Genomic DNA, 144,179 nt, shown 5'->3' on the forward strand with positions numbered 1-144,179 from the left:
AGATCCCGTGCCACTGTGGAGCTGTAAACTGCCGCAAATGGATGAACTAAGCGCATTCCTTGCAATATTTCTGGGGTTGCTTGTCCCTGGGAAAAGATGCTTAACAGATTTTTGTTATTTAAGAAAGAAAATATATAAGCCTGGAGCTCTCAAATAATTTTCCTCGACTCCAGCAGCAGCACAGAGTTCTGTAACAAGCATAAACTGAAAGACTCGGCGGAGTCGCCAGTCATCCCACCTGTTTGTTTATAATGCAGGTGGAAGCAGATTACTAAATGGTCTAGCACTGGAGTCACTGTCCTGTATCGACTAAACATTGAGAAATGATTTTTACTTGGAAAAGAACCAACAGCTGACCTGCTTTCAGGTAGGGATAGGCACTTATGAATGTAGGACTGAATTCACCAGCTAGGGGAAGGATCAACAGTGCTGGCCACAGCCTTATTTGTAAGGGGCAGGCCCTCTAGTATAAAAAGTAAATAAATAATTAAAAGTAGACACCACTGAACAAGGAATGTACTGAGATTACTTCCTTAGGGATACAGCTAAGGGAAATAACTTGCACTAAAAAAAACATTTAAAATACTTGATTCCATGAGTCAGTTTATTGTAGTTTTTTGATTTCTGTATGATAAAAGAGAAACATTTTTGTATTTATTGGATAAGTGAATGAAGCTATTTTTAAAAATAAACGTAGAAGAAAGCCAGGCTGCTGCTGTTACCTGCAGATATAAAAAAACCCTGTTACTTTGTACAAAATGTAAATAGAGTGAGGAATAAACAGTATAAAAAAAATGACCAAATGCTACCTGACACTGCAGCCGTTTGCTTTCAGTGGAGTCCTCTGAGTCAGGTTACATGGCATATTAACCAACTGTGAATTAGGTTCAACACCACACCCAGGTAGTGGCAAGGAGCCCCTTTAGCAAACTTAGATGTAAAGGTAGAGAGGATTGCTGACGCAATACATTCAGCAAAATCATGTAAGGGTTGTAGCCTCAAAAGATAGTTTTTATTTTTAAGCAAAATTATGAGATGTAATTATGCTAACACTGCAGGATTTTTGACAATAGGGTTTTGGAATAAATGATAAAAAAAATAGGCACAAAAATAATATTTGTATGGATTGTTTTTGTTTACATTTCTTTAAACAAACACTGTTTTGTGTTGGCTTGTAGAGGTTTAAAATATGCATTTTGAACCGGGTTAGCTTTATTTTGTACTTACAGAAAAGAAATAACTGGTACTGACACTTCACAACTATTAAGTTCAAAATGAAGTTTGTGTGCACATTATCAGTAAACTGTTATATTCAATGAAACGGTCATAAAATTGTAATGTATATGGCATGTTGTATTTTTTACCTGGCAAAAGAAATCAAATGTACATAGTTCTTGATAAATAGCTGTATGAATTCGTTTCTTGGATTTTTTTCTCTTGTACAATAATATTCCAACATCCTACCAGTATTTGTCCTACAGTTTTTCTTCTGTCCTGTATAATAGTATCTAATGTTGGGAAAAAAAGAAGCTTTTTTTTTTGAAGTATAAAAGAGTGTTATTGGGTTTTGGAGTTTGTGCAACCAGATTAGATCAGCATTTACAAATAAAATATTTTACATCTATGAATAGAATGGTTTTGTCGTCATGAATAGAACTGTCTTCTCAAGCTTGAGGATATTGAACTTGTTCAGTTTGGAAGGATTGACTACTTCACATGTTTATACAAGAATTCTTCCCCAAGCCTGCCTAATGCCAAAGGTTAGTCGGTAAGACATTGTGTTCATTCAGACTGGAATCCGGTGCATACAATGCAACCCAGTTCAGAACGATGGGAGACTTGCTGGACTGCTGGGTAAAAGATTTCATGTGGATTAGCATAAAGTAATTCCGATTGAGACAAGGAAATCGGAAGAAGGAAGCAACTATTGAGTGTAATATGCCAATTTGGAAATGAGTTTAAGTGAAGCATGCTAAACATGGAAGAGGTTATTGTGAATAAATTACAAATTTTTTGTGTTCATTTATGGAATTTGGCCAGCATTTGTTGCCCATTCTGAATTAGAAACATTGAAGCAGGAGTAGGCCGTTTGGCCCCTCGAACCTGCTCTGCCATTTATCATGGCAGATCTTCTAACCCAAAGCAATCTTCCTCCGCTACACGTATCTATTGATGTCATTGACAGTTGCCCTGAGAAGATAGTAATGAATCATTGCAGTCCACAGGGGTAGGTACAGGCACAGTGCTGTTAGGAAGGTGGTTCTGGGATTTTAACACAGCCATGGTGAAGGAATGGCAATATATTTCCAAGTTGGGATATGACTAGAAGGGGATGTTGCAGTTGGTGATGTTCCCCTGCATCTCTGCTGCCCTTTTTATTGATGATAGAAGTCCTTCAAAGGAAATAAATGAAGGAGCCTTGGCGAGTTGTTGCAATGTAGATGTTACAAACTGCTGCCATAAGGCTCCCTGGTCAAGGGGATGAATGTTTGCACCAATCAAGTAGGTTGCTTTGCCCCGGATGGTCTGGGGTACTTGAGTGTTTTTGGAGCTGCTGTCACTCAGGCAAGCGGAGAGTATTCCATCACGGTTCAAAACTGTGTCTTGTAAAAATAACCTAGTTCTGAGCTGCAGTAAGAAGAACAAGATATTGGGTTGCATTAGCAGTGTATTGGGACACAAATGAAAAAGACTCCACAATTTGGATACTATGCTCTTACAGGTGTAGAGGTGCAGTGTGGTTGACTGCTGCCTCACAGCGCCAGGGACCCGGGTTCAATTCCAGCTTTGGTTGGCTTTGTGGAGTTTGCACATTCTCCCTGTGCCTGCATGGGTTTCCTCCAGGTACTCCAGTTTCCTCCCACACTCCAAAGATGTGTGGGTTAGGTGGATTGGCCATCCTACATTGATCCTAGTGTCAGGGGGATTAGCAGAGTAAATATGTGCGATTATGGGGATAGGGACTGGGTGGGATTGTTGTGAGTGTAGACTCAATGGGCTGTACAGTAGGGATTCTATGACTCTTAAATGCCCTCTGAAATGGTCTGGCAAGTCCCTCAGTTGATGGGTAATTAGGGATCAGTGATAAATGCTGGCCCAGCCAGCATCACCCACGTACATCCCAGGAATAAATTTTTGAAAAGATGCAGGTAACCAAGTTCATTGTGTATTGGAAAGTTTACAAAAAGAATTAATAGTGGCACAGGTCTCCATCAAATCCATTGACAAGATTTCTGGCTAACGGCTCAAGCTGTCCCATCCTGCAGTGTCAAAAGGACCACGGGATCGAAGATTCCTGAAAACAGGACTAGAACTTTAAGCAAAATTTAAAAATACACATCGCAGCCATGTCTCACTCCAGTACTGACTTAAGTATTTTTTTGTTGCTGCATTGACTCACAATAAATGTTTCAACCTGGGAAAGTTGTACCTAGTTATTTATTTCATTTGAAGAAGGAATCCTTGAACTTGCAGGGGATTTTTCGATCCATCGTCCGAAGAAGTGCTGCATTGGAAGCCGTGAAAAGACTTGTTAATGATGGTGTGTGCCATTTGAAGAATCAGGCCAAGTATCCTTTATTCAAAACCCATTGCCTTTTTGGATTTCAAATATTTTTGGATACTGCATATAAAGTTATATTGCAGTAGCCTCAGTCTAGGCTAGCTATTGTGGAAAGTAAATAAAAAGGCAAGAAAAGCAAAATGTATTACAGAATAATAACTGCAGGGTGCCAGTAATATGTTTATTTTTGACATGTTTATCACAAAAATTGCAACGTAAACAGTTCAGACAAACAACTAGAGTTCCTGCACTGAAAGTTAACGAGGTTCAAAAAAGGTGTGGTACGGATGTGTTCAGATTATGGATAAAGAATACTCAATTGGTTGTATTATTCCCAAACATCCTGTATCTTGCCTTGAAGTTCACCAGGAAACTGCCTGGGATGGAACATTTACGTTATGAAGAGAGGCTGAAGTTATGAACAGAAGTTACGACATGTCACAGTGAAAAACCGTACCCACCTCCTCAGAAGACAAACACGTGACACAGCAGACAGAGTACCCTTCGTCATCCAGTACTTCCCTAGAATGGACAAGCTACAACATTTTCTTTGGAGCCTTCAATGTGTCATCGATGAAGATGAACATCTCGCCAAGGCCATCCCCACACCCCCACTTCTTCCCTTCAAACAACCACACAACCTCAAACAGCCCATTGTCTGCAGCAAACTATCTAGCCTATCTGAACAGTGACCATAACACCATACAACCCTGCCACAGCAACCTCTGCAAGATATGCCAGATCATGGACATGGATCCCATCAGCATGTGAGAACACCATCCACCAGGTACATGGTACATACTCTTTCGACTCGACCAATTTTGTCTACCTGCTACACTGCAGGAAAGAATGTCCCGAGGCATGGTATATTGGGGAGACCGTGCAGACGCTATGACAATGGATGAAGGAACACCGCTCAACAATCACCAGGCAAGAGTGTTCCCTTCCAGTCAGGGAACATGTCAGCAGGCACGTGCATTCAGTCTCTGATCTTCAGGTAAGCATTCGCCAAGGTGGCCTTCACAACACACAACATAGAATCACTGAACAGAAACTGATAGCCAAGTGCCGCACATATGAGGCCTCAACCTCACGTCACATTACTGTAACACCCCATGACTTGCCTGGGCTTGCAAAATCTCACTAACTGTCCTGGCTGGAGACAATACACATCTTTTTAACTTATGCTTGGCCCTTGCTCCACTCACATTGTCCATACCTGTAAAGATTTGATTACCTGTAAAGACTCACATTCCAATCATTATCTTGTAAATTGAGTTTGTGTCTGTATATGTCCTGTTTGTGAACATCAGTCCTCACTCATATAATGAAGGCGCCTGAGACTTTGAAGGCAAGTGCTGCCAAATAAACCTGTTGGACTTCAACCTGGTGTTGTGCAACTTCTTATTGTGCTTACCCCAGTCCAACACTGGCATCTCCACATCATGTCCTCCACCTTTGGCTCCCACCTAGTTTTCATTTACTTGTCCCTGGGTCATGATCCAAGGAACCAGTATTACTTTCATACATATGTTGATGACATCCAGCACAACCTCACTATCATCTCCAGACTCCCCCATCTGTAAATCAAACTACTTGGCTGACATCCAGTTAAAGATTGAGAAGACCATTTTCCTTGTCTGTGTTGTTCATTACAAACTCTATTCTCTAGCCATCAATGCCATCCTTCAGCCTGGCAACTGTTTTTGAAATTGAACAAGACTTTCACAATTTTGATGTATTTGAACCCCAAATGTGTTTCTGACAAGTTACACACACCATTACAAAGATTACCTGTTTTCACATCTGTAACTTCACCTTTGCTTCAGCTCATCTAATTTTATTACCTCTATACAAGCCTATCCACATCACACTTTGCATCCAACGTTTTGCACCAATGATGTTTCCCCATCATTCCTGCATTCCAGGTTAAGCAATACCGTGATGTTAAAATTCTCATCCTCATTTTTCAAATCCATCCCTTTTTCTTGAGTCTCCTCTAAGATATCTATCTTCCTCTGGCCTCTCAGCTATCCACAATTTTAATTGTGCTGTTTTGATGGCCATGCTTCAGCAGTTAAGGTGCTGAGCTCTGGAATTTCTTCCCCCAACATCCCAGCCGCGCTTCCTTTCTATGTCTTAGTCATAGTATGGGGTTTAGTGTCGAATATTTCTTTATAAGTCTCCTGTGGATGGCTTTGGGATGGTCTATTATGTTTGAGGTGCTGTACGGTATAAATGTAAGTTGGTGTCTGAAGATGATTGTCCTTTAGCTTGATGTCCGTGAGTGCACACAAGTTAGCTCGTGTGTTTGTCTATATTACAACAATAACAACATTTAAAAAGTGTTTCGTTGTCTGTAAAGTGCTTTAGGTCCAAGCTAAAGGTGCTGTGCAGCTGTGATGTCTTTTTTTAAATGGATCATTTAAAAAGCAAGCATCAAAACTGATATTTACTTACAAGAAAGGAAGCCAACAAAAAGCAACAGGACAAGCCAATGTGACACAACTGTACACTTATTAACAGTGAGGGTGCAACGCAGACCTGGCAACATCTTACCTCTCAGCAAGAGACTAATGAATCGAAGTTGTATTGTTTAAATTGAATGATGTCAACATGAGCGTGCCACTGAATGCGGGATCTAAAATAAGGGTGGATCAGTAATTTCTGTAAATTTGTATATTAATTTTAATCAGAGGAATGTGAAATTTAAAAAAAATGAAAAATTTATGATCTGTAAAAGCCACGATTCAGGAATGGATCTTCATGTTTGATCAATCACTGCGAAATAACGAGAGTCCTTGCAGCATTTTGGCAGGTGGGTGGGGAAGGGGCGGGGGGCAGTAAGAATTTTGATTCACAGCTTTCGTTGGGCGATTAATGGTCAGCAATATTAAAGTGCGGTCGTGAAAGCATTTTTCAGGAGAAAACTCGTGACATTTTCAAGGTTCGTGCCATAAAAGAAAAATGGAATCCGATTAAATTTCAGCCAGGAATAACCCACTGTCAATTTTTCTCATTTTCCTCATTCTACCACCTTGCTCCTGTTACCTTCGTGGAGCTCACAGTTAGTGATTTACAACAAAGTATAAGGTTATAACCTTGTAGGAAATAAAGGGGCTTTATATTTCTGCAGGGGAGGGGATGGTGGATGATTCCAATGCGCTGATCAATACTCCCTGCCCGCTCAGCCTGCTCTGCCATTCACTAAAGAGCTGATTATAACCTCAACTCTGCATTCCTGCCTACTCCCAATAACCTATCACCCCCTTGCTTATCAAGAATCTAGCTTCCTTACCCTTGCCTTAAAAATATTCAAAGATTCTACTACTGTGTTTTGAACAAGAGAATTTTAAATTCTCAGGACCCTAAAACCATCCAACATAGAAGAGGCCCTTCAGCCCATCGAGTCTGCACCAACACATTAGAAACACCTGAACTGCCACCTAATCCCAGCTGTCAGCATTTGGCCCATAGCCCTGAATGTTATGACATGCCAAGTGCTCATCCAGGTACTTTTTAAAGAATGTGAGGCAACCTACCCTCACCATTCTCCCAGGCAGTGCATTCCAGACCATCACCACCTTCTGGGTAAAAAGGTTTTCTCCCTCATATCTCCCCTAAACCTCCTCACCTTGAATCTATGTCCCCTCATGACTGACCCTTTAGTTAAGGGAACAACGGCTCCTTAACCTCATCTCAGTTTAAAATGAGCAACCCCTTACTTTCAGTGACCCCCCCCACCACCCCCCCCCCCAATTCTAGATTCTCCCCCCAGGGGAACCGTCCTCTCCACATCCATTCTGTCAAGACCCCTCAGGATCTTATATGTTTCAATCAAATTTTGCCTCAATCTTTAATCTACAATAGGTATAGCCCAGCCTGTCCAACCTTTCCTCAGAAGACACCCTCCTATTTCTGGTATTAATCTGCTAAACCTTCTCTGAACTGGCCAAGCAGATTAACATCAGTGGTGGGTAAGCTTCTAGAGACAATTATTTGGGATAGAATTAGTAATCACATGGAAAAATATAGGTTGATTAGGAAGAGCCAGCATGGATTTCTAAAGGGGAAATGGTGTTCAAATACCTTGTCGGAGCTTTTTGGGGAGGTTGATGAGGGTAATGTGGATGTGGTGTGGACTTTCAGAAAGCATTTAATACAGTGCCACAGAACAGATCTGTGAGAAATGTTGCAGCTCATGGAATAAATGGGATTATAGGAACATGGACACTAAATTGGCTGGGTAATAAGAAGCAGAGAGAAATGGTCAATGAATATTTTGCAAGCTGGAGGAAAGTGTTCCCCAGTGATTGGTATAAGGACCCTTGCTTTTCCTGATATATATTAATGATGTAGATCTTGCTGTACAGGGGACAATTCCAAAGTTTGTGGATGACAGTTAGGGCACTGGAGAGTTATAAATTAGCCAGGAAGGAGCTAAAGAGAGAGTTAAGAAGAGCTAGAAGAGGGCATGAGAAGACTTTGGCGGATAGGATCAAGGAGAACCCTAAAGCTTTCTACAGGTATATCAAGAATAAAAGATTGGTTAGGGCAAGATTACGGCCAGTCAGAGGCAGCAGTGGGAAGTTGTGCATGGAGTCTGAAGAGATAGGAGAGGCACTGAATGAGTATTTTTTCGTCAGTATTCACGCAGGAAAAAGTCAGTGTAGTCGAGGAGAATACTGCGATACAGAGTTGTGGACTAGACGGGATTGAGGTACAAAAGGAAGTGGTGTTAGCAATTCTTGAGAGTATGAAAATAGATAAGTCCCCTGGGCCGGATGGGATTTACCCTAGGATTCTCTGGGAGGCTAGAGAGGAGATTGCAGAGCCTTTGGCTTTGATCTTCATGTCATCATTGGCTACAGGTATAGTGCCAGAAGACTGGAGGATAGCAAATGTTGTCCCCTTGTTCAAGAAGGGGAGTAGAGACCATCCTGGGAATTATAGACTGGTGAGCCTTACTTCTGTTGTGGGCAAAGTTTTGGAAAGAATTATAAGGGATAGAATTTATAATCATCTAGAGAGAAATAAATTGATCAGGAATAGTCAACATGGTTTTGTGAAGGGTAGGACGTGCCTCACAAACTTTATCGAGTTTTTTGAAAAGGTGACAAAGAGGTGGATAAGAATGAGTTGATGTGGTGTATATGGATTTTAGTAAAGCGTTTGATAAGGTTCCCCATGGTAGGCTACTGTAGAAAATGCAGATGCGTGGGATTGAGGGTGATTTAGCAGTTTGGATCAGGAATTGGCCAACTGATAGAAGACAAAGGGTGGTGGTTGATAGGAAATATTCAACCTGGAGTTCAGTTACAAGTGGTGTACCTCAAGGATCTGTTTTGGGGCCACTGCTGTTTGTCATTTTTATAAATGACCTAGATGAGGGCGTAGAAGGATGGATTAGTAAATTTGCTGACGACACCAAAGTTGGAGGAGTTGTAGACAGTGAGGATGGATGTTACAGTTGCAGAGGAACATAGATAAGCTGCAGAGCTGGGCCGCGAGGTGGCAAATGGGAGTTTAATATGGAAAAGTGTGAGGTGATTCACTTTGCTAAGAGTAATAGGAATACAGAATATAGGGCTAATGGAAGGACTCTTAGTAGTGTTGGCAAGCAGAGAGATCTCGGTGTACATGTGCACAGCTCCCTGAAAGTTGGCACCAAGGTTGATAAGGTTGTTAAGAAGGTGTACGGTGTGCGAACTTTTATTGGTAAAGGGATTGAACTTCAGAGCCGTGAGGTCATGTTGCAACTGTACAAAACTCTGGTGCAGCCGCACTTGGGGTATTGCGTACAGTTCTGTCGCCGCATTATAAGAAAGATGTGGAGGCATTGGAAAGGGTGCAGAGGAGGTTTACCAGGATGTTGCCTGGTATGGTGGGAAGGTCTTATGAGGAAAGGCTGAGGGACTTGAGTTTGATTTCATTAGAGAGAAGGAGGTTACGAGGTGACCTGATTGAGGCATACAAGATGATCAGAGGGTTAGAGTGGACAGTGAGAGCCTTTTATCTCGGATGGTGATGGCTAACATGAGGGGACATAGCTTTAAATTAAGGGGTGGTAATTATAGGACGGAAGTCAGAGGTAGGTTCTTTACTAAGAGGGTAGTAAGGGTGTGGAATGCCCTGCCTGCAGCAGTTGTGGACTCGCCAACTTTAAGGGCGTTCAAATGGTCAGTAGATAGGCATATGGATAACATTGGAATAGTTTAGGTTAGAGGGTCATTACATTGGTTCCACTGGTCGGCGCAACATCGAGGGCCAAAGGGCCTGTACTGCGCTGTAATGTTCTATGTTCTATAAAATTTGGAAGTATTGTAAACTGTGAGGTGGCCAGTGTGGAACTTCAAAAGGACATAAACAAGTTGGTGGAGTGGGCAGATAGGTAGCAGATGAAGTTCAATGTGGAGAAGTGTAAAGTGATGCATTCTGATAGGAAGAACATGGAGACATGATAAGGAGTAAAATTCTAAAGGGGTGCAGGAGGGATCTGGATGTATATGTGCACTGAAGCTGGCAGGACAGGTGGAGAAAGCAATTAATAAAGCATATAGTATTCTGGGCTTTATTAATAGGGGCATAAAATAAAAGAGCTGAATTTACACAAGACACCAGTTAGACCTCAGCTGGAGTATTTTGTAAACGTTTGGGCACCAGACAATAGGAAGGACATGAACACATTGGAGAGAATGCAGAAGAAGTTTATAAGACTGGTTCCAGGGATCAGAAATTTCAGTTATGAGGATCAATTGGGGAGGTTGGGATTATTCTCCTTGGAGAGATGAAGACTGAGAAGAGATTTGATAGAGATGGTTAAAATCATGAGGGGACTGGACGCAGATAAGGAGAAACCTTTTCCACTCATAAAAGGATCACAAATCAGGGGGCACAGATTTAAAGTGATTTGCAAAGAAGCAGAAATGATGCTTGTTTGGAGAGCTGGTGCAGACCGACAGGCTGAATGGCCTCCTTCTGCACTGTAACAATTCTGTGAAAACATGAACAACTCAAAATATTAATATAAGTGACTTGGAAATATATCTTCATGCTTTCATTCTTCCTAACAGCACAGTGGGGGTACCCTACACCACATGAACTCCAGCAGTTCAACAACGTGGCTCCCCAGCACCTTCTCAAGGACAGTTAGGACAGACAATGAACCCAGCAATGCACATATCCCATTAACAAAAAAATAAGTTCAGGAGATGGTAATACTGAAATATCAAGAAGGAGGATTTTTTTTCCATTGCTGGACACTGCTCTTATTCTGTTCTTAAATTCTTTGAGGATTAATTTGTCTTTTGGTTGAATCTCTTTTTGATGGGAGTGAATCAATAGCCAAGGCCACTGTTTATTCCAAAATAAATTTTAACATTTAGTTTCTCATCAACATTATATCCATTTTAATTTTGTTTTGCTCCAGTCTTTGGTGTAATAGAATTTTACACCACAAAAGGAGGCCATTTGGCCCATCATGTGTGCAACAGCTTCTGAAAGCTCCCCAGCTAGTCCCATTCTCCATATAACCCACTAAATTCATCACTTTCAAGTATGTATCCTTGATACATGTATTGATGTATTCAGCTCTATTCTGAAACCTCTTATGAAATCCTCCTCCACCACTCTCCCAAGCAGTGCATCCCAAATCTCAACAATACTTTTCACTGCATTCTTTTCACATGTGACAATAATAAATCAAACTTCCAGTCTATGAAACAAAACAATATGAAAATATTGGCCTTGGCACAAAGACACTTCCCTTCTGCATTTTTAGCTGCCTTTCCCCATCCTACCCATTCCTCTACCATCACCAAGGTAATCACTTTCAAAACAGTGCTTGTAGACTCTTACCTGGCCACTTGAGTGGATTAATGTCTCATCTAAAAGGCAGTATCTCTGAGAGTGCATCATTCCCTCTTTATTGCAATGATGTTTGCCGAGATTACATGCTTAAGTGTCTTGTGTAGGAGTCGTACTGATTATCTTTTGTCTCAGGCAGCAATGCCATTGAAGCCACAAACGACATGACAGACAAATCTTGTTGCTTATCCTCAATGATTTGGACAAAATTAGGAAGTTAATACTTAGACAGTCGTGAAGCTATTACCCAGCCTGTCAAATACAGCATATTTATCTGCATATACAGTGTTCTACTTCTCAAATGCACCACATTTCACTTCTACGTAAGTTGCTCTTGAAGCTTCAATACCATTTAGCAATAACTTCTGTCAATCATAAAGAATACAGCCAATACCAATCCTCATACTGCTTTTAATTACACATTAAAAACACAGCACACTCTGGGAAATATACAGCAGTAACACATACAATTCCAGTATGAAAGCAGCCTGTTGTATATTCTAAAATATACCTCAGTTGGAGAGTGAATATCCAAAACCTCTGTGATGTAGAAAATTGAACAAGTGCAAAAAACCCTCAGGTTTCTTAATCACTGAAATAGGGGAGATGGTTTGTTTAAATTTATTTATTTATTAACGTCACAAGTAGGCTTACATTAACACTGCAATGAATTTACTGTGAAAACCCCTAGTCACCACACTCCAGCACCTGTTTGAGTACACTGAGGGAGAATTTAGCACCTAACCCATTATGTCTTTCAGACTGTGGGAAGACTGTGGAGCACCTGGAGGAAACCCACGCAGACACGAGAACATGCAGATTCCACACAGACAATGACCCAGGCTGGGAATCGAACCCGGGTCCCTGGCACTGTGAAGCAGTGGTGCTAACTACTGTCCCACCATGCCGTCACTATGTAGTAGTAACGTCACTGGATTAGCAGGGATATCCACCACCATTAACAGAGAGGGAGCAGAGGGATATCCGCCATCATTAACAGAGAGGGAGCAGAGGGATATCCGCCATCATTAACAGAGAGGGGACAGAGGGATATCCGCCATCATTAACAGAGAGGGGACAGAGGGATATCTATCACCATTAACGGAGAGGGGGCAGAGGGATATCCGCCATCATTAACAGAGAGGGAGCAGAGGGATATCCGCCATCATTAACAGAGAGGGGACAGAGGGATATCCGCCATCATTAACAGAGAGGGGACAGAGGGATATCCGCCATCATTAACAGAGAGGGGGCAGAGGGATATCCGCCACCATTAACAGAGAGGGGACAGAGGGATATCCGCCATCATTAACAGAGAGGGGACAGAGGGATATCTGCCATCATTAACAGAGAGGGACCAGAGAGAAATCCGCCATCATTAACAGAGAGGGAGCAGAGGGATATCTACCACCATTAACAGAGAGGGAGCAGAGGGATATCCGCCATCATTAACAGAGAGGGGACAGAGGGATATCCGCCATCATTAACAGAGAGGGGACAGAGGGATATCTATCACCATTAACGGAGAGGGGGCAGAGGGATATCCGCCATCATTAACAGAGAGGGAGCAGAGGGATATCCGCCATCATTAACAGAGAGGGGACAGAGGGATATCCGCCATCATTAACAGAGAGGGGACAGAGGGATATCTGCCATCATTAACAGAGAGGGACCAGAGAGAAATCCGCCATCATTAACAGAGAGGGAGCAGAGGGATATCTACCACCATTAACGGAGAGGGGGCAGAGGGATATTCACTATCATTAACAGAGAGGGAGCAGAGGGATATCCGCCCATTAACAGAGAGGGACCAGAGGGATATCCGCCCATTAACAGAGAGGGGACAGAGGGATATCCCTGTCATTAACAGAAAGGGGGCAGAAGGATATCCGCCATCATTAACAGAGAGGGGACAGAGGGATAACTACCAGCATTAACAGAGAGGGGGCAGAGGGATATCCGCCACCATCAACAGAGAGGAGGCAGAGGGAAATCCGCCATCATTAACAGAGAGGGAGCAGAGGGATATCCGCCCATTAACAGAGAGGGGACAGAGGGATATCCCTGTCATTAACAGAAAGGGGGCAGAGGGATATCCGCCATCATTAACAGAGGCGGACCAGAGGGATATCCACCATCATTAACAGAGAGGGGGCAGAGGGATATTCACTATCATTAACAGAGGGGGCAGAGGGATATCTGCCGTCATTAACAGAGAGGGGGCAGAGGGATAACTACCAGCATTAACCGATGACATAGTTAAAAGGAATTAATAGTCAAAATAGTAAGTTAATAGATGGAGTCAGAATACGGGAGAAAATAACAGTTTATATCAGGGTTATTGAGCATTTATGTGAACGTACGGAGAGTGGTAAATATGATTGGGGAGTTATAGGCGCAGATTGCCATGTGGAAATATGATGTGGCGATAACCTGATTGGAAGAATGAAAGCAGTGGGTGTTAAATATCTCAGGATACAAACTGCTCAGGAAAGAGAGGAAAAGGAGAAAAGGGGGATAGGTGGCAGGAAAACTGGCAACTGAACAACCTTTGGAGAAGAGCTGGTTCAAGCACAATCAAGGTAAATATATCTCCTTCAAGGGGCAAGGTTGGCCAAACAAAGCCAGAGCCCCATGGATAACGTAAGAAACAGAAATTAAGATAAAGAAAAAGTGAACTTAGGACAGATGTCAGGTAGAGAATACAATAGAGAACAATGCTGAATATAGAAGGTGGTGGTGGTGGAGGCGGGGCGGCGGGGGGGGCGGGGTTGCAGGGAAGCAAAGAGGGAGTATGTAAAGAGACTGGCAGCCAACAAAAAAGGGAATCTCAAAGTTTTCCGTAGGCACGTAAATAGTAAAAGGGCAGTTTAAGTTTTTGTAAGTTGATTTATTAGTGTCACAAGGCTTACATTAACACTGCAATTAAGTTACTGTGAAAATCCCCTAAAGAGGAGCGGGGATGGTTAGGGACCAAAACTGCATTAACACATGGAGGCAAAGGTCAAAGCTGACATACTAAATGAAGATGACGCTACCTGGGTTATGCTGGAGGTGGAAGTAATTCAGACAAGAAGTTATAAATAGATAGGTAATTAGATTTCTTTTTAAATTGATTTTATATAATTATATATACTCTTGAGGCTAATGGGATAAAGAATAGGGTGGGGGCTGGAGAAGCTGGGATTAGGGTTTTGAATTTAATGATCTGTCATGATCAAAATGAATGGCAGAGCAGGCTCAAAGGAACGACTAGCCTAATCCTGCTTCTATTTTCTATGTATTGCTCTATGTATGGAACATGATCATTGCTGGCTGGGCCAGCATTTGTTACCTATCCCTAATTACTTTCCATTTCAGAGGGCATTTGAGAGTCAATCACATTGCCGTGGCTCTGGAGTCACATGTGGGCCAAACCACGTAAGGAGGGCAGATTTCCTTCCCTGAAGGACATTAGTGAACCAGATGGGTTTTTACAACTATTGACAATGGTTTCATGGTCATCGTTAAGACTTTTAATTCTTTATTGAATTCAATTTTTATCATCTATCATGGCAACATTTGAACCCAGGCGCCCAGATCTTGTCCTGAGTCTCTGGGTTACTAGCCAAGTGACAATACCACTAGGCCATTGCCTGCGCAATAGGCTGTTTGTACTTCAAAGTTGATAAGGCACCAAGACCAGATGCGATGCATCCAAGGATATTGTGAGAAGTGAGAGTAGAAATTGTGGAGACATGGGCCATCATTTTTCAGTTTTCCTTGGGCCGAGGAGTGATGCCAGAGGACTGGAGAATTGCAAACATTACCACCTTGTTCAAAGCAGGGTGTAAATATAAGCCCAGCAACTAGAGGCCTTGCAGCTTAACTCTTATCAGGGGGAAATCTCTAGAAACAACAATCCGGGACAAAATTAGTAGTCACATAGACAAATGTGAGTTAATTAATGAGAGCCAGCATGGGTTTGTTAAGGGATACTCATGTTTAACTAAGCTGCCGGAGTTTTCTGAAGAGGTAACCTAGGGTTGAACATAGAACATAACGGCGCAGTACAGGCCCTTCGGCCCTTGATGTTGTGCCGACCAGTGGAAATAATCTAATGACCCTCTAACCTAAACTATTCCAATGTTATCCATATACCTATCCACTGACCATTTGAACGTCCTTGAAGTTGGCGAGTCCACAACTGCTGCAGGCAGGGCATTCCATGCCCTTATTACCCTCTGAGTAAATGAGGGTAATGCTGTTGATGTGATGCACATGGACTTCCACAGTGCCACACAACAGACTTGTGAACAAAGTTACAGCTCATGGAATAAAATGGACAGTAGCAACACACGTATAAAATTAGCTGAGAGACAGGAAACAGAAAATAGTGGTTGACAAATGTTTTCAGGCCCGAGGAGAGTTTGCAGTGGAGTTTCCCTGGGGTCAGTGCTGGGACACTATATTAATAATCTAGGTGTTAATGTATGAGGCACAGTTTCAGAGCTGGCCAATGATACAAAACATTGAAGCATTGGGAACTGTGAGGATAGTGCAGAACTTCAAAAGAAAATAGACAAGTTGATGGAACGGGCAGACAGATGGCAGATAAAGTTCAATATGGAGGAATGTGAAGTGATTCAGTTTGATACAAAGAACAAAGTGAGACAATATAACGGATACAATTCTACAGGGAGTTCAGGAGAAGAGGGACCTGGGTATGTTGGTGCTTCAGTCATTGAAGGCGGCTGGACAGGTTGAGAGCAGACTTACTCAACAAAGCATTCAGAAGGGAAATGATAATTAACTGAAAAGGAAGAATGTGCATGGCTATAGGGAGAAGGCGGGAAGATGGCACTATGTGAACTGCTCGTTCAGGAAGCTAGTATAGACACAATGGGCCAAAAGGCCTCCTTATGCACTGTAACAATTCTGTGATCTATGTGGTTCACCAACATTCCAGTGAGCTTTTGTGAAAATACATTATAGGAATAAGAATGTTATTTTGATAGAGACTCTATCAGAGACATACTCATTAATGAAGGTAGCATTGGCATGGTAACCATTCATATACTAAATGCATTGGAACAGGATATAATTAATTTACATTCCTTTCCTCACATGGCAAAACCACAAGGCCCAAAGAACACCCACAAGAAACAATGTGCTGCCTCAGAGGAAAAGCAATCAACACTTACAAAATCTTCTGTGCCCTCTTGAGGCAAGTCCACAATCATAATCCACAGAAGCTGGGGGTCAGGTTGCCTGTCCACTCATGTGGAATGAGGAGTGAAAACAATATAAAAGCCAGATATGGGGCAGGGGTAGTGAGTGGAAGGCCCCTTGGAAGGATCAGAAACCAAGAAGAAGCCATTTTTGGCTACAGAGTTGGTGCAAAATAAATTTCAATAAATAAATGCCACCATCTCTTTCATCTACCCAGTTTGCTCAGTGAGTGCTTACGTGAGCTGTGTTGGTTGAGACAGTGGCTAGGTCAATCCCTGCTCTCTATGGTCTAATCTCTTCCAGGTCAGTGGGTAAACTTACCCAAAGCAGATCTGGGGTGGGAGGACCGCCTTACAATGTGCGCATGTCCAGGGGAACAAGGACAACCTTGACTGTCAGACCTCACTCAGTTGAACATCTTCCAAAAGATCCCTCTCTTGGCTCATACAGAAAAATATGGAGAAGTAACACATCCCCACCCTGACCGCAATAAAGTAGCACAGAATAGTCAATAAATCCAGGTCCTGAGGGTTCCAATCCTATCATTGAAACAGATGGGCTAACAGCAGTAGGAATGGCTGGGAATCCTGCCCCAAGTGCTTCCTGAATGTTATTTTGAGAAGGCGAGCAGCCATCCAGAGAAAGGTTGGCCAACACTTGTTGCATGTGTAACTTAATGCCTTCTGCATTAGCCCAGCCACGTGTAAAGAAGGCCCATCACCACCTGCTCAGGGAATGAAGAATAGGTAATGATTTGTGCCTCTGTAGCATTAACCACAGAACCAATTAAAAGAACCTTAGGAGAGAAATCCGACAGAGGAAACAAAGAAAAACAATTGCCCACAACCAATTATCTTAGTAGAAGGTGCAGCCATGTACAAACATTACTGCTGATACCCTCTACTTTAAATTACTTACAAGCAGTGATTCAAAAACAGATTGAATTTATTTCGTGACTTTCAGAGAATATTCCAGAATGCTTTACAGACAGCAACTGTCGTCATGCTGATATTAGGACGGTGGCTAAAACCTGGGTCAAAGAGATGGATTTTTAAGGAATGCCTCAAGTGAGTTAAAGAGGCAAAGTGGCTTAGAGAGGCGATCCTAGAGTCTAGGTGACTCAAAGCACTGCCAATGGTGGGGTGAAAGGGGGCCAGAGTTGAAGGAAGGTTGACAGGACATTCAGGGATTTGACTATGAAGATGTGACTCGGTAGAGCAGGAGCTTATTGGAGGTGAAGGTGAAAGGGTTGGAGTGAGGGCTGGAAGGCAGGAGAAAAGAAGCTGTGGGTATTCCCGCAGTAGAGAGCGGCTTTGGAAACAGGAAGCAAGGCAAGATAGTGTTTGATGTGATTTAGCCTAATCTTAGGATGAATGGCTAAACCTGCTGGGAGCCACATGCATTCAGCATTGCACATCTTGAACTTAAGGAGGTAAGCACGGAGGAGGCATATTGGTTTGAGAGCGAGTAAGTGATTTACTGGGATCAAGGCCATCAAGAGCAGAGGAGAGGGCGCAATTGAGTTGATTAATCAATGCCAACTTATTTTGGAAAATGCAGGGCTCAAGTTAGATGTTTGGGTGTTTCAAAGTTTTATTGTAAGTGACTTAAGGATAAGCTGCTTCCTAAGGTGAATACAGAAGAAAGGTGGTTTAGGATAGGGTTGTCAGTAATAAGGGAAGTGCAGCACAGTGGTTAGCACTGCAGACTGAAAGCTCCAGGGTCCAGGGTTCAATCTAAGCCTTGGGTCACTGTTGTGTGGAGTTTGCACATTCTCCCCATGTCTGTGTAGGTTTCCTCTGGGCGCTCTGGTTTCCTCCCACACTCCAAAGGTGTGCATGTTAAGTTGATTGGCCATGTTAAATTGACCCTTAATGTCAGGGGGAGCAGGTAAATATGTGGGGTTATGGGGATAGGGCCTGGGTGGGATTGTTGCCAGTGAGGACTCAATGGGCCGAATGGCCCCCTGCACTGTAGGGATTCTACGATTCTATGAAGTGACAGAGATAGCTTTGCCCGTAATGGATAGAATGAGGATAAGAGAGACCATCTGAAATGACACAGGGTGATGGGAATATATTTGGGACAGTTTATATAAGGGGGACAGTAAAATCAAAGGAAAGAGGTCAAGAAGGGGGAGATGAAGGTTGAAAGGACGCAGAGAAGGAAAGGGGTGAAGAAATTTCAAGAAGTGACAAACTTGGCATGTGGCTTGAATAGGTAGCAGAGAACAAAGATTTTTACGGAAAGGTGGAATGGGTAGAACATGGTGAGATGTCGAGATAAGCTAAAGGTAACCAGAAGTGGAGGGAGCAGACTAAGGTGAGGACCAGGCCATGAATGCAGGGAGTCTTTGATAGGTTCTAGGAGTCTTCACCTGTGACTCAAGTTACTATCAAGGCCATGATACCAGTGCAATCATTCATACTAAAGTTAGGGATGTTGATGGTCTGAAGGAAAGTGCAGAGAGGTACAGTGATTGTTAATCTGCAGGAAGAATCCAATGTGTTAGCAGTGAGACTGTGAGCAAGGCGGAATAATTTTCTGATTCAAAAGAAACCTATTAAGTAGTTGTTCAAAAAATAGCTCTGTAGCTGCCTTTTGTTAAAATTATCCACCATGTTGTACACAAGTATCAGTATGTTCAATAACAATGAAACAAATAAGATCTCAAATACAACAAGGCTCTTCCTTTCTCTTTTAAGAATTACCATATTAAATAGATCTGAAGGACTTAAATAGCTACATTTGAAATTGGACAGCAATCGTTCATGATAACTTAATGATCTTAACTTAGGTGCAAGTTAACATACAGAAATAGTTTAAACTTTTCATTGGTACCAGCCTAGAAAGCTTTCAATCAAGCATTTGTAGATGAACAATTTCATGTAATCTTTTTAAAAATGTATTGCGTAATAGAATCAACAAAAGCATGTTTCACACACATGTAACGGTACATGATAAAACCTTCAACATTAAGTGGCTCTACTCAAACCTGACCTACATGATCTATTGTAAAATCTTGCATGATTTTTTTTAAACTGGTGACGCTCGACATGCACAGAAACTAATGCAACTCTGTCAGACAAACAATCATTGGATCATACATGGCAAATCATAAATAATAATTACTTTTTTTTCAAATTTCAAACCACTTACAATATCCATAGAACAAAATCAGAGGCTAAAATAGAAAAATATTTTGTGGTAAAATTACTATCTTAAGTCATTAGTTTCAGCAAGTTGAGATGGTTGAGGTAAGGACCTTGCCACCAGCTTCCTGTTTTTAATATTAAAAAGTGGAACTGTCAGCTTTTCCTGCTCCTGAGAAATGTCTTAAATGGAAGATTCAGTTCCAATCAATCTTCGGATAACATTTTGGTCGTCTCCCTCCCCAAGATCAACTCTCTATTTGCCACTGCTGTGCTACAGAGCCATCACAAATTGCCAAGGCAATATATCCTTTGATGTCAGCAGGATCTACCACTTGAAGGCACTGCCCAGCTGACACTTGATATATGCGGTTATTTTTCTGTGGGGAAAAAAAAAATTAACAATTATAAGTCACTTTCCCAAATCTATTTCACTACCATGCTGTGTCAGTTAACCAAGCATATAATAAAACTGTTTTATTGCTACACTGCATGGAAATATTGTCCTTGCTGTATTCTAGTGACACAGTGGTTAGCACTGCCGCCTCACAGCGCCATGGACCCAGGTTCAATTCCGGGCATGGGTCACTGTCTATGTGGGTTTCCTCCAGGTGCTCCGGTTTCCTCCCATAGTCCGAAAGATATGCTGGTTAAGGTGCATTTGCCATGCTAAATTCTCCCTCAGTGTACCCAAACAGGCACCAGAGTGCGGTGACTAGAGGATTTTCACAGTAACTTCACTACAGTGTTAACTTTTAAAGTTTAAAGTTTATTTATTAGTGTCACAAGTAGGCTTATAGTCACACTGCAATGAAGTTACTATGAAAATCCCCTAGTTGCCACATTTCAGGTGCATGGAGGAAGAATTTAGCATGGCCAATGCACCTAAGCAGCACATTTTTGGGCTATGGGAGGAAACCAGAGAACCCAGAGGAAACCCACACAAACATGGGGAGAACGTACAGACTCCACACAGACAGTGACCCGAGCCGGGAATCAACCCTGGGTCCTTGGCACTATGAGGCAGCAGTGCTAACAACTGTGCCACTATGCTGCCCCATGTAAGTCTACTTGTACCACTAAAAATAAGCTTTAAACTTTATGGATGGAAAATACAGCGCCCATCTTCAGCAGTCAGACAGTAACAGGGAACCATCTAAAGATCTAACTGAAATCCCACTGCTGCCAGAATTGGTTTAATTTTCCTAAGATGTATTCAAGAGGCAACTGGATATATATAGCACTTGGGGTGAAGGGGATCAAAGGTTATGGGGAGAAAGCAGAATTAGGCTATTGAGTTGGACAATTAGCCATGATCATAATGAATGGTGAAGCAGGCTTAAAGGGCCAAATGGCCTCCTCCTGCTCTTATGTTCTACATTTCTATGTAAACGCACAAAATTCTGAGACAGCTTGACAAGGTGGGTGCTGAGAGCATGTTTCACCTGGCTGCAGAGGCTAGAATCAGGGGTCACAGTCTCAGGTTAAGAGCTTGGCCATTTATCACTGAGATGAAATGTATTTGCTCAGAGAGTTGTGGATGTTTGGAACCTCCACCCTCGAGTGCTGTGCATGAGTATATTCAAGAGAGTGTGTGCATATGCCTGTGTGTGAGAGAGAATGATTTAATTAAGGTGGAGGAAGGTTATTAGAGACAATTTATCTGGAAGAGTTGAGGGACGTAATGAGTAATGGTGCTATGCATTTGTAATGAAGTTATGGGCCACATAGCACCAGGGACAGGGGTTCAATTCCGGCCTTGGGTCATTACGTGTGTGGAGTTTACACATTCTCCTTATGTTTGCATGGGTTTCCTCACAATCCAAAGATGTGCAAGTTACATTGATTGGCCATGCCAAATTGCCCTATAGGGGGATTAGCAGGGTAAATATGTGGGGTTATGGGGATAGGGACTGGGTGAGATTGTTGCCAGTGCAGACTCAATAAGCCAAATGGCCTTCTTCTGCACTGTAGAAACTCTATAGACTAAAAAAAGTGGTTTTAATCAGAAAATAGGCAATGTTTAGAAATTTGCATAAGGAGATGGAAAAGATCTTAATTTTTTGAGCTGTTAAATTTTAAAGGGAAGTAAAAAACTTTTGCACTGGCAAAGGTTTCATAAGTAAACAAAGGAAGATGAGTAAATTTTATTTGATCCCAAAAGTGCAGGCTATAGAAAAAATATTTTGGAAAAAAATTCAAACAAATTGTTGACAACAATGGAATTGAAGATGTAAGGAGAGATGTTGAGCTGTGTTGGCCATGTGGAGAAGACCTCTTGAAACAGCTCTAGGATGGGAGACGGTGAAGTTTGAATCAATCATCAAGTCAGGGAGAAAATGCCTTGTGTTGCAAAAGGTGGTCTTGTTCAAAGATTTCTTGGATCGTCACAGCAGAGTGGAAGTGAGTTTGAAAGGTTGTGATGGATGCCTTTATTAAAGCAACAGCAATTTTTATAGTTACTCATCTATGGGGAGCATTGTCTGGGAAATGTTTGCTTGTGGGTTTGACCAAGCAAGGAGTCTTTTAAGGGGAATGTTTTGTAAAATTATTTTTTACTATATAATTGTAATCTTGTGTACTTAAATTTTTTTTGTTTTCAAAATTCCTAAAGTGTCACCAGACATCTTGCTGTTGAGGTAATACAAGAGAAAGGTCCAAATTTCCCTCAGAAATTGACTTGCTCAGAAATTAACATCTGCTGTAGTCATAAGAAAACAGTCAATGGAGATGAGAAGAGGGTGGAAAAGTAGAGCTGAGATAGAAGGTTATCTCTCTATAATCTTATGGAATGGTGCAGCAAGCTCAAGGAGCTGTGTGATCTACTCCTGCATCTATTTCTTATGTTTTTAAACAAATCTCTGGAAGAGTCCGAGATAGTAGTTCCTTTGAGAGCTTTTGGTTGGTACAACCATGGTCTTCTCTTCTGCACTATGAGTTCTGGACAGTATCTCTAAACTCTTTTCCAATGTTGGAGGAATAAGCATGTGCTCACCAAATGATGCAAAGGAGCCATATGTTGGTTGGTTGACTGGGTTGGGTTTAGATATCTGACACTGTTGGGATCAAAAGGGCAGCTAGTTATGTCAAAGCAGGTAGTCTGCCTTTATATAGTAATTAGCCTGTTATTTCGGAATGTGGGAGAGTTTGGCATCTACCAGATCGCTCTGCTGTCTCTAAGTACCTATTAGTTGTGGGGTGGGATTAGGGGAGACTCGATATAAACCTAATAATGTAGCAGGATAGTGTTAGCAACAACAGAGTAAGGAATACATGAAAATTGGGTAGATTAATTTGAGGACAGCAAAGGGACAGTCATGTTAAATGTCCTCCTTCTTCCCTCACCTTGCACAAGTCCTACCTTTTCTCAAATGCTGCTGAAATCCTTAGCCACATCCATGTCAACTCTGGACCCAAATTCTCCAATCGCCTCTCTTTGTAAACTCCAATGAAGTTGGAAATCAGCCTGTACCACATTAATTCTCACTCGTTTACCTGACTACACAGGCTTCCTGTTCTGCAAAGAGCTGAACTGACACACCTTGCATGCAAGCCTGAGAATCAACTGGAATTTTCAAGAGCCTATCTTCCATTATGTCACATCATTTATGGTTCCAGCAATAAATTGATACAAAAGCATAGAGGCATAATCAAAGAGTAGAAACTGAAGCATAAAAGGAGATATTAAGCGAGATCATCAACTCCTTGGTCAAAAGAGATGGAAGGATGTTATTTCATGGGTGGTGAGGACCATGAAAACACAGGCAGCAACAGCGAAACAAAGGAAGGCAAGAATGAACAAGAGTTGGAGCACCAAAGAGTTCGGGGTGGAGCAACATACAGATTGAGAGAACAGAAAAGCTATGAACACATTCAAATACAAAACAGAGCATTTAAATTTGAGGTGTTTAATGGATCAGTGGAAAGAGGAATGAGGAGGCAAGCAGAATTTGGTGTGGGACAGGATAAGCCATCAGAATTTCAAGTTTACTGAGTGGCCAGACAACTGGAATAGCCATTTCAGAGACATGGATAGAGCAGGGTCAGGAATGGTTGTTGCAGGTTCCGGGGTTCAAATGCTTCAGACGGAGTAGAGGAGGAGGTAGAAGGGGGGGAGGGGTAGCATTATTAGTCAAGGATTGTATCACAGTGTCAGAGAGGAAGTTTGATGAGGACTTGTCTGTTGAGGTAGTATGGGCTGAGATTAGAAACAGGAGAGGAGAGGTCACCCTGTTGGGAGTCTTTTATAGACCTCCTAAAAGTTCTAGAGAGGTTGAGGAAAGGATTGCGGAGACGATCCTGGATAGGAGTGAAAGTAATAGAGTAATTGTTATGGGGGACTTTAACTTTACTAATATCGATTGGAATAGCTATAGCTCTAGCTCATTAGAGGGGTCAGTTTTTGTACAAAGCGTGCAGGAAGGTTTTTTGACTCAGTATGTTGATAGGCCAACTAGAGGTGAGGCTATATTAGATTTGGTGCTGGGAAATGAGCCAGACCAGGTGCTAGACTTGGAAGTTGGTGTGCATTTTGGTGATAGTGACCACAATTCGGTTACGTTCACCTTAGTGATGGAAAGGGATAGGCATGAACCTCGGGTCAGTAGTTTTAGCTGGGGGAAGGGTAATTATGAGGCTATTAGGAGAGAATTAGGAAGCATAGGTTGGACTAGGAGACTACAGTGTCTGGGAACGTCCGAAATGTGGAGTTTTTTCAAGGAGCAGCTACTGCAAGTCCTTGATATGTATGTCCCTGTCAGGCAAGGAGGAAATGGTCGAGCTAGGGAACCGTGGTGCACTAAAAATGTTGATTCGCTGGTTAAAAAGAAAAAGGAGGCTTATGTCCGGATGAGACTTGAGGGCTCAGGTAGTGCACTAGAAAGCTTTAGATTGGCTAGGAGGGAGTTAAAGAGTGAGTTAAGAAGGGCTAAAAGAGGACATGAGAAGACTTTGGCTGATAGGATTAAGGTGAATCCTAAGGCGTTCTATAGATATGTTAAGAACAGAAGGTTGGTTAGGGCAAGATTAGGGCCAGTTAGAGACAGCAGTGGGAAGTTATGTGTGGAACCGGAAGAGATTGGAGAGGCATTGAACCAATATTTCTCTTCGGTATTCACGCAGGGGGACATAAATGTAGCTGTGGAGAATACTGAGTTACAGGGTTGTAAACTGGACAGTATTGCAGTTGATAAGGAGGATGTGCTAGATATTCTTGAGGGTTTGAAAATAGATAAGTCCCCTGGGCCGGACGGGATTTACCCTAGGATTCTCTGGGAGGCAAGAGAGGCGATTGCAGAGCCTCTGGCTCTGATCTTCAGGTCGTCGTTGGTCACAGGTATAGTGCCAGAAGATTGAAGGATAGCGAATGTTGTCCCATTGTTTAAGAAGGGGAACAGAGACTTCCCCGGGAATTATAGACCGGTGAGCCTTACTTCTGTTGTGGGCAAGGTTTTAGAAAAAATTATTAGGGATAGGATTTATAGTTATTTAGAGAGTAATGAATTGATTGGAGATAGTCAGTATGGTTTTGTGGAGGGTAGGTTGTGCCTTACTAACCTTATTGAGTTTTTTGAGAAAGTGATCAAAGAGGTGGATGGGGGTAAGGCAGTTGACATGGTATATATGGACTTTAGTAAGGCGTTTGATAAGGTTCACCATGGAAGGCTTCTGCAGAAAATGCAGATGTATGGGATTGAGGGTGATTTAGGTAATTGGATTAGGAATTGGCTAGCAGATAGGAGACAGAGGGTGGTGGTTGATGGTAAGTATTCGTCATGGAGTTCAGTTACAAGTGGTGTGCCTCAGGGATCTGTTTTGGGGCCACTGCTGTTTGTAATTTTTATAAATGATCTGGATGAGGGTATAGTTGGGTGGATTTTGCTGAATTTGCTGATGACACCAAAGTCGGAGGTGTGGTAGATAGTGAGGAAGGGTATCATAGTTTACAGGGAGACTTGAACAAGTTGCAGAGCTGGGCCGAGAGGTGGCGAATGGAGTTTAATGTGGAAAAGTGTGAGGTAATTCACTTTGGCAGGAATAACAGATGTGTAGAATATTGGGCTAACGGTAGGACTCTGAATAGTGTGGATGAACAGAGGGATCTAGGTGTATGTGTACATAGATCCCTGAAAGTTGGGAATCAAGTAGATAGGGTTGTTAGGAAGGCATACGGTGTCTTGGCGTTTATTGATAGGGGGATTGAATTTAGGAGCCGCAGCGTCATGTTGCAACTGTACAAAACTCTGGTGCGGTCGCACTTGGAGTATTGTGTGCAGTTCTGGTCCCCACATTATAGGAAGGATGTGGAGGCTTTGGAGACGGTGCAGAGGAGGTTTACCAGGATGTTGCCTGGTATGGAGGGGAGGTCCTATGAGGAGAGACTGAGGGATTTGAGGTTGTTTTCGTTAGAAAGAAGGTGGCTAAGAGGGGATCTTATTGAAACATATAAGATGATTAGAGGTTTAGATAGGGTGGACAGTGATAGCCTTTTTCCTCGGATGGAGAAAGCTAACACAAGGGGGCATAGCTTTAAATTAAGGGGTGGTAGTTATAGGACGGATGTCAGGGGTAGGTTCTTTACCCAGAGGGTGGTGAGGGATTGGAATGCCCTGCCTGCTGCAGTTGTAACTGCGCCTAGTTTGGGGGCGTTTAAGAGATCCATGGATAGGTTTATGGATGGAACGGGATTGGTTTAGGTTAGAGGGTCATCGCTTTTTAACTGGTCGGCGCAACATCGTGGGCCGAAGGGCCTGTTCTGCGCTGTAATGTTCTATGTTCTATAAGTCTGGAGGTGATAAAGCAGGACTGAGAGTCCCAGAAGCAGGTATGCAGATGTTGGGCCAGAGATGCAATTAAACTGTTGGAGAGCTGCAAGTAGGCAGTCGTTTGGAATGGAAAGGATACAGAGTCAATCAGAACTTAGATCAGAGTTAGAACTGTCTGCTTCAAACCGAAATGGTGGCTGGTTCCGGAGTTTGTGTCAGTGGGTGGGGGGAGCCACAAAGGCACTGGCAAGTCGATAGCCTAGTGGTATTATCGCTAGACTATCAATCCAGAAATTCAGCTAACATTCTGGAGATCTGGGTTTGAATCCCACCACGGCAGATGGTGAAATCTGAATTCAATAAAAAATTGAAGTTTAGAGTTTACTGATGATTATGAAACCATTGTCAATTGTTGGAAAAACCCATCTCATTCACTAATGTCCTTTAGCAAAGGAAATCTGCCAGCCTACATGTGTCTCTAGAGCCACAGCAATGTAGTCGACTCTCAACTGCCCCCCATGGGGCAACTAGGGGTGGGCAATAAATGCTGGCCAGCCAGCAACACCCATGTCCCATGAATGAATAATAATTTTAAAAAATTAGCTCTGGCATTTCTGGTTTTTGCTGGAGCTTGTTACAAAAGATGGGGTTAAGAAGAGGTGGGGCACATCGATGGGATGAGCTCTGGCAGAGATGAAAAAGAAAGTCTAGGCAGACAAAGGGTCATGGCTAAAAGCGATGAATCTGAACTGCAAAACCTTGTGAGCCATATCTTCATACAATCATTGTACTGAAGTATCACGCAGAGTTTCCTGAAGATACGATTATGTAAGAAAATTAAAAGATGGTCAGGTTGCAGGTAGTTTGTTAATGCATTAGATCCTTCTCTGGAGTGGCATTCTGGCATGTGTCACAACGGGCATATTCTGAATAGCTTCAAAGTAAGAAGTCTGACAACACCAGGTTTAAGTCCAACCTGTTGTCAAGTCTGTTGTCAGACTTCTTACTGTGTTTACCCAGTCCAACACCGGCATCTCCACATCATAGCTTCAAAGTAACATAGTCTTACCCCCAAAGTCCACTGTTGCGATCCCCCTGAACCGTGACATTTCATGAGACGTGGAGAATCTGACAAGCGAGTCTCTGCCATGTCCAAGCAGAGCAGGTTGGCCAGAATTAATTCATGTTCTTCATCATAAACCCAAATCTGTAAATATCACCCAAAGTGACAGCAGAAAATGCAAAGTGAACACACAATATCTCTTTGAAATGTCAAGAGGAAAACACTAACTAAAATCTTTAAAAAAAGTACTTTTGTGTTCAGACACGTTATTGAAATATCCTTCATGTTGTACTGCAGAACAGCACAAAACTTAATACTGGGGCTTTTTATTTAGAATGTTGTGTTTTCCCTTTCTCTGTTCTCACTAAATCAGGTGTTACCTCATGATCTGTGAGGGCAGACAGAATGGAACAGTAACGACTCACCCAGCTACCATTAACACTCATATTCATGCACACAGGAGATTTCCTTGCCTCCGCAGTGAGCAGGTTGAACTGCAATGTTCATTGTACCTCCAGCTATGTCAGTCATTGAGTCTCACACCAGGCAACTGACCTCAGCACATCCTTTAAGAAAATAAGTAATAGGGGTAGGAGTGGGCCATACAGCTCCTGCTCTGTCATTCAAATGACCTTGGCTGATCTTCTGCTTCAATTCCACTTTCCTTGTATACTTACCATATCCCTCAATTCTCTGAGAGATCAAAGATCCATCAATTTTGACCTTAAACACATTAAGCGATCAAGGAACCACAACCTCCTGACAGTAGAGAATCCCAAAGATTCATGACCCTTTGAGTGAAGAAATGTCTCCTTATCTCAGTCCTCAATGATTGACCCCTTATCTTGAGACTGTGCTGCCATGTTCTGAACTCCCCAGCCAGCAAGATATTCAAGCAGATTTCATAACATCCCTACAATACAGAAGCCGGCCATTTGGCCCATCAAATCTGCACCAACTCTCCAAAGGAATATCTTACCCATGTCCAACTCCGGGCCTCCCCCATTTACCCAGCCAATCCCCCATTTACCCAGCCAATCCCCCTAACCTGCACGTCTTTGGAATATGAGACAAAAGTGGAGCAACCAGAGGAAACCCATGCAGACATGGGGAGAACATGCAAACTCCACAAAGACAGTCATCCAAAGCAGGAATCGATCCTGGGTCCCTGGCACTGTGAGAGAGCAGTGCTAACCACTGTGCCACTGAATTATAACAACATCTCGAGACACAAGCAGTAACATTATTTATTTATCATTTTAATATCAGCTGTGGCTCAGCTGGTAGCAGTCTTGCCTTTGAGTCACAATGTTCTGGGTTTTAATTTCACTCCAGGGCTTGAGGGCAAAAAAACAAGGCTGTCACTCCAGTGGAGTACTGAGGGAATGCTGCACTGTCACAGGTGCTGTCTTTTGGGCTAGCCATTCAACCAAGGTCCCACCTGCATGATCTAAAAGATCCCATGGCACGATTTTGAAGAAGAGCATAGGAATTCTCCCCGATGCCCAAGCTGATATTTATCCCTCAATCAACATCACAATAGATTGATTATCTGGTCATTATCACACTGCTGTTTGCGAGAGACAGCTGAGATGTTTAACGTGAGAGGGGAGAGATACAAAAGGGTCCAGGGGGGCAAGTTTTTCACACAGAGGGTAGTGAGTGCCTGGAATGAGCTGCCAGAGGTAGTAGGTGGGTGCAATTTTGTCTATTAAAAAGCATTTAGACAGTTACATGGGTAAAATGGGCATAGAGGGATATGGGCCAAACATGGGCAATTGGGACTAGCTTAGTAGTTATAAAAAAGGGGCAGCATGGACAAATTGGGCCAATGGGCCTGTTTCCATGCTGTAAACCTTTATGACTCTATGTGATTAGCTACCCTGTTTCCTGCACTACAACAGTGATTACACATCAAAAATTACTTCATTATCTATTGTGGAATCATAGAATGATATGTTCAGCCCACTGAACGTGTGTTGGAGGGTGTTCTTCAGAGGACATCCCTCGTTTATCTCATTTCCTCTATTTCACTTCCAGGATAGCGTATGTAAATCTGAGTGTGCTGCTTCTTTCATTTCCATTTGATGTTCAGATAGGAACGCAGCCCTTTAAAATGGCTGCAGCAATGTTTTGAAAGACTGGGCATCTGTGCTCATTACGTATTGACAGGCGTTCCCACCTCTGCTTCTGTCAGTCATCCACAGGTAAGAAACTCTACTGCTAGGAGGCTTTAGAGTCAGCCTCAGTTGCTGAAAGCCGGTCTGTTGAGTTTATTTGTTAGTTGGAAAAAGAGAGTTTCTCTCTCCCTGTCACTTTTGATCTTCCAAAACATCAAGATTTCATTTGCTGAAAGTCACTAATTATCTTTCTCTTCGCCTTATCTGTAACTGCAACGCTATACTCTGCATCCTATCCTCTTCCTTTTCCTCTGTGTACTTCAGTTTGTTTCTTCTGCATTGCGCACAAGAAACAATACTCTTCATTGTATCCCAATACATGCGACAATAATAAATCAAATCAAGTTGATCTACAAAGGATTTCAACAGCAGAAACTTACCCATGACTCAGGAAAGGAAATTCAGAAATTTGGGTACAATTCAAAAACTCCTCACCTGATTTGGATCTGATAAGTCACATTCCTTGACCACCACTAGTCCTGCTTTCTGGCTGGGATGGTTCTGGGCACTGATGCATTTGGCTGTCTGCAGATGCCGTATCTGCAGAGATAGAGGGTAAGGTTGGTTATATCATATAATGATTTTTCAACATGACTGTCCTATTATTCAGATTCTGCTCAGTGTCTCACTTATTCATAGTATTGTACCAAATTTACCACACTGAAAGAGACCATTAGGCTCAACTGGTCTACATTAGGGCTTTTGAGATAGCTGTTGCAGGTCATCCAATTCCTGAAGTATACAGCAGCATATACTGCTGGGTAACCCATGACCTTAGTTTGGAGTTTGAGATTCTGGTCCTCTTTTCCTCATTCACCTAAAGTGGAAGTTGGTACATTGAATTTCATTGTCATTGTTTGCCTTCCTTGAGAGTGCCACATGGGCCTCCTCCCACCATATTTCTTATAACCCAGTCAGCATATCCTTCTGTCACCCTCTCCCTCATGTATTTATCCAGATGCCTTTTACATGCAATAATGACTTCTTTCTTCAGCAGTCCCTTGGAGTCAAGGGTGACTTGCTTGCACTCTTGTTGAATAGGTTCTAAAATTGCCCTCATGTCCAATGCATGATCTGCAGACTCTGTCACATGCAGGTGATGTTTGAAGGATTGGACAGATGGGTACTTGGAGCTTTGCAGCTTCATCTCAGCACGTCCTCAACGAAGTTCCTCCTGGATATGTCTTCTCCATTTTGGTTGGTCAGAAAATAGGGTCTCCCATGAGTCGGAAGGAACTTTTGAACACTAGAGGGACACTGAAGAGGGTTAATGCATTTCGACTGTTCTCCTGTGAGTCTTCAGTTATGACCAAGTTTTGAGCAGAGCAGTTGCTTTGAGCATCTGGTGTCAGGCACACAAACAGTATGTCCCACCAGCAGAACTGGTTTAGTGCCTTGCTGCTAGGCAAGTTAGATTGGGAGAAGACGGTGCTGTCAAAGTGCCTTTCTTGCCACTAGATTTGGAAGTACTTGTTCCATGCTTTCAGGTACCTGCTGTAGATCATCCAAGTCCGCAAAGCATACATGAGCATGGGATCACTACTGGCTGGTAAACCAATAAAAATCCAGAACTAAGAGTCAAACGATGACCACAAAGAACAAAGAACAGTGCAACACAAGAACAGGCCCTTCGGCCCACCAAGTCTGTGCTGGCACAGATGCCTCTCTAAATTAATATTTTCTTGCCCTATATGGTCTATATCTCGCTATTCCCTACCTATTCATATATCTATCCAGATGCCTCTTGAATGTTGTCATAGAATCTGCTTCCACCACCTCCTCCGGCAGCGCGTTCCTGGCAATCACCACCCACTGTGTGAAAAAATGGCCCCTTACATCTGTTTTAAACTTTCCCCTCTCACTTTCAACCTATGTCCCCAAGTAATTGATCCTTCAATCCTAGGAAAAAGACTCTGACTATCCACTCTATCCAAGCCTGTCATAATCTTGTAAACCTCGATCAGGTCCCTCCTCATCCCCCAACGTTCCAATGGAAATAATCCAAGTTTGTTCAACCTTTCTTCATAGTCCATATCTTCCAAACCAGGCAATATTCTGGTATCTGCACCCTTTCCAGTGCATCAACATCCTTCCATTAGTGTGGCGACCAGAATTATACACAATACTCCAAACGTAGCCTAACCAAAGCCTTATACAGCTGCAATATGATTTTCCAATTCTTATACTCAACGCCCCGACCAACGAAGGCCAGTACGCCATACGCCTCCTTGACCACTTTGTCCACCCTGAGTTGCCACCTTCAGGGAACTGTGGATCTGTACGTCTAGATTCCTCTGTATGTTAATATTTCTAAGAGCTCTACCATTTACTATATACTTCCCTTCTGCAGTAGGCCTTCCAAACTGCATCATCTCATATTTATCCAGGTTAAATTCCATCTGCCATCTTTTGGCCCTTGTCTTCATCCAATTTATATCCTGTTGTATCCTCTGACAATCCTCAATATCCGCTAATCCCCCAATTTTTGTATCATTTGCAAAACCACTGACAATTATCGGAAAAACCCACCTGGTTCACAAATGTTCTTTAGGGCAGGAAATCTGCCCAAGACGTGAATCCAGACCCACAGAAATGTGGTTGAATCTCAACTGTCCTTGGCAACTATCAATGGGCAATAAATGCTGGCCTGGCCAGCAATATCCACATCCTGTGATCAAATAAAAAAACATCAACCTCCAGGCTCTTGCCCCTCTACATTCTTAAAAACTGTGAGATTTAGTCAAGTCTATATTGCCTTTCCCTTCTTCTTAAATGTATCATCTCATCTTTATTTGTATTACATTCCATTTACTATTTGTATGTCTATTCTGCTAGCCTATCTATGCTCTACTGCTGTCAATTAGTATCATTCTCACCGTTTGCCAGTCCTCCAAGATTCGTACCATTGGCAAATTTTAAGCACTTCTAACACATATCCACTCTCACTTCTCCAAACATGTTCCAACATTTCTTCCTCCTTCATTCAAATAACAACTTCTTATACTTTTCCTTTTATTCATCAAATCTCCCATCTTACCTCTGACTAATTCAGGATATATGCTCTTCTCCTTTGTAAGATATATGCCAATTGGGATAAAGCACAATTAATTTTGTAACCTCACAGAGGTCGTACTTTGTCCCTCATCTTCCTGTCTGGTTAAGCATGAAACAGAAAATGACCCAGAGCAAACATACCCTAATCAATGATTCAGACTGTCCTGGGAACTTATCCAGAATAACTTAACCTCAAAAAGTTCTTCTTACACCACTAGCTGCCAGCTCAGTTGGTTTCCAGATATCAACTTGGGTTAAATTCGGAACTCATCAGAAACCACTCTTTAAGGGAACTTTTACACTTTTGACCATTCGAGGTGCTTTGCCTCAACAGCCATGATGGTTTTACACTAGTTTACTTTGGCAGCGTATAGTGACGCCACCAGTCCCAGGCAGACTGGAAATAATTGTGCAATCCCCCTGTTGATCATGTCTAGACTCTAGGGAATGTTGGAAGATGACAACCAACACATCCACTATTTCCATGGTCACCTCCGTTTGTACCTGGACGCATGTCTCTAAGTGACTAGGATTGATTTTACGCATATAATTTCTATCATCATCTTCCATCACATCACTTTGCAGGAGAAATAATTAATTTGCGTTATCCAAACATCCGCTGCCACTCACTGGTTATGTTGGAGAAATAATCAATGTAACTGTTCTCCGTGCATGGTGTATTTCAGAGAAATAGTTAACTTTCTATTATGCAACTATCCTGTACTCATTGCATTTATCTGAAGAAGTTACTGTTTTCATTGGGCTAAGTTGCTGTTGTATCGATCATAAGTTCTACTTCAGATAGGTTCTTCAGTTATTTTCCTTTGTGTGATGGTTAAATGGGTTCTGTTTTCTAGATAGATTTTGCACTGCCGCAAAATGGGAGTATTTTCTGAGAGTGTTGCCAGAGGTTCCGCCCCCACCTCCATATCTATGATGAATACAATGCAACTCATTAGCTGACAGGACGCTATCAATCAATAGTCCAGGTCATTTACATATAACATTGGTCATAAATAGTAAGTAGATAGATTCTGGCTAGGGGAGATGATGACCTATTATTTCTAGACTATTGATCCAGAAACTCAGTTTATGTTCTGGGGACCCGGGTTCGAATCCCACCATGGCAGATGGTGGAATTTAAATTCAATGAAATAAATTTGGAATTAAGAATCTACTGATGACCATGAAACCATTGTCAATTATCAGAAATACCCATCTGGTTTACTAATGTCCTTTAGGGAAGGAAATCTACCATCATACCTGGTTTGGCCTACATGTGACTCCAGAGCTGCAGCTGTGGTTGGCTCTCAACTGCCCTCTGAAATGGTCTAGTAAGCCACTCAATTCAAGGGCAGCAACACCCATGTCCCACAAATGAACAAAAAAAAATTCCAGTTGAAAGAGGACTGTTGACATTAATTTTCTTGATGCATCTCACATCTAACACAAGACTGTCACAAATTGTTGCAAATTAAACAAATGTTGTAAAAGACAGAAAAAAGTCATGTTTCTGATTTGAGACAGAAATTGACAGGTATTTGATTGACCCCAGGAATTTTAAGCAGTTGTAATTAATTTGGTTGGAATATGTAGATTACCAGAGAGAGCAGTCAGTCTCAAAGGTTCTTGGTTAGCAGTTAAGCATCATAACCTTGGATCAATGAGCATTGCCACAGGAGATCTGGAAGCTCATTTAAAATACATCAGCTTTTTAAACAAAGGTTTTAATCCAAATGATTTAAATGCCTTCAGTCAAATAGCAGATAAAGCAATTTCATACAGATGTTCAACAGTAACACTGACAAAACTCTGACATAGGATCATCTAACTCAAAATGTTAGCTTTCTCCTCTCTCCACAGATGTTGTCAGATCTGCTGAGATTTTACCAGCATTTTTAGTTTTTGTTTCCAATTCCAGCAGTAATTTGCTTTTATTTCAATAGTAACATGTTAGGTGTCAAATCTATTGGAGTGCAGTATATGGGAATTTTAAAAAATCTCCTCTCTTTTCATCTTGTCTACCCTTCTTTTCACTTTGCACAACAGACAGCTTTTGATACAGGTACATGGTTATAAACATGGGATTTACATTATCTGAGCAACTGGCTTACACACACAGGAACCAGAACACACCGACAGAATGGTGCAGCCAAAACATTAAAAGATTTTCACTGTTTGAGTACTGCATAGGATTAATAAGAAGCAAAAGATTACTCAGGGAATATAACAGGAGCAAATATTTTAATTGAGCTAAAGGTTACTTACTTTTCAGCACTACAGTGTAACAATTTTATCTCTCAAGGGCTCTAAATTAATTGGAATCTCATTACAACAAATTAACTGTTCTTCAGTTATATTGATTCATGGAAAGGGAAGTTGGTGGGAAAAAAATGATTGCCACAGAGTAGTGAGTAGTATAGAAATAATTTTCATAGTTTTCATTTGTCACAAAGGAAACTGGAACTTCTTACACAACGCACAACACGTTTATCTCTGTGAAATTGTTGGATGTGATTTTGAATATTTCTACCAATTTAGTGGGTTTTAAGCCCAATTACATAGCGCACTGACATAATGCACTGCTGGGTGTCAAGACAAAGGGTTGTAATTGTGGCTCCAGGGAATTCTGGACATTAGGCTAATTCCTAGCCAGATGGGGATGGGAGGGTGAATAACAGGTTTGTACAGCTGGGGAGAGAGCCAATGAATAGCCCAGGATTGCACAGCTCCCAACATTATCAGGTCTCTGACCAGGTTGCTTTGGTTGTTCACTCTGAGGAGTTTTGGGAAACATCATTGCTTTTTTTTGGGTATCTTTTGCCATTTAGACAATGTCAAAATGCTTGTACTGGCTGTCCAACATTATAAAAGATTAAGAGGTTTCTGGCAATGCACTGTTTCTATCTTCATACAGTTCTTCTGGCAAGAAAGGAGGGGCAAACAGGAGGAGGAAGGATGAAGCACAAATACTGGAGAAAAATAGGAGATGTGTTTGTGGGAATCCTTAGCCTCCATTCAATAATTATAATAAGTTTCAATGTAGTAAAACATGCCAAGGAGCTACATAGGATTGTTATCAGACACAATTAAACTCCTAACTATATAAAGCCACTGAAAACCATTGAAAGCCAATCATCCCCAGGGCCTGATAATCTAATCCCAGGGAACTAAAGGAAGTGGCCATGGAAATAGTGGATGCACTGGTTGTCATCTTCTAAAATTCTGTAAATTCTAGAACAGTCCAGGCAAAGTAGAGTGTGGCAAATGTTTAAGAATGCTATTTAAAAAAGGAGGGGGTGAAAATGGAATTACAGACTGGTTAGCCTAACATCAGTAATAAGGAAAACGCTGGAGTATGTTATAGCGGATGCAATAATAGGACATTTAAAAATATCAATGGGATTAGACAAAGTCAACGTGAATTTCTGAAAGGGGAATCACGTCTAACAAACCTACTTGAGTTTTTGGGGAAGTAACTAGTAGAATAAGTAAGGGTGAACCAATGTATTTGGATTTTCAGAAAGCTTTTGATAAAGGCCCACTAAAGTGTGCAAAATTAAATGTCATGAGATTGGGGGTAATATATTGGCATGGATTGTGAGTTGTTTAGCAGACAAGAAACTGCGAGTAGGAATAAATGGATCTTTTTGGGCATGGCAGAAGATGACATCGCCCTGTCTGATGAAGGCAAGCATGCTGTATGCCTTCTTGACTACCTTCTCCATCTGCATTGCCACTTTCAGTGACCTGTGTACCTGCACACCCAGATCCCTGGAACTTGAAGGTATCCTCATCATGACTCCTCCCAGGAACCTATGTTCAGGAGTTGAATTGAGCATCAGTCAGGTCCACGATTGCATTTGAACCCTTTTGAAGCTGACTGTTGAGAGTCCTCAAACAATGCTGATATCTGCGATGGCGGGTGGCCTCAGGCTGCTGCGAACCAGCTGCTGCCTGTCTGCTACTCCAGGCCCCCATCCGGTTTTCTGGATTGGCCGTGCCCCCGTGAGGGCGCTGGCGTCTGGCGGTATTCCGACTGACGAAGAGCAAGCAACTGGAACTGAAAAGATTATCATACAGCTGAAAATGTGTATCCCCGGATTGTGATGCTTGCTGTATTCTACACGACTTTGCAACGGAGACCATACGTGGACGAGAGGAAGGATGCTGATAACTTAGACAACGATGAGGAAGCTGGAAGGGCATTAGAACATTAAAAACAGGAAGAGGAATAATCCAGACAAGCCCTCGGGCCTGTTCCACCACTCACAAACATGGCTGATCTTCTACTTTAACTTCACTTTTTCACCTGCACCAAAGTCTTTTGGAAATTCCAATATCTGCCTGCAGCCAGAGCATTTCAGCCATGGTTCACTGAAGAACTCATCATGTTAACAATCTCTGCACCGCTGCATTAACAGTCATGTCCAACATCTCTTCCAGTCCATTCACCCTCAAATAATTAACATCTAGCTCAAGACCATTATTGATATTCACATCACCTAACATTGCAAGGATACCAACTGCTGCCAGAACACTGTCTGCACACAGTTTTCAGAATAGATTATCATTTTACTGCTAAATACAAAGACCTAAAATTAATTACCATCTTGGTGAGGGTCCCAGATGCTTTCTTATCCCATGCTCCCACGAGGTGCGCTCCTAGTGTCTACAGCACAGGAAGTGGAAGACTCATTGAGCCTTGTCATATCTTGAAATTCTGATGGGCACATATATCTAGGAGTTTGATTCTGAGAGGTCCCAACTTCGTACTGCATCAACTCAGCATTTGGGAGGGCAATCTGACACAGCTGCCTTTCTGGCATCATGTGGTCAATGATTGAAAATGATTGAAGGGGTTGCCAGGATCCTTACATGCTGTTGTCCCGAGAGATTGCAACATACCCATTGCTTAACTTCTTCAATATGCAGCACTCCCACCAATCTGCAGGATAACAGACTGTAGGAAAATCTGATTTAGGATTGTTTGCTGAGCTGAAACTTGCATTCCCACACTTATTAAAAGGAAAGTGGCCGACCACTTACTACTTCCCTCAGGGCCCAATTATTTATGCTGATCTTTGCTTGGTTTTGCATCGCTTTGACAATATTGGTGTAAATATCAGGGTACACACTTTGAGGAAATTTCAGGTCATGAATTGATAATCCAGCCATTTACAGGAGTAAGTTAATATACAGTCTATTATTGCACAGTAAAAACTGCAAGAAATTATTGGGATACACGTTAAAAATATGGAAAACATTTACAAGAATGACTTAATAAAGCTTTAACTTTCCTAGAAAATCTGAGTTTATCACTGAATCTTACCCGTCCATGTTCAAGAATCTTTGGCCGTTTCAGCGCTTTGTTAACTAACAATGGCTGCTGCACTCTGCCTTTTTCGTTTGGTCCAATAACTTGCATCTCTGGGTACACATTCTCCAGATACCATTTGAATGATTTACAATTGAGTCTTTTCCTCAACTGAACTCGCTCGCTGATATCACCATAATTCTGGACTCTCAGTTCAGGCCTCAGGGCAAAGTATTGTTCCTGGAATTTAAAAAGCTTCGTACAGTTAACATTGAAGATAATTAGATTTTTTTGAGCCTCAGAAATTGAAAAACCCTGACATTGATGGATGAAGAATACTAAAGATCTCTGGAGAAGGTAATGACAATTTATTATGGGACCAATTTTAAACAGTAACCATTCTGTGAGAAAAGGCTGTAAGCTTTAGATTGCAGGGTAGGAATTAAGGCTGCAATGATTGTTTATAACTCAACATGGATGTACGACATTCTTACTGTCCTATCTGAATTATTACTTAATGACAAATATAGCAGCAACCCATTTTTTTTGCTTCCTACAATAATATAAAACTCACCAAAATAATCAGCCAACTCTATGATGCTACTGGGGTGTCAATTTAGGAGATTTTGGTTTCTCCACTCGTATATTGTGCCCACTCTCAACAATTAATTCCACTGAGTTGGTAATGGGATTGATGACAAAATATGATTTTGCACCTCTAGGACTTGGCATCAAACCGAGCCCAGAACATACTGCAATATATCAGATTTGCAGCTTTAGCCTGAGCTACATTGTCCATTGGGACGGTGCTTTTTAAGGAGCATATGATGAGAATCCCATAAATGTTTCCATTGTGTAACTTGTTAAAAATGATACTTATCGATTTGGTGGACAACCAACACATTGACCATTGGCAGGCAGCAGGATCTTCTGGTCCTGCTGTTGACAACAGGGCTTCCCATTGAATGCACACCTCACCACCGGGACGCCCTCCAGGTGGGTGCGCTGTCAGTGGGACCAGAAAATCCCACCAGCATGAACTGCTGGAAAGTTCCTGGCATTCACTCTGCATACAATCTTCATAAGTTTCAGTCACGGAGGAGATGGAGCTGGTACATGCTTCACTGCTTTGAATTTAAATAATGACATGAGAGCCTAACCAAATTTAGGATTGAGAGGATGTGACCACGTGGCAACTCCCTACTTCGCTTCTCGTGAAGTACGAGACTTCACCACAACTAGCTAAATAATGTGACTTTAATCGTATCGCAAACTCCTTTTGCTATTTCCAGATAAACCGAAGCATGACATCTTGTCAATTAAAAATATATCCCAGTGAATTCCTCTCATTTGTAGGATGGGCTGTAATTTTAGTAGGTGACAGATATACTTTGTACTCATCCATCCAGACGTGTGTCAGGCGAAGAGAATTGTGTGCCATGGTATCCTGTCCTCCAGGTGAACCATACGGTCGGCGTTTACGGAAAATGTGCCCAACTCGGGAACATGGAATTATTTCCAACCGGCCACCACACATCCAAATCTGAATCAAAAATGCACAATGTTACCTGAACTGTACTCACGGCAAAAAAAAGGTGACAGTCAAGATTCTTCAATTTAGAAACATTTATAATTTTACAATGCCAGCCAAGATAATATTCTCTTTTTAAAACAGTGCCTGTTCATTCACTCTATGAGATCCTATAGTGAAACTGTCTAAATTTATGTAACTCAGTTCTCTAATTGACTAATAAAGAGTAACAAGCTGCAGTGGCCCAATTCAGCTGGCTAATAACGAACTGCAATTTCTCACATCGTGAGTTCCTGATCTCAGGAAACCCATCGAGAACAGCTGCCAGGCGGAGGTCAAGTGCCTCCTTATAGAGACAAATAGAAGATTCTGACTGCAACAGTGTCAGACATTTTCAAAAAACACCTCAGCAACTAGTTAGAGAATGACAGAAAGAAGAGAGAAACCTGGGTGTTTTTATTCAAGTTACCCACTATGGATTTCACATGATGGCTGTCAGTCTTTCAGTGCATTTTCCAACCAGTTCTGTATCCTGCTTCCCCACCCCATTAAATCTTCCATCAAACTTGACATTAATATGCCTTTCCAGTTCGTCAGTTAATATATCATCACAATAAAAGATGGAAATGACAGGCTTTTGAAGAAAGAAAAAGATTTGCATTTCTATAATGCCCTTCATGGCCTCAGGACATTCCAAGTGCTTACAGCTAATGAAGTACTTTTGAAATGCAGTCACTAGTATGAAAACAGGAAACATGGCAGCCAATTTGCGCTTAGCAAGCGCCCACAAACAGCAAAACCACAAACAGCCAGATAATCTGGTTTAATTGCTGTTGATTGAGGGCACTGTGGTTAGCACTGCTGCCTCACAGCGCCAGGGGCCTGGGTTCGATTCCCAGCTTCGGTCACCGTCTGTGTGAGTTTCCTCCGGGTGCTCCGGTTTCCTCCGAACGGGCGTCGGAGTATGGTGACTAGGGGATTTTCAAAGTAATTTCATTGCAGTGTAAATGTAAGCCTACTTGTGACTAATAAACAATCTTTAATATATTTTGGCCAGGTGATGGGAGAATTCCCCTGCTTTTCTTTGAAATAGCACCATGGGATCTTTTATGTTCAACTGAGGGGGCAGACAGGGCCTCAATTTAAAGTCGCATCTGAATATATCAAGGGGGCGGCCAGCACCCGACAACAAAATCAGCAGGCAAGGGGTGGAAGTTGGAAAAAAAATGAAACTAACTGAAGTAAATCACTTAAGTGTTCAGACTGGCTACAGCCGCATTTAATTAAAATTTCACATATACCTTTCTAAAATAATTAGTTAAGCCTAAAAAAACTGGCTTTGTAAAAATGGTGCTTGAATATATTTTAAATTGCAATTGCTGCTGTTTAACAATACAACTATGTTCCTGAAAATCTCTTACGAGTAAAAATCTAGACCTAGTTTATCTTACTGTCAGCTGAGTAATAAAATGAAAGTGAAGTGCAATCTGAGAAGCACTTATGAATCCAGCAATGAGACACATAATATAATCAAAAACAGTACGAAGAAAGAATTGGATATTGCAGAATGCAACTCCTGCTTGACATTTTTAGTACCTCAATTACTTTGGTACTGCAATTTTTAATTAAAAAGAGGAAGAAAAATGAAATATTTTGCACTTATTATTGCAAATTTGATATGTGCAACTGAATTTTGCTGCAGTTACTTTGGTATGCAGAGGGACAGTCACCTTATCAAGCTTTGTAGATCTTAGTCCTTCCAGTTTCTTCCAGTGTTGTACTTTACTGACTGTGGACCCGGGTTCGATTCCCGGCTTGGGTCACTGTGTGTGTGCAGTCTACATGTTCTCCTTATGTCTGCGTGAGTTTCCTCCGGGTGCTCCGACTTCCTCCCACAGTCAGTGTAACCGAACGGGTGCCGGAGTGTGCTGACAAGGGGGTTTTCACAATAACTTCATTGCAGTGTTAATGTAAGTCTACTTGTGACACCAATAAATAAACTTTAAAAACTACTGTTTTTCACAGTTGACTGAATAATTCATTGGAAATTACTTTTTAGTGTTAGTCTTTTAGTGTTTAGTTTTTACTTTTAGGCTTTTTAGTGTTTAGTAAGAACTTACCTGTTAGATTCATTTAAAAGCATTTTCGCGGGCTTTTTATGTTTGCCGCTTTAAGAATTCAAAGGGAGTGGATAGCAGGGATTTGTGGGTAAGCAGGCTTTAAACAGCGCCAGGTTTAAAAGGAGGCCTGGTGTAGACAGTGGGCAGCAGAGTGAGAGGGAAGCTGAGGGAGCTACTGGGGCTTAGGAACAAAGGGCTTTGGAGAAAAGGGCCAGGTAAGTTTGCACTGAAATCGTTGCTCAATATTACTACAGGGAATAATGGAGGAGCATGTGATGTGCTGTTTCTGTATGATGTGGGAGCTGCTGGACCCCAGGGTCCTTCACAGTGACCATGTCTGCAGTAAGTGCAGGTTGCTAGAGGAGCTCCAGCTCAAGGTAGATGAGCTGGCCTCTGAGCTACAGACACTGAGGCTCATCAGGGGGGAGGGAGGGTGCCATTGATAATGGGGTGCAAGGGACATCCACCCCCCCTAGACTGGCTAACACTAAGGGTCAGGAACAGGAGGGGGCTGCTGAGAGGAGGAAGGAGGGTGGGGACCGGAGGGAGGGTGGAGACCAAATGCCTCAGCCTCTCAATCTGCATAACAGGTTTGAGGTTCTTGCTTCCAGTGTGGACGAGAACAAGGGCTGTGAGGTTGGTGAGCAAACTGCACACGGTACAGTAATGCAGACACAGGACATAGGCAAAGGAAAGGTGAAAAGGAACGTAGTCGTAATTGGGGATAGTGTGGTTAAGGGTATTGACACTGTCCTTTGTCACAATGACAAAGTGCACAGAAGGGTGTGTTGTCTGCCTGGTGCTCGGGTCCAGGATGTCACATCTGGGCTGCAGAGGAACCTGGAGTGGGAGGGTGAGAATCCAGTCATTGTAGTACATGTGGGTGCCAACGACATAGGCAAAATGCGAACTGAGGATCTGGGGAGGGAGTATGAAAAGCTGGGAATGGAATTAAGAAGTAGAACCGACAAGGTCGTTATCTCTGGACTACTGCCTGAACTGTGTGCAGACGGGCGTAGGGTTGATAAGATTAAGGAAGTGAATGGGTGGCTCAGGGATTGGTGTGGGAGGAATGGGTTTGAATTTATGGGGCATTGGCACCAGTATTGGGGTAGGTGGGACCTGTTCAGGTGGGATGGGGTTGGTCTGAACCGTGCTGGGACCAGAGTCCTGGCGAATCATGTAGATAGGACTGTAGATAGGGCTTTAAACTAATTGGGGGGTGGGGGGGAGGGTGCGAGGGTAGGTGAAATGACAGGGTCGAAAAGTAAAGGAGACGGTACAGGTAAGGGAAGAGGCCAAGGATGTCCCAATAATAAAGGGAGTAGGGGGCGTGAAAAAGCTTGGTGGCATTCCGGCAAATAGGGTACAGGTGAAGGCTGGGATCAAGGCACTTTATCTGAATGCACGAAGCATTCAGAATAAAGTGAATGAGCTGGTGGCGCAGATCAGCACAAATGGATATGATCTGGTGGCCATTATGGAGACGTGGCTGCAAGGTGACAGGGACTGGGAGCTGAATGTACAGGGGTATCAAGTGTTTAGGAAGGATAGGCAGGAGGAAATGTTGGCAAATGTGAGGTTGTCCACTTTGATAGGAATAATGGTAGGAAGGACTATTACTTACGTGGCGAAAAACTGCAGCATGCGATGGTGCAGAGGGACCTCGGGGTCCTTGTGCATGAGTCGCAAAAACCCAGCCTGCAGGTGCAGCAGGTGGTCAGGAAGGCTAATGGGATGCTGGTCTTCATAGCGAGGGGGATTGAATATAAAAGTAGGGAGGTCTTGCCGCAACTGTACAGGGCACTGGTGAGGCCGCAGCTGGAGTACTGTGTACAGTTTTGGTCGCCGCACTTACGCAAGGATATTTTGGCCTTGGTGGGAGTGCAGAGGAGGTTTACTAGGCTGATTCCAGAGTTGAGGGGGTTGAACTATGAGGAGAGGCTGAATAAACTAGGCTTGTACTCGTTAGAGTTTAGAAGAATGAGGGGAGATCTCATTGAGACATATAAGATGATGAATGGGATGGATAGGATAGAGGTGGAGAGGCTCTTCCCGCTCAGAAAGGGCAGTAGGACTAGAGGGCACAGCCTCAAGATAAAGGGGGGGGGGTGGTTTAGAACGGAGTTGAGGAGGAACTTCTTCACTCAAAGGGTGGTGAATCTCTGGAATTCTCTGCCCGTTGAAGTGGTGGAGGCTGCCTCGCTAAATATATTTAAGACGCGGGTTGATAGGTTTTTGATAGGCAAGGGGATTAAGGGTTATGGGGAGAGGGCAGGAATGTGGAACTGAGACACGACAGATCAGCCATGATCTTATTGAATGGCGGGGCAGGCTCGAAGGGCTAGATGGCCTACTCCTACTCCTATTTCTTACATTCTTACTTTGCACTTGCAAAGTTAAGTTGGTAGATTCTTGAGCTGCAAATAATCAACGTTCCTCAAATTTTTGCAAGACCTGCTTATTACACTGTGCCGTCCCTCTAAGGTTGCTGTGCAGCTGCAAAAATCCATGTCTTAGTGGAAACACTGGTTTTGTGCAGACTTTTTGTTGCACTGCACAGTACATCCTGGATTGCAGTTCAGATGTGCAACCACTACCAATTATACACTTACATTCTGAATTTAAAATATTTTCTTTGTTTTATTGAATTGAAATTAACTGTGTAACAATAATTGACTTCAGTTTTATTGCACCTTTACCATAGTAAAATGTCCCAAGCGCTTCAAAGAAGCATTACAGATAAAATCTGACACCGAGCTGTACAAAAAGCTACCAGGACAGGTGACCGAAAACGTAGTCAAAGAGGTAGATTTTAAGGAGTGTCTTAAAGAGGGATGTAGAGAGTGAGGAGTAAGAGATTAAATTCAGGAAGCCCAGCTACTGGTAGATCTGATCATTTCCTAGACAATTTGGATAATGTACAAAAAAACCTGAGAGAGTTTGACAGGGTAGGTGCTGAAAAGTGCTTCTCCTTGATGGAGGTCCTAGGACTTGGGATCATAGTCTCAGGGTGAGGGGTCTGACGAAGTAGACTCAACAGACCAAAGAAATATGCTGATTTCTTCACTGGTAGTGCTGGGTGCTGCTAAGCCTCTTTTTGTATTCTGGTGTGACTTTAAGCTGAGATTAGGATCAAGATAAAGAGCGGTTTCTTCACTTAGTGGGGTCTATTTCTTTGGAAATTTCTGCCCCAGAGAGTGGTGAATGCCCAGTCCTTGAGTAATTTCAAAGTTGAGATTGTTAGACTTTTTGATCAATGATCTTATTGAATGATGCAGTAGGCTCAAGGGGCTATTTGGCCTACTTGTGTTCCTATTTCTTACCTTCTTACAACTCACCTCTCTCTGTCTGGAAAAGGTAGAAATTACTGTAACTGAATGGGTTAAAAGCATAAACAAAAAGATAGACAAAAAGGAAGGAGGAATTTGTAATAATCATAATCGCTGGGGAAAAAGTACTGGGAAAACTTATGGGGCTAAAGGCTGACAGTTCCTGTGGACCTGATGGTCTGCACCCAAGGGTCTTAAAGGAAATGGCTGCAGAGATAGTGAATGCATTGGTCATGATCTTCCAACATTCCTAAGAATCTGGAAAGATCCCAACAGATTAGAAAACTGCAAATATAAACCTCTGTTCAAGAGAGGAGCAGACTGAAAGCAGGAAACTATAGACCAGTTAGCTGGTCACTGGGAAAACGCTAGAATTAATTATTAAGGAGGTAGCATCAAGCTATTTGCATGCAATCAGGCACTCAGCATGGTTTTGTGAAAGGGAAATCATGTTTGACAGATTTATCAGATTTCTTTGAGGATGTAACAAGTAGGGTTTCAATGGTGGGGGAGTCCAGAACTAGGGGTCATAGTTTGAGGATAAGGGATAAACTTTTTGAACTTAAGTGAGGAGAAATTTCTTCACCCAGAGAGTGATCAATGTGTGGAATTCATTACCACAGAAAGTAGTTCAGGCCAAAACATTGTCTGATTTCAAGAAGAACTTAGATGCAGCTCTGGGGGCTAAAGGGGCCAAAGGATGTGGGGAGGGAAAGGAGTACCTGACTAATGAATTTGATGATTAGCAATGATCAAAATTAATGACGAAGTAGACTCAACAGACCAAATGCCTACTATTGCTTCTAGTTTCTATGTCTCTATAGGGTGGATAAAAGGGAACCAGTAGATGTAGTGTATCTGTATTCCCAAAAGGCATTCAAGAAGGCGCTATATAAAAGATTACTGCATAACGTAAGGGCATTGGAAATGATATATTGGACAGGGGGAATTGACTAACTTACTGGAAACAGAGTTGGGATAAATGGGTCATTGTTATCTTGGCAAGCTACAACTAGTGGAGTGCTGCATCGATCTATTGTAATGAGCTGGACAAAGGGACAGGCTGTACTATAGCCACATTTTTGATGATGATACAAAGATAGGTAGGAAGACAAATTGTGAGGAGATTACAAAGAGTCTGCAAAGGGATAGAGATAGTGTAAACTACTTAACTAAAATTTGGCAGATGGTGTATAATGAAAAGATGTGAGCTTATTTACTTTAGCAGGAAGAGTAGAAAAGCAGAAAATTGTTTAAATGAAGAGAGATTGCAGAATGCTGTAGCAGGATTTGAGTCTCCTTGATATGAAAAACAAAAGATTAGCATGCAGGTACAGCAAGTATTTAAGAAGACAAATAGAATGTTGGCCTTTTTTGCAAGAAGGATGGAATAACAAAGTAGAGAAGTCTGACTACAACTATACAGGGAATTGATGAGACCGACCTGGAGTACTGGCTACAATTTTTTTTCTCCTTACTTAAGGAGGGATACCCTTGCTTTGGAAGCAGCTCAGAGAAGATTCACTAGGCTTAGTCCTGAGGTGAAAATGAGGAAAGATTGAGCAGGTTGGACCTATACTCCTTGGAGCCAAGAAGAATGAGGTGATCTTTTCAAAACATGAAAGCTTCTGAGGAGGCTTGGGAAGGTAGAGACTAGGAGGATGCTCCCCCTCGAGTTCGCATTTAGAACAAGGAGGGTTTCTTATTTAAGGCAGAGATGAGAAGGAATTTCCTCTCTCAGAAAATTGTCAGTCTTTGGACTTATCTTCCATAGGCAGCAGCGAAGACTGAGTTATTGAATATATTCACAGATTTTTGATTGACAAGTAAGGCAAGGATTACGGGAGGTATGCAGGAAAGTGGTGTTTAGTCCGCAATCACACCAGATATGATCTTATTAAATTTGGCTCGAAAGGCTGAATGTTTTACTACTCCTATTTCTTACCATCTTAGGATAAAGATTATTACATTATTCCAGCAAAGGTCATTGATAAATTTATATGCAGATTTTCTTTTTGTTCTCTGTATTCTAATCTATTCCAGCTAATCCAGAATGCTAGAGCATTCAAACACCCACATTCTGATCTTGCCAAGCCCCAGTGAATTAACAATAAGATCCTTGTTACTCACAATCAAATATCTTAACCCACATTAACAATCTCCTCCAGTCATACCCAACATGCAGCCTCCACTCCTCCACCAGCTTGTCCCATAGAAACATAGGCATAGAAGCATAGAAGATAGGAGCAGGTAGAAACCACTTGGCCCTTCGAGTTTGCGCAGCCATTCATTATGGTCATGGCTTACAGCCAACTCAATAGTCTAATCCTGTTTCTTCCCCATAATCTTTGATCCCGTTCGTCCCAAGTGCTATATCCAGCTGCCTCTTGAATACATTCAATGTTTTGGTATCAACTACTTCAAAATTTTAAAGTTTATTTATTTATTCGACACAAGTAAGGCTTCCAATAACACTGCAATGAAGTTACTGTGAAATTCCCCCAGTCGCCACACTCTGGCACCTGTTCAGGTCAATGCACCTAACCAGCATACCTTTTAGACTGTAGGAGGAAACAGGAGCACCCGGAGGAAACCCACGCAGACATGGGGAGAAAATGCAAACTCCGCTCGGACACTGACCCAAATCGGAATCGAACCCAGGTTCCTGCTGCTGTGAGGCAGCAGTGCTGACCACTGTGTTTCCATGCAGGATGTAGTGTAGTTATCACCACTTCCTGTGGTAATGAATTCCAGAGGCTCACCACTCTTTGGGTAAAGAAATGTCTCCTCACCTCCATCCTAAATGGTCTACCCCGAATCCTCAGACTGTGACCCCTGGTTCTGGGCTCCCCCACCATTGGGAATATCCTCCCTGCATCTACCTCATTCAAATGCTTCCCCATGGTCCTCTCAGCCACTGTAAGTCTAGAATTTTGCTCCTCTAGGCTTCTTACCTTAAACTGCTCCATCTTTCCACTTCATCATTTGCTTTTAAAAGTTCCCCCAAAAATCCTGACACTGACCCTTCTTGCGGTTAAGTAAAAACATAAGAACATAAGAAATAGGAGCAGGAGTAGGCCATCTAGCCCTTTGAGCCTGCCCTGCCATTCAATAAGATCATGGCTGATCTGAAGTGGATTAGTTCCACTTTCCCGCTTTCTACCCATAATCCTTAATTCCCTTGTCTATCAGAAACCTATCGACTCGTGACTTAAATATATTTAGCGAGGTAGCCTCCACCACTTCAACGGGCAGAGAATTCCAGAGATTCACCACCCTTTGAGTGAAGAAGTTCCTCCTCAACTCTGATCTAAACTGCCCCCCCCCCTTATCTTGAGGCTGTGTCCTCTAGTCCTGCTATCCTTTCTAAGCGGGAAGAATCTCTCTACCTCTACCCTATCCATCCCCTTCATTATCTTATAAGTCTCTATAAGATCCCCCCTCATCCTTCTAAACTCCAACGAATACAGACCCAGTCTATTCAGTCTCTCTTCAGAGGCCAACTCTCTCATCTCCGGTATCAGCCTAGTGAACCTCCTCTGCACTCCCTCCAAGGCCAATATATCCTTCCGCAAGTGCGACGACCAAAACTGCGCACAGTACTCCAGCTGCAGCCTCACCAATACCCTGTACAGTTGCAGCAAGACCTCCCTACTTTTATACTCTATCCCCCTCGCGATAAAGGCCAACATTCCATTCACCTTCTTGATCACCTGCTGCACCTGCAGACTGGGTTTTGCGACTCGTGCACAAGGACCCCCAGGTCCCTCTGCACCGTAGCATGTTGCAGCTTTTCGCCTTTTAAATAATAATCCCGCCTACTATTATTTCTGCCAAAGTGGATAACCTCACACTTGCTAACATTATACTCCATCTGCCAGGTCCTCGCCCACTCACTCAGCCTATCCAGATCTCTCTGCAGGCTTTCCACACCCTCCACGCAATTTGCTTTTCCACTCATCTTCTTGTCATCAGCAAATTTTGTCACACTACACTCAGCCCCCTCCTCCAGATCATCCATATAAATGGTAAATAGCTGAGGCCCCAGCACCGATCCCTGCGGCACTCCACTAGTCACCAACTGCCAACCAGAATAGCACCCACTGACACCAACTCTTTGCCTCCTCTTAGACAGCCAATCCTCTATCCACGCTAACACCTTACCCCCAACTCCGTGCACCCTAATCTTCTGTAGCAACCTTTTGTGAGGCACCTTATCAAACGCCTTTTGGAAATCTAAAAACACGAAGTCCATCAGTTCCCCTCTGTCTACCGCACTAGTCATCATAATCCTCAGAGAAATCCAATAAATTTGTCAAACACGACTTCCCCTTAACGAATCCGTGCTGCGTCTGCTCGATCAAACCATTCTTTTCTAGGTGCCTTGCTATTTCATCTTTGATGACAGATTCTAGCATTTTACCAACTACAGACGTTAAACTAACCGGCCTATAATTCCCTGCTTTTTGTCTGCTATCTTTTTTATACAGCGGCGTAACATTAGCCGTTTTCCAATCTTCCAGCACTTCCCCGGAGTCCAGAGAATTTTGATAAATAATTACTAAGGCATCTGCTATCACCTCTGCCATTTCTTTCAGAACCTTGGGATGCATTCCATCCGGTCCTGGGGACTTGTCCACCTTCAGTCCCATTAGTTTATCAAGCACTACCTCTCTAGTGATAGTAATCGCATTTAGGCCCTCATCTCCTACCATCCTTCTATCTTTAATATCCAGCAAACTATTTGTGTCCTCCTCTGTGAAGACCAAGGCAAAAAACTTATTTAAAGCCTCAGCCATTTCCTCATCGCCCACCGCTAAATCCCCTCTCTCATCCTCCAAGGGTCCAACATTCACTCTAGCCAGCCTCTTCTTCTTTATATATTTGTAAAAACTTTTACTGTCATTTTTTATATTTAGAGCTAGATTAGCTTCATACTCTATCTTTCCTTTCTTTACCACCTTCTTAGTCATTCTTTGTTGATTTTTAAATCTTTCTCAATCTTCTAATCGCCCACTACTTTTAGCGGTTCTACCTGTAAATCCTTTTCTTCTAGACATTTCTTTCATTATTTCTGCACTTTAAATGATTCAGATGTTTTGAAGTTGGAACTTTTTCCACAGGGATCTTGAAATACTTATTACATGGGTCAAATGGGATATTTCTGTGCTATATAAGCTAACCAGCGCACAATGGGGTTTATGCCCCACTACAGCCTCCTCCTATCTTTCCTTATCTAAATCTATCATCATAACCCTCTCTCTTCTCCCTCATACGAGCGTCTAGCTTCCCCTTAAATGCATCTATCTATACTTTTCACCTCAGCCACCCTGTGTGGTAGCAAGTTCCATATCCATAAACATAAAGTACTTGAAATTTGCAGTGAATCCCCGCACAATCATTTAAAACCTTTAGTAGCTGGCAACTGTCCTCCTCACTTCGACTGACTGCCAATCATCAAACAAGTGCACAAGTGACACTTAATTAAGCAGGCCTAACCTAAAAGAGGTGACGTAGGGCTATTTCTGACTTTCCAGCCGTTGGAGGGAGGGAATTGTGGTGGGGAGGGGGTTTCCAGGGTCGGACCCCAGTCACATACTTAAAACACCACACCAGGCTATCATTTAAGAACAGGTTAAATAAGTAGTTGAATGAAAGAGGAATCAAACAGTTATAGGTGGGAACGTTTCACACTTGTGGCTCATTCCCTCCATCCGGTGAACTGGCAGCTTGTTTCCATATTGTAATTTGTAGGTAATTCTGTGTGGGTTCATTTTTAATTAAGAAAAGGGTAAATTTACACAACTCAAACAACATTACCCTGAATGAAATTTCCAGATTTTCTCCTCCCCAAATATCCATACCACTGTCGTACTGCCCAAGCTCGTTGAAGTAATTTCTGTTCATTGCAAATAGTCCTCCTGCCATTGTAGGTGACCTGATGAGAAGACGGAAGAATAAAAGAAGAAACGCTTGGTTAATGGAACAATAAACCACTGCTGCAGATCTGACCAAAATCACTTAGGTGCTTTATATGTTGTGTCTTCCCATATGGCAAAATCGATGATGTGCTTTAAAACATGTTTCCCTCCCATTCTCAAGGTTATGAGGAGAAAGATGAATGTTGGAGATGGAATTCACAATGTTAAAATAATGAAGAGAACTATTACCATAAATGTGACAAAAATGCGGGGTCTTTACTAAGTGTTAGCTATCCAAAGGCAGCTAGAAGACAAATCCCTGCAGCAAAATTATTTTGGTCCAATGTATTTTCAGCTATATTCTGGAGATAGAAATCATTCAAACTTAAATTATGTGCATGATTGATTTAGTTTGCAGGTGCTTGATGGTTCAATCTGATTCAAAAACTAGTACGTCCCAATATCTCTTTAAACTTCTGTTCAAATCATGAGCAGGTTAGAAAGTCCCATGAGGGAGAACAGTCTTAAATCTAAGAGAAGCAAGCAGTCAATATCGGTCAATCTGATATTTCTTAGAGAGAGGAAACACTCTTCTGTGCATTTTAAAGTTGTTTACATAGGTTGACTTAGCTATTAAAATTCTTTTTATTATTTTGGCATGTTGTTCGCTGTAAATATATCGCTATATTCGGCAACTGATTTTTATGTTCTGAGTTATCTTTGATCCTCGATTGCTTCGAAAGAACAGAGCTACATCCCATGAAGACATAAATCCAATATCTAAAATAATCACTCGACTGTGTTTCCCAGGGCACATTATGGAAAGATACCCTTGATTCCCCAAACAAAGAGGAAGATCGTGCAAAGTATGGAGATTTAACCATGAGAGAAATCTCAAAGACAAGAATGAAATAATCAAGGGCAAAAAAGTTAGAAAAGCATAACAATCAATCATAGTCATAGCACCATAGGCTTCTGCCCATCATTCCTTTGCAAACTCCACACTGAGGAAATCTCTAATCCCATTTCCTGTTTTTCTCTTCCTACAAATTGCCAAACATCCATGATTCATGTGCACAGCAAGAATTTCCAAGATAGTGTCTACACAGTTGAGTTCAAAGATGAAAATCAGCATGGCTTCCAGCATCCCCCACCCCCCTCCACCCATCTTTAACTGTTGCTTCTAAGCAAATTTAAAAATCCCTGCACACAGTGTGTAGGAATTCTTGCTGAGATCAGCAATTTCCATCCACAGCTTGCAGAAGCATTCAACTGCTTAGAACAGCAGAAACACAAGAGTAGGAGCCAAGAGATTTTGAGAATGGATAGGAGAGAATGCAGAAGTGTGCACTTTGACAGAGAGAGCTGTAACAGAATGAACTGATGGGAAAAAGGGAGAAGGAAAGGACCAGCATATTCCAGGGAGTAGGAAAGACTACTAGGCATTCATTCATTCAATTTTGGAACAGACATAAAATGAATTATAACAATGGTTTATTGATGAAAGCAAATTATGGGGCATGGTGGACTGAGAGAAAGAGTTGTAAGAGATTACAAGTGGACAGATAAACTAAAGGGGTTGGCAGAGAAGTGGCAGTTGCAGTTCAACAAGGAGAAATTAAAGACGTACAAGTTGAGAACGAAACTATAGTCTAAATTGAAAATGTTTTAACATAGTAAAGGAACACTCATTTAGGGGTGTGAAGTGCATAGATTTTCGAGATGAGAGGACTAATTTCCTGGGGAAAGACCCAAGGGTTAGATGAGAATTTTTTTCTTTACACAGTGAGTTACTATGATCTGGAATTCCTTACAGGATGGTCGAAGCAGTTTCAATATTATTTTTCAAAATGGAATTGGATATACTTGAAAAAGAAAGCTTTGCAGGGCTTTGGGGGAACAAAGAACAAGAATGAGTGGGCTTAATTGGACAGATTTTTCAAACCGCTGGCACAGGCATGATTGGACAATTGTCCTCCTTATGTGGTGTAAGACACTATATCACGCTCACAAAGGTGGTCATCAGAATTCTTGATTTTACACTTCAAGACACTGAATGTAAAAGCATGAAAACAATGTTCTATTTGATGAGACAAAGACTTTTGGAAGTACTGTTGAATGATGTCTGGGTCCCTATTATAGGGAGGATAAAAGGGTGCAGCAAAGTTCACTGGAACAATATCAAGAAGAAATAACTATAGTTTTGAAGAAAGACTTCACAGAATAAATATGGTTAACTGGATGAGAGAGGTTAAAGGACGACTGAAATGGAAAATTGACATTTTTGAGATTTTAAGTAGTGAAAAAATTACTTAAATGTTGAGTGAAGTGTTAATTGGAACATACGGACTGAAAGTTAGCATTTAAAGAATGAATGGCACTTTAAAAGCTATAATTAGATTATCAAATGCTTTGTCATAAGTGACCCTGGACCAGATAAACATCATCAAATCCTTACAGTACAGGAGGAGGCCATTTGGCCCATTGAGCCTACACCGAAAACAATCTCACCCAGACCCTATCCCCGTAACCCCACATACTTACTCCGCTAATCCCCCAACACCAGAGTCAATGTAGGATGGCCAATCAACCTAATCAGCACATCAAAAGGGAACAGGGAAATATATTTGAACAGGAAGAGCAGGATCCTAAAATCACTGTCATATATCTCAACTGATGAAAGCAGACCAGCTGATTGCTGCTTGAGTGAAGGAAAATTATATAACTCGCATTATGAAGTTTTAAGAAAGTACTGGGTTATTACTTGATTGCTGCAGTCGGTCCCTCTGGTCCATTCAGCATTGAGGCAGGCACTGGATCCCACTTGAAATGCAGACCCCAGTTAAATCCACCCCTCACAATCGGGGAAGAACTGTAGATTAATGTGTCAGCATTGATGATGTCAATCACTGGGCAAACCACTACCTTGCGATTCTGCTTAATTGGAGCCAGAAGCGGTTGTAGCCACATCTCATTCACTTCACAGTGACTGTCAAGAAAAACTAGTACATCTCCTGTCGAAGAGAAATGTTAAAGATTAGATTGGAGAATTGTCCTCTGTTATTAAGATCTTAATACCAAAGGCACACCTCACTTGCTAATTTAGTAATAGAAACTTATAAAGTTATTTGGAACTTCATTAAAAAAGACATCAATTAGCTCACAAATTTTTAACCTTTGGAAGACTCGATTAAGTTAATTCACAGAGATAAAGAGAATCTTACATCACTTAGTCAGGCAGGACAGGAGAAAAGAACATTGACAGTAATTTTCAAACTTGCCACCTGAGCAATAATCTGTTGGAGAAGGTTGCAGAACTCAGCTAACATTTATCACAACAATGGGAAGCAAATTGGCTTGGTTGTGCAACACGCTGATCCACCTGCCCAGTTACCACTGAGGCAGTTCAAAAGGACCCTAGTATCCTGGTTAACGAAACAGTTGTGAAGCTGAGGTTTGCACACATTTGCACTCCGGGAATCTGGTTTATTAGAGCTGTGTATTTGCTAGAGGATCTCCCATTGTGCTCACAGTCCAAAGAAACAATCTCTCAACATCACCCTGGTGTTGTTGCTGACTCAGTGATTTCTCTACTCCCTTTTACATTGTTCAGAACTTTTTTTGTGTCGCTCTCAGACACTTGATTTTCTCTACATCATGGTAGGGATCACAAGACGATCTCTGCCTGTCATCTCATATTACATCATTACAACTTCCCTATTGTCTTTGGTTCATCTCTTGCTCACACTCTCCATCCCAACCCACCATTTCTCTAGCTGTTCCACTATACCATTTCTTTGGCTGACAATCCTTTCTCCTCCCTCTATGACTGATCTCCCTGTTCTGTTTGAAACACCAATGGTTCATTGTGACTAACCCAACATATCACCTTTCTTGGATGAGCACAAGCTCAACATGCCCCCAAACACATCCAGCCTGATAAGTTAGATTATCTCGTCATTAGGAAACTGTTGTTTGTGGAACCTTACTGTGTACAAACTGGCTGCCAAGCTGTTCAATGTTTCCTAGATTACAACAGTAGCTACACTTCAAAAGTATTTAATTAGCTGTAAAATACTCTGGCATATCCTGAGGTTGCAAAAGGTGAATTCTTTCTTAAGGGTGTTACTATAAAGTACTTAGAACACTAACTCATTTCGAGAATTTTAAAATGGTGAACGAGAGTTACCAGGCAAATTAAGCAAGGTGGTCAACTCACTGAAAGCAGGACAGTAGAGTCTGAGCCCAAAGACACTTGCCCACCGGGCATCAGACATGATGGGCAAACGTAGCAAATGGTGAGGGGAGTAAGTTATGAGACCAAGACCAACATCCAAGATCTGCCAAAACTGGAGCAGCAGCATGTGCACAAAAAGAGGACAAATTCGACCTGGCCAATTACTGCCCAGTCTAGTCTTCATCATCAGGGAAGGGATCATCAACAGTGCCATCAAGCAGCACCTGCTCAGGGATGCCCAGTTTGGGTTTCGTCAGGGTCACTCAGCTCCTGACCTCATTACAGCCTTGGTTCAAACATGGACAAAAGACCTGAATTCCAGAGTTGAGGTGAGAGTGACAGCCCTTGACATCAAAGCCACATTTGACCAAGTGTGGCATCTAACGAAACTGGAATCTATGGTTATCAGGGGCAAACTCTCTGCTGGTTGCAGGCATACTTGGCTCACAGGAAGATGGATGTGATTGTGGAGGGTCAGTCACCTCAACTCCAGGACATCTCTGCAGGAATCCTTCAGGATAGTGTCCTAGGTCCAACCATTTTCAGCAACTTCATCAATGGCCTTCCCTCTGTCATAAGGTCAGAAGTGAGGGTGTTCACTGATGATTGCACAATGTTCAGCACCATTCATGATGCCTCAGATACTGAAGCAGTCCACATTCAGATGCAAAAAGATCTGAACAATATCCAGGCTAGGACTGACAAGTGGCAAGTAATATTCATGCCACACAAATGCCAGGCAATGACCATCACCAATAAGACTCGCTTTAACCATCGCTCCTTGACCATCAATAATGTCACCATCACTGAATGCCCCCACTGTCAACATCCTTGGTGTTACCATGGACTGGAAACTCAATTGGACTCACCACAAACACAGCAGCTACAAGAGCGAGTCAGAGGCTAGGAATACAGTGGCGAGTAACTCACTTCCAGACTCCCCAAAGCCTACCCACTTGTCTGAATGGGTGCAGCTCCACAACACTCAAGAATCCTGACACCATCCAGGGCAAAGCATGATTAGCATTACAAACATCTACTCCCTCACCACCGATGCTCAGTAGCAGCAGTGTGTACTATCTACAAGATGCACTGCAGTAATTCACCAAAGATTCTTACACAGCACCTTTCAAACCCATGACCACTCCCATCTAGAAGGACAAGGGCAACAGGTACGTGGGAACACCACCATCTGCAAGTTCCCCTTCAAGTCAATCCCATCCTGACTTGGAAAATATCACCATTCCTTTGTAGTCGCTGGGTCAAAATCCTTAAATTCCCTCCCTAACGGCATTGTGGGTCAACCTACAGTATGTGAACTGTAGCAATTCAAGAAGTCAGCTCACCTTCTGAACAGCGACGAGGGATGGACATTAAATGCTGGCCAGACAGAGATGCCCATGTCCCACGAATGAATGAAATAAAAATATATCATGCCAAAACCACAAACTCGCCTCCTGTACAGCAACTTTTTAGGTGGCACCTTATCAAATGATTTTTGAAAATTCAAATACACCTACTTGTGTATCCATGGGTTCACCTTTAACCACCCTGCTTACTACATTCTCAAAGAACTTGAATAAATTTGTCAAACACAATTTTCCTTTCACAAAATTATGTTGACTCTGCCTTACTGTAGTATGATTTTCTAAATGTCCTGATACTACCTCCTTAATAACTTACATTGCTACAAAATATGTACAAGTCCACAATGAATATGCTGTGAAGAAATTAAGAGGTATATAGAACATAGAATACTACAGCACAAACAGGCCCTTCGGCCCACTAGTTGCGCCGATCACTTCTATACCTACTAAGCCATAGACCTATCTATAACCCCCAATCCCATTAGATCCCATATACTCATCCAGAAGTCTTTTAAAAGACCCCAGCGAGTTCGCCTCCACCACCACTGACGGCAGCCGATTCCACCCACTCACTCACCACCATCTGAGTGAAAAACTTACCTCTAACATCCCCTCTGTACTTGCTTCCCTGCACCTTAAATCTGTGTCCTCTCGTAGCGACCATTTCAGCCCTGGGAAATAGCCTCTGAGAATCCACCCTATCCATTCCTCTCAACATTTTATAAACCTCTATCAGGTCGCCTCTCAACCTTTGTCTCTCTAGCGAGAAGAGTCCCAGCTCCCTCAACCTATCTTCATAAGGCATGCCTCCCAATCCAGGCAACATCCTTGTAAATCTCCTCTGCACCCTTTCAATAGCTTCCACGTCCTTCCTGTAGTGAGGCAACCAGAACTGCGCACAGTACTCCAAGTGGGGTCTGACAAGGGTCTTATAAAGTTGCAGCATTACCTCCCGACTCCTAAACTCAATCCCTCAATTAATGAAGGCCAGTACAGCATACGCCTTCTTAACCACATCCTCCACCTGCGAGGCCGATTTAAGAGTCCTATGGCCCCGGACCCCAAGATCCTTCTGCTCTTCAACACAGCTAAGACTCCTACTCTTGATATTGTATTCCTTCATCCTACTGGTCCTGCCAAAATGGACCACTACACATTTATCTGCGTTGAATTCCATCTGCCACTTCTCCGCCCAGTCTTGCATCCTATCTATGTCCCGCTGCAACTTCTGACATCCCTCCAGACCATCCACAACACCACCAACCTTCGTATCGTCTGCGAACTTACTAACCCATCCCTCCACTTCCTCATCCAGGTCATTTATGAAAATGACAAACAGCAAGGGTCCTAGAACAGATCCCTGGGGCACTCCACTGGTGACTGACCTCCATGCAGAAAAAGACCCATCCACAACCATTCTCTGCCTTCTGCAGGCAGCCAGTTCTGGATCCACAAGGCCAAAGCCCACTGGATCCCACGCCCTCTCACCTTGGATATAATCCAAGGATAACTGCTTTTTTACAGTCGAGTCACTGATTGGGAAAAACTGATAAAGATTAACTTAATTCATACCAGTATAACAAAGCTTTCGCATAGTGCTCACACAATACTGTTTGGAAATTGAAAATCAGATTCATTAGAGTCAGGTCTAATTAACTTAAAACTCTCTTTTCCTTATCCCCACTAAACTGATGACCACCTCTGACATTAGTATACCTTAAAGAAATTTTTTTTTTAATCATGTTCTCTGCAGTTGCAAGCAAACCTTTTCAGTTTTTTTCTCATTGTTGCTGGGCCATCTACTAGAAGTCCTTTTATTGCTACTTCAATGGTTTAATGGCGTTTTGTTTATTTTTATTCTGGGTATTTTATGACCTTGCACTGTGAGAGGAAAGATTGATTGACAAGTCAAAGTCAGGTGATTCCCCCCCAGGGGGGGAAAACCTAAGGTTTCGTTTTCAAGTTTTAGTTGAAAAGAGGGTGGATATCAAGCTGAAAAACAATGTTTTTCTCTCTCTCTCTCTCTCCCTGGTTTTAGGCATTCTACTGTTAGCTGGAAGCAAGGTTCCTGGCCTTCCTGGAGTAGAAAATCAGCTGTTGGTGTTTTGGGAAGCTGCTCTAACTCCAAGCTTATCTGTGTGCCTCAAGAGAGCTGCAGTATTCAACCAACGAACTAAAATCCAGTATCACGTGAGCATTAGCTGTTGCTGTAATAAACTTGTGGCAAAGGTTTTGTTTCTGGGATTTGTTTCATTGGAACAGTATTTAGCTGCTAAGATTTAAACAATACCATGATTGTTTTCTTCTTGTTTGTAATTGATAAAAGTGATTGCTGATTTTCTTTCTATACATGTTAACTGTATACTTAACTAAATCTTATTTGATAAAATTTCCTTGATAGGTCAATTGAATCATAACTTAAGTGAAATATCTCATGCTCACCCTAGCCAAGTTAAAAGTGTAAAACTTATGCTCCAGGCAGAGTTCATAAAACACTTTGAAGTTTCTGACCTGAATTATAACACGCCCAACTTCCCTTTCTGATCCCCGTATTAGCTGACATTAACAGTTCATTCTTTGCTTAGGTTTCTTCCTCTCTTTCAATTCTGCCATCATAATCCTCTGCGTCAATAATTCATCCTTGACTTCTCTTGTGCTTGCAAAGTACTGCCACATCTCCAAACCCGTTTTCCTCTCCAAAGTCTCTGGCGTACTTTAGTCTCATACATCCATGCCTGTCTTTCCGCCATTTCATGTTTAACACTCTACAATCAACTTTCTGCTCTGTCACAATGTTGTACTGGCCCTTCTCAAAGTCACAAACATCATCCTACGTGACTATGGTCAATTATGTACCCTCATCCTTTTCAAGCTGTCTGCAGAATTTGGCACAGGTCACCACACCACTCCTCTCCAGCGCCTTTCCTCCATTTCTGACTGTAACTAACTCCTACCGCTCCTGCAGCATTTCTTTTGGAGTTTCCCAAGGACCTGTCCTTGAGGGGTCCCTCCTATTTCTCATCAACTTCCTAACCCTCAGCAGCATAATTCAAAAACACATCAAATATCATATATATTTATGACAAACAGTTCTACCTCACAAATACATTTTCCGATCCCTCAACTCTGATTAGTTCGGCAGCATGTCTGACATTCAGTTTTGGCAGAAATTTCCAAAAATTTGGGGGTGGCACAGTGTTTAGCAGTGCTGCCTCACAGCTTCAGAGATCTGGGTTTGATTCCCAGCTTGGGTCACTGCCTGTGTGGAGTTTGCACATACTCCCTGTGTCTGCGCAGGTGTCCTCTGGATGCTCTGGTTTCCTCCCACAGTCCAAAGATGTGCAGGTTAGGTGCACTGACCTGCTAAATTGCCCCTTAGTATCCCAGGATGCATAGGTTAGAAGGATTAATGGGATAAATGTGTGGGGTTACAGAGATAAGGCCCGGGTGGGATTGTTTTCAGTGCAGACTGGATGGGCCGAATGCTCTCCTTCTGTAGTGTAGGGTTTCTATGATTCTATGAAATACCAGAAACTCTGTTCCATCGCACTGACTTCAGTCCTCTGCCTGGCAACTGACTGATGCTAAAACAAAATGTTCATAACTCTGCTCTTTCTATATATTTGCATCCAAGGGTTCTGAAAGAAATGGCGGAGGTGATAGTGGATGCCTTGGTGGTTATTTTCCAAACGTCGCTGGATTCCGGGGAAGTGCCGGAAGATTGGAAAACGGCTAATGTTACGCCGTTGTTTAAGAAGGGTGGCAGGCAAAAGGCAGGGAATTATAGGCCGGTTAGTTTAACGTCTGCTGTAGGTAAAATGTTAGAATCCGTCATCAAGGAGGAAATAGCGAGGCAACTTGAGGGGAATTGCTTGATAGAGCAGACGCAGCATGGTTTCATTAAGGGGAAGTCGTGTCTGACAAATTTATTGGAGTTCTATGAGGATGTGTCTAGGGTGGTGGATAGAGGAGAGCTGGTGGATGTGGTCTTTCTGGATTTTCAGAAGGCGTTTGACAAGGTACCTCACAAGAGGTTATTGCAGAAGGTAAGGGGGCATGGAGTTGGGGGGTAGGGTGTTAGCGTGGATAGAGGATTGGCTATCTAATAGGAGGCAGAGAGTGGGGGTCAATGGGTGCTATTTGGATTGGCGGTTGGTAACTAGTGGAGTGCCCCAGGGGTCGGTGCTGGGGCCTCAGCTATTTACCATTTATATAGATGATCTGGAGGAGGGAACCGAGTGTATGGTGTCGAAATTTGCTGATGACACCAAGATTGGTGGAACGGCAAATTGCGCGGACGGTGTGGAGAGTCTGCAGAAGGATCTAGATAGGCTGGGCGAATGGGCCAGGAACTGGCAAATGGAATTTAATGTTGGCAAGTGCGAGGTGGTCCACTTTGGTAGGAATAATGGTAGGAAGGACTATTACTTACGTGGCGAAAAACTGCAGCAGGCAACGGTGCAGAGGGACCTCGGGGTCCTTGTGCATGAGTCACAAAAACCCAGCCTGCAGGTGCAGCAGGTGGTCAGGAAGGCTAATGGGATGCTGGCCTTCATAGCGAGGGGGATTGAATATAAAAGTAGGGAGGTCTTGCTGCAGCTGTATAGGGCACTGGTGAGGCCGCAGCTGGAGTAGTGTGTGCAGTTTTGGTTGCCGCACTTACGCAAGGATATTTTGGCCTTGGAGGGAGTGCAGAGGAGGTTTACTAGGCTGATGCCGGAGTTGAGGGGGTTGAGCTATGAGGAGAGGCTGAATAAACTAGGCTTGTACTCGTTAAAGTTTAGAAGAACGAAGGAGATCTCATTGAGACGTATAAGATGATGAATGGAATGGATAGGATAGAGGTGCAGAGACTCTTCCCGCTCAGAAAGGACAGTAGGACTAGGGGGCACAGCCTCAAGATAAAAGGGGGGTGGTTTAGAACGGAGTTGAGGAGGAACTTCTTCACTCAAAGGGTGGTGAATCTCCAGAATTCTCTGCCCGTTGAGGTGGTGGAGGCTGCCTCGCTAAATATTTTTAAGACGCGGGTTGATGGGTTTTTGATAAGCGAGGGGATTAAGGGTTATGGGGAGAGGGCGGGAAAGTGGAACTGAGCCACGACAGATCAGCCATGATCTTATTGAATGGTGGGGCAGGCTCGAAGGGCTAGGTGGCCTACTCCTGCTCCTATTTCTTATGTTCTTATGAAGCTAAAGTTCTGGCTCCAAATCCACTCCGTCACCAAGGCCCCATACACAAGATTATCCCAATTTTATTTGGATACGTCAATCTGAGATTTGTATTATGCTGAACTAAAGATTAACTATGAAAGTTATAGAGAATTTGAGTGATTTTAAGACACAACAGATTTGATTCTGTATAGCGCAAGAAACAATACTTTCCACTGTATATTAATACTTCTGACAATAATAAATCAAATAAATTCTCAAGTTGAATTTTCTCCCAGATCTTGATGAACATGTTTTAATCAATAAATTATATTCCCAATGACAAATGTTGGAAATCAATGAAACTTTACAATGAAATGTATAACATGTAAGAAGTTGAAATTGATACCTGTTGCATGGGACGCTCCAATCATCCTCCCTCGTATCAATCCCTCGCGCTCAGAATTTCTAACAAGTCTCACTTTTTTAGGGAGGCTGTTCTGAATATACTCCTCCAGTTCACCTTTCAGATTAGCTGACAAAATAAATGAGAAAGCAGAGGCTATTTACAAAGAAGCATGACGAAAGGTCGCAGCTGAAATGACAGATGCTGATCAATGTGCTATGCAAGCCCAGCATTTTGCACCATTGGAATAGATGCTAACCATCAGGCAGCTGGCCACTCATTTGTTTCGACCAGGTGGCCCACTCCATTTTGAGTGCTGACTTGATTTTGTGGAGCCTGATTACAATCTTAAAATGACAATCGGTGATCAACATGCAACTTATGAGTGGGATTTGCATTTTAAGGGAGCTCCATCACCGGACTCAAGGGTTGGCTTGAAGCGGAGTGTAGTGGGGGGAGATGATGTGTGTGGGCGCACGCATGCATGTGTGGCTGTAGTGGAATGATTGCAGAGGCTACAGGAACATGAATGTAAGTCATTTTTGGGGTGCTGGATTCAACTCTGCCAGCCAGAATGCCTCAAAATCCACCCGATTATATCTGTTCACTTATGATCCTGACTTAAGAAGAATTATCAGGTATTAAACTGCCACCAAGATGCAGGAAAGGATGTAAAGAGGTGAAAAACTTCAGGAAGTTTGAACAAGACTCACTGAAATCACTGTTGTCATCCACAAGAATAATTTCATGCAACATGTTTGCTGGAGAGCGATCCAGCACACTCCGAACTGTCCTCAGCAGGGCTGATAAAGCTTCATTATAAAAACAGATAATAATGCTGGCAGAAGGCAAATTGATTGGGTAGCTCTTTTCTTTACACCTGACAACAAAGAGAGAGTCAATTAGAATTGAACACAAATTAATGAATGAATACAGAAACTTTGAAAGCAAAATTGCCTTTGATGAATAATATTTTGCAATTGGTTTTTGTTTTTCTTTTGACAAATGCTGCATTAGGAGGCTGTAATTTGCATCCAAATAAGTTATTGTGCTGTAGTAATATCCTTTTTCATGTGACATTTAAAATAATATGCAGTTGCTATTCCTCCCAGTGACAGGGACAATGGTTTTCTTTATAAAAATTAATTAGATTAGTAGATTTCTTGTGATGTTCCTCATGCTTAGTTAGGGGCCTCTATCACTTCTGTCATCTCCACGTTTTATCTGTCTGTCTTCTTTTTATCTTTCTTCTGTTTATATATTTTTGTTTGAATGTGTAGTGTGGAATGGTATGATAGGTACAGACATTGTGACTGCTGCATCTCTCATCTCTTTCTGCATCAATCACCTCCCCTTTCTTATCCACCTCCCACTGCCATACATTCCCTTCCCACAGTTCCACTCTCGTCTGCTTTCCTAGTGCTTTTCTCTCCATTACAATCAACCTTTGTGAAGTAATTCTTCTAGTTTCATTGCCTATGTCTCCTTCCCATTAAAAATCTTAAAATTCATGTCCCCTATTTAATGGAACGTTTATTGTTTCCCCCAACATTATCATATTGGCCCATCCCAGCTAAATATGCCACCGTCTTTCAACTCCTTCTCTCACTTACTCTACAACCTCAGCCTCATTCTTACTCCCACCGCCCTACCCTATTTAAGGTCACACCCCTTTCCTGTCTTTTTCAACGGTGTGACCCACACTATTCTAGGAGGGATAATCGCCTATGTTCATTTTAATAGCTAATCTTTATGGGTTTGCAAAACAGGTCTGGGCCACTACTTTCTGCTACCACGGTAATTACTTTCAGAAATCCTCACTATATTTCCAAAGTACTATGAATGCTGACATAAGCAATTACAGTGTTTTGGAGGCCAGTGTGTTGTTGGACACCCTGGAGGATGAGGCAATCAGTGGAGAACGATAGTGGCCTGGGATGATTTCCTAAGTCAGTAAAAATTTGAAAACGAGTGCAGGAACGCAGCATGGAAATGGATGAACTAAGTACGCTGGTGGGAAACTTTGGACCTAGACAATGGATGAAATGGCAGGAAAGGGCAGTGGCCTGGAAGAATAGAATATTAGAGAAAGGGAAAGAGACAATCAGCAACAACAAGAAATGCTCATATCTATATAGCACCTTTAGCACAATAAAACTTCATATTCTGCGGCAACGTATGATACCAATTTACATAAGGTAATGTTAGGACAGAGGGCAGGTTTTAAAGGAGGAAAGTGAAGATGCAAAGAGGGATTCCAGAGTTTGGAACCCAGACAACTCTAGGCAGGGCCATCAATGGTGGAATGATTAAAATCAGGGATGCACAGAGGTCAGAAGAGCACAGATATTTTTGAGAAGGTCACAGAGATAGGGGCTGGATGCTCTGCTTCCCTACCAATAGGGTTTGAAGTGAGCAACTTAAATCCAGTGGATACCCAGCTCACCACATAACTGCCCAATTCTGCCACACTGCAATTATATCGGGGGGAGAGTGAATCAGCCTACCAGTGGCAAAACAAGTTAAATGGGCAATTAATTCCTACTCAATATTTTCATCCCACTGTCTGAGATTTAACTGTTGGCAGAAGAGGTCCTTGCCAAGCAGCCAGCCTGGGAGGGTTCCTTCATTCTGGTGACTGAAGAGGGGTGGGGTGGGTTTCCTTAATTAGAGGGGAGGCAGTGGATGAGTTCCACTGTCACTGGATCATAATCCAGAGAACCAGGGTTCGAATCCCACCACTGCAGATGATAAAATTTGAATTCAATAAAAAAAAATCCAGAATTAAAAGTCTAATAATGACCATGAAACCATTGCCAATTCACGTAAAAAACCTATCTGTTCACTAAAGTCCTTTAGGGAAGGAAATGTGTCATCCTTATCTGGTCTGACCTATATGTGACTCCAGATCCATAGCAATATGGTTAGCTCTTAAATGCCCTACGGATGGCCAATAAATGCTGGCCTAGCCCCATCCCATGAAGGAATAGAAAAAAAACTGGACATTTGAGGGTCCCACAAATGGTTTTACATCCCCACTATATTACCCTCTCCACCTTGGCTCTCAATCAGCAGATTACGGAATCACAGTGCAAAGGAGGCCCTTTAGCCCATTAAGTCTGCACGGCATGTGAGAAACAACTGACATACCTACCTAATCTCATTTACCACACTTGGCCCACAGTCTGAAGGATATGATGTGCCAAGTACTCACTCAAGTTCTTTTTAAAGGCTGTGAGTCAACCTGCCTCCACCACTCTCCCAGGCAGCACATTCCAGACTGTCACCACCCTCGAGGTAAAAAGGTTTCCCTCACATCCCCTCTAAACCTTCTGCCCCTCACCTTGAACTTGCGTCCCCTTGTGACTGATCCTTCTACTAAGGGGAACAGCTGCCCCCTATCCACTCTGTCCACGCCCATCATAATTTTGTACACCTCAATCAGGTCGCCTCTTAGTCTTCTCTGCTTTAACAAAAACAACCCAAGCCTACCCAACTTCTCTTCATAACTTAAATGCTCCATTCCAGGCAGCATCCTGGTGAATCTCCTCTGCACCCCTTCGATTGCAATCACATCCTTCTGATAATGTGGTGACCAGAACTGCACACAGTACTCTAGCTGTGGCCTCACCAAAGTTATATACAACTCCAACATGACCTCCCTGCTTCTGTAATCAATGCCTCCATGAATAAACGCAAATGTCCCATATGCCTTTTTAAAATGCCTTTTTACCTGCAGAGATCTAATGACAGACACTCCAAGATCCCTTTCTCCCTCAGAATTTCCTCGTGTCATGCTGTTCATTGAATACTCCCTTGTTAAACTACTCCTTCCAAACTGTATCACCTCACACTTTTCAGGGTTAAATTCCATTGCCACTTATCCACCCATGTGACCATTTGTTTACATCTCCTGCAGCCCAAAACACTCAGACCTATCCCTGCCGGCTTGGAACACGACAAGACACTTAGACATTTTAACCAATTCCTGATCATACCCAACATGCCTCTATTCCGAAATGCTCGAGCTTGCTGTTCACTGAGATGGGACTTCCTGTTTGAAAAGAGTGCAAAATCCCAATTCCAAAATGGCTGCAAGTGTTCCAGTACTCCCCGTGGCAGGTTCCCCCATTCTTCAACAATATTCTAGCCGGGGACAATGCGAGGAATTCAGCCCCTCATATAATACAGCCCATGGATGAGTTGAAGCCATGAACAAATTTGAAAATCAGGATAGGAATTTTTTTGGCTGGCTGCCAATTTAAGACAGCGAGCGGAAGGGTGATAGGGGAACAGGACTAGGTGCAATTTAACACACTGCCAACACTATTTTGGATCATCTCAAATTTATAGGGAGTAGAATGTGGGAGGCCAGCCAGGTGTGGTCAAACCTAGAAGTAACTAAGACACGCACTAGGGTTCCATCAGCAGATCAGCTGAGACTGGGTTAATGTCAGGCGATGATATGGAGGTGGAAAAAGATGGTCTGAGAGATGGCATAAATATGTGGTCAGAAGCTCACTTCAGTCAACTGTGATACCAAAAGTTGCAAATTAAAAGATTAATCTCAGACTGCTGCCATGGAGAGGGATGGAATCAGTTGCTAGAGAACGAAAGAAATTCTGCACATCCAGTGCATAACTCAGCAACAGTAGGGAGTTGATAGAGGAAGGGTTGAGATGAAACTGGTTGTTGTTAGCACACATGTGAAAACACTGTGCTTTCAGATGATGTTGCCAAAATGCAGCATCTAGATGAAAAACAGGAGGGGCCCAAGGATAGACAAGTGGCAACAGTGCAGGAGCAAGAAGAGACGTCACTGCAAGTGATTCTCTGGCTATGATTAGTAAGCTTAGAATGAAAAAGGTGATAGCGGTCCTACTTAGTTGAACGATAGTAGAGAGGAAAATGGTGTGGTCAAACAAATCAAAAGCATCAGGCAGGTTAAGAAGCTCGTGGTGGGGGGGATTTTATCTTTTCTCACAGTCCCACAGGAGGTAATTTGTGACTTTGATAATCGGTGTTCCTGAGGCAGTGAACCATGCCAGGGAATTGTGCTGGCACAGTGGGACAGTGGTTAGCACTGCTGCCTCACAGCGCCGGGGAACCAGGTTAAATTCCTGGCTTGGATCACTGTCTGTGCAGAATTTATTTAAAGTTTATTTATTAGTCATAAGTCAGTTTGAGGGAGAATTTAGCATGGCTAATGCACCTAAGCAATGTCTGCATGATCTCCCTGTGTCTGCATGGGTTTCCTTTCCACAGCCCGAAAGACGTGCAAGCTAGGTGCATTTTAAACAAATTTACATTCCTTTGAAGGGCACAATTTCAGCAGAAAAATGATCCAACCATCACGAACAAGAGGAGTAAAGGATTGAATTACATCAAACGAATTAGATCCTTGGGCCCCTCCTCTAACCAAACAAAATGTTGGCGAGACAACCACAAGCAAGGGAAAGGTGAGTTCAGATTCTTTCATCCTTGTACATGTATAGGGGCAATATGGCAGTTAGGGCAGTAACGTTCCTCCTGCCAGATGTGGGAAATTAGGGAGCAATCTAGTCTCCCTGACAACTTTGTCTGCAGGAAGTGTGTCCAGCTGCAGCTCCTCACAGACCGCACCGTACAGTTGGAGTGGCAGGTGAATGCACTGCAGAGCATACAGGAGGCAGAGCATGATAGAAACTAGTTACAGGGAGGTTGTCACACCACAGGTTCATTCAGGTAGATGGGTGACTACCAGGAGAGGCAGGCAGGTAGTGCAGGAATCTCCAGTGGCTATTCTCTTTCAAACAGGTATACCATTCTGGATACTGTTGAAGGGGATAGCCTGTCGGGGGAGATACCAGCAGCAGCCAGATCTGTGACACCGCACCTGGTTCTGCTGTAGAGCAGGATTGGGTGAAGAGCAAGCGAACAGTAGTAATAGGGCACTCGCTAGTTTGAGTCACAATCTGTGGCCACAATCGCCTCCCTAGTACCAGGTTCAAGGATGTCTCTGAGCAATTGCAGGACATTCATAAAGTGGGGGGAGAGTGAGCAGCCAGAGGTTGTGGTACACACTGGTACCAACGATAAAGGTTGGAAAAGGGATGAGGTCCTGAAGTGTGAATATAGAAAGTTAGGCAGAAGGCTAAAGTGCAGGACCTCAGAGGTAGTAATTTCAGGACTATTAGCAGTGTCATGTGCTAGTGAGAGGAGGAATTGGAAGATTAGGCAGATGAATGCGTGGCTTGAGAACTGATGTGGGGGGCAGAGATTTAGATTTTTGGATCATTGGGATCTTTTCTGGGGAAGGGGTGACCTGTTCAAGAGGGATGGGTTGCACCCGAACTGGAGGGTGACTAACATCCTGGCAGGGAGATCTGCTAGAGCCACTTGGGAGGGTTTAAACTTGTTTGGCAGGGGGATGGGATCCAAAGCAATAGGGAGGCAGAAGAGAAGTTTGAGGACAGTACAGAAATAAAAGAGAGCACATTTAGTAGTAAAGGCAGTGTCAGTAATCCTAGTACCAGACAAATCAGGCAAAAGAAAGACAGAGAGCAAGGAAAGTCCAGATTAAACTACGTTTATTTCAATGCAAGAGGCTGATGGGCAAGGCAGATGAATTCGAGGCATGGATGGGTATGTGGAACTAGATATTATAGCTATCATTGAAACATGGCTAAGGGAGGAACAGGACTGGCAGTTCAATGTTCCAGGGTATAGATGCTATAGGAAAGATAAAACAAGAGGTAAGAGAAGAGGGGGAGTTGCATTTTTGACTAGGGAAAACATCATGGTCATACTGAGAGGGGATATATCCGAGGGTTCGGCTACTGAGTCTATATGAACATAAGAACATAAGAACATAAGAAATAGGAGCAGGAGTAGGCCATCTGGCCCTTCGAGCATGCCCCGCCATTCAATAAGATCATGGCTGATCTGTCATGGCTCAGTTCCACTTTCCCGCCCTCTCCCCATAACCCTTAATCCCCTCTCTTATCAAAAACCCATCAACCTGCTTCTTAAAAATATTTAGCGAGGCAGCCTCCACCACTTCAACGGGCAGAGAATTCCAGAGATTCACCACCCTTTGAGTGAAGAAGTTCCTCCTCAACTCCGTTCTAAACCGCGCCCCCTTTATCTTGAGGCTGTGCCCCCTAGTCCTACTGTCTTTTTTGAGCGGGAAGAGTCTCTCCACCTCTATCCTATCCATCCCATTCATCATCTTATACGTCTCAATGAGATCTCCCCTCATTCTTCTAAACTCCAACGAGTACAAGCCTAGTTTATTCAGCCTCTCCTCATAGCTCAACCCCCTCAACTCCGGTATCAGCCTAGTAAACCTCCTCTGCACTCCCTCCAAGGCCAGAATATCCTTGCGCAGGTGCGGCGCCCAAAACTGCACACAGTACTCCAGCTGCGGCCTCACCAATGCCCTATACAGCTGCAGCAAGACCTCCCTACTTTTATATTCAATCCCCCTCGCTATGAAGGCCAGCATCCCATTCGCCTTCCTGACCACCTGCTGCACCTGCAGGCTGGGTTTTTGCGACTCATGCACAAGGACCCCGAGGTCCCTCTGCACCGTCGCCTGCTGCAGTTTTTCACCACGTAAGTAATAGTCCTTCCTACCATTCTTCCTACCAAAGTGGACCACCTCACACTTGCCAACATTAAATTCCATTTGCCATTTCCTGGCCCATTCGCCCAGCCTATCTAGATCCTTCTGCAGACTCTCCACACCCTCCGCACAATTTGCCTTTCCCCCAGTCTTGGTGTCATCAGCAAATTTCGACACCCTACACTCGGTTCCCTCCTCCAGATCATCTATATAAATGGTAAATAGCTGAGGCCCCAGCACCGACCCCTGGGGCACCCCACTAGTCACCAACCGCCAATCCGAATAGCACCCATTGACCCCCACTCTCTGCCTCCTATTTGACAACCAATCCTCTATCCACGCTAACACCCTACCCCCAACTCCATGTCCTCTGACCTTCTGCAGTAACCTCTTGTGAGGTACCTTATCAAACGCCTTCTGAAAATCCAGAAAGACCACATCCACCGGCTCTCCTCTATCCACCGCCCTAGACACATCCTCATAGAACTCCAGTAAATTTGTTCAGTAAATATGGGTAGAACTGAGAAATAAGAAGGGGGAAATCACTTTGGTTGGGTTGTAAGAACACAAGAACAAGGAGCAGGAGTAGGCCATCTAGTCCCTCAAGCCTGTTCCACCATTCAATAAGATCATGGCTGATCTTTTCATGGACTCAGCTCCACTCACCCACCCGCTCACCTTAATTCCTTTACTGTTCAAAAATGTACCTAACCTTGCCTTAAAAACATTCAATGAGGTAACCTCAACTGCTTCACTGGGCAGGGAATTCCAAAGATTCACAACTCTTTGTGTGAAGATGTTCCTCCTCAGCTCAGTCCTAAATCTGCTACCCTTTATTTTAAGGTTATGCCCACTAGTTCTAGTTTCACCCACCAGTGGAAACAACTTCCCTGCTTCTATCTTATTTATTCCCTTCATAATCTTGTACGATAGATCTCCAAATAGTTGGCGGAAAATTGAGGAGCAAATATGTAAGGAGATTACAGATAGCTCCAAGAAAAATAGGGTGATAATAGTAGGAGATTTTAACTTTCCCAACTATGGGACAGCTATAGTATTAGAGGGTTGGATGGAGAGAAATTTGTTGACTGTATTCAGGAGGAATTTCTCATTCAATATGAGGATGGCCAATTAGAGAGGGGGCAAAACTTGACCTCCTCTTGGGAAATAAGGAATGGCAGGTGACAGAAGTGTTAGTGAGGGATCACTTTGGGACCAGTGACCATAATTCTGTTAGTTTTAAGATAGTCATGGAGAATGATAGGTCTGGCCCAAAAATTAAAATTCTAAATTGGGGCAAAGCCAATTTTGATGGTATAAGAACATAAGAACATAAGAAATAGGAGCAGGAGTAGGCCATCTAGCCCTTCGAGCCTGCCCCGCCATTCAATAAGATCATGGCTGATCTGTCGTGGCTCAGTTCCACATTCCCGCCCTCTCCCCATAACCCTTAATCCCCTCGCTTATCAAAAACCCATCAGCCCGCGTCTTAAAAATATTTAGCGAGGCAGCCTCCACCACTTCAACGGGCAGAGAATTCCAGAGATTCACCACCCTTTGAGTGAAGAAGTTCCTCCTCAACTCCGTTCTAAACCACCCCCCCTTTATCTTGAGGCTGTGCCCCCTAGTCCTACTATCCTTTCTGCGCGGGAAGAGTCTCTCCACCTCTATCCTATCCATCCCATTCATCATCTTATACATCTCAATGAGATCTCCCCTCATTCTTCTAAACTCTAACGAGTACAAGCCTAGTTTATTCAGCGTCTCCTCATAGCTCATTGGGGGAGTCTGCGGGAAGGTGAAGGGGCATCTGGTAAGTGGGAGGCTTTCAAAAATGTCTTAACCAGGGTTCAGGGTAAGCACATTCCTCTTACACTGAAAGGCAAGGCTGGCAGAAGTAGGGAATCCTGGATGACTTGGGATATTGAAGCTCTGGTCAAGAAGAAGAAAGAGGCACATGACATGCATAGGCAGCTGGGATCAAGTGAATCCCTTGAAGAATACAGGGGGTGTAGGAGTAGAGTTAAGAGAGAATTAAGTTTAATTAAGATGAATGCGAATTGATGCACTTTGGTAGATTGAACCAGGGTACGACTTACTCAGTTAATGGTAGGGCGTTAGAGAGAGTTACAGAACAAAGAGATCTAGGATACATGTTCATAGCTCCTTGAAAGTGAAGCCACAGGTGGACAGAATGGTGAAGGCATTCAACATGCTTGGTTTCACCTGTCAGAACATTGAATACAGGAGTTGGCACATCTTGTGAAGTTGTACAAGACATTGGTATGGCTACAATTGGAATACTGTGTACAGTTCTGGTCACCCGATTACAGAAAAGATATTATTAAACTAGAAAGAGTGCTGAAGAGATTTGCTAGGATGCTACTGGGACTTGATGGTTTGAGTTATAAGGAGAGGCTGGATAGACTAGGACTTTTTTCTCTGGAGCATAGAAGGCTGAGTGGTGATTTTATAGAAGTCCATAAAATACTGAGGGGCACAGATCAGCTAGATAGTCAGTATCTTTTCCCAGAGGTAGGGGAGTCTAAAACTAGAGGGCATAGGTTTAAGGTGAGAGGGGAGAGATACAAAAGTGTCCAGAGGGGCAATTTCTTCATACAAAGGGTGGTGAGTGTCTGGGACAAGCTGCCAGAGGTAGTAGTAGAGGCAGGTACAATTTTGTCTTTTAAAAAAACACTTAGATAGTTACATGGGTAAGTGGGGTATAGAGGGATACAGGCCAAATGCAGACAATTGGGATTAGTTTAGGGGGTTTAAAGAAAAGGGCAGCATGGACAAATTGGGCCGAAAGGCCTATTTCCATGCTGTAAACCTCTATGACTCTAAGAGCCCTAAAAAGTTGCCAAAATAAGTTCTAATGCCTGAGGGCTGGGAGATATTTAGATTTCAGCAAAAAACTGCTAAAGGAAAAGAAAGTAAAATGTGAAAGTAAGCTAGCGAGAAACATAAAAATAGAGCTTCTATCAATATGTAAAAAAAGGGTTAACAAAGGCAAATGTGAACCCATTACAAGCAGAGGCAGGAGAATTTGTCATGGGGAAATACAAAAATGGCAGAGAAACTAAACTAATATTCCTGGTCAGTACCTTCCAACCATTCACGTGACCAGGATCTTCCAGTCCCACCATTAGTGTACCTCTGCTCACTCGTTTCTCAGCAGTGAGAGGTGCCTTCAACAGGAAATCCATTGATAATAGCAGGACCAGAAGATCCCACCACCAGCCAATGGCAGGCTGCCTCTGCTGTGCAAAAATACATGGTGTGTTGTACGGAAAATCCCGCCCATAGTATCTGTTCTCATGGAGAGGTGACTAGTGAAATTGAGAACTTGTACAAAATTAGTATTAGTGAAAAAAGTCATATTAGATAAATTAATAGGACTGAAAGTTTATAAATCCCCTCGGGCTGATTATCTACATCCAAGAGTGTTGAAAGAACTGGCTATAGGGATAATGGACGCATTGGTGGTCATCTTCCAAAATTCTACAGGTTCTGGGATATTCCCTGCAGATTGGAGAATGGAAAATATAACACCACTTTTTAAAAAAGGAGGGAAGAAAGAAAATGGTGATCTCATTGAGAGCAAAATTCTTACAAGGCTCTACAAGGATAGATGCAGAAAGAATGTTCCCCTGGCTGGGGATTCAGTCAATGTTTCAGAATAAGAGGCAGGTTATTTAGGACTGAGATGAGGAAGAATTTTTTAACTTGGGAGGGTGTTGAATTTTTGGAATTCTTTATTGCAAAGGGCTGTGGAGGCTCCATCTTTGAGAATTATGGCTAGATTTCCAGTAAGTAAAGACATCATGGGATATCGGGATAGTGCGAGAAAGTATTGTTGAGTTAAAAGATGAGCCATGATCCAGTTGAATGACGAAGCAGACTCAAGGGACTGGGTGGCCTTCTAGTGTTCCTATTTCTTATGTTTCTATTTCCCACGAATCAGAACTTGAATAACTATGACTTGCATCAAATTGTCATTACATGGGAATTGGTGTGAGGGGAAAATAATCATTATTTTTGCGTTATATACAGCAGAGTTGGGTTATCTCACAGTGTGGTATCACTCCTGGAAATTGCAACCCTGGGATTTTTCTCAATGCCTAAAACTGTGACCAAAGTCCAGGCTAATTTAAAATAAAAACAGAAAGTGCTGGAAAAACTTAGCATGTCTGGCAGCATCTGTGGACACAGTAAGAAGTCTCAACATCTGATTGAAGTCCAACAGGTTTATTTGTTAGCAAATGCCACTAGCTTTCGGGGCTTTGCCCCTTCGTCAGGTGAGTGGGGAGTTCTGATCACAAATAGGGCATATAAAGGCATGCACTCAGTTTATAGAATACTGATAAGAATGCAAGTCTTTACTAATCAAGTCTTAAAGGTGCAGACAATGTGAATGGAGATAGCATTAAGAATAGGTTAAACAGATATGTAGTATTGTCTCCAGACAGGACAGTAAGTGAGATGTTTCAACCCAGGCAAGTCATGGGGGTTACAAATAGTGTGACATGAACCCAAGATCCCGGATGAGGCCGTCCTCACGTGTGCAGAACTTGGCTATCAGTTTCTGCTCAGGACTCTGTGCTGTCGTATGTTGTGAAGGCGCCTTGGAGAACATTTACCCAAAGATCAGAGGCCAAACGCCCATGACCGCTGAAGTGTTCACCAACAGGAAGAGAACACTCTTGCCTGGTGATTGTCGAGCGGTGTCCAATCATTTGTTGTCATAGCGTCTGCATGGTTTCCCCAATGTACCATGCCTCGGGACATCCTTTCCTGCAGCGTATCAGATAAAGAACGTTGGCCGAGTTGCAAGAGTATGTACCGTGTACCTGGTGGATGGTGTTCTCACGTGAGATGATGCCATCCGTGTCAATGATCCTGCATGTCTTGCAGAGGTTGCTATGGCAGGGTTGTGTGGTGTCGAGGCCAAATTCGCACCTCAAAATGCCAACATCTTCATGCATGGGCTCGAACAAGACTTCTTCATCACACAGGAGCTTCAACCGATGCTATACACTAGATACATCGATGACAGTTTCTTCCTTTGGACTCATGGTGAACAATCATATGATGACATCAACAAGTTCCATCCCACCATCAGGCTCACCATGGACTATTCTCCAGAATTGGTTGCATTCTTGGACACACGCATCCCCATTAAGGACGGTCACCTCAGCATCTCACTGTACTGCAAGCCCACGGATAACCTCACGATGCTCCACTTCTCCAGCTTCCACCGTAAACATGTTAAAAAAGCCATCCCCTACAAACAAGCCCTCCATATACACAGGATCTGCTCAGATGAGGAGGATCGCAACAGACATCTCCAGACACTGAAAGATGCCCTCATAGGAACAGGATATGGCACTCGACCTTTGGATTGACAGTTCCGATGCACCACAGCGAAAAACTACACCGACCTCCTCAGAAGACAAACATGGGACACGGTGCACAGAATACCCTTCATCATCCAGTATTTCCCCGGAGCAGAGAAGCTACAACAGCTTCTCCAGAGTCTTCAACATATCATTGATGAAGATGGCCATCTCGCTAAGGCCATCCGCACACCCCCCACTTCTTGCCTTCAAACAACCGCGAAACCTCAAACAGACCATTGTCCGCAGCAAACTACCCAGCCTTCAGGAGAACAGTGACCATGACACCACACAACCCTGCCACAGCAACCTCTGCATGACATGCCAGATCATCAACACAGATGCCATCATCTCACATGAGAGCACCATCCACCAGGTACACGGTACATACTTTTGCAACTTGGCCAATGTTGTCCACCTGATGCGCTGCAGGAAAGGAAAGGATGTCCTGAGATATGGTACATTGGGGAGATCATGCACACACTACGACAACAGATGATTGAACAATCACCAGGCAAGACTGTTCTCTTGCTGTTGACGAACCCTTCAGCAGTCACGGGCATTTGGCCTCTGATCTTCGAGTAAACGTTCTCCAAGGTGGCCTTCATGACATATGACAGCGCAGAGTCGCTGAGCAGAAACGGATAGCCGAGTTCCGCACATGAGGATGGCCTCAACCGGGATCTTGGGTTCATATCACACTATTTGTAACTCCCATGACTTGCCTGGGCTTGCAACATCTCACTTACTGTCCTGTCTGGAGACAGTACACATCTCTTTAATCTATTCTTAATGCTATCTCCACTCACATTGTCTGCACCTTTAAGACTTGATTAGCTGTAATTGCATTCTAATCAGCATTCTGGAAACTGTGTGTGTGCCTTTATATGCCCTGATTGTGATCAGAACTCCCCACTCACCTGACGAAGGGGCAAAGCCCCAAAAGCTAGTGGTGTTTGCTAACAAATAAACCTATTGGACTTTAACCTGATGTTGTGAGACTTCTTTTTGTGTTTACTCCAGTCCAACACCAGCATCTCCACAGCATCTGTGGTGACAAAAAGAGCTAATGCATTATGATAAAACGCTGCCGAACTTACATATCCACTTCTGCACAATAAAGTCATTTGCATTTATATAGTACGCAGCCAAATTGTCCAAGGGCCTTCATAGTTGGGGGTCAGACTTGAACAAGAGGTCTGCAAGAAGATGGCTGAAGATACTGTCAAACAGTTAAGGAGAATTTTGAAGGTAAAGAAGAAAGCAATATGGGAAAGGATGGATGAAAATTCATTGACAGAGCAGAGGGAGGAGGGATGTTTAACATACAACAGAAACGGCTTGAGATGCAGGCTTGGACATTGACTCGAGGAGATTACAAAGGTGGAGATGTTTCAGAATGAATGTTTTGAAACTGATGCGAATGCAGGTTGCCAAGGATTCGAGTGGTAAGGTGAACAGAAATGCGTATGGTATTGCGTGCGAGAAGACTTATAATGAGTAGAGGTAAAAGTAGAGGTCAAAAGCCAACAAGGAGGACAATATTAAAATCACATCTGACGGTGATGAAGATGTGGTGACATCTTTGGAATTTAGTATTCATACACACTCATAGGTGCAAGTGGAAATGCATCTTTAAATCAGGTGACAACCAAAATTTAGGAACTTGCTTTGGGTCTCTGGTATCAGGGATGTCTCTGCTGGAGCCCAAACGATTACTGATAAGCACATTGAAAGCATGTTTCTGGTACCCGGCATTCCGAATTTGTTGATCTACTTCATTGAAAATCATACCTGGAAGAAAAATGTTTTTATTAAAATAAGTACATCAGAACATTTATATTAACACATCAGCAAAACGGGAAAACTCAATGACAGCGACAGGGCTGGAAGAACTTGCCACCGGTCAATGGCGGGTCGATTGCAGTCCTGCAAAGCATGCCATGAGGGAGCAGAAAATCCTATCCATTGAGTAGGGATAAAGATAACAGTTTCTGAATGACGGGATGTGATCTGTTCCCCAGGAATATTGGGGCCTCAGCATTTCAGCAGAGATATTACTACCTTGTCTATAGGAATAGAGATTTATATCCATATGCTGTGATGACATTTTAGAGGTAATGTTTAATTCTGGAAAGATTAATGTTTAACTGTTGTAAATGCAACTAAAATAGGCTAGAGTTTATTACACTCAGAAAATTGGGGCCATGCTGACTAAACGAGTTAACAGCTAAACAGATGAGGCCGTACAACAGCAGGTGAGCTTTTTCAACTGGGGAGCCTGAGGTGTGATGTCGACACTGGTTACAATGAAGTGAAATCCAACGAGATGTTTTGATTTGAGAGTAAGAGCTAAATTAGTTTAAAAGCAATGAACTCTGAAAGGCTACATCATCATGGAGCTTTTGTGTCATACAAAAGCCAGGCAATGACTAATACCAACAAGACAGACTCCCATCATTCCCCCTTAACATTCAATGGCATTACCAATGCTGATTTCCCCACTATAAACATCTTGGGGATTAACAATTGGACAAGCTCTTGCACCCACAGTATTTATATGGCTCGTCCAATTCAGCTTTCGATCAATGTTAATCCCCAGGATATTGATATTCTTGAAATTCTACCAAGAGTAACTCACCTCCTAAATCCCCAAAGCCTGTCCACTAACTACAAGACACAAAGAATGTGATAGAATACTCTCCACTTGCTTGTAAAAGTACATCCCCAACAACACTCAAGAAGATGGGCATCAACCAGAATAAAGAAACCAACTTGATTGGCACCCCCTCTACCACCAACGCACAGTGGCAGCAGTATATACCATTTACAAGGTACACTGCAGCAACTCACCAAGGTTCGGTGAACAGCACCTTTCAAGCCCACATCCTCTACAATCTGGAAGGACATGGGCAGCTGATTCATGGGAACACCATCGCTTGTAGGTTTTCTTCCAAGTCACACACTATACTGACCTGGAACTATATTGCTATTCTTCCACTGCTGCTGAGTCAAAATCTTGGAATTCCTAACAGACCTGTGGGTGTCCCTGCAGCACATGGACTGCAGCAGTTTAAGAAGGTAGTTTACCACCATTTTCATTAGAAATGGGAAATAAATGCTGGCTATGCAAGGAATACCCATATCCTGTCAAAAGAATAAAAATAAAGAATGTGTTCTGGTTTCAGCTTATCATATTGTTCTGCAGCAGGGATAGAGGCTATATTGAAATGGTTCAGGATTACCAGGTTCCAGGCAATTATAGGGCTCAGTGCACTCCCCTGTTCTTCTTCAAAATGGTATCTTTCACATCCACTTGAGCTGGCAGACAGGGCCTTAATTAATCCTTCACTCAAATAATGATGTCCATGACTGTGCAGCAGTATTGGACTGGAGTATCAGCTGAAGATGCCATAGTGGAACTTGAACCTACAATCTTCTGACTCACAGGGGACCATGGCTGATCCCTAGCTAAATTTTGATTTCATCTCAGCTATTTGAAGAACAAATTTCTTCCAGCATCCAATAAAGTACAAAACCAAAAGGCTACAAATGTTAAATCCTTGGAAATAAAGATAGAAAATGCTGGAAATACTCAGCATGCCAGACAGCATCTGTGAAGAGAAAGACGGAGTTAACGTTTCAGATATGTGATCTCATGAAAGGTTACATACTCAAAATACTAATCTTTTACTTGCTTTTATCTCCATACAATAATTTGCATTTGTCAAATTAAATTCCATCTGCAATGACTCTGTCCACTGCCATATTTACTGAATTTATTATATTATTTTACATCTTAAAAACAGTTACAAGCTTAAGGAAGGGAATGGTGGGGTGTTGCTGGATCGATAAATTAAGTTTGGGCTGGAAGTCTTTTATCCTCTATAGTAATGATACCCAAGACATGACAGGTGTAATGCAGAGCTAGACTTCATGTCTACTCGATCAATAAGAAAGACTCACATTTATGAAGCACTTTTCATGACGATGTGACACCTCAAAGCACTACAAGTACAACTAATGAAGTAATTTCTGAAGTGTAGTCATTGTTATACTGCAGGAAATGTGACAGACAGTTTGCACACAGCTGGCTGTCACAAGCAGCAATGTGATAATGACCAGTTAATGTTTTTGTGATGCTAACTAAGGGATACATTTTGGCCAGAACGCTGCAGATAACAGGCGGAATCTCACTATATTTTGTATTAGGCTCAGACTGAAAAACCAGTGTGTAGTTCTTCAGTTGCACTGCCCAGTTTTCGCTCCAGACCAAAAATGAGTGGGTGAGGTTAACAGCATCACTCTGGCAGGGCAGGACCTGATGTTGGGGCACTATCTTTAAAGAGTGCCCTGTTCAGCACTGAGGTGGAACTCCTCCCACCTTCCCCAACCACGAAGGTATTGGGGGATCCTCCACTCCATCTGAACCCCCCCACCCTCAGTATTGTCATTGGGGGCCCCCCTCCTCCCCGCGTCTGTGCCGGGGTCAGAGTAAGGACTCTGCCCCACACCAGCTACACTCACCTTTGTGCCCCTGGGATTCCTTTGAATGAATCTTGTACTTCAAAACCTGCAATAAACCTCACTGATATTATGCTATGCAGGCAAGGTTTCAACATTCAGTTAGGGGGGCTGGCCCATTAAAATCCACTAAAATGAAGTTCTTGCCCTTTGTGGGTATGAACTACATGATGTTACCAATGAGAGGCATGGAAAATCAAGAAACAATATCTTCAGAGAGATGGCGTTTCCCGATACTCCGATTTTCCACCCACGACTCCGTTCTCTCTGACGAAAATGTGGGCTGAAAATCACCCCCTGCTCTTCTGCAAATATGGCCCTGGGATTGTTCGTGTCCACCTGAGAAGGCAAACAGGGCCTTGGTCGAACATTTAATCTGAAAGACGCCACTTCCAATAATGCAGCATCCCCTTGGAACTGCACTGGAATGTCAGCTCCGATTTTTGTGCTTAAATTTTGGGATGAGACTTGAACCTTGTGATTCAGTTGGGAGAATGCTACCAATTGAGCCACAGTTGTCACGGAATTAAGCAGAAAATCTATCCCAAATTAAATAGCATACAACTAAAGTAAGGTCTCTACCATATAAGAACATAAGAAATAGGAGCAGGACTAGGCCATCTGGCCTTTCATAAGAACATAAGAACATAAGAAATAGGAGCAGGAGTAGGCCATCTAGCCCTTCGAGCCTGCCCCGCCATTCAATAAGATCATGGCTGATCTGTCGTGGCTCAGTTCCACTTTCCCGCCCTCTCCCCATAACCCTTAATCCCCTCTCTTATCAAAAACCCATCAACCCGCTTCTTGAAAATATTTAGCGAGGCAGCCTCCACCACTTCAACGGGTAGAGAATTCCAGAGATTCACCACCCTTTGAGTGAAGAAGTTCCTCCTCAACTCCGTTCTAAAACGCCCCCCCTTTATCTTGAGGCTGTGCCCCCTAGTCCTACTGTCTTTTTTCAGTGGGAAGAGTCTCTCCACCTCTATCCTATCCATCCCATTCATCATCTTATACGTCTCAATGAGATCTCCCCTCATTCTTCTAAACTCCAACGAGTACAAGCCTAGTTTATTCAGCCTCTCCTCATAGTTCAACCCCCTCAACTCCGGTATCAGCCTAGTAAACGTCCTCTGCACTCCCTCCAAGGCCAAAATGTCTTTGCGCAGGTGCGGCGCCCAAAACTGCACACAGTACTCCAGCTGCGGCCTCACCAATGCCCTATACAGCTGCAGCAAGACCTCCCTACTTTTATATTCAATCCCCTTCGCTATGAAGGCCAGCATCCCATTCGCCTTCCTGACCACCTGCTGCACCTGCAAGCTGGGTTTTTGCGACTCATGCACAAGCACCCCGAGGTCCCTCTGCACCGTCGCCTGCTGCAGTTTTTCGCCCCGTAAGCAATAGTCCTTCCTACCATTCTTCCTACCAAAGTGGACCACCTCACACTTGCCAACATTAAATTCCATTTGCCATTTCCTGGCCCATTCGCCCAGCCTATCTAGATCCTTCTGCAGACTCTCCACACCCTCCGCACAATTTGCCGTTCCCCCAATCTTGGTGTCATCCGCAAATTTCGACACCCTACACTCGGTTCCCTCCTCCAGATCATCTATATAAATGGTAAAAAGCTGAGGCCCCAGCACCGACCCCTGGGGCACTCCACTAGTCACCATCCGCCAATCCGAATAGCACCCGTGGACCCCCACTATCATGGCATTATATCAACAACTTTTTACCCAGTACATATTTTCCCTATAATCTGTATGGTTTATTGTTGCAATTACAAACCTGCTCAACTACTCTTGACATAAAGCAGTTTTTGCGAAGTACATCTGCAGATGAAAGAATATACCATTTTAAAAGGATTACTTATTACAACACAGCTGAAAGCCTTAAAATAAGTCATCCCTGAAAAACAATTGAAGTTAACTCTTCAGTAACTGGACTCTTCAAATGTTTACAGTAATAGCGACAAGTTTCATCTTCCATGGCAAATTTCCAAATGCAAAATTTCACTACAAACTTTCCAGAGGAGGGTTTTCTTTCCCCCAGAGCCTCATGATTCTTAGCTGTGGAACGCTATCTAAGAACTGTACTTCGCATCATATGATTGCATGCTATTACATCTCAAATGGCGTAGTGACACAGTGGTTAGCGCTGGGACACAGGTTCAATTCCGGCCGTGCATCGCTGTCTGTGTGGAGTTTACACATTCTCCCTTTGTCTGCGTGGGTTTCCTACAGGTGCTCCAGTTTTCTTCTACAGTCAAAAGGTGTGCAGATTTCATTGATTAGAACATTGAATACAGGAGTTGGGATATCTTGTTGAAGTTATACAAGATATTGGTGATGCCACACTTGGAACACTGTTTACAGTTCTGGTCTATTATAGAAAGGATACTGTTAAACTAGAAAGAGTGCGGAAAAGATTTACTAGGGTACTAGGGAATTGATGGTTTGAGTTATAAGGAGAGGTTGGATAGACTAGGGCTTTTTTCTCTGGAACATAGGAGGCTGAGGGATGATCTTATAGAGATCAACAAAATGATGTGGGGCATAGATCAGCTAGATAGTCAATATCTTTTCCCAAAGTAAGGGAGTCTAAACCTAGAGGGCATAGATTTAAGGTGAGAGAGGAGAGGTACAAGGATCCAGAGGGGCAATTTTTTCACACAGAGGGTGGTAAGTGTCTGGAATGAGCTGTCAGAGGTAGTAGCAAAGGCGGTAATAATTTTGTCTTTTAAAAAGCATTTAGACAAGTACATGGGTAAGAATGGGTATCGAGGGATATGGACCAAAAGCAAGCAATTGGGACTAGCTGAGCGGTTTAAAACAAAAGGCGGCATGGACAAGTTAGGTCAAAGGGCCTCTTTCCATGCTGTAAACCTCTATGACTCAATGATCATAACATACATACAGGAATTTCATAGGGTCACATTAAACATTCATCCACCATTATTTGAATAGATTAATTTCAAGGTAATTGAATCCATACATCCAATGCCAATATTACTGTGGACTGCAGATTACTATTTTAGATGGCATGTTTACTACTGAGTTGAAATGTGATTTTTGAAAGTACAAGACAATGGGATAGAAATTAATCAGAGTCCATTGCAGGTCAATCGCAGGCTGGCCAGGAGGAGTGTGCAGCTGAATTGGGAGCAAAAGGTCACAGAGCAATTGGTTTCCACCTACACTGTTGGGGTGAGCTGGAGTTGCGGCAGCCCAACACATGTGGAAAATCACTTTTAGGATGCTAACAACTACCCTCAAATTTTGGGATGGGGGAGTGGTGTGGGAGGTGAATCGGACAAGGCTTGCAGGGAGAGGGGGGTTTCACTAATGTCTTTTAGGGAAGAAAATCTGTTATTGTTACTTGGCCTGGCCTACATGTTACACCACATCCACAGTAATGTGGTTAAATGCCCTCTAATATGGCCTAGCAAACCACCCAATTCAAGGGCAACTGGGAATGAGCAAAAACTGCTGGTCCAACCAGCAATGCCCCATCCCATGAACAAATGACAAAAACTATGAGGATTGTGAAGCAGTCCTGATCCTCCTGGCTCCCCAGAGAGGCTTTTCCTGAGAAACCTACCTATTGTTGGTTTCTGAGGAGGAGGCATTGCACTGGTTTGTACTTTGAAGTATTTACAAAGTGCTTCTATTTCAGAAAAGTAACATAGCCAATACAACATGACTAACCTAGTGGTAACAAGTGACTCACCTAATTCTGAAGACAGCGTCAATTTTTTCTCAGGGTTCTTTGGCATGTGTTTCATAAGCTGGTCGCTTGCGCTGCCCTGCTGCTGGGATTCAAGCAGTCGTTTGGGGCCTTTAGTAAGCCGGGGCTGGAATCTCCACTGTGCCCACTGGCTCCCCGGGAAGGGCACATTGCTGAAAGTGTAGCCTTCGTTGTTCAAGTTGAAATAGATGAACAGGAGTACTGACCAGGTCACGGATGTGAAGAGGCACCCGTAGCAGAAGTAGCGTAGCGTGACACTGCCCATGGTATCCCTAGCATTGTTAGAGGCCCATTTTCATTTCTCTGAACCAACGCACAAAGTCAAACCGGTTAGCCTGCTGGAGAAGGGAACAGTTAGTAGCTTCCTCACACATCAGCAGCTGCAGGAAAATTATTTTGGGACTAATCATCAGGCATTACAAAAAGAATTAATTCTAATATAAAAGATGAAGCACTGTCAATATTATAATATGGATAGTACCTGCTTAAAATATATTAACAAACTACATTTACACAGCATCTTTAGGTGCACTTTAAGCAATTTGGATACATTTCCACTGAAAAAAAATTGTGAATATCAAAAGACTTGTTAATGATCTTATCTTGCTTCAACAATCGAACCTTTATGTCCGAGTGTGGAGAGCTCAATCAATGCAGAATACCCCATTTGAGTACTGAGAGGGTTACTGAACAAAGTCCATTGGAAAGAGGATTAGCATAGAAAAGATCAATTATTAACAGAATTTTCCGATGAAAATGTTGTTTCTTCAACTTCAGGCATCTATAACACATGGACTCAGATATATCACAGAATTTCTTCCACTACATCACTCCCAAGTTTGGTAGAAACAGCAGGAAAACTGGACAGGCAAACCCACTGTTATGATGGCCACAGGGGAATCATCAAGAGGTCTCCCCATGGGCCTCATAAAATATGATCTTCCTTATTAGGCACGTGGAGGCTTGCCCAATAGGGGAGGAGTAGCAGTGGGTTTAAAACTACCTGGCTCCACTCAGGCCAGCAGTCCAAGGACACAGCGCTGATCTGCACTCTGTAGCTACGGTATTCAGAACATAACGTAAATAAAGGGTGATTGCGACAGAAGGCTGGTCTCAGTAAGATTGGCAATAAGTGGGATATTTTCTTCCCTCCGGACCATCTTTACTTTCAAGACGAGTAATCCTCCAGTAAGAAAAATGCATTCTTTGATAAACCTGAAGCCTATGATGCATGCATACAAGACTGGGCCCAATACGCAGGGCTTTTGTCGAGCTAACAATATTGAGGGGGATGAGAAGCAGAAAGTGACCCTGTTGACAAGCATGTGGGGTCCCAACCTTCAGTGTAATAAACAACCTGACTTATCCAAATGTCCCTGACTACAAAACCTTTAATGAATTGGTAGACTTGATTAAAAGGTACTATGACCAAAAACCTTCTATAATACTAGGGAGATATCACTTTAACACAACAGGGCGAACTCCTGCCCCCAGGAAATCCATTACCAAATGGCTGACTAGGTTGTGAAAATTGGCAGAGCATTGTGCATTGCCTGCCCCCCCCCCCCCAACACACACACACACACACACACACACACACACACACACACCTTATCCTGACCGACATGTTGCAAGATGGTCTGGTCTGTGGAATTAACAATGTGACAGTCCAAAACAAATTGTCGGCAGAACCAAATTTGGATCTAAAGTAGGCCATTGAGATAGCTCTATCATTGGAGAATGCAGAGAAAGGAGCTCAGAAATTACAGGGAATGTCAAAGAGCACTGTCCTCTGATTGGGGGGAGGGGCTTCACGCGATGCCCAGAGTGATGGTATTAGTAAAATATCTCAGGATCTCTTACAGCAGTGGAGCCTGAGTCACATCACTAGACAAAGGAAGGATAGGCTGAACCTTCAGATTTCTAGGGACCATATTCTAGAAGCTGAAGATGCCAGACCACGGATTACTGCAAGTGCTGCAGAAGACCACAACCAAGGCTAAGATAAAGTGGCAGTCAAAACACATGCTATTTTGAAAAAAGACTAGGACCAGTACCAAACCATACCATGCAGGGAGGCCCTCAACCAGGAACAATGCAATTAAATCACATCTCCCCAACAAAGGTTGCCTCCATAATGGTGGAGTTGATAGCAGATGGCCACCCATTAAAATTGGAAGGGGATTAGGGGGGCTGTGGTCTCCGTTATCGGGGAGCAGACTTATAATTGCCTCCAGGGTGGTATTCAACTCCTGAACTTAGAAAACACAAAAGCCAGGCTGGCCATCTATATAGAGGAACCATTGCAAATAAAGAGCACCATGGCAACTACAGAAATTAAGGGTTAAAACATTGTGCAAGTTTGAGAATAAATTAGGTAAAGCCTTGGGACTAAAGGGATCAAGAGATATGGTGAGGGGAAGGCAAGATCAGGATATTGAATTTGATGATCAGCCATAATCAAAATGAATGGCAGAGCAGGCTTGAAGGGCTGAATGGCCTATTTCTGCTTCTAGTTTCTATGTTTCTAAGTCAGAGAACTGAAGCTGTTGGATCCTATTTTACTGTTTTGATTCTAAGTACTGGACAAACTTGAAACTGGGAGTGTTTCAGACCTGTTCTCAGGTGCCCCATATGCACTCTGATTCTGAATCAGGCTGCAGAAGCTTAACACGCCCAAAACCCTACAGTTCCGATCGGCGCCTCCAACTGTGCACAGAGAGAATGCTGCTCCCCTGCCACATCCATTTTGGGCCGGATAATGCCTCCTACTCAACCCCACAGACACTGCCCCACCCCCACAATATTACTGACCCCCTTATCCCAACCCCACCACCCAGACCGATCGCGGGCCCCTCCCACTCCTCCCCCCCACTGATCACAAGCGGAGTGGCAATGGACAGCCCTTCCCCCTCACTGATGTCAGGCAAAGTGGCAGTGGATCCTGCCTTCCCAACCCACTGATTTCAGGCAAAGTAGCAGCAAACTCCCCATCCCCTCTACTGACTTCAGGCAGAGTGGCAGCAGAACCCCCCCACCCTGAGACCTCTATCAGGTCTCCCCTCAGCCTCTGTCTTTCCAGTGTCCTGTGATTAGTGACCCTCCTTCCAGTGGAAAAAGGTCCTCCTTATTCATTACATCAAAACTCTTCATAATTTGAACATTTCTCTTAAATTTCCCCTTAAGTGTCTCTGTTCTTAAGGAGAACAATCTTTCCTCTCACTTAAGTCCCTCATGAAAAGTCCCTCCTCAGTCAAGCTGTCCAAAGATTCTGCAAGCCAAAGATAAATGTAAATTCTTGTTAACATTTAATTTCTTATTTATTATACTGACGGTTCCTGCTCCTCATCATTATCAGTTAAATGTGGAGTCATTAAAAATAATGCATGATGATTGAGGTTAATTTAGGTAATATGGATGCCAACTGTGCTCTGCCTGAAAACAAATTGCCCGACAACTGTTTGGGATTAGTGATGGTTTCTTTAATCAAATCTCTGCTTATTCAGGTTAATGCTATGTGAAAGACATCAGGGGCTAAATTTACATCTGGGTGCAGAAATACATTTCAATGTGCCTATGTCTGCACTTTTTTTTAAGAGGAAATCTAGTTTTCCTCCACAGTCCTGATCCTGTGTCAGATTCCTGCGGGTCAGGAATGCTCGAGGGGGAAAACAACCTGCTGCTGCTGAGGACATGTTCCTCATTTTAAACTGGAGTCGAAGATCTGATTTCCTCCTGCACACCACTTTCATCTGATACACAGTCGTGGAATTCCATTAAAAGTACACCAGGCTGCTGAGGGAGCCAGGCACTGTCTGAAAGGTAAGCGAGCATATTTTAACACTTTTATATGTCACTATTAGCTGCTTGATTGTAACGTAGATTGTAACTGTGTTTTATTGAAATGGGGAGATGGTGGCGCATGGGTAATGTCACTGATCTAGCAATCCAGAGGTCCAGGGGACACAGTTCAAATCCCATAATGGCAGCTGGTGGAATTTAAAATGCCATTAATAAATCTGGAACACAAAGCTAGTCTCTAATGGTGACAATGAAGCTATCATTAATTATGATAAAAATCCATCTGGTTCACTAATGTCCTTACCTGGCCTGACCTATACATGCCTCACGTTCACAATAATGTGGTAGTCTCATAACTGCCCCCTGAAATGTTCAAGGTCAATTAGGGATGGGCAACAAATGTTGGTTTGCCAATGACACCCACATTCCTTGGAAGAATTTTAAGAAGTTTTTAATGCAATGATTCATCATAAGGACCTTTCCCTATGTCCTAGAATATGAGTGCCTCAGTTCCCCTTTCTTCAAGATCAGCATAGTACTAATTGATTCGCCCTTCTGGTGGTCAGTATGTGCATCATGACTTGAAGAGACTCAGCAGTCTTGTTTGAACTTGGCAGAGAAGTGTATTAAATGCTTGCATTCAGTGGGATTCCCTCCCAACTGCAGGATAATATGTAATGTTAAAAAGTTTTCTGTGTTCCACAATTTAATAATTGACTAACTCAGGATAGGAGCAGCATTATATGCACTGGTGGAATGTTTGGTCAGTAAAGTAATGTCTCTTCTTTCAGACAGGGGAATCCCCATTGGGATAAACAAGAAAGTAAGGCTGATTTTAACACTATTCCTAATTATAAACTAATCAATGCAAAGTTGTAGTGAACAGAGCTAATCAAATTCAATCATGTACTTGTAGAACATTTAACTACAAGGTCCAAGAGGTTATTCCATACCTGTATAGTTTTTATATCATTGTCATAAGTACATCAACAGTGCAATGAAGTCACTGTTAAAATCCCCTATAACAATTCACAGTAAAATAATAATGTACGGTTTTGCCAGACTATTTAGATTGATCAGTTTAAGGGGTGCATCTGCAGTTGGATTTACCTGCTGATGGGGTTGCCTGGCTGCACTTAATACCTAAATGTCACAATAATGATTTAAAATATCTGATTATCAAATTGTCATCCCACATGGGCAGAAGAGGAGAATAAAGTTAGCGAGCAAGATGGACTCACTATCTGCCTGGTCCTCCTAGACTATCTGGTGGTTACCCATCTCTCTCTGCACTCCCTTAACCTGTGAGCATTGTTTGAGAGGGGGAGGGAAGGTGCAGGGTATGGAGTTGGGGCTGTGTGATGATACTGTACTTTTAAGAAATATATTACATCATGTTTCTTGCAAGTGGTTTGTTTAGAATTCAGATCTTTTGCGTGGCCCCAATTTGTCTGGGAAAAAGCTTTAAATTAGTAGTTGGGAGAACAGGGTAAGTACATAGAACATAGAACATAGAACATTACAGCGCAGAACAGGCCCTTCGGTCCACGATGTTGCGCCGACCAGTTACAAAACAATGACCCACTAACCTAAACCAATCCCTTTTCGTCCATAAACCTATCCACGGATCTCTTAAACGCCCCCAAACTAGGCGCATTTACAACTGCAGCAGGCAGGGCATTCCAATCCCTCACCACCCTCTGGGTAAAGAACCTACCCCTGACATCCGTCCTGTAACTACCCCCCCTTAATTTAAAGCCATGCCCCCTCGTGCTAGATTTCTCCATCAGAGGAAAAAGGCTATCACTATCCACCCTATCTAAACCTCTAATCATCTTATATGTTTCAATAAGATCCCCTCTTAGCCACCTTCTTTCCAGCGAAAACAAGCGCAAATCCCTCAGCCTCTCCTCATAGGACCTCCCCTCCATACCAGGCAACATCCTGGTAAACCTCCTCTGCACCCTCTCCAAAGCCTCCACATCCTTCCTGTAATGTGGGGACCAGAATTGCACACAGTACTCCAAGTGCGGCCGCACCAGAGTTGTGTACAGTTGCAACATAACGCTGCGACTCCTAAATTCAATCCCACTACCAATAAACGCCAAGACACCGTATGCCTTCTTAACAACCTTATCTACTTGATTCCCAACTTTCAGGGATCTATGTACACATACACCTAGATCCCTCTGCTCATCCACACTATTCAAAGTCCTCCCGTTAGCCCTATACTCGACACATCTGTTATTCCTACCAAAGTGAATGACCTCACACTTCTCCGCATTAAACTCCATCCGCCACCTCTCGGCCCAGCTCTGCAACCTGTCTAAGTCTTCCTGCAAACTGTGATACCCTTCCTCACTATCTACCACACCTCCGACTTTGGTGTCATCAGCAAATTTACTAATCCACCCAACTATACCCTCATCCAGATCATTAATAAAAATTACAAACAGCAGTGGCCCCAAAACAGATCCCTGAGGCACACCACTCGTAACCAAACTCCATGATGAATATTTACCGTCAACCACCACCCTCTGTCTCCTATCTGCTAGCCAATTCCTGATCCAATTCCCTAGATCTCCCCCAATCCTATACATCTGCATTTTCTGCAGAAGCCTACCATGGTGAACCTTATCAAACGCCTTACTAAAATCCATATACACGTCCACTGCCTTACCCCCATCCACCTCTTTGGTCACTTTCTCAAAAAACTCAATAAGGTTAGTAAGGCACGACCTACCCGCCACAAAACCATGCTGACTATCTCCAATCAATTCATTACTCTCCAAATAACTATAAATCCTATCCCTAATAATTTTTTCTAAAACCTTGCCCACACCAGAAGTGAGACTCACCGGCCTATAATTCCCGGGGAAGTCTCTGTTCCCCTTCTTAAACAATGGGACAACATTCGCTAACCTCCAATCTTCCGGTACTATACCAGAGGCCAACGACGACCTGAAGATCAGAGCCAGAGGCTCTGCAATCACTTCTCTTGCCTCCCAGAGAATCCTGGGGTAAATCCCATCCGGACCAGGGGACTTATCTATTTTCAGACCCTCCAGAATATCCAGCACATCCTCCTTATCAACTGTAACACTGTCAATTCTACTCCCCTGCAACCCAGTGTCCTCCTCAGCTATATCCATGTCCCCCTGCGTGAACACCGAAGAGAAATATTGGTTCAATGCCTCTCCAATCTCCTCCGGTTCCACACATAACTTCCCTCTGCTGTCTATAACTGGCCCTAATCTTGCCCTAACCAACCTTCTGTTCTTGTACATGAAGTGCTTGTTTTAGCAGGGCTAATGCCTTAGTGTTTACTTAGATTTCCCTGGGGTTTCAGAGCAGAGTTGTGATTAGGTTGATTAACAAGGACAGAGTCATGTACTTAATGGGAGGAGTTAAGCTTGCTGAGAAAACATAGTTTCTCTTCCACTTTAAAACAAGCAGTTACTGTCTATTTCTGAAAGAATACATGTCTCTCTCTCTTCTAGTGGTTGCACTAATACTGGCAAGCACAAACAAATGAGCCTGTGTTTTGCTAACTAATTTTAAAGATGGTGAGGAATATTGCTTGAATTGGAACTCATAGGGATAGGTGAGCAGTTAATATCACTTGTATCTTGTTGTGTTTGAGTATTGTTCAATTGTTAAATGTTAAGCTAATTCATTTGTTATAGTTAAACTGTGTTGTTAAATGAGCTTGTTTTGATAAAAGCTTCCTAGTTTGTCAGTAGAATCCTCATATTAATGCTAAAATAGAAAATTGTTGAGGTCTAGTCTTGCCTTGTAATAAAGCTTAGGATTTCTGGTCTGGTATCCTAACAGTTGGCATAGGAAGAAGAGGTGGTATGGTGACGTGACGTGATATGTGAAAAAGGATAAAGAAGTGGGATGAATAAGGCATGAGAGGGATCCCATGGGTAGAACGAACTACATGGGATGGGGAGTTAAATGAGTACTTTTGGAATAAAGATACTAATTTCACCACAAATGTTTTGCAAGCTATTGTGTAAAAAATTGTGCCGCTCAAAACAATGAGTTATGGGAATAGATGATTGATCAAAGAATTATGTAATATTTAAAAAGGGCAGATTTAAGGCTGCATAATATGGATGACAGGTTATTTAACTTGTAGAAGTTGAAAATCTAACAATATTACGTTGATTGTAATCTTAGATTCACAGTCTGGACTTAATCACAACTTCAAAGAGAAATTTTAAGTTTTCTTGGAGGTGCTATCTGTCTTCATTCAAATCACATCCTCTATTCATGGCTAATTCACCAACGTGTCCATTGAACACCCAAATTCACTAAGGCACTATTGTCTTTCTCAATGTGTACCTTAAGTCACACCAATTACCTCCACCAGTCATTGTCCAACCTCATTCAATCTTTCTCTGATTTTCTATTTTGTTTTAGATCACATCCAAAGATTTGTAGGTTAGGTGATTGGCCATGCTAAATTGCCCCTATGTATTGGGGGATTAGTGGGGTAAATACATGGTATTACAGGATAGGGCCTGGATGGGATTATTGTCAGTGCAGATTTGATGGGCCAAATAGCTTCCTTCTGCACTACAGGGATTCTATGTTCAGAAAGTACACAAGCGTCTCACAGTGCAAGAGATGAATCAATATGTTTTGATCCCTTCACGCCCTTTAATGAGGCCACCAAAATATTGTTTCTCAATTCTTGGTTTAAATGCCCTCATAGTTCAATAAGCCAGTTCGGTATGTAGCTGAATCATAAAATTAGGAAATAAGGCCCTAGTTTTAATCCCCTGTTTGTTCTGAGTTAACTGACCTCATCCAGGGAAAACTGGGTGTTTGTGGTTGGGGGGAATGGGCTACAGTGGGATAGGGGTATTCCAAAAGCCCAGGCCAATAAGAACATAAGAAATAGGAGCAGGAGTAGGCCATCTAGCCCTTCGAGTCTGCTCCGCCATTCAATAAGATCATGGCTGATCTGAAGTGGATCAGTTCCACTTTCCCGCTTTCTCCCCATAACCCTTAATTCCCCTGTCTGTCAAAAACCTATCAACCCATGACTTAAATATATTTAGCGAGGTAGTCTCCACCACTTCAACGGGCAGAGAATTCCAGAGATTCACCACCCTTTGAGTGAAGAAGTTCCTCCTCAGCTCCGTTCTAAACTGTCCCCCCCCCTTATCTTGAAGTTGTGCCCTCTAGTCCTGCTGTCCTTTCTGAGAGGGAAGAATCTCTCTACCTCTACCCTATCCTCCCCCTTCATTATCTGATACGTCTCTATAAGATCCCCCCTCATCCTTCTAAACTCCAACGAGTACAGACCCAGTCTATTTAGTCTCTCTTCATAGTCCAACCCCCTCATCTCTGGTATCAGCCTAGTGAACCTCCTCTGCACTCCCTCCAAGGCCAAAATATCCTTGCGCAAGTGCGGCGACCAAAACTGCACACAGTACACAGCTGCGGCCTCACCAGTTGCAGCAAGACCTCCCTGCTTTTATATTCTATCCCCCTCGCTATAAAGGCCAGCATCCCATTCGCCTTCTTGATCACCTGCTGCACCTGCAGACTGGGTTTTTGCGACTCATGCACAAGGACCCCCAAGTCCTTCTGCACCATTGCACGCTGCAGCTTTTCACCCTTTAAATAGTAGTCCCTCCTACTATTATTTCTGCCAAAGTGGATAACCTCACACTTGCTAACATTGTACTCTATCTGCCAGGTCCTCGCCCACTTGCTCAGCCTATCCAGATCCCTCTGCAGACTTTCCACACCCTCCGCGCAATTTGCTTTTCCACTCATCTTTGTGTCATCAGCAAATTTCATCACCCTACACTCAGCCCCCTCCTCCAGATCATCTATATAAGTGGTAAATAGCTGAGGCCCCAGCACCAATCCCTGCGGCACTCCACTAGTCACCAACCGCCAATCAGAATAGCACCCATTGATACCAACTCTCTGCCTCCTATTAGACAACCAATCCTCTATCCACGCTAACACCTTACCCCCAACTCCATGCCCCCTTACCTTCTGAAGCAACCTTTTGTGCAGCACCTTATCAAACGCCTTTTGAAAATCGAGAAACACCACATCCACCGGTTCCTCTCTGTCTACCGCACTAGTCACATCCTCATAGAAATCCAATAAATTCGTCAAACACGACTTCCCCTTAACGAATCCGTGCTGCGTCTGCTCTATCAAACCATTCTTTTCTAGGTGCCTCGCTATTTCTTCTTTGATGACAGGCCAATTCCTGGAAACATGGGTTCAAATCCCATCAAAGTACTTGGTGGAACTTAAATTCAATTAAACAAAAATCTGGAATTAAAAGTTTGGTGACCATGAAGCTATCATTAATTGTTGTTAGAAATCCATTTAGTTTACAAGAAATGCCCTTTAGAGAAGGAAATCTGCCATCCCCTCCTATTCCATGTGAGACACCAGGCCCATAGAAATGCAATTGACTCTTAACTGCCCTCTGAAATGGCCTAGCAAGCCACTCAGTTCAAGGGCAATTGGTAATGGGCAACCAATACTGACCTTGCCACTGACAGCTGCATAAATAAAACAGCCAGCAAGGTTTCAGATTTTGATTGTTTTTGGAATTGAATAAAATTCAGACAATTAATATTAAAGCCAATGAGCCCAGCTGGCTTGGTCAATTTTTATTTTTCTTGTCCAATTTTTTTTTCCAAGGCTGACCAACACCAGTGGTTAAATCAACAGTAACAGGACCAATTTATAATCAAAGTTGTCCTCTGGAGTATCTGCTATCATGTCTATACTAAACACCTTAAACCTACACATGGCCACATGGCAATAATTGTGCACAGGACCTATTAAACACCCTAATGGTTAATTAGCAATCGTGGTTAAAGTTGTGGTGCTGACTGAAATAGCTTGGACGGCAGCAGATCAGGTGAGATTATTGCTGCTATGTGGGCAAGGAATGTAAGTTTTACTGATTGTGCTTTACTGCATTCAGGTTCATTAGTTACACAGCCAGTAACAGCATCCAACTGTTTTATGCATGGGACAGGGCAAAACAATGCATCCATGTTTTACCTGATTCTGGGAGAGCCATTAATGTGGTACAAAAGAATTCGGTGTCATTAGATTATCAAGACAAGCAACTGCAATGGAAACTGAACTGTACAGTTTCAGATAGTGAGTTCCAAGCCCCTACCACTCTGCAGCAGGCGACGGTGCAGAGGGACCTCGGGGTCCTTGTGCATGAGTCGCAAAAACCCAGCTTGCAGGTGCAGCAGGTGGTCAGGAAGGCGAATGGGATGCTGGCCTTCATAGCGAGGGGGATTGAATATAAAAGTAGGGAGGTCTTGCTGCGGCTGTATAGGGCATTGGTGAGGCCGCAGCTGGAGTACTGTGTGCAGTTTTGGGCGCCGTACTTACGCAAAGATATTTTGGCCTTGGAGTGAGTGCAGAGGAGGTTTACTAGGCTGATGCCGGAGTTGAGGGGGTTGAGCTATGAGGAGAGGCTGAATAAATTAGGCTTGTACTCGTTAGAGTTTAGAAGAATGAGGGGAGGTCTCATTGAGACGTATAAGATGATGAATGGGATGGATAGGATAGAGGTGAAGAGACTCTTCCCGCTCAGAAAGGATAGCAGGACTAGGGGGCACAGCCTCAAGATAAAGGGGAGGTGGTTTAGAACAGAGTTGAGGAGGAACTTCTTCACTCAAAGGGTGGTGAATCTCTGGAATTCTCTGCCCGTTGAAGTGGTGGAGGCTACCTCGCTAAATATTTTTAAGACACGGGTTGATGGGTTTTTGATAAGAGAGGGGATTAAGGGTTATGGGGAGAGGGCAGGAATGTGGAACTGAGCCACGACAGATCAGCTATGATCTTATTGAATGGCAGGGCAGGCTCGAAGTGCTAGTTGGCCTACTCCTGCTCCTATTTCTTATGTTCTTATGAGTGAACCTTTGTCCTGTTTGAATTTTGTGGGACTGGAAATTTGGACTGGACTGCAGTTGCCTTGTTGATAGACAGGTCACACACATCTGAAGAAGTCACATGGACTCAAAAGGTTAACTATTCACAAATTCTGCAAGACCTGCTGAGTTTTTGCAGTATTTTCTGTTTTTAATTTCAGATTTCCAGTGTCCACAGTATTTTGTTTTAATTGCACACACAAAAACATAGAGCACTCAGATCCTGCATGGACAAGCTGCGGGGGTATTCGCAGACATCTTCAACCTTTCTTTACACCAATCTGAGGTTCCTATCTGCTTTAAAATGACCACCATCATCCCAGTACCAAAGAAAAGTCAGGTAGCATGCCTTAGAGTCATTGAGGTTTACAACATGGAAACAGGCACTTTGGCCCAACTTGTCCATGTCACCCTTTGTTTTAAATCTCTAAGCTAAGCCCAATTGCCCGCATTTGGCCCATATCCCTCTATACCTATCTTATCCACGCAACTATCCAAATGCTTTTTAAAAGACAAAATTGTACCCCCCTCTCCTACTACCTCTGGCAGCTGGTTCCAGATACTCACCACCGTCTGTGTGAAGAAATTGCCCCTCTGGATGCTTTTGTATCTCTCCCCTCTCACCTTAAACCTCCCCTACCTTTGGGAAAAGATATTGACTACCTACCTCATCTATGCCCCTCATTATTTTATAGATCTCTATAAGGTCACCCCTCAGCCTCCTACGCTCCAGAGAAAAGTCTATCCAGCCTCTCCTTATAACTCAAACCATCAAGTCCCAGAAGCATCCTTGTAAATCTTTTCTGCATTCTTTCTAGTTTAATAATATCCTTTCTATAATAGGGTGACCAGAACTGAACTCAGTATTCCAACTGTGGCCTTACCAATGTCTTGTACAATTTGAATAAGATGTCCCAACTCCTGTATTCAATGCCTTAATGACTATCATCTGGTGGCTCTGATATCCATCATTACAAAGTGCTTCGAAAAGTTAGTCATGGCATGAATGAATTTCAGCCTCCAGATTGCCTGGATCCACTACAGTTTGCCTATTGCAGCAACAAGTCCACAGCAGATGCCATCTCCCTGGCCCTACACTCAATCTTGGAACACCCTCATAACAAAGACATCTATGTTAAACTCCTATCTATTGCCTACAGCTCAGCCTTCAACACCATTATTCCTACAAAACTCATTTCCAAACTCCATGACTCGGGGCTTGGCTCCTCCCTCTGCAGCTGGAACCTGGACTTCCTAACCTACAGACTGCAATCAGTAAAGATAGGCAACAACACCTCCTCCATGATCATTCTCAACACCAGTGCCCAAGGCTGAGTCCTCAGTCTCTTACTATACTTCTTATACACCCATGACTGTGTGGCCAAATTCCCCCCCAATTCGATTTTCAAATTTGCTGATGATACTATCATACTGGGTTGGATCTCAAACAATGATGAGACAGAATACAGGAAAGAAATAGAGAATCTGGTGAAGTGGTGCAATGACAATAATCTCTCCTGCAATGACAACAAAACGAAGGAGATAGTCAACAACTTCAGGAAGTATATGGAGAACATGCCCCTGTCTACATCAATGGGGACAAAGTGGAAGTAGTTGAGAGCTTCAGGTTTTTAGGTATCCAGATCACCTTCAACCTGGCCTGGTCCTTTCATGCCGACACTATAGTTAAGAAAGCCCACCAATGCCTCTATTTTTTTCAAGGAAGCTAAGGAAATTTGGCATGTCCACTATGACTCCCACCAACTTTTACAGGGGCACCTTAGAAAGCACACTTTCTAACTGCATCACAGCTTGCTTTGGCTACTTCTCTGTCCAAGTCCGCAAAAAAGTACAAAGGGTCGTGAACGAAGCCCAGTCCATTACTCAAACCAGCCTCCCATCCACTAACTCTGTGTACACTTCCCGCTGCCTTGGAGAAGCAGCCAACATAATCAAGGACTCCATGCACTCCGGACATTCTCTCTTCCACCTTCTTCCTTTGGGAAAAGGATATAAAAATCTGAGGACACATACCAACCAACTCAAAAGCAGCTTCTTCTCTGCTGCCATCAGACTCTTGAAAGGACCTACCTCGTTTGAGTTGATCTTTCTCTATACCCTAGCTATGACTGTAACACTACATTCTGCACTCTCTTCTTCTCTGTGTACAGTAGACTTTGCATAGCGAGCAAGAAGCAATACTTTTGACTGCATACTAATATGTGACAATAATAAGTCAAATCAAATCAAAACAAACCTGTGAAAGTCTGCAGCTTGAGACTGATGCAATTGATGGTAACATTGATTTAAGTCTTTTTTGTATCACACTGGGGTTTCTGGTGAATGTAAGGACAGTAGGCTTAGACCCAGGAACAGAGGTACAGCTAGAGGAGAAGCCAAAACAAGAAGCATAGTCCACAGAAAGTGAGTGCAAGTTGTCCCTTCACATTTATACAATGTGCCATTAGAAGTTGGTGGGCTGCATTAATAATGGATTAGTCCCTCCTGAACCTACTCTGTTCCCTCCATCTCCTCCTTAGTCACTACTGGTTTCCTGGCCAACAAACACATACCTTCACCAGAAGCTGCAAGATGACCAGCCTCTCACAAGTAACCAGAAGTCTAAACAGGCAACAAACTCTCAGCCATGTTGCCTATGATTTCTGTTGATATCACTTGGCATTCATCAACTTGAGCAAGGAGTCATATCCTTCCCGTAAACTGCAAGGTATTCAGCATTCAAAAGCAAGCCATCAATGTCCCAAATGATTTCAACAGAGAAGTGCTGCAGCTGAAGAACAGTCAATTGCTGTTTGACAGCAATGCCTTGTCTACACCTGTCACATTATGAAGTCTCTTTTGTGTCTTGCTCATCTGTTTCCTAACGCCTATCTTGGCCATAATACCAACAGACATAGAGCACACCACCACTATTTTGGCCACATTCTATGGGGCAGATTTTAAGGTATAACTTTTGCCCCACCCTCTGTTTAAACAAGTCAAACCTGTCCAAAATGCTGTTCAGTGTGCACCTGGCTTGAAACTCATTGCAGAAGTCCTCAGCTCAGTGACTGTCACAGGGACTGTTAGCATCAGCTAAGGTCAAAGAAAATAAGAGTCATCCTTCACATTTGCTACTTTTCTGGAACCAATTCTGAATGTTGAAATACCACAGGAGTTAATAGTAACTTTAGCACCCAGGATACATGTAATTTCACAGGTGGAGACCACACCCTATCTGTAAATAAGTAATATTTCTATATGACATTACTGTGTAGCTGTTACTAGGGGGCATAACTATAAGGCTCATGGTGGGAGATATACGATGGATGTCCGAGGTAGCTTCTTACTCGGAGTGATTGGGATGTGGAATAGATTGCCTGCTGTGATAGAGGAGTCGGACACTTTAGGAACTTTCAAGCAGTTATTGGATAGGCACATGGAGCACTCCAGGATTACAGGAGGGGATAGCTTGATCTTGGGATTGGACATAGCTTGGCACAACACTGAGGGCCGAAGGGCCTGTACTGTGCTGTAATGTTCTATGTTTCAATAATGTCCAATACCTTTAAGGAACACAATCTCAAAGAATCCTTGTTGCATAGGGCTATGTTGTTGTGGCTCTAGCATGCATAGTGGGATGCAAAACTTAACAAAGTCTGGGTACATTTTGGATGATACAGTACACAGAGGATTTGTTCACTTCTGTCAAATCTCGTGCGTCAGTTTGAAAAAACCCTGGTGCAGATAAATAGAGGGCAGTGGTCACCTTAGAAACAGTAGACAGCGTTGTGCTTAGCATTAAGTTACTGTTGCTGCTGAAGCACAGCTTAACTGCCAGACATTCACAGATATTGTATACATTATTATCACACTGCATTTACTCAGGAATAACCCTTCCACTGACGCTTAATGCTGATTTCGCCAGGGTTACTCAACTCCATTGCAATCTTGATCCACACATGCACAAATGAACTGAATCTAATAGGTGAGGTGATAGTGACTGTCCTTGAAATGAAGGCAGCGTCCAATTCTGTGTGGCATTAAGAAGCCCTAGCAAAACTGGAGTCAATGGGAATCACACTGACTCCACCAGTTAGAGTCACACGTAGAACAAGATGGTTGTTAGTGTTGAAGGTTAAGCATCTCACTCTCAGAACATTGCCGCTGGAGTTCTTTACGGTAGTGTCATTGGTCCAAACACCCTCAGCTGCTTCATCAACGTCCTTCTCTCCATGTCAGAAGTGGAGATGTTCGCTCATGATTGCACAATGTTCAACATTATTCGTGACTCTCCAGATACAGAGTCCACATGTAGCATGACCTGGACAATATCCAGGCTTGGAATAATAAGTGGCAAGTAACGTTCACACCATAAAAGTGGCAGGCAATGGCCATCTCCAACAAGAAAATCTAACCATCTCTCCGTAACATTCAATAGCATTGCTGAATCCTCCACTATCAATAATTAGTGGTTACTATTACTGAAACTGAATTTGACCAACCTTATAAATACTGCGGCTACAAAAGCAGGTCAGAGGCTTGGAACTGTGCAGACAGTAACTCACCTCCTGATTCCCCAAAACCTGTCCGCCATTTACAAGACGCAAGTTAGAAGTGTGATGGAGTACTCTCCACTTGCCTGGATAAGTGTAGCTCCAAAAACACTCAAGAAACTCCACACTAAGCAGGACAAAGCAGGTTGCTTGATTGGCACCCCTTCGACAGACATTGACTCCCTCTACCACCAAGCACAGTGGCAGCCATGTATACAATCTACAAGATGCATTGCAGCTACTCACCAAGGCTCCTTTGACAGCTTCTCCCATAGAACCATACAGAAAAAGTCATTGAGCCCACCATGTCTATGCCAGAACCTGCAGCCACAGCTATCTAAAGGACAAAGACAGCATCAGGACACCAGCAACTGCATGTTCTCCCCAAAGCCACATATCATCCTGATTTGGAGCCATATCGCCATTCTTTCACTGTCCTAGAACTCCATTCCTAACAGCACTGTGGATATTCCTACACCACATGGACTGCACTGATTGAAGAAGGGGGCTCACCTACTAGAAGTCAATTATCATCGACTTCAGGAAGCGTAAATAAAAATATGGCACTGCCTACATCAATGGGAATGAAAGGGTCGAGAGCTTCAAGTTTTGAGGTGTCCAGATCACCAACAACCTGTCCTGGTCCCCCCCATACTGACACTATAGTTAAGAAAGGTCACCAACGGCTCTACTTTCTCAGAAGACTAAGAAAATTTGGCATGTCAGCTATGACTCTCACTAACTTTTACAGATGCACCATAGAAAGCATTCTTCACAGCTTATATGACTCCTACTCTGCCCAAGACTGCAAAGATCTACAAAAGGTCGTGAATGTAGTCCAATCCATCACGCAAACTAGCCTCCCACCCATTGACTCTGTCTACATTTCCCGCTATCTCAGCAAAGCAGCCAGCATAATTAAGGACATTCTCTCTTCCACTTTCTTCCTTTGGGAAAAAGATACGAGTCTGCGGTCACGTACTAACCAACTCAAGAACAGCTTCTTCCCTGCTGTTGTCAGACTTTTGAATAGACTTACCATGCATTAAGTTGATCTTTCTTGCCACCCTAACTATGACTGTAACACTACATTCTGCACTCTTTTGTTTTCTTCTCTGTGAACAGTATGTTTTGTCTGTATAGTGTGCAAGAAACAATACTTTTCACTGTATGATAATACACGTAACAATAAAAAATCAAATCAAACCACCGTCTTTTCAAGGACAATGAGTGGTGGGCAATAAATGTCAGACTTTCCAATGGCACCCGCATTCTGTGAAGGAATAAAATACACTGCCTTGCATGCTTTTGTCCTGAGGCAGTCGATGCATTCTCTTGGGAGTCTATTACCACAGCGTATGATAAATCTGAAGTGATAGTCTGAGAATCAGAGCCAGCCCTTTCAGGAGATTAATTAGGAAACGCTTTGGCATGCAAAGGGTGGCAGAAGTTTGAAATACCTTGATGTTCAATCAACTGCTAACATTAAATTTAAGATTGATAGATTTCAGTTAAGTATAGGTATCACGGGATATGGGGCAAAAGTTGGTGTATGGAATGAGATCATGGTCATCCATGATCTGAATGAATGACAGAACATGCATGAAGGGATAACTGACGCAATCCAATTCCAACATATCAGATTAGGATAGATCAGGGAACAAGAGTTTAAACAATGCAAATGAAGGAATAGAATAAATGTGAACAGTGAGCCTCTGGAATATAATGCCAGTTGATGTGGTGGGTGTCGATTCTCACTTTTGTCTCCAGAAGGAGTTGGACCGCTATGTTACTGCAGCACAGGTCACAAGATAGAGATGGCAAATACCTGCATAGATAATGCTCCAATCACCTGAGAGAAATTACCTGGGGTATTTTTTCCATGGGGCGGGGGGGAGGTCTCTGTGCTGTTGCCTTGATCAAGAGATTCTGTGGCTACAGTGGGGTGAGGGCGAAAGGAGGGAATAAGTATTGCCGCGATTATGAACCAGCATGGTGTGGGACAGACAGGCTTTGATGTACCATTGTATGTCAATTTTGTGTGTCCATAAATTTATTTTTTTAAATGTGTAATTCTGTGTGTTGCCGCAGGGAATAGTTGAACAGAGACTAATACTATATTACAAGGAGAACAGAATACTTACATCAGAGAAAAATACAATCATAAAGAGAGACAGCACAGTAATGCGAACAATTTTGGACCACTCTGAAGACAGATCCAATAAGCTGAATGCCTCTTTTTGGGCTGTTAATACCTGTAGTTCTAAGGACTAGTTAGTGTTGCAAATGTTTGATTTAATTTTAAGTGTTGAACATTTGTTGCTGACGTACTGAAAATAACAATTCAACCATTCTTTCTGTTTGGCAGGTATGATTTTTTGCTACCTTTAGTTATCTTCGACTGCTTAAGCTGCAATCAGCCAGATTCCAATGCAATCAGGTTTTATTACCACTCGCAGGCTTAAAAGTAACACATTTAATCTTAAACATTGAGAGAATTTGTAAAACAAAATGGCTATTTAAACTTGAATGTTATATTATGATTGCAAATATGCAGATATTGTTGCTCGTAATAATGGGACCAGTTTGCTTGCATTGTAAGATTCATCACACTTCAAAGGTAATTCGTTAGGTAAAACACTTTGAGATATTACAATGTGAAAACATGCTATATGGCTGCAGCATCCTTTCTAAATTAGAAGAAAGGATAAAAGCCAAAATCAATGCTGCAGCTCATCACTATAGCTGAAAACTGCAAGGGAGAATATAACATAAATCAGGAAGTGATTAGGTAACACCAAACTTGATGTATAAAGGAAGGAAAAATTGAGAAATAAGCTTGACAGAGTTGCAGAATTAATTAGGAGGCTGCGCCATGAGTCTTGACTTTAACACAATGATGGAGAAGGAAGAAAAATGTGGATGGTATACTCAGAGCACAGAAAGAACACGAGAGAAACGCTCCAAGGGCCATAGATCATAAAAGTGTTAATTTAAAAATGTGACAAGACTGGTATAGGAAAGCGCAAAAGGAGGGAGTGAGAAAACAGAGGCCACAGGTCAGTTAACCAAACACCAGTCATTCAGGAAATGCTGGAATCTATTATTAAAGAAGTCTTGACAATACACTTAGAAAAACCTAGTATGATTCAAACAAGCCAAAATAGTTTTACAAAGGGGAAATCCTGTTTGACAAATTTAGTTTTCTGAGACTGTAACTAGTAGGGTAGATAAAGGGGAACAAGTAGATGTAGTACACCTGGATTTACAAAAAACATTTGATACGGTTAATAGGCAAGATAACAGCTCATAGAGTTGAAAGTAATATTTTAGCAGGAGTAGAGGAGTGACTAACAGATAGAAAGTAGAGAGAGGGAATAAATGGGGATTTCTCAAATTGGCAGGCAGTAAATAGTGGAATGTCACAGGAATCAGCAAGTAGTCTCACAACACCAGGTTAAAGTCCAACGGATTTATTTGATTGCACAAGCTTTCGGAGCGCTGCTCCTTCAGCAGGTGAAGTTTGAAATACTAACGTCGCCTGATGAAGGAGCAGTGCTCTGAAAGCTCGTGCTACAAAATAAACCTGTTGGACTTTAAGCTGGTGTTGTGAGACTACTTACTGTGCCTATCCCAATCCAATGCCAGCAACTCCACATCACAGGAATCAGTGCTGGGGCCTCAGCGATTTACAGTCTATATGAATGACTTAGGTGAAAAGGTGTATCAAAGTGTGCTGATAATACAAACCTTGGAGGGAACTAAGATGTGGGGAGGTGACGGAGAGGCTGCAAAGAGAGAGAGAGAGACAGGTGAAGTGAATGGAGAGCAAGATGGCAGATGGAATGCAATGTAGGAAAGTATGGAATTGTTAACTTTGGTCGTAAGAATAGAAAATAAGAATATTTTTTCAAAGGTGTGAAACTTGTAAGTTTTGATGTTCAAAAAGACTTTGGTTTGCTTGTACAAGGAATACACAAAATTAGCATGTAGGTGCAGCAAACAATTAGAAAGATTAATTGAATGTTGCTCCTTATTGCAAAGGGATTGGCTTACAAGAATAAAAAAGTATTTCCACAATTGTACAGGGCTTTTGTCAGACCACGTCTGGAACATTGTGTGCAGTAAGAAAGGATATACTTGCATTGGAGGTGGTACAGCAAAGGTTCACCAGATTGGTCCCTGGGATAAGGTGTTGTTCTATATTGCGAGGCTGAGAAAATTGGGCTTATATTCTATGGCGTTTAAAAGAATTATAGGCAATCTCATTGAAACCTACAAAATTCTCAGGGAGCTTGATTGAGTAGATACAGTCATTGTTTCCATCAGCTGGGGAGTCAAAAACACAGGGGCACATTGGATAATTGGTCAATCATTTAGGGTTGGGATGAGGAGAAATTATTTCAAACAATGATGAATTTTCAGAATTTTCTACCCCAGAGAGATGTGGCTGCTCCCTCGTTGATTACACTTAAAGCTGGGATAGAAAGATTTTTGATGTCTTGTGAAATTAAGAGATACAAAAACAGACATTAAAGTGGAGTTGAAGCCCAAGATCATCCATGATCATATTGATGGAGGAGAAGGCTAAAGTGTCATATAGTCTACTGCTCCTATTTCCTGTGATCTTGAATAAAGAAAGAGATTATCTAATAAAAAGACAGCACTCAAGAATAAAAAAAATGAAATAGCTCAACCTAAAAAGTAGTGCTGCTATCAGACCTGTTTTCCCTCTGTACACTGCCCATGAATGCAACATAAGTATAAAACTCTTCATGGCAATAGAAGAAATAATGACATTTGACTGAAGTTGAGTCTTTTTTAATTTTGAGAGTTAATGAGAAAAGACATTCTGAAGGGGTACTTGGAAACACGTTCTAATTGTAGTGTCGCTGTTCAGAAAGTGTGTTGTACATATCACAAATGAAGCCACCCTCTCCACAAATATTTCGATATAAGCAAAGACCCAGAGGATTAGAAATCATCATAGATGACAAAATGTTTTGGAAATTTCTGAAAAGTGGTACACAGGAAGATTGAAGCAGTTTTATTTTAGATCTAAAGAGGAAATAGCAATCAACCACAAAGAACAATAAGAAAACAAGGTGATGGACATGAAGATAATATTAAAATCAATTTATTAAATAACCATATAAATTTCACAGATAAACAGTCTGTTTTTTTTCTGTCTGAAAATAGATTGCTATATAGGTTCTGTACACTTTAAAAGTAAATATTGTCAATACTTCGAAAATTAGGGAAATAAAGTATTGGCATCAGTATTGGGGTAGGTGGGACCTGTTCAGGTGGGATGGGGTTGGTCTGAACCGTGCTGGGACCAGAGTCCTGGCTAATCGTGTAAATAGAACTGTAGTTAGGGCTTTAAACTAATTAGAGGGGGGGGGGGAGGTGACATTACAGGGTCTAAAGTAAAGGAGAGGGTGCAGGTGAGGGAGGAGGCTAAGAAAGTCCCAATAATAAAAGGAGTAGGGGGCATGAGTATGGTTGGTGGCGTTCTGGCAAATAGAGTACAGGTGAAGGCTGGGATGAAGGCACTTTATCTGAATGCACGAAGCATTCGGAATAAAGTGGATGAGCTGGTGACGCAGATCAGCACAAATGGATATGATCTGGTGGCCATTACAGAGACGTGGCTGCAAGGTGACAGGGACTGGGAGCTGAATGTCCAGGGGTATCAAGTGTTTAGGAAGGATAGGCAGGAGGAAAAAGGGGGGGGCGTAGCTCTGCTGATTAAGGATAGCATCAGGGTGGTAGTAAGGGATGATATAGGAACCAAAGAGCAGAATGTGGAATCGTTGTGGGTGGAGATTAGGAACAGCAAAGGGAGGAAGACGCTGGTGGATGTCGTTTATAGGCCCTCGAATAATGATCTAGAGGTGGGACGGGCTGTTAACGCGCAAATAAATGTGGCGTGTAGGAATGGAACGGCGATAATTATGGGGGATTTCAATCTACATATTGATTGGTCGACCCATGTTGGACGTGGTGGGCTTGAGGAAGAGTTCTCGGAATGCTGCCGGGATAGCTTCCTCGAACAGTGTGTGTTGGAGCCGATGAGGGAGTGAGCTATCTTGGATCTGGTGTTATGTAATGAGGCAGGTAGAATTAGGGACCTTGTGGTGAAGGATCCTCTTGGGAAGAGTGATCATTGTATGGTGGAGTTTCTGATGCAGATGGAGGAGGAGAAAGTGGGTAACCAGACACGTGTCCTTTGTTTGAACAGAGGGGAGTACGATAGGATGAGACAGGAATTAGCGAATGTTGATTGGGGGAGCGCATTGGAAGGTAGGTCTGCTGAGGAACAGTGGAGGATCTTTAAGGAGATCTTTCTTGGTGCTCAGCAGAAATTTATTCCGATGATTAATAAGGATCGTAGGAGGAGAGATAATCAGCCATGGATAACGAAGGAGGTAAAGGAAAGTGTTAAAAGCGGATGCGTTTAGAGTAGCTAAGAGTAGTGGGCGAGAAGAGGATTGGGAGAGGTTTAAATGTCAACAAAGAATGACAAAGAAGTTCATAAAGAAGGGTAGGATAAACTATGAGGCTGGGCTAGCGCTTAGTATAAAAAAGGATAGCAAGAGTTTTTATAAATACATAAAAAGGAAGAGGCTGGCTAGGGTGAACGTTGGACCCTTAAAGGATGAGAGGGGGGACTTAGTGGTAGGGGATGGGGAAATGGCTGAGGTCCTGAATAACTTTTTCGTTTCGGCCTTCACGGAGGAGGACGTGAATAATTTGCCGGGTGTTAGCGATGGAAAGATGGTAGGAATGGAGGGCCTGAATGACATTATTGTTACTAGAGAGGCGGTGCTCGACAGACTGGAGGGACTGATTGTGGACAAGTCCCCAGGACCGGATGGAATGCATCCAAGGGTTCTGAAAGAAATGGCAGAGGTGATAGTGGATGCCTTGGTGGTTATTTTCCAAACGTCGCTGGATTCCGGGGAAGTGCCGGAAGATTGGAAAACGGCTAATGTTACGCCGTTGTTTAAGAAGGGTGCCAGGCAAAAGGCAGGAAATTACAGGCCAGTTAGTTTAACGTCTGTTAGGAAAAATGTTAGAATCCGTGATCAAGGAGAAAATAGCGAGGCATCTTGAGGAGAATTGTTTGGTAGAGCAGACGCAGCACGGTTTCGTTAAGGGGAAGTCATGTCTGACGAATTTATTGGAATTCTATGAGGATGTGTCTAGGGCGGTGGATAGAGGAGAGCCAGTGGATGTGGTGTTTCTTGATTTTCAGAAGGCGTTTGACAAGGTGCCTCACAAGAGATTATTACAGTCAGGGGGCATGGAGTTGGGGGTAGGGTGTTAGCATGGATAGAGGACTGGCTGTCAAATAGGAGGCAGAGAGTGGGGGTCAATGGGTGCTATTCGGATTGGTGGTTGGTGACTAGTGGAGTGCCCCAGGGGTCAGTGCTGGGGCCTCAGCTATTTACCATTTATATAGATGATCTGGAGGAGGGAACTGAGTGTATGGTGTCGAAATTTGCTGATGACACCAAGATTGGTGGAATGGCAAATTGCGCAGAAGGTGTGGAGAGTCTGCAGAAGCATCTAGTTAGGCTGGGCGAATGGGCCAGGAACTGGCAAATGGAATTTAATGTTGGCAAATGTGAGGTTGTCCACTTTGGTAGGAATAATGGTAGGAGGGACCATTACTTACGTGGCGAAAAACTGCAGCATGCGACGGTGCAGAGGGACCTCGGGGTCCTTGTGCATGAGTCGCAAAAACCCAGCCTGCAGGTGCAGCAGGTGGTCAGGAAGGAGAATGGGATGCTGGCCTTCATAGCGAGGGGGATTGAATATAAAAGTAGGGAGGTCTTGCTGCAGTTGTATAGGGCACTGGTGAGGCCGCAGCTGGAGTACTGTGTGCAGTTTTGGTCGCCGCACTTACGCAAGGATATTTTGGCCTTGGAGGGAGTGCAGAGGAGGTTTACTAGGCTGATGCCGGAGTTGAGGGGGTTGAACTATGAGGAGAGGCTGAATAAACTAGGCTTGTACTCGTTAGAGTTTAGAAGAATGAGGGGACATCTCATTGAGATGTATAAGATGTTGAATGGGATGGATAGGATAGAGGTGGAGAGGCTCTTCCCGCTCAGAAAGGGCAGTAGGACTAGAGGGCACAGCCTCAAGATAAAGGGGGGGCGGTTTAGAACGGAGTTGAGGAGGAACTTCTTCACTCAAAGGGTGGTGAATCTCTGGAATTCTCTGCCCGTTGAAGTGGTGGAGGCTGCCTCGCTAAATATTTTTAAGACGCGGGTTGATAGGTTTTTGATAGGCAAGGGGATTAAGGGTTATGGGGAGAGGGCGGGAATGTGGAACTGAGCCACGACAGATCAGTCATGATCTTATTGAATGGCGGGGCAGGCTCGAGGGGCTAGATGGCCTACTCCTGCTCCTATTTCTTATGTTCTTAAAGTAGCGGTTGTACTCATTTCTATATACACACAAATTAAACAAAAAGTCTTTTTGTTTTTGAAGAAGTGGGAAAAAAAATTCCAAAACTATTTACGTAACTTACAAACAAATGTCCCTCAAAGGATCCTCCACACAGTCACACTCGGGATGCATTCACATTTCAGCCACAATGAAACTGGATGTTGGCCCAGCAATCTCTTTAGACTTCCCTTCAGAGGTCTTGAAGCCACTCCAAAGAGCTGTGAGAGGAACTTGGATTTTTCTTTGCTAGTGTGGTGAGTCTATTAACTGTGAGACAACCTGCTCCAAAAAACTATACTCACCCAAACGACACAACTCAATATCATGCCATCACATCACTGCATAAAGGGCGAAACAACATTATGGAATTTCAAAGGCATTTTAAACCAGCTTAAGTATGGAGCTTGTTCCTTCTCCTTCATCCACAATAGGTGTTTAGTCGTGTTGGTGAAGAGATTTGTGATACGCTGTGCGTGCTGTCATTCACATTGATTCTAAATGAACTTTACAGTTTGGTGCAACAGACATACCAGGTGAAGAAACCTGTAATAGATTCATACAATTTGCAGTACATCCAATAAACTGCATCAGAGACAGAAAGAAAGAAGAAAGAACTTTCATTCTGATACTGGCTTTCAAAACAAAAGGACAGGACAGCCAATCAAGTACTGTTGAATCACTGTTCCAATGAGGGAAATGGTAGCCAATTAGCCCCAGGTTCCACAAACAGAAATTAAATAAACAACAAGATTGACTGTTTTAGGCCAAAAGAGAAAATGCTGGAAAATCTCAGCAGGTTTGGCAACATCTGTAAGATTTCAGCATCCGCAATAATTTGCTTTATCAACTGTTTTAGCAGTCGGTCGAAAGATAAATATTGGCCATTTCATCTAGGGAATACCCCTCTCATCTTCTAGTGCCTTGAGATCTTTTACATCCCCCTGAGATGGCAGCTGGCCTCAGTTTAATGTCTCATCTGAAAATCATACCATGTGTGTTGTGCCTGAAGTCAATTACTTAGCCAGCTAAAGTATCTAAATTGGCTAGATGGCTAGCATGTGATTCAGAATAATGCCAAAAGTATAGGTTTGATTCCCGTTATGGCTTATGTGGACTTGAGAGCAGCCTCCTTTCCCTTTCCCTGACAGTGGGAGACAATGACAAACCACTGACAAAACTGCCAACAAAACAGCTGAGGATGGAAAATCAGCAAAGAGCCAAGGACCTGGCTTTAACTGAAATGATGCCTTAATCAAAGCAGCACTTTCTCGATATTGCACTAAAATATCAGCTTTGATGATGAGTTTAAGTCTGGAATGGGACTGAAACTGACAACTTCCAACTAAGGTGTGTGCTATTACTCATTGAGGGGTGACTTCTTCAAAGGTCTTAGCACAACAACCATACATCGCATGGTCATTCTCCCATTTGTCTTCCTAAGTGACAATGTCTTGTGATTAATATCCAGAGGATATGGATATGGCAAAATTATCTGTGGACTTGGAAATATACTACATTTCCTTCGATTCAAAATATACCATGATTCCTCCAATTCCAAACGTACCTCCATTATTTCACGATCTCTGGGACTCTCTGAGACTCCCAACCTAATAACAGTGTGAAAGAACATTCAGCACGTTGATGATTGTTCAAGAAGCCAGTTCAAAACAACATTCTCAGAATATGGGAAATAAATGTTGGTCTTGTCAACACCACCCATATCCCATTAATTAATAAAAATAGTCTTCAGCTTTGATCTCAATATGAGCCATCGGATCGATTTTGTTTTTTATCTGAGTGATATTAGACCCAGCATTACCAAGTCAAAATACAGCATTCAATAGCTCCTTAATCTGTAATCTCAGACACTTACAACCTTGAATGACAGTTGTATTTGTTTCAAACCATTTATCAAAGAAATATGGAGAAGTGAACACATAATTGGAATATAAACTATTTTAACAGAAAGGCTAGATTATACAAAGCATTTTCTACCAGGCCAACATAGATAGGATGCTGGGAAACGTTGACTTTGTGATTCTTACTGTTGCTGCATTTCCTGTAATTTGTCTTGTAATATTATTTTTGTTCAGTGATGCAACTCTCAAAAATATAAAATGGTGCAACATGATATTAGAACTGGATGGTGTTTGAGATTAACAGTTTATAAGAAAGTGCTGAGCCTGGAAAAAGGAGGGGGGGGGGGAAGAAGATAAAGAAAGAGTAGGTGATTGAAAGTCGGCTAACAAAATGTGGACACAGCAAGGTCCCACACATGGAAATGAGATGAGCGAGCATTCAATCTGATTTTGGTGATGTTGCCTGTGGTTAAATGTTGGCAGCACACCAGGAGAACTTCAAAACACAAATATATTATCTGAATTAAAAAATACAGATCTCAAATGGTTAAAATTATAAGATTCACATAAAATGGTGGAACTGTTGGCTTTAGCAAGTAGTGCAGAGAATTTTCTTTGCACAATGGGTTCTCCTACAGTAGCACCCCCTGCTGAGAACAGTGAGGCCTCATTCCACATGTAACTGGCACATCTGAGCACAATCCACTGCAGGGACATTAACCTTGGCACGTAATGATATAAACAATCAGGGAACAATGCTAATTGATGGCTTAAGTGAAAATAAATTTAAAAGAAAAGCGCAAACAGAAAATGCTTGATATTCACAGAGGTCACTCAAAGTGCTTTTAAAAAAAAACTAATGGCCTTAGATTTTCTTTTAATTTGTACTGAATAGGTGCAATGTTAGACACAACCTCTGTGTAGCAACGCAAAACTTTTCCATTAACTAATTCAAACACTTTTTGTTCAGCATTTCAAGCGTGCAAATTACAAGTTCAATTGATACTCAAGTTAGTAAACCAAAATGATACAGAGTTTTGTAAGATGCAGGTGATAGGTTTAATGTAGTAACACATTTAAACCTGCCTTTTTTCTTAAAATAACTGATATGTAGAGTCATGTTTGAAAGCTTCCCTTTTACATCACCATGCAAGCACGTATGTCTATTGTTGGGGCTGCGTGGGAACGATTGCCTCCAGATTTATTGTTTGCCTTCAACAGATTACATAGGTTTTTTCCTCCTGAGTATGTTCTGCCATCTCTAATCTAATGACGCTAAGCAATTATGGAGTTACTGAATTAACTGCAATATCAAATTACTTTTCTTTATAATAATTACAGTAATAATCATGGTCTGACAATCACTTTCTCAAAATGTAATTTCAATAGAATGACACATATGGCAGTTGGATCTTTGTAAAATACTTCATGGCAAAATCTCTCTGCCATACAAAAGGTTTGTCCTTGGCTCTGAATTGAAATATGCAATACTGGTCCTCATTGATGTGTGTTTTTAATACAGATACTTTTTTCAGACAAGTGTAATAACTCACGGTAGCTTTCTCAATGTTTGTAATTGGAGTCTAAAATTATTGGTCTACAAATATAAATCTGAAAGTAAAATCACCTTGAGATTTTCTCATTCAGAGGATTGGAATTTTTATCCATTACAAATGTTCTTGCATTTGAATTCACATTTAAATGCGGAACTGACTGCAGTGTCAGGAAGTCTCATCTTGTGGACTCGTTATTGGTGAGCCAATGGCACATGAAAAAAACACTTGAGATTTTAATCATTCATCTATCCTAACACCAGCAAGTATTACCATGAACTACCATTAAACATCCAAATGTTATCTTAAAAAACAAAATACAAAACAAAACAAATACACATTTTCCTTTTGTTCAGCCATCTGCCTCTTCCCCAATTGTTAGTAATTAGGCTTATTTTGGCTAATTATTCTATGTCTAAGTTTATTTATTAGTGTCACAAGTAGGCTTACATTAACACTGCAATGAAGTTACTGTGAAAATCCCCTAATCGTCACACTCCGGTGCATGTTCAGGTACACTGAGGTGGAATTTAGCATGGCCAATGCACCTAACCAGCACAGCTTTCAGACTGTGGGAGGAAATTGGAGAACCCGGAGGAGATCCACACAAACATGGGGAGAATGTGTAAACTGCACACAGACAGTCACCCAAGCCAGGAAATGAACCTACGTCCCTGGTACAGTGAGGCAGCAGTGCTAACTATTGAGCCATAGTGCCGCTCCCCTCTACGCAGGATGTCAAGCCTCCCAGAGATAGAGTGGAGATTTATTTGAATGGTAACTGGCATGAAAGGCTTAATTTCATGGAAACACTAGAAAAGCTCAAACTTTTCTCCATATAGCAGAAAAGACTACAGGGAGATTTGGTGGAGCATTTAGGTTTTCAGTTAGGCTATAAGTTATTCTGATCTGCGACGCTAGCCTGAAGTGTGGTGGAAGTAAATTCAATTATATCTTACAAAAAGGAATTCCATAAATACTGGAAGGTGAAAACTTTACAGGACTAGATAAAAAGACGGGGATATGGGACCAACTGGACAACTCTTTCAAAGAACAAGTATTGACAATTCACTGGTGGCTTCGTTCTGTACTGTATTAGTGGGCAGAATTTAGATTCCTGCTTTGGGAGCCCCACCCACAAATTGGAGAATTGTTAGAAGCCTTTTGTTGCTTTTCTCCAGGAGGTCAAACTCTACACAAGTGAATCAGGTACTTAACTGGCAGCATTGTGGCTCCCGTGCATTCAAGGCCACAGTAGGATGGAAATTCCACCCCAATAACATTTGGTCAATCAGCGGCCGGCAGTTTTCCATTGCTAGCAGCATTACCGTGAGCAACGGCTGCTACCAGTAATTCATAAGAACATAAAAACTAGAAGCAGAAGTAGGTCATCTGGCCCCTCAAGCCTACTCCACCATTTAATAAGATCATGGTTGATCTTTTCGCGGACTCAGTGCCCCTTACCTGCCCACTCTCCATAACCTTTAATTCCTTTACTGTTCAAAAATTTATCTATCCTTGCCTTAAAAACATTCAATGAGGTAGCCTCAAATGCTTCACTGGGCAGGGAATTCCACAGATGCACAACTCTCTGTGTGAAGAAGTTCCTCCTCAACTCGGTCCTAAATCTGCTTTCCCTTACTTTGAGGCTAAGCCCCCTAGTTCTAGTTTCACCTGCCAGTGGAAACAATTTCCTGGCTTCTATCTTATCTATTTCCTTCATGATCTTATGTTTCTATAAGATCTCCCCTCATTCCTAGTCTACTCAGTCTCTCCTCATAAGCCCTCTCAAATCCAGAATCAACCTAGTGAATCTCCTCCACACCCCCTCCAGTGTTCGTATATCCTTTCTCAAGTAGGGAGAACAAAACTGTACACAGTCCTCCAGGTACTGCACCAGCACCTTATACAGCTGCAACATAACCTCGCTGTTTTTAAACTCCATCCCTCTAGCAACGAAGGGCAAAATTCCATTTGCCTTCTTAATTACCTGCTGCACCTGCAAATCAACTCCTTCACCAGGGGTCAATCACTGAATCCTTGGAGACAGTCAAGAGGGGAAGGATATCATTCACTAGTGAGGAGTCTGCTTGCTAAGGAAGAGGGGGTGGGCTGCAGGGGAGCTGTAACTTTCAGTCCTCCTGCCCCACCACGCTCCACCCCCATCCCGATGCCAGGTTCCTAAGTCAATGAGGGAAACCTTCCACTATCCCTTTAGCCACTGGCAAACCAGAAAAGTTTATTGTGTGCCATTAGGGAACCACAAGACTCATGCAAGACCCATTAAATCCCTGAGCCATGATTAAATCCTGATTAGCTCTGGGATAATTAGTTTTAAGTGGCTCAGTAAGACTGATACTCTATCACCAGTTGGCCAGATTCCCATGCCAGGTGCTTGCTGCCCTACTAAATGAGGGGGTAGCTTTCTTGATGCTGGGATTTGGACATGAATACTCTCACCTGATTCCCCTGTCTCCCCTAATCACACCTGCTCTGGTTAGCTTCATTAAATTCCATTCTATTAATGAACTTCCATTACCTCTAACTTAAATCTTTAATTTTCTTTGTCTGCCTCCCTCCATTTACTAACTGTTTTGGACATGTTCCTACTAGATTGGTCAGTGAAGTGGCAATATATAATGTTTGGCAACCTTTTCCCACACTAGAGGAAACAACTGCTGATTGACAAGTAAAAGGAACTCGAGAAAAGATGGTTAGGTTAAAAAATTGCCCACTGTTCACTAATTGGAAGACTTTTGCAGTTTGTTCCAATGACTAAGGATTCTATAATAGTATTTTGCCCTTGGTTTTTTGTTACAACGAGTTATCTGTCCTTAAGTAATTCTGTTGGTTAGGCAACGCACAGTATGTTCTTCCAACGTGGTGTCTATGTTTTTTAGAGAATTGTTTACGTGTCTGCATAAGCCTGGCAGCACACCAACAATGAGGGCAAGAATTTACTTTAGTCCTATCAATAAATGCATAATTATTTTTTAGGTTGAAGAATATTTTTTAGTGATAGGATCCACATCAGCTGGAGAATTTGGTAGAAGTCACTTCACTGGAACATACTAACATTCAGCATCAGGCCAAGGAGCATACTTGAGCTGACTGGTTACTTTTCACACTGTAACATGAGATAAGCAAAGTTGTGCCTTCCCTACCAGAACTGTTCTAGCACTAAATGAGCAACTTCCGGATCCCTGATGAACATTTGATGCTTTATCACAATTAACACGTTTTATCCAGTGCGTGGGAACATGTGTGATGTAGAGATGGTTAGAGTTATATATTCCATGTAATACTTTGTAAAAAATACCACAAAAAGCATTGTATACAGACTGAGAAAGAACTCTTAATGAATGAATAAGGACACCGACTTTCATTTATGTAACACATTGGGATGCTTTACTATGCTACTACATATACTGCCTCCCATTCTGTTCTTCTATTCCTGTCTCTCTCCCATATTTATCTTCTTTGCCCTTAGCCACACTTATGCTGATTGCCTCAACTACTCCTTGTGGTAACCACTCTAGGATTTTGGAGTAGGAAATCCAGTCTCTCAAACCTGCTCAGCTTTTCATTAAGTTATGGCTGATCTGGTTATGCTCTGAACATTTCTGTAAACTCCCTATCCCAGGATTCTGGCCCTTTTATCTGCTCTTGTAGCTAATTTTTATATGGTTAGTCCAGTTTGGTTTCTGGTCAATAATAAACCCCAGCATGTTGATAGTGGGTGATTCAGCGATGGTAATGCCATTCAATGTCATGGGACAATGGTTAGATCCTCTCTTCTGGAGATGGTCATTGCCTGGCACTTGAGTGTTACTTGCCACTTGTCAGCACAAGCCTGGACATTGTTCAGATCTTGCTGCACTTGGATATGGATTGCTGAAATCACGAATGGTGCTGAATATAGTGCAGTCATCAACGAATATTCTCACTTCTGACTTTATGATGGAAGGAAGTCATTGATGAAACAGCTGAAGATTATTGGGATTTGGACACTAACTTGAGGAGCTCTTGCAGTGATGTCCTGGAACTGAGATGATTGACCTTCAACCACCAGAACAATCTTCCTTTGCGCCAGATCTGACTCCAACCACTGCAGGGTTTCCCCCAGTTCTCACTGAATGCTGTGTTGTTCTGGCTCCTTGATCACATGGTCACACGCTGCCTTGATGTCAAACTCGGTCACATGCTGCCTTGATGTCAAACTCGGTCACATGCTGCCTTGATGCTTGTGCATGAGTCGCAAAAACCCAGCTTGCAGGTGCAGCAGGTGGTCAGGAAGGCAAATGGGATGCTGGCCTTCATAGCAAGGGGGATTGAATATAAAAGTAGGGAGGTCTTGCTGCAGCTGTATAGGGCATTGGTGAGACCGCAGCTGGAGTGCTGTGTGCTGTTTTGGGCGCTGTACTTACGCAAGGATATTTTGGCCTTGGAGGGAGTGCAGAGGAGGTTTACTAGGCTGATGCCAGAGTTGAGGGGGTTGAGCTATGAGGAGAGGCTGGATAGACTAGGCTTGTACTCGTTAGAGTTTAGAAGAATGAGGGGAGATCTCATTGAGACGTATAAGATGATGAATGGGATGGATAGGATAGAGGTGGAGAGGCTCTTCCCACTCAGAAAGGACAGTAGGACTAGGGGGCACAGCCTCAAGATAAAGGGGGGGCGGTTTAGAACGGAGTTGAGGAGGAACTTCTTCACTCAAAGGGTGGTGAATCTCTGGAATTCTCTGCCCGTTGAGGTGGTGGAGGCTGCCTCGCTAAATATTTTTAAGACGCGGGTTGATGGGTTTTTGATAAGAGAGGGGATTAAGGGTTATGGAGAGAGGGCGGGAATGTGGAACTGAGCCACGACAGATCAGCCATGATCTTATTGAATGGCGGGGCAGGCTCGAAGGGCCAGATGGCCTACTCCTGCCCCTATTTCTTATGTTCTTATGTTCTTGATGTCAAACTCGGTCACATGCTGCCTTGATGTCATTCTCACTTCACCTCTGGCATTCAACTCTTTTGTGCATGTTTGAAGCAAAACTGTAATGAGATCAGGAACTGAGTGATCCTGGCAGAACCCAAACTGAGCGTCAGTGAGCAAGTTATTACTCAGTAAGTGCCGCTTAATAACGCTGTTGATGACCCCTTCCATCACTGCACTTATGATCAAAAGCACACTGATGGGATGGAAATTGGTTGGGTTGGATTTATCCAGGGCATATCTTGATAATTCCTCACATTGCTGGATAGATGGCAGTATTATAGCTGTACTGGAACAGCTTGACTAGGGATGTGGCAAGTCTTCAGGGCCCATAGCCTTTGCAGTATCCACTGCCTTCAACCATTTCTTGATATCATGTGGAGTGAATTGAATTGGCTGAAGTCTGACATCAGTGATACTGGAGACTTCCAGGCCTAGGTGGATCATCCACTTAGCACTTTTAGCTGAAGATTGTTGCGAATGCTTCTGCCTTATCTTTTTCACTGATGTGCCTGGCTCCTCCCCCATTGAGGATGGGGATATTTGGGGACCCTCCTCCTCCAGTGAGTTGCTTAATTTTCCATCACGATTCACAACTTAGATCTGATCCATTGGTTGTGGAATTGCTTAGGTCTATTTCTTATGTTGTTTGGCATACAGGTAGTCCCATGTTGTCACTCCATCAGCTTGACACCTCATTTTTAGGTATGCCAGGTGTTGCTCTTGCTCTCTTCATTGAAATAGGATTGATCCGCTAGCTCGGTGGTAATGCTAGAGTGAGGGATATGTCAGGCCATGAGGTTACAGATTGTGGTTGAGTATAATTCTGCTCCTGCTGATGGCTCACAGTGCCCCATGGATGCCCAGTCTTGAGTTGCAAGACTGTTGGAAGTCTATCCCATTTAGCACAGTGGTAGCACCAAGGAGGCGATTCTCTGTTGGTATTATTGCTGGACTATTAATCCAGAAACTCAGCTCACGTTCTTGGGATCTGGTTTCAAATTCCGCCATGGCAGGTGGTGGAATTTGAATTCAATTTAAAAAACTGTGGAATTACGTATGTAAAATGACCATGAAGCCATTGTCAATTGTCGGAAGAACCCATCTGATTCACTAATACCCTTTCGGGAAGGAAATCTGCTGTCCTTAGCTGGTCTAGCCTGCATGTGACTCCAGAGCCACAGCAATGTGGTTGACTCTCAACTGCCCTCAGGCAATTGGGGATGAGCAATAAATACTGGCTAGCCAGCGACGCCCAGGTCTCACGAATGAATAAAAAGAAAACATGATGGAAGATATGCTCAATGCTCAATGGGATTTTGTCTCCACAAGGATGATGTCATGGTCACGCCGGCCAGTACTGTCACGGATAGATGCATCTGCAGTAGAGCGGCTGGTGAGGGTGAAGTCAGGAATGTTTTTCCATCTTGTTGGTTCCCTCATCACCTGCTGCAGTCCCATTCTAGCAAATGTGTGCTTTAGGGCCCAACCAGCTCGGTCTGCGGTGATACGCAGAGCCACTCTTGGTAGTGGACACTGAAGACCCCAGCCAGAGTATATTCTTTGCCCTTGCTACCCTCAGTGCTTCCTCCAAGTGGTGTTCAACATGAAGGATTCGTGATTCACCAGCTGATAATCAGCAGGAGATTTCCTTGCCCATGTTTGACCTGTTGCCATGAGACTTCATTGGATCCAGAGTTGAGGTTCAGAGCAACTCCCTCCCGGATGTATATCACCATGCCACCACCTCTGCTTGCTCTGACCTGCTGGAGAGACAGGACATATGCAGGGATGGTGATGGTGATGGTGATGTCAGGAACATTATCTGGAAGGTATGATTCCATGAGCATGTCTGTGTCTAGCTGTTGCTTGACTAGACTGTCAGACAGCTCTCCTAATTTTGGCATGTTAGTAAGGAGGATTTTGCAGGGTTGACAAGTGTGGGTTTGCCATGGCTGTTTCTGGTGCCTTGTGATGATCCGCCTGGTTTCTTTTTTGTTTTCTTTGTAAAGGTTAAATACAACCGAATGGCTTGCTAGATTATTTCAGAGTGCATTTAGCAGTCAATCACATTAACTGAGTCTGGAGTCACATGTAGGCTAGATCAGGGAAGGACAGCAGGTTTCCTTCACTAAACAACATTAGTGAACCAGATGGGTTTTTACAACAATCGACAATGATCTCATGGTCACTGCTAGACTTCTAATTCTGCATGTTTTATTGAATTTAAGGAACCGGGTCACCGGATCATTCCCTTGGGTCTCTGGATTGCTAGTCCAGCAACCATACCATTGTGCTGCAGACTCTTCAGCACCTTGGGTTGCTAGCTACGTACCATAATCACTAGCCAGATGACAATATTTTCCAGTTCTTTATAGTGTACATTATATGTCCTGGAAGGGTTTCACAGCAAGGCTCAAATACAACTACAATTAATCAGACTCAGTAGTGTTGGTTAAAGGATAAGTGTTAGCTAAGATATTGGGAGAACTCCCTTGCTCTTTTTCAAATATTGCCAGAGGATCTTTTAAGTCCATGTGAATAGGCAGCAAGGGTCTCAGTTTAACGCTGTTTCTATGAACCAGTTCAGCACCACACCTTCAACACTGTGCTATAGTTGTTAGTCTATATTAGGTAAAGTCTGGTTTAAAAAAAAATCCATTGTCTACAGAATCCTGTGTACGTTCAACTTGAACCAATGTCAATTGTTGGGTGATAGTGAACTATTTAAAGCCAATCAATGCTCTATAGTGACATAAGTAATTAAAAAAGTTATTTTCCAAATGCAAAGCTGAATCAATTTGAAAAAGTCCTGTAGTACACAAGAACTTAAAGCTGTCGAACTTTGAAACAAATTTAGTACCTGTCCTTTCTTTGCTTACCTTTGTCATTAAACTGTCACATGAAAGTATTTCAATGATTTCAAAAATGATTAAGCCAAAAAAAATGCAGTCATTAAGCTGAGTTATTATACTTTTTAATAAGCCAATGATCTGTGAAATTGAAATACAAAAGCAAAGAACAAGTCAAGATTATTAACACAGCGTGTAATTTAAAAATATATTACCAGCTGGAGCTCTCAACATTTCACTGCACTGCAAGTTCAGTATACCTGGAAGTACCTTTGTTACAGAAAAAAAAACAGTTACTCGCAAAACAGCAAAAACATTGCTAATGGATCGTCTCAAACCATATGCTCTGCAGGATCCTTGCAGCTTTTTAATGCTTTTCCTGGAATTTTCACATTCCATGATTTAGCTGAGACTGATCAAAAACTTGTTTCACTTACAAGCCTGGGTGGCATCCATTTTGTCACTTTCTGGGTGACATTTGCAGGGATTATTAGGAAACGGTTAAATGGGATGCTTTTTTTTAAATGCTGGAAGTCAAATAGAAGCAGCAGTCCCAAAGTCCAGAGTTTGATGTCTTTTCTTTGTAAAGATGCTGGCTGATCAATAATAATTCCAGCATTTTCATTGTTTATTTCATATAGGTTTCAATGTTAAGTCAAAACAGTCCAGTGGTAGCAGAGTTAGTAACCAGAAGACACACTGAAGGAGAAAGATACAAGCAAGGAACAACAGATAGCCATTCACCCCCTTGAACCTGCTCTGCCAAGATAATGACTAAGCCAATAATAACCTCAAATCTGCATCTCACAGAAACCTGATAACCTTTCACCTCCTTGCTCACCAAGAATCTATCCAACTCCTCCCTAAAAATATTCAAAGATTCTGCTTTCACCACCTTTTCAGGGAGAGTTCCAAAGATTCATGACCCTCAGAGAAAAAAAAGTTGGCCTCATCTCCATTTTAAATGGGCAACCCCTTAATTTGAAACAGTAGTTCAATATATCTGAAAGTACCTTTGTTACAGAAAGAGAAAAAAACATCATTACTATCAAGATAGCAAAAACATTGCAAATGGATCATCTCAAGGATCTTCAAGGTTTTTAATGATGTTCTGTAGTTGAAAACGTTAGTTCTACATACTCCCTCCACTTCCAAGGACCCTGTCAAGACCCTTCAAGGTCTCATGTTTCAATCAAGTAATCACAGTTTTAAAGTACTTGACAAAAGAAAGAGGAGTTTTTTTATTTGTTAGATTTTGGAATGCAGTGCCTGAAAGAAAGAGAGGAGCAGCTTTCAAGCAGGAATTGATTACTACTTGAAGAGAGAAAATATGTATGGCTTTGAGAAAGAGGAGGGGAGCAGGACGAACTGAATAACTCTTTCAAAGTGTCAGCAGGGGCAAAATGGACCAAATAATTTCCTTTGGTGCTGTATCATTCAAGAATTATCTATTGCCAGCATTCTCAGAAAGTAGGAATCAGCAATTCCCCACATCAGTGGTATCGGAGGCAAATTTGAAGCAAGTTTTTTTTATTTTAAAAGATGTTGAAATAAACTAGTAAAGCAATAGAAATATATTAATGGTATTGCAAACTAAAAAGTCATTTATCCAAAATATACCAAAACCATTCAGGCCTCATGTTACTAAATCTAACGCAAGACGTTGTATAACATCACACTCTCCCCAGTTAAAAATACAGAATCTAGTTGCTCTGCAAGTAAAAAGCTTTCAAGTTTAAGTGATGGAAGCTTCTGATCTAGATACACCTGTTGCAACTGGTCCGTTACAATTTCACCATTAAGAACATAAGAAATAGGAGCAGGAGTAGGCCAGCTAGCCCTTCGAGCCTGCCCCGCCATTCAATAAGATCATGGCTGATCTGAAGTGGATCAGCTTTCCCGCTTTCTCCCCATAACCCTTAATTCCCTTGTCTATCAGAAATCTATCCACCCATGACTTAAATATATTCAACGATGTTTATTGGACATGCAGTGGTGCTTAAGCAATTCTCAGTATTTTGTTCCTTAAAGGAACTGGGTCAGCAAGAGCATGCCCTCTACTGGAAACCCTGGATGAGCCTGTATCTGGGGGTCACCATTGCAGATGTCAGAGCAGCTTTCTTGAAGGTCAACCCACGGAAAGCAACTGGCTCGGATGGGGTACCTGGATGTGCACTCAGATCCTGCATGGATCAGCTGGCGGAGGTATTCACAGACATCTTCAAACTCTCTTTACAACAAACTGAGGTACCTATCTACTTCAAGAAAATGACCATCATCCTGGTACCTTAAAAAACTACGCAACATGCCTTAATAACTATCGGCTGGTGGCTCTAACATCCATCATTATGAAGTGTTTCGAAACGTTAGCCAGGCACGAATCAATTCCAGCCTCCCGGACTATCTGGATCTACTACAGTTTGCCTACCGCCACAACAGGTCCACAGCAGACGCCATTTCCCTGGCCTTGCACTCAACCTTGGAACACCTAGACAACAAGGACACCCATGTCAGACTCCTACTTATTGATTACAGCTCAGCCTTCAACACTATTATTCCCACGAAACTCATCTCCAAACTCTGTGACCTGGGCCTCAGCATCTCCCTCTGTGACCAGATCTTGAACTTCCTGACTCACAGACTATAATCAGTAAGGGTAGGCAACAACACCTCCTCCGCGATCATCCTCAAACCAGTGCCCCACAAGGCTGTGTTCTCAGCTCCCTAATATATTACTCCTTGTATACCTATGACTGCACCCAAATTCCCCTCCAATTCAATTTTCAAGTTTGCTGACAACACTACCATAGTGGGTTGGATCTCAAACAATGATGAGACAGAGTACAGGAATGAGATAGAGAATCTGATGAACTGGTACAGCAACAATAATCTCTCCCTGAATGTCAACAAAATGAAGATGATTGTCATCGACTTCAGGAAACGTAAAGGAGAACATGCCCCTGTCTACATTAATGGAGGCGAAGTAGAAAGGGTCAAGAGCTTCAAGTTTTTAGGTGTCCTGGTCCCCCCATGCCGACACTATAGTTAAGAAAGCCCACCAATGTTTCTACATTCTCAGAAGATTTAGTAAATTTGGCATGTCAACTACGACTCTCACCAAATTTTACAGATGCACCATAGAAAACATTCTTTCTGGTTGCATCACAACTTGGCTTGGCTCATGCTCTGCCCAAGACCACAAGGAACTACAAAAGGTCATGAATGTAGCCCAATCCATCACACAAACCAGCCTCCCATCCACTGACTCCGTCTACACTTCCCGCTATCTCGGCAAAGCAGCCAGCACAATTAAGGATCCCACGCACCCCGGACGTTCTCTCTTCCACCTTCCTCCTTCGGGAAAAAGATACAAAAGTCTGAGGTCACGTACCAATTGACTCAAGAACAACGTCTTCCCTGCTGCTGTCAGACTTTTGAACGGACTTACCTTGCATTAAGTTGATCTTTCTCTACACCCCAGCTATAGCTGTAACACTACATTCTGCACTCTCTCGTTTCCTTCTCTATGAACGGTATGTTTTGTCTGTATAATGCGCAACAAACAATGCTTTTCACTAGATGTTAATACATGCGACAATAATAAATCAAATCAAAAACTGATGAGAGCTTTTTTGACAATTTTGAACATACCAGAGTTTTAAGATTGTTGGGATTGTTCTTTGCTTTCTTATTGTTGATAGTTTCTGGTACATTCACTTCAAAAAGTTAAAGTTTATTTATTAGTCACAAGTAAGGATTACGTTAACACTGCAATGAAGTTATTGTAAAATTCCCCTAGTCACGACACTCCAGTGCCTGTTTGGGTCAATGCACCTAATCAGCACATCTTTCAGACTGTGGGAGGAAATCAGAGCACCTGGAGGAAACCCATACAGATACAGGGAGAACGTGCATACTCCACATAGACAATGATCCAAGCTAGAAATCGAACCCGGGTCCCTAATGCTGTGAGGCAGCAATGCTAAACATTATGCCACCATGCCACCCGAGGAATTACAATATTGATTTTTATGCCTAGATCTTACTCCAATGGGAACTGACAGTCAGACAGTTTCTGACTGTCCAAATAGATAGCGCATCCTTCGCAGGAATTTGTAGCTCACATAACTGTAATAATCTTGAGTAAATTCCCATGTCCCTATTGGCCCTGATACTAAGGTGCCTTTAGAAGGCTACTGACAAAAGGATGACGGAAATAATGAAAAAAAAAAGCTTAAAATAAGAGCCTAGTATTGGTAAATGAATGATTATGTCTGTCTTAAAGAAGACTTCAAATACTGACAGTTAACCATCCACGGGTTGTTGGGAAATAAAAATGTCTACCCTTTTGAATGGCCTATTACTGGGGGGGCGGGGGGTGAAGAAACATGCTTTCGCTGTACAGCTGCCAAACTGCAGGTGCTGCTGCTGCTGCATGAGATAAAGTTTAAAGTTTATTTATTAGTGTCACAAGTAGGCTTATATTAACACTGCAATGAAGTTACTGTGAAAATCCCCTAATCACCACACTCTGGCGCCTGTTTGGGTACACTGACGATGGCCAATGCACCTAACCAGCACGTCTTTCAGACTGTGGGAGGAAACCGGAGCACCTAGAGGAAACCCACACAGACACAGGGAGAATGTGCAGGCTCCACAGAGAGAGACCCTAGCTGGCAATTGAATCCGGTTCCCTGGTGCTGTGAGGCAGCAATGCTAATCTCTGTGCCACCCACGGCGATAGACGCAAGGACAGTTAACACGATTTGCCACTATAGGGTAATCTCCTAAGACGATAGCGTGCTTGGCTGAAAATGGTCCACAAGGCTCAATACTGCTTGTACTACCCACAAGACCTGGGAGAAGGTGTGGAAAGAAATTACACATCTTAAGGGCACTGCCAAGACAGGACAATGGAATCACTTACTAGGTTTGCCATCAAATGATTTATGCAATTCCACATTACTGGGTCAATTATTGCATGCTTATTTTGCATGCCCAGCCCCCACATGATTTCAACTTTTTCACTGCTGACTTGCAGATGATACACATTACTGCTGTAAAGTTGAAAGCTGAGATGCACTAATATCATCAGAAGCATTCAAACATGAAAACATAATAATGCAATAGTTACATTATGTCTCCTCATAGTGTGAGCCTTTGGCTTTGTCGGCGCATTTCAATCTCTGCATCAGACAGTGCCAGCAACCAAGATGAGAATTCCAGCTCTGAATTCGGTGTTGTCATGCAAGATAATCACATTGGCAATTACGGATAGCACCTCAAGAGAAAGTGCTGGAAAATCTCAGCAGGTCTGGCAGCATCTGTAAGAAGAGGAAAGAGCTGCCGTTGAGTCCAGATGACCCTTTGTCAAAGCTTTGTCATCTGGACTCAAAACATCAGCTCTTTTCTCTCCTTACAGATGCTGCCAGACCTGCTGAGATTTTCAAGCATTTTCTCTTTTGGCTTCAGATTCCAGCATCCACAGTAATTTGCAGGTTGTGGGAATCCATGCAAAACCTACCTGCTGGTATAAATGAAAGTAACAGCAATTGAAGAAACACTTATGTTTCCCTGTCAGAATGTCAGGTCTGAAAATTCACATTGCTCCATCACCAATTTCCAGGAGACTTGCAAAGAACTAAAACAACAGTGAAGGGACAAACTTCAGTGTTCAGTGCTCCTTTCTTATTAAATAGTGTTCCTTTAATTAAAACGTCAAAATAATACCTCTGCTTTAATGATAAGACATCAAAAGAAAGAAAGAATGAAATCAGGAATTACAAACAAGGCCCTGAAAGAGCGTATAAGATCTATATTCCAATGTCAGATGCCTAAAAGTGCTGTGGTTTCCGACCAGGAATTTTGCCTTCCTCCAATTCTGGCCTCTTCTATAAAACCAACTTCCTTTTCCACGCTATCGGCGTGCCTTCAGCTGCCCAGGTGTCAAGCTGTGAAGTATCTTTGGATGTTTTACCATGTTAACGGTACAATATACATACATATTGTTGTTGTTCATAGTTATCTTTGAGATTAGACTTGAAACTGTGGCCCCTTTTCGTGTTCAGATGGATGCAGAAAATCCCAGTTTCCTAAGTAACATTTATCCCTCAACAAATACCACCATCAACAGATAAACTGTTCACATCTCACGGTTGGTTGGGGAACCATATTGTGCAGGATTTTATGATCTTGCTCATCCCAAAGCGCTCCAATCTCTTGGTGGGAGGGACGGTAAAATTTCAGCCAGTGTGTGCAAACTGGCTGCCAGGTTGGCCTACATAACAACAGTGATTGCAGTTCAAGATAATACACTGGATGTGAAACGCTGAGGACCTGAACGACACCAGACTAAGATTAAGCTCACTCTTACTTCTTTTACTTGCCTGCTCATACCCTTCAGAGATTGTGCATAACATGTTAGGCATCCCTCAGACAAAAAAATGAATTACTGATCAGCTCAAATACAAGGTTAAAACAGCAAATTGTGACAAATAGCTATTTTTCAAGCTGAAGGATGGTAAACAGTGGTGTTTTCCAAAAGTAGTAGTGCAGCTATCACTGCCTTTTTGATGCATATGATATTGGAATACAAAGTAACATTTCAAAATCTGCCGATGGTACCAAACCTTGGAGGAATGGCAAACATTGAGAATAGGCTGGAATTTCATTCCCAAAATGAAAAGCACAAGTCAGGAAATTTTGGGATGCAGAATGTCAAGTCAAGATGCAGTTGAGAGGCAGCCACAGGGGCTGCTGAGTGCCAAGGTGAGCTGTTTAAAATGCCCACCTCAGTTCTATGAGACTTCTTCCCAGTTATTTCCTCAAAAGTTCAGCTAACGAGCCCTCACCCTGAGATATTACAGGGTTAAATATCGCATGCTGCTATGAGTTGATTTCGAGATGACAAGCTTCAGGCATGTGATTAATGAACTTACCCATTAACAGTTCTCTTTCTTTCAACATAACCATATTCAGACCTTAAATATGGTTAACCTGACTACAGCAAAGGATGTCTTGTGATTAGCTATATTGTATCAGACTGCATACGACCATGAGGCTTGTAAAAACTACATAAAGGGGGACTGTCCCATTATTCAGGGTGCTTTTGCTACCTGATGCCTAGCACTGAGTGGAAGTTACTTAGCAAAAGTTTGCCAGCTTGCATATGTGAGAAGAATAAAGAACTTTTAAATCGGACAGTGGTTGGTGTTTGCCTTTGTATCAAGAATGGAAGAGTCTCACGAAAAACAAACTTTACAACTGGCCCTGCTTGCACATACAGATACATATACAGATGTCCGCTGAGGTGGACTGAATAAGTGACCATCAGGGTGTCGGTAATGTGAGACGGACGGGCCCACAAGGTAAGATTAACTTTGGTGCCTCTCACTGAACGAATACTCAGTCAACCCCTTGTCCCCCAAGGCCCTGTATGATGGAATCCAGAGACAGCTTATGTCCTTGAACACCCACTAGTCCTTCGCCAGGCAGTTCAATTCCCCTGGTTGTCCTGGTGGTTAGAATCCCCAGGTTTATTTGTTAAGACAGCAGGTGGTGAGATTCCCCCAAGTGGCCTGGTTATTAGAGTCCCCAGGTTTATTCAGTAAGAAAGTGGAGGGTTCATGTCCCCCACATGTACCTGGATGTTAGAGTCCCTAGAGTTCTGGTATATTAAATCCGGGAGATTTGAATCCCCCGGTGGCTGGGGTTCGAGTGTCTAGGTCGGTAGAATTTGAGGTTTGAGTCCTTGGAGATGTAGTAACGGACGGGAATCACTAGGGAAATATTATAAATTAACTGGCAAAATGGAAAATTGATTAAAGAAAATCAAAGGTTGAGATTATAATTTGAGTAGTTTTTGTATTTCAGGGTGTTTGTGTGATCTGGTTGCTTGTCGAATGTAGGTGGTTGGTGTTGCATTAAACTGAGAGCAGGAGTTGTTAAAGTCTGTTTGTTCTTGTGGAGTATTTATTAAATTGTTTTCAGAAAAAAAAAGTAAAGGGTGGGAATTGAAGTTGGAGACGTAACTACTTGTGCCGATCGAAAGGAAGTGCCTGTCTCAAATGCACAGCCTTAGACCAGTTGTTAAGAGGGGAAATCCCCCACACGAAGGTCAGGACCTGAAATGGGCATAGAGGCAACACAGCACTGAGGATCGTGAAGCACAAGTGGTCAAAGTCTCTTAACAATGGGTCAAACTTTGGATAAATCAAGGGATGGGACCCCATTATATAAAATGAGTTGTGAAAACCCAAAGGATGAGGAGTGACTCAGACACTTGTCGGACTGTTTAAACAAAAAACTGGGGAAGAAGAATTAGCTATTAGGGGGAACTTGGGATTTGGATAAGCGTATTAAAGCAGAAGAAGCTATTTGGAAACGTAGTGTGGGAAGTAAATGGAAAGTTTTAATGTCTTTATGGAGAAAGGAAGCCGATGAACGAATCGAAAAATCAAAGCTGACCAGCTGGGAGGATAATGCACATAGGAGAGGAATCAGTGAATGTCATGATGAAAGGGAAACCCAAAACTTGGGAAATGTTGAAGTGGGAATGTGAAAAGTATAAGAAGGACAAAAGAGATAGAGCACAACAAGAGAGGTTGGAAAGGACAGACGAGACCGAGAAAAAGGGCTACAGCAACAGGCCAAAGGAAAGATAAAAAACTGGAGTACCTTCTGACATATCTGGCTTGTCAATGTTGTTCCAAACTACCGATACCGATGAACAAGAGGAGGAGGATTGAGGAAGCCAGCCTAGCGCTCCGACCCCTCCCCAACTTCAACCCCAACCTGTCCAGGTCCAACCAACTCCATCTCCCCCTCCTCCGCCTTATACCCCGAAGTCCGAAATTCCTGTTCAACCTCCTGTTTTGCCGCACTCCCTTACTCCAGAACCCATTTCACCTGTCCTCGCGAACTCCCAGAGCCCCCACATGATTGTTTACTTAGAAATCATTTTCTAACATCCCCTCGTCCAAATCTTACAGACCTTCCCCTCCCTTCTCCTGACCTTGCCTTGTCTGTTGATGGCAGTTCCTCCCTCTTGCCCTCGGGGACACCCCTTTCTGGCTATGCCACTGTGGATACTACTTCAACAATGGAATCGGCTGCATTCGACCCTTCGGTCTCCGTGCAAAAGGCTGAACCCTTTGCCCTTACCCCTGCCTGTATCCCGGCTGCCGGAAAATCTGCAAACATCTACACCGATTCCCGTTATGCATTCGGCATCTTTCGTGATTTTGGCCAACTATGGGCCCAAAGGGGGTTTCCTCACATCTTCCGGAAGCGACATCCAAAATTCCCCTTATGTCCGTAACCTTCTCCAAGCCATCCTTCTTCCTAAACAACTGACCGTTATTAAACATACTGCCCACGCTGCCAATGACTCGGCAGTGACAGGGGTAATGCCAGGGCTGACTATGCTGCCAAAAAGGCTGTAGCAGCCCAAACTAACATACTGCCTGCCATGAATAAGCAGGCGATAAATCGCTCGCCTTCTTTGAACACACCAGGCATGCCATATATAGTCACTATTCAGTGCTTGCAGGGGGACACCCCTGCTTCTGAACACAATCTTTGGAAGACGCAAAGATGTTCACCTTCTGAGTCATCAAGCCTCTGGATTACTCCAGCTGGCCAAGTTTGTATACCAGATGCATTACTGCCTTTATTGCTTGATTCCACCTTGGGGTAGGAACGAGTAGAATATTGTTTCATACCTGGTGACACCTGAGTAGCCGAGGCGGCTCAATTTCACATAGAATCATGTTTAGCATGGCAACAAAATAACACTGGCCAAGGAATAAAATGCTCACCAGGGAAAACATCCTTGCCGCGTGGCCCATTTGATTGTATTCAGTTGGATTTTATCTAATTACCGCGTGTGCAGTGTTAAGTATTGTCTTGTAATTGTTGATATGATTAGTAGATGGATAGAGGCTTTCCCAACTACAAATAACAAGGCCATATTGATCAGCTCTCGAGCCGCCTTTGCTGTCTCATAGGCAGGAAAGGCTATCATCCAAAATCATCCAGCTTTGGACAACCGGATTAACGGAAAGAAAGCCTGAAAGATGGACTGACTAATGGACAATTTCATTCTGACACCTTTTTGTATATGTCTTAGGAGTCTGCTGTAAAGTTTAATGTAAGTGCGTGTTGGGTCTGCTCACACATACCACAACATACCAAAGGGGGAATCCCCCTGTTCCCTATTCCTGTCAAACCCCAGGAGCTGATAGAATGGATTTTGTATCAAAACGGGACTGATCACAGAAGAAGAAAGAGGGCCCAGACCACAGAAGGAAATCAGGTAGACATCAGTAGTGATGTCTCTACAATGAAGGAGGAGGGGTGTACTTTATCGGCCTTTAAGAAACATTACCGGCCCAACTATAACAGCAGGTTAGGTGTAAAGATTCACATCCTAATCAGTATTCTGTAAACTGTCTGTGCTTTATATATGCTCTGTCCGAGGCCAGAACTCTCCATTCACCTGACGAAGAGGGAATCCCCTCGAAAGCTTGTGAGTTTACTATCAAATAAATCAGTTGGACTAAAACCTGGTGTTGTCAGACTTTTTACTGTGTTTACCCCAGTCCAACGCTGGCATATCCACATCACAACCATAATAAGTCAGACTCTCTATCCCACTTCGTTGTAAACAATCAACAAAGGGGATCCGTCTGCCTGATAAGAAACAAAACCAAATCCGTTGACTGTAGCAACTACATTCAGCAATTTAAGGTCACCTGTGCCAGTAGTAGTTTGGCAAAACTAAAGTCTAAAGTCCGTTGTCCTACAGCCGACCAAACCTGGGGCACTGTGGGAGCTCCATTCAGTTTCAACCCAGTTCTGTTAAGCGATTTGGTAGCTTATTATGGCACCTATTTTGTCTGTGGAGATAATGTCTATCACAGGCTTCCCTGGGACTGGTCTGGATCTTGCTATGTAGCGTATGTGGTCCCTTATGTCCGATATTATGACTCCCTGCATCTCCACCCCAAGATACACCTCTTAAGATCTAAACGAGCCATAACCAAAGCTGAATGATTTTGGATGATAGCCTTTCCTGCCAATGGGATAGCAAAGGCATCTCGAGAGCTGATCAATATGGCATCAGCTCTTGAAAAAATAGCTAATGATACTGCGGATGGATTAGAGGATGTGAGCACCGCGATCTCTTAAGTTTCAGCTGAAGTCGTAGCTATATGGACAGTGGCACTCCAAAATCAAATGGCTTTAGATTACTTGCTGGCGGCTACCGGAGGCACCTGCATCCTAATAGGCTCTGACTGCTGTACATACATTCCAGACTCCTCCAACAATATCACTGATTTAGCTCAGCATATTACAAAGATGGCAGACAAAATTAGAGCCAAGGGGCAGAACTTTAAGGACTACAATCCCCCTGGCTGGTGGCCCTTTGGTAACCTCTTTGGGGACTGGGGAGAAATGTTAATACATTTGGGAATCATTATTCTGGTGGTTTGCTTTCTACTGTTCTTGCTACAATATGTTTATCGATGCCTGGCCCATAACAGAGCCCAAGTTCCTCTCTAAAGGTTTAAGTTATCATGAAATGATAAAAAAAAGGAATGAGATATTATGGGGTTAAATATTGCATGCTGCTGTGAGTTGATTTTGAGATGACAAGCTTAAGACATCTGTGATTAACAAACTTACCCATTAACAGTTCTCTTTCTTTCAACATAATCATATTATGACCTTAGATAATGGTTAACCTGACTAGAACAAAGGGTGTCTTGTGATTAGCTATATTGTATTTGACTGCGTGTGACCATAAGGATTGTAAAAATTACATAAAGGGGGGCTGTCCCATTATTCAGGGTGCCTTTGCTACCTGACTCCCAGCACTGAGCGTACGTTACATAGCAAAGGCTTCCCAGCTTGCATATGTAAGAAGAATAAAACACTTTTGAATCAGACAGCTGTTGGTGTTTGCCTTTGTATTAAGGACGGAAGAGTCTCGCAAAAAACAAATTTAACAACCCCACCTATTTCACCTCCATACCCCTAAGCCAACTTAATGTAAACTCATGCTCCCATTTATTACCCTTTGCTCTTACGCTTTCCTTGCTAACTCACAGAGTGCCATCTATGGGCAGACCTCAGCAGTCATGTTGAGATATAATAAATACACATCTCAACATCTACTACAACCGCCACTGTATTTAAAAAACACATTCCTTGTCATGAAAACCCATTAAAAACCTAAATCCCCTCAAGTCTTAACCTCTCATAAAAGCAAACAGATTTGTATTTATAACTCCACATCTAAGACAGTTAATTCTTTAATAACCTAATTGAGTGCAATCAAACTATGAACTCAAGACTCCTTTTTGAGGTAACTACAGGTTATGGAAAGTAGCCAAACAATAATGAACATAATGATAACCCTTGCAAAAATAACAACAAACAACTATTCTAACTGATAAAACACATTTTATTTTCAACTTTTACTGACACAAGCAGCCTTTTTTTAGTATGTAAAGGGCTGGGATTTAAATAATTTAATAACTTGGCCATTCGACAGACCTTATCCACCTTCATGGACACTTACGTCCACTTCAAAAATTCACTACTCCAACACTGCAGCTACAGTGAAAATGGGATCTGTTTGAACTCAGCATTGCATCCAAAGGGCCCTACTAAGTCTATGTTTCCCTCATGAGAGAGTGAGGCCTTGCTCCCTTTTCCCCAACCAGTGAAAATGGGATCTGTCAAAATGGGAGTAGGATTTCTGAACCTGGAGTCACACCTGCCATTGTTACAAATTTGCAAAATCTTTATGTCTCTGCCTAACGAAATGTAGTAAAAAGTCTGACAACACCAGGTTTAAGTCCAACCAATTTATTTGACCTGGTGCATTAACCTGGTGTGGTTGGACTTAAACCTGGTGTGGTCAGACTTTTTACTGTGTTTACCCCAGTCCAACGCCGGCACAGCCACATCATAATGAAATGTATGCAGGTAATGCAAGTGATTAAGAAATCAAATGGTACGTTGGCATTTATTGGAAGAAGAATGGAATATGAAAGTTGGGAGATTTTACCACAGCTGCACAGGGTCTTGGTGAGACCACACCTGGAGCACGTGCACAGTTTTAGTTTCCTTATTTTAAAAAAGATATATTCGCTTTAGAAACAGTTCAGAGAATGTTCACTGAACTCATTCCTGGGATGAAGGGTTTATCTTATGAGAAAAGGTTGGACAGATTGGGCCCATATCTATTAGAATTTAGAAGAATGAGAGATGATCTTATTGAAACATATATGGTCCTGTGGGGACTTGATAGAGTGGATAACCTCAGGATGTTTCCTCTTGTTGGGGAGGCTGAAACTAGTGGGCACAGTTTAAAAATAAGAACATAGAACATAGAACATTACAGCGCAGAACAGGCCCTTCGGCCCACGATGTTGTGCCGACCAGTTACAAAACAATGACCCACTAACCTAAACCAATCCCTTTTCGTCCATAAACCTATCCACGGATCTCTTAAACGCCCCCAAACTAGGCGCATTTACAACCGCAGCAGGCAGGGCATTCCAATCCCTCACCACCCTCTGGGTAAAGAACCTACCCCTGACGTCCGTCCTATAACTACCCCCCCTTAATTTAAAGCCATGCCCCCTCGTGCTAGATTTCTCCATCCGAGGAAAAAGGCTATCACTGTCCACCCTATCTAAACCTCTAATCATCTTATATGTTTCAATAAGATCCCCTCTTAGCCGCCTTCTTTCCAGTGAAAACAACCCCAAATCCCTCAGTCTCTCCTCATAGGACCTCCCCTCCATACCAGGCAACATCCTGGTAAACCTCCTCTGCACCCTCTCCAAAGCCTCCACATCCTTCCTGTAATGTGGGGACCAGAACTGCACACAGTACTCCAAGTGCGGCCGCATCAGAGTTGTGTACAGTTGCAACATGACGCTGCGACTCCTAAATTCAATCCCACTACCAATAAACGCCAAGACACCGTATGCCTTCTTAACAACCCTATCTATTTGATTCCCAACTTTCAGGGATCTATGTACACATACACCTAGATCCCTCTGTTCATCCACACTATTCAAAGTCCTCCCGTTAGCCCTATACTCGACACATCTTTTATTCCTACCAAAGTGAATTACCTCACACTTCTCCGCATTAAACTCCATCCGCCACCTCTCGGCCCAGCTCTGCAAGTCTTCCTGCAAACTATGACACCCTTCCTCACAATCTACCACACCTCCGACTTTGGTGTCATCAGCAAATTTACTAATCCACCCAACTATACCCTCATCCAGATCATTAATAAAAATTACAAACAGCAGTGGCCCCAAAACAGATCCCTGAGGCACACCACTCGTAACCGAACTCCATGACGAATATTTACCATCAACCACCACCCTCTGTCTCCTATCCGCTAGCCAATTCCTGATCCAATTTCCTAGATTACCCTCAATCCCATACATCTGCATTTTCTGCAGAAGCCTACCATGGTGAACCTTATCAAACACCTTACTAAAATCCATATATACCACGTCAACTGCCTTACCCCCATCCACCTCTTTGGTCACTTTTTCAAAAAACTCAATAAGGTTAGTAAGGCACGACCTACCCGCTACAAACCCATGCTGACTATCTCCAACAATTCATTACTCTCCAAATAACTATAAATCCTATCCCTAATAATTTTTTCTAAAACCTTGCCCACAACAGAAGTGAGACTCACTGGTCTATAATTCCCGGGGAAGTCTCTGTTCCCCTTCTTAAACAATGGGACAACATTCGCTAACCTCCAATCTTCCGGTACTATACCAGAGGCCAACGACGACCTGAAGATCAGAGCCAGAGGCTCTGCAATCACTTCTCTTGCCTCCCAGAGAATCCTAGGGTAAATCCCATCCGGACCAGGGGACTTACCTATCTTCAATCCCTCAAGAATATCCACCACATCCTCCTTATCAACTGTAATACTGTCTATTCTACTCCCCTGCAACCCAGTGTCCTCCTCAGCTATATTCTTGTCCCCCTGCGTGAACACCGAAGAGAAATATTGGTTCAATGCCTCTCCAATCTCTTCCGGTTCCACACATAACTTCCCTCTGCTGTCTATAACTGGCCCTAATCTTAAAAGAGGTTTCCCTTTTAAGACAGAGATGAGGAGAAATATTTTCTCCCAAAGGGTCACTGGTGTGTGGAATTCCCATCCCCAGGAAGTAGTTGACACAGGGTCTTTGAATTTATTTAAGGCAGAGTTAGATGGATTTTTGTGAGGCAAAGAAGTTAAGGGTTATGGGGAACAGACAGGAAAGTGGAGTTGAGACCACAATCAGATCAGCCATGATATTTGCGAATGGTTGAGCATGCTCAAAGGAACAAATGGTCAAGCCCTGCTCCTATGTTCATATACAAATAGACTGTAACAGCACATAGATAGGCAAGCAGAATAAGCAGGCAAGTGGGGCAACTGGTAATGGAATTTAATGCAGGTACAGGTGAGAAGATGTATTTTGCCCAAAGGAATAGGGGAGACAATACTTAAAAACAGACTTCTTGGCACAGTTCTAAAGACCCTGCAAGGATGGGAGTGCACATGCATAGATCTTTGAAAGTGGCATGACATATTGAGAGAGTGGTTAGCAAAGAAAGTGGGGTCTTGGGTTTTATATACAAAACCAAGGAAGTTAGGCTGAACCTTTATAAAGCTCTGGTTAGGCTGCAGCTTGAGTATTATGTCTAGTTTTGACTACTACACTTTAGAAATAGCTGTTCCTATTAATTAATAGTACAAAGACTAGGGGATGCAGATTTAAAGGTTAGAACAAGAGTGTAAGGGGAATATGCGGAGGGACTTCTTTTTTACGCAGCGCAAGCAAAGACCCAGAAGTCGCTGCCTGTGAGAGTGGTTGACGGAACTGGAAAGGCACCTGAAGGAAATAAATGTTCAGGGCTATAGGGATATTTTGACTTGAGTTATTATTGTCACATACAGGAATGAGATAGAGGATCTGGTGAACTGGTGCAGCAACAATAATCTCTCCCTCAATGTCAACAAAATGAAGGAGATCGTCATTGATTTCAGGAAGCATAAAGGAGAACGTGCCCCTGTCTACATCCATGGAGACGAAGTAGAAAGGGCTTCAAGTTCTTGGGTGTCCAGATCACCAGCAAACTGTCCTGGTCCCCCCATGCCAACACTATAGTTAAGAAAGCCCATCACTGCTTTTACTTTCTCAGAGGCTATGACTCTCACCCACTTTTACTGATGCACCAGAGAAAGCATTCTTTCTGGTTGTATCACAGTTTGGTATGGCTCCTGCTCTGCCCAAGACTGCAAGAAACTACAAAAGATTGTGAATGTAGCCCAATCCATCACACAAACCAGCCTCCCATCCATTGACTCTGTCTACACTTCCCACTGCCTCGACAAAGCAGCCAGTATAATTAAGGACCACACGCACCCTGGACATTCTCTCTTTCACCTTCTTCCTGCGGAAAAATAGAAAAGTCTGAGGTCACGCACCCACTGAATGTTATTACATGTGACAATAATAAATCAAATATAGTGTAAAATATTGTTTCTTGCATGCTATACAGGCAAAGCATACCATTCATAAAGAAGGAAACAAGAGAGTGCAGAATGTAGTGTTATAGTCAAGCTAGAACATAAGAAATAGGAGCAGGAGTAGGCCGTCTAGCCCTTCGAGCCTGCCCCGCCATTCAATAAGATCATGGCTGATCTGTCGTGGCTCAGTTCCACTTTCCCGCCCTCTCCCCATAACCCTTAATCCCCTCGCTTATCAAAAACCCATCAACCCGCGTCTTAAAAATATTTAGCGAGGCAGCCTCCACCACTTCAACGGGCAGAGAATTCCAGAGATTCACCACCCTTTGAGTGAAGAAGTTCCTCCTCAACTCCGTTCTAAACCGCCCCCCTTTATCTTGAGGCTGTGCCCCCTAGTCCTACTGTCCTTTCTGAGCAGGAAGAGCCTCTCCACCTCTACCCTATCCATCCCATTCAACATCTTATACGTCTCAATGAGATCTCCCCTCATTCTTCTAAACTCTAACAAGTGCAAGCCTAGTTTATTCAGCCTCTCCTCATAGCTCAACCCCCTCAACTCCGGTATCAGCCTAGTAAACCTCCTCTGCACTCCCTCCAAGGCCAAAATATCCTCGCGTAAGTGCAGCAACCAAAACTGCACACAGTACTCCAGCTGCGGCCTCACCAATGCCCTATACAGCTGCAGCAAGACCTCCCTACTTTTATATTCAATCCCCCTCGCTATGAAGGCCAGCATCCCATTCGCCTTCCTGACCACCTGCTGCACCTGCAGGCTCAGTTTTTGCGACTCATGCACAAGGACCCCAAGGTCCCTCTGCACCGTCGCCTGCTGCAGTTTTTCCTTCCTACCATTATTCCTACCAAAGTGGACCACCCTCGCACTTGCCAACATTAAATTCCATTGGCCAGTTCCTGGCCCATTCTCCCAGCCTATCTAGACCCTTCTGCAGACTCTCCACACCCTCCGCGCAATTTGCCGTTCCACCAATCTTGGTGTCATCAGCAAATTTCGACACCATACACTCGGTTCCCTCCTCCAGATCATTTATATACATCTAGGATGTATATAGATGATCCTCCAGATCATCTACATCTAGGATGTAGAGAAAGATCAACTTAATGCAAGGTAAGTCCATTCAAAAATCTGACAGCAGTAGGGAAGAACCTGTTTTTGAGTCGGTTGGTACATGACCTCAGACTTTAGTATCTTTTTCCCGACAAAAGGTGGAAGAGAGAATGTCGAGGGGCTGTGGGGTCCTTAATTATGCTGGCTGCTTTGCCGAGGCAGCAGGAAGTATATACAGAGTCAATGGTTAGGAGGCCGGTTTGCATGATGAAGGTAGCCCAATCCACAACCTTTTGTAGTTCCTTATGGTCTTGGGCAGAGCAGGATCCATACCAAGCTGTGATGCAACCAGAAAGAATGCTTTCTGTGGTACATTTGTAAAAGCTGGTGAGAGTTATATCTGACATGCCAAATCTCCTTAGTCTTCTGAGAAAGTAGAGGCGTTGGTGGGCTTTCTTGACTATAGTGTCGATGTAGTGGGGATACCAGGACAGGTTGTTGGTGATCTGGACACCTAAAAACCTGACACTCTCGACCCTTTCTACTTCACCCCATTGTTCTCCTTTACACTTCCTGAAGTCACTGACAATCTCTTTCATTTTGTTGACATTGAGGGAGAGATTACTGTTGCCGCACCAGTTCACCAGATTCTCTATTTCATTCCTGTACTCTGTCTCATCATTGTTTGGGATCTGACCCACTACACTGGTGTCATCAGCAAGCTTGGAAATCGAATTGAAGGGGAATTTGGCCACACAGTCATAGGTATATAAGCAATATAGTAGAGGGCTGAGGACACAGCCATCTGGAGCACCGGTGTTGAGGATGACCATGGAGGAGGTATTGTCGCCTATCCTTACTGATTGTGGTCTGAGTTAGGAAGTTCAGGATCCAGTCACAGAGGGAGGTGCCGAGGCCCAGGCCACAGAGTCTGGAGATGAGTTTCGTGGGAATAATGGTGTTGAAGGTTGAGCTGTAGTCAATAAGTAGGAGTCTGACATAGGTGTCCTTGTTATCTTGGTGTTGCAGGGTTGAGTGCAGCGCCAGAGAGATGGCATCTGCTGCGGACCTGTTGCAGCACTAGGCAAACTGTAGTGGATCCAGGCAATCCGAGAAGCCGGAATTGATTTGTGCCATGAGTAATTTTTTGAAGCACTTCGCAATGACGGATGTTAGAGCCACCAGACAATAGTCATTAAGGTACACTACCTGGCTTTTCTTTGGTACTGGGATGATAATTGTCTTCTTGAAGCAGATAAAGACCTCAGAAAGGCTGAAGATGTCTGCAAATACCACCGCCAGCTGGTTCGTGCAGGATCTGAGTGCTCGTCTGGGTACCCCATCCAGGCTAGTCACTTTCCATGGGTTGACTTTGAGAAGGCTGCTGTGACATCTGTAATGGTTACCCCAGATACAGGTTCATCCAGGGCGGAGGGCATGCTTTGCTGACCTCTTGCTGAAAACGGGCATAAGGATGTATTGAACTCATCAGGGAGAAGTGCTCTGGAGCAGGTGATTTTACATACCTTCATCTTGTAGCCTGTTACGTCTTGCAGACCTTGCCATAGTAGGCAGGGATCGATGTGGCTAGCCTGGAACTCTAGCTTGATGCAGTAGTGTCTTTTGGCATCTTTGTTGGATCTCCTTAGGTCATATCTAGCTTTCTTGTATAGGTCAGTGTCGCCTGACTTGAATGCCTCAGACCTAGACTTCAGCAAGCAGTGGCTATCCCTGTTCATCCACTGTTTCTGATTGGGGAACACTCGGATTTTCTTCTCTGGCACAAAGTCTAATGGAGTCAGTTACTGTACTCGTTCAGGCTGGTTGCAGAGATTTTAAATACTGACCAGTCCACTGACGCAAAGCAGCTCCATAGGAGATATCCAATTCCTCAGACCAACATTGTACGACTTTCTTTAGTTGAGGGGGTTGAGCTATGAGGAGAGGCTGAATAAACTAGGCTTGTACTCGTTAGAGTTTAGAAGAATGAGGGGAGATCTCATTGAGACGTATAAGATGATGAATGGGATGGATAGGATAGAGGTGGAGAGACTCTTCCCGCTCAAAAAAGACAGTAGGACTAGGGGGCACAGCCTCAAGATAAAGGGGAGGCGGTTTAGAACGGAGTTGAGGAGGAACTTCTTCACTCAAAGGGTGGTGAATCTCTGGAATTCTCTGCCCGTTGAAGTGGTGGAGGCTGCCTCGCTAAATATTTTTAAGAAGCGGGTTGATGGGTTCTTGATAAGAGAGGGGATTAAGGGTTATGGGGAGAGGGCGGGAAAGTGGAACTGAGCCACGACAGATCAGCCATGATCTTATTGAATGGCGGGGCAGGCTCGAAGGGCTAGATGGCCTACTCCTGCTCCTATTTCTTATGTTCTTATGTTCTTATTCTCCCACTTCAGTTTTTGCCTATAAGCTAGGAGCAGGAGCACAGCCTTGTGGTCGGATTTGCCAAAGTGTGGGCGGGCGATAGAGCGGTAGGCATGTTTGATATTTCTGTAGCTGTGGTCCAGGATGTTTGGGCCTCTGGTGGAACAGGAGACATACTGGGGATAACTTGGTAGTACACTCTTGAGCTTAGCCTGATTGAAATCCCCAACCATGATGAACAAGGTCTTGCGATGTTTCATCTCAAGGCTATTCGTAGTGGTATACATTTCGTGCAGCGCGATCTTCATATCTGGATGGGGTGGGATGTAAAGTGCCATCAGGATAATGGACGTGAACTCCTGCAGAAGGTAGTAAGGCTGCACTTCAGCATCAGGTGTTCTAGGTCTGGGGAGCAGAAAGTTGCCGGTATTGCTGCATCTAGGCAACACGAGGTGTTGATTAGGAAGCAAACCTCACCTCCCCAATCTTGCCTGAGTCTGCTGTGTGGTCCATTTGATGGATTGAGAAGCACTCTGGTTGTAGGGCACTGTCTGGTGAAGCATGAGTGAGCCATGCCTCCGTGAAACAGAGTACACAGCACTCCCTCAGTTCTCTTTGGAAAGTGAGTCTGGCTCTAAGTTTGTCTAGCTTGTTTTCCAGAGATTAGACATTTGCAAACAGTAAGCTTGCAAACACAGAAGCACAGAAATGGAACTGACTGTACTGCTCTACAGAGCACCAACACAGACTCAATGGAATCAGTGGTTTCTTTCTGTGCCATAAGTGACTCTATGATTCTAAATACTGTTCAGATTTAAGCTTAGTTTTACATTCATTACAGCATGGTTACTAGACTTAAAGAATGGAACACACATATTTTATGTTCTGAGCATCAAGCACTTTTAAGTCAGGTACAGCACTAGTAGACGGGGGTCAGGCTTTCAATACTCTGCACAAGTGTCTTACTTTAAGTCATACATCATAATCCATCCAACTTTTTTCTCTTTCTCATAGAAATAGAAACTAGAAGCAGGAGTAGGTCATTTGGTCCTTTGAGCCTTCTCTGCCATTCATTTTGATCACGGCTGATCATCAAATTCAATATCCTGATCCCCCCTTCCTCCCATCTCCCTTGATCCCTTTAGCCCCTAGAGATACAGCTAATTTCCTCTTAAAATCATAAGAACATAAGAAATAGGAGCAGGAGTAGGCCATCTAGCCCCTCGAGCCTGCCCCGCCATTCAATAAGATCATGGCTGATCTGTCGTGGCTCAGTTCCACATTCCCACCCTCTCCCCATAATCCTTAATCCCCTTGCCTATCAAAAACCTATCAACCCGCGTCTTAAAATCAGACAATGTTTTGTCCTCAATGACATTCTGTGGTAGTGAATTCCGCACATTCACCACTCTCTGGGTGAAGAAATTTCTCCTCACCCCAGTTTTAAAAGGTTTACCCCTTATCCTCAAACTATGACCCCCTTGTACTGGACTCCCTCACCATTGGAACCATTTTTTTTCTCAATCTACCCTGTCTAACCCTGTAGAATGTTATAAGTTTCTATGAGATCTCCCTCACCCTTCTAAATTCCAGTGAATATAAGCATAACTGATTTAGTCTCTCCTCATAGGACAGACCTGCCAGCCCAGGAATCAACCTGGTAAACCTTCGCAGTATTCCGTCTATAGCAAGGACGTCCTTCTTCAGGACATCAAAATTGCACATAATACTCCAGGTGTGGCCTCACCAATGCCCTATACAACTGCAGCAAAATATCCCTATACTCAAATCCTCTCACTATGAGGGCCAACATACCATGTGCCTTCTTCACTGCCTGGTGACCTTGCATGCCTACTTTCAGTGACTGATACACAAGGACTCCAAGGTCTAGTTGAGTATCTACCTCTCTCAATTTACACCCATTCAAGTAATAACCTGACTTCCCGTTATTGCTACCAAAGTGGATAACCTCACATTTATCCACATTATAATGCACCTGCCATGCACATGCCCACACACTCAACCTGTCCACATCAGACTGAAACATCTCTGTATCCTCCTCACAGCTCATCCTCCCACCCAATTTTGTATCACCTGCAATTGCTTTAATGGCAAATGAGTAACACAAACACATTTGCATTAGGATCCCTACACATGGAAAATGGCCTGAAGCTATCTCAAATTCATTCTACATAGCATCCCTTATTTATCAATGCACAAAGACTTGTAAGCCATCACAATGTATTGGTCACAAACTCAGGATGGAGGTGATAGATCTGTGCTTTGATCCTCTGTTCAAAATGAATTTCTGCCGGTGTCCTTTAATTATATTTCACATTGCTAAAATTGAGGAATTAACTCCCAAGCTCAGTGTAACATTTCCAGTTGCAATCTGAAAAAACTAGCAGTCCAGAATACTTTTGAGCAGGCCCATGCTACTCAAACTCAACACTCATGGCGCTGCAACAAATAGTGAAATAGTGAATGAGATCCAATGATTCAGATATTTTATGGAAAAAAATAACTTCTTAGTTCAAAGCCTGTGTCACAATTTAGTAAGAGTGTTTATCCAGTTCACCATTTGTACATGAAACATTCTAGTGTGCAGAAAAATAGTTTTCTATTACAAACCTCGGTTCTCACTATAGTTTACCCAAACATGGCTCACCCTGATTGGTAACAGTAGCAACTCAATATTCAAACTACAATGTAGTATAATAATGTGACATTCAAGCTGCTTTTACATTGTACAAGGCTGCTGTCACCAGGCATCAAAGCACAGGTCATGCACAGCCAACTACAATCCGAGGCCAGGATTTGCCATGACCTGCGGTGCAGGAGACCTGCTAAACACAAAGCTTCCTGCGGTAGCCACTTTTAATCAGTCCCAGCAGCTTTACATTTGGCATGCAGCCAAAAGACCTATAGCATTTTCATACAAAGGCCCAGACAAAAACAAAATCTAATTTCCCATAGCACTCATACGATAAGCCTGAGAATACAATTTATAAGCTTTTATGAATCGCTGGTCAAGCCCCAGCATCATGCCAAATTCTAGGCACCATGCTTTAGGGAGGATGCCAAGTGCATGCAAGAGTGCAGAGAAGATTTATCAGAATGGTACCAGGATGCCTTTGTAGATAGTATCATCAGACTAGATGCAACAGAGATGGAGAAACTGGGTCAATGGTTTAAAGTTTATTTATTAGCGTCACAAGTCTTTTTCTTATACATTCATGGATTGAAGGGCGTTGCTGGCTGGCCACCATTTATTGTCCATCTCTAGTTGCCCTTGAGAAGGTGGTGGTGAACTGCCTTCTTGAATTATTGCAATCCATGTTCTGTGGGTTGACCCACAATGCCATTAGAGAGGGAATTCTAGGATTTTGACCCAGTGACTGTGAAGGAACGATGATATATTTCCAAGCCAGGATGGTGAATGTCTTGGACAGGAACTTGCAGGTGGTAGTCTTCTCATGTATTAGCTGCCCTTGTCGTTCTAGGTGGAAGTGGTCATTGGTTTGGAAGGTGCTGTCTAAGAATCTCTGGTGAATTGCAGCAGTGCATCTTGTATATAGTAAACACTGCTGCTACTGAGCGTCGGTGACGGAGGGATTGAATGTAGATGGATGCTGTCGAGCTTCTTGAGTGTTATTGTAGCTGCACCCATTCAAGCAAGTGGGGAGTATTCTATCACACTCTGACTTGTCCCTTGCAGACGGTAGATAGGCTTTGGGGAGTCAGGAGGGAGTTACTTGCTGCAGTAGTCCTAGCCTTCGAACTGCTCTTGTAACCACTGTGTTTATGTGGTGAGTCCAGTTGAGCTTCTGGTCAATGGTAACCCCAAGGATGTTGAAAATGGGGGATTCAGTGATTAGAATATAGGACATAGGCCCTCGATGTTGTGCCGAGCTACGTCAAAACCCAAGATCAAGCTATCCCATTCCCTATCATTCTGGTGTGCTCCATGTGCCTATGCAACAACCACTTGAAATTTCCTAAAGTGTGCGACTCCACTATCACAGCAGGCAGTGCATTCCACACCCCAACCACTCTGAGTGAAGAATCTACTTCGGACATCCTTCCTATATCGCCCGTGAACCTTATAGTTATGCCCCCTTGTAACAGCTACATCCACCCAAGAAAATAGTCTCTGCACGTCCAGTCTATCTATCCTCCTCATCATCTCATAAATCTCTATTAAGTCGCCGCTCATCCTCCTCTACTCTAAAGAGAAAAGCCCCAGCTTTCTCAACCTTTCCTTATAAGGCCCACCCTCCAAACCAGGCAGCATCCTGGTAAATCTCCTCTGCACTTTCTCCAATGTTTCCACATCCTTCTTATAGTGAGGTAACCAGAGCTGCACACAATATTCCAAATGTGGTCTCACCAAGATCCTGTATCGTTGCAGCATAACTCCATGGCGCTTAAACTCAAACCCCCCACACCATTGAATGTCACGGGATAGTGGTTACAATTGCTCTTATTGGTGATGGTCATTGCCTGGCATTTGTGTGATGCAAATGCTACTTACCACTAGTCAGCCCAAAATTGCCCAAATCTTGCTGTATTTGAACCTGGACTGCTTCAGTTTCTGAGGAGTTGCGAATGGTGCTGAACACTGTGTGAGCATCAGTGAACATTCCCA

At 43.0% G+C, this 144,179-nt stretch overlaps 2 protein-coding genes across 10 annotated transcripts in view; one reads left to right on the forward strand and one right to left on the reverse strand.

Moving 5' to 3' along the window:
- The window catches only part of kmt2ca (lysine (K)-specific methyltransferase 2Ca), a 491,907-nt gene extending 489,820 nt beyond the window's left edge, over positions 1–2,087 (forward strand). For all 6 annotated transcript variants that reach the window (XM_080213017.1, XM_080213041.1, XM_080213034.1 and 3 more), the window contains one exon: positions 1–2,087. This exon is cut by the window's left edge and continues 43 nt beyond it. In XM_080213017.1, the coding sequence (XP_080069143.1) occupies positions 1–50 (50 nt within the window). In that variant the 3' untranslated portion in view covers positions 51–2,087.
- A 14,337-nt stretch (positions 2,088–16,424) lies between these two features.
- Positions 16,425–119,786, reverse strand: galnt11 (UDP-N-acetyl-alpha-D-galactosamine:polypeptide N-acetylgalactosaminyltransferase 11 (GalNAc-T11)). Of its 4 annotated transcripts, none has more exons than XM_080213102.1 (12): positions 119,732–119,786; positions 83,489–83,844; positions 76,906–77,029; positions 62,944–63,110; positions 62,234–62,359; positions 53,838–54,087; positions 50,973–51,090; positions 39,560–39,712; positions 38,185–38,409; positions 30,234–30,338; positions 27,625–27,762; positions 16,425–20,171 (listed from the first exon to the last, which is right to left on the reverse strand). In XM_080213102.1, the coding sequence occupies exons 2-12, from the start codon at positions 83,769–83,771 to the stop codon at positions 20,040–20,042; spliced, it is 1,821 nt and encodes a 606-aa protein (XP_080069228.1). In that variant the 5' UTR covers positions 83,772–83,844; positions 119,732–119,786; the 3' UTR covers positions 16,425–20,039. The 4 variants fall into 4 exon arrangements, with proteins under 4 accessions (XP_080069228.1, XP_080069202.1, XP_080069211.1 ...); XM_080213076.1 differs by having other exon boundaries at positions 38,185–38,424; XM_080213085.1 differs by lacking the exon at positions 119,732–119,786 and adding an exon at positions 83,988–84,083 and having other exon boundaries at positions 38,185–38,424; positions 83,489–83,841.
- Between the last annotated feature and the right edge of the window lie 24,393 nt (positions 119,787–144,179).

The sequence above is a fragment of the Carcharhinus amblyrhynchos genome, chromosome 2 (genome assembly GCF_965287045.1).
Source record: "Carcharhinus amblyrhynchos chromosome 2, sCarAmb.v2.hapA, whole genome shotgun sequence".
Taxonomy (NCBI): Eukaryota; Metazoa; Chordata; class Chondrichthyes; order Carcharhiniformes; family Carcharhinidae; genus Carcharhinus; species Carcharhinus amblyrhynchos.

Excerpts from the sequence above, each read along its gene's own strand:
- galnt11 (XM_080213076.1), bottom strand. The coding sequence starts at position 83,771 with ATGGGCAGTGTCACGCTACGCTACTTCTGCTACGGGTGCCTCTTCACA. Across the intron at positions 62,360-62,943 it reads GGATGACAACAGTGATTTCA|CTAATCTGAAAGGTGAACTG; the intron begins GTGAGTCTTGTT and ends TTATTTTGTCAG. Across the intron at positions 20,172-27,624 it reads CGCAACAGTGGACTTTGGGG|AAAAATAACCGCATATATCA; the intron begins GTAAGACTATGT and ends TTTTCCCCACAG.